The 109,392-nt window shown below is 37.1% G+C and overlaps 5 protein-coding genes and 2 long non-coding RNA genes across 18 annotated transcripts; 4 read left to right on the top strand and 3 right to left on the bottom strand.

The window, feature by feature from the left end:
• The first annotated feature begins 10,616 nt into the window (after nt 1-10,616).
• LOC137083825 (uncharacterized) lies at nt 10,617-11,437 on the top strand. Its single transcript, XR_010906614.1, has 3 exons — nt 10,617-10,680; nt 10,887-10,958; nt 11,330-11,437. It is a non-coding gene; the product is annotated as an uncharacterized lncRNA (long non-coding RNA).
• A 1,649-nt stretch (nt 11,438-13,086) lies between these two features.
• Nucleotides 13,087-39,074, top strand: si:dkey-17m8.1 (C-Jun-amino-terminal kinase-interacting protein 4). Of its 2 annotated transcripts, none has more exons than XM_067449153.1 (28): nt 13,087-13,211; nt 15,446-15,927; nt 16,610-16,804; nt 19,769-19,889; nt 20,025-20,095; nt 20,192-20,262; nt 20,361-20,433; nt 20,572-20,744; nt 22,715-22,977; nt 23,161-23,218; nt 23,382-23,534; nt 27,048-27,090; nt 27,246-27,373; nt 27,753-27,806; nt 27,900-28,040; nt 29,084-29,210; nt 29,440-29,523; nt 30,970-31,017; nt 31,290-31,431; nt 32,735-32,777; nt 33,399-33,479; nt 33,563-33,630; nt 33,711-33,859; nt 33,958-34,129; nt 34,354-34,467; nt 34,565-34,663; nt 35,497-35,589; nt 37,825-39,074. In XM_067449153.1, exons 2-28 carry the CDS (start codon nt 15,829-15,831, stop codon nt 37,932-37,934), a joined length of 2,973 nt encoding a protein of 990 aa, XP_067305254.1. In that variant the 5' UTR covers nt 13,087-13,211; nt 15,446-15,828; the 3' UTR covers nt 37,935-39,074. The 2 variants fall into 2 exon arrangements, with proteins under 2 accessions (XP_067305254.1, XP_067305253.1); XM_067449152.1 differs by having other exon boundaries at nt 20,569-20,744.
• LOC137083298 (uncharacterized) lies at nt 38,971-40,124 on the bottom strand. Its single transcript, XR_010906471.1, has 2 exons — nt 39,982-40,124; nt 38,971-39,593 (listed from the first exon to the last, which is right to left on the bottom strand). It is a non-coding gene; the product is annotated as an uncharacterized lncRNA (long non-coding RNA).
• Nucleotides 40,125-41,279: 1,155 nt separating this feature from the next.
• LOC137083295 (tumor necrosis factor receptor superfamily member 16-like) lies at nt 41,280-48,890 on the bottom strand. Of its 8 annotated transcripts, none has more exons than XM_067449144.1 (8): nt 48,665-48,890; nt 46,628-46,756; nt 46,395-46,493; nt 44,793-44,854; nt 43,598-43,686; nt 43,300-43,402; nt 43,088-43,213; nt 41,280-42,658 (listed from the first exon to the last, which is right to left on the bottom strand). In XM_067449144.1, the coding sequence occupies exons 1-8, from the start codon at nt 48,751-48,753 to the stop codon at nt 42,516-42,518; spliced, it is 840 nt and encodes a 279-aa protein (XP_067305245.1). In that variant the 5' UTR covers nt 48,754-48,890; the 3' UTR covers nt 41,280-42,515. The 8 variants fall into 8 exon arrangements, with proteins under 8 accessions (XP_067305245.1, XP_067305246.1, XP_067305247.1 ...); XM_067449145.1 differs by having other exon boundaries at nt 43,598-43,683; XM_067449146.1 differs by having other exon boundaries at nt 46,628-46,752; nt 48,665-48,842.
• Nucleotides 48,891-49,106: 216 nt separating this feature from the next.
• Nucleotides 49,107-69,808, top strand: ccdc106a (coiled-coil domain containing 106a). Of its 2 annotated transcripts, none has more exons than XM_067449142.1 (9): nt 49,107-49,255; nt 49,698-49,776; nt 49,878-49,979; nt 54,667-54,852; nt 55,504-55,554; nt 55,855-56,085; nt 59,177-59,386; nt 59,480-59,783; nt 61,698-69,808. In XM_067449142.1, exons 2-9 carry the CDS (start codon nt 49,722-49,724, stop codon nt 61,720-61,722), a joined length of 1,164 nt encoding a protein of 387 aa, XP_067305243.1. In that variant the 5' UTR covers nt 49,107-49,255; nt 49,698-49,721; the 3' UTR covers nt 61,723-69,808. The 2 variants fall into 2 exon arrangements, with proteins under 2 accessions (XP_067305243.1, XP_067305244.1); XM_067449143.1 differs by having other exon boundaries at nt 49,121-49,245.
• On the bottom strand, nt 69,809-89,882 carry arhgef5 (Rho guanine nucleotide exchange factor (GEF) 5). 3 transcript variants are annotated; one of them, XM_067449140.1, is made up of 16 exons: nt 88,992-89,882; nt 84,927-88,128; nt 83,346-83,394; nt 82,692-82,735; nt 80,834-81,198; nt 78,186-78,346; nt 77,245-77,397; nt 77,024-77,153; nt 76,816-76,890; nt 76,609-76,698; nt 76,356-76,504; nt 76,132-76,275; nt 72,482-72,552; nt 72,117-72,221; nt 70,706-70,864; nt 69,809-70,594 (listed from the first exon to the last, which is right to left on the bottom strand). In XM_067449140.1, exons 2-15 carry the CDS (start codon nt 87,961-87,963, stop codon nt 70,728-70,730), a joined length of 4,710 nt encoding a protein of 1,569 aa, XP_067305241.1. In that variant the 5' UTR covers nt 87,964-88,128; nt 88,992-89,882; the 3' UTR covers nt 69,809-70,594; nt 70,706-70,727. The 3 variants fall into 3 exon arrangements, with proteins under 3 accessions (XP_067305241.1, XP_067305240.1, XP_067305242.1); XM_067449139.1 differs by having other exon boundaries at nt 69,809-70,864; XM_067449141.1 differs by having other exon boundaries at nt 69,809-70,864; nt 85,335-88,128; nt 88,992-89,881.
• A 6,863-nt stretch (nt 89,883-96,745) lies between these two features.
• On the top strand, nt 96,746-106,862 carry m6pr (mannose-6-phosphate receptor (cation dependent)). Its single transcript, XM_067449138.1, has 7 exons — nt 96,746-97,072; nt 97,825-97,991; nt 98,098-98,255; nt 98,562-98,668; nt 104,766-104,920; nt 105,028-105,154; nt 105,238-106,862. The coding sequence occupies exons 2-7, from the start codon at nt 97,843-97,845 to the stop codon at nt 105,361-105,363; spliced, it is 822 nt and encodes a 273-aa protein (XP_067305239.1). The 5' UTR covers nt 96,746-97,072; nt 97,825-97,842; the 3' UTR covers nt 105,364-106,862.
• The last annotated feature ends 2,530 nt before the right edge of the window (nt 106,863-109,392 follow it).

Raw genomic sequence — 109,392 nt, 5'->3', positions numbered from 1 at the left:
TTTCCTAGAAATTGCCAGAATGTATGAAAAAGTGTACAGAAATATTAAATCTGTGTAAGCATGTGTGTCAATTAAATAAACATGAACACTGGTTTTTAAATCAATAAAAATATATCATCTTAGAAGTCATGTAATGTGTCAAGTCAAGTATATGCAAAAATGAACAGTAAAGTGCAATTCCAACTAGCTCTTTATCACATTAAAAACAGAATCATTTATTCAGGGATTTTTTATTTATTAGACGTCTGATCAGAAAGATACCTTGGACCCACCTTATATCATGTTGCCTTAACTACTATGTACTAACATTGTAATTACTCATTTGATACAATGCACTTATTGTGTACATACATGTTTTTACATTGTACTTACATTTGAAAAAATACCTGCATGTAATTACGTCTGTAATTAATTTGAATAGGTAGAAGTTGGCACTTCTCTTACACCTAACCCTACCCTTAAACTTACCCAAATCACCACACCTGTACCTGTATCCACCTCAATATCAGCAAAGGTGTTTTGCAATACAATTTGAACACAGTAAGTACATTGTACTTATTTATTTTTTTGATGTAAGTACATAGTACTTATGGTCACCAAATATAGTGGGGCCGATAGCTTTGCATCAGCTGATCATGAGAACTGAACAGATGGATTCTTGGGATGTTTGTAGTGAGCAGACTCCATTGGGTCATGATGACCTTCAGATGTTCTGTCAGTGACAATGCAAATGGATATCACATTAGGGTGGAAAGGACAATTAATGCTCAATGTTCAAGGTCAGCTAAACAAAATTGGCTTGACCATGAATTTAGCTTTTAGTTATTTTGGGTATAATAATAGGTACACTGTAAAATCAGTAGAAAATGTTCAATTGGAGACCTGATTTTTTTTTTTTTTACAGCATTTTCTCTGCAATAGTGCACAAGCAAAAGACAACCTTTTAGGGTTTTTTTTGTAAACCCCTATGCCTCTGAGCTGAACTAAATTAAACTCATCCAATGATTTATTGCTGTTTTACTGTCATAAAAAAAGCTCTCAAAAATGTACACCCTTGTTTTTTAGCTTGTGACTTCTTCAACATAATAACTATGATGTCATCTCAACCCTGGCAGGACAAATGATTCACCTCATCAATATTAATGTTTTTTAACTGTTGCTTGGATTATTATTTTATGATCATGATGATGTTAATGAGTAACAAGAATGTCTTGATTTTGCCAAGTTATGTGTTCCTGGGTCAACATATTTTGTTGATCCTGGAACAACATTCCTGCCTGAAAATGTAGTCCTAGCCATATCCCTACCCGTACTCCTACCCCTAAACCTATACCCATAATGTATTCCTAAAATCAAAGGGAAATGATAGGTGAACAACACTGACGTAGAAGCACCTAACCCTGGTTGTAAGCCTAAAATTGACATAAACTGTAAACTTGGCCATCAAATCTGATCGGCCGATTAGAATGTTGATCAGGAACATGTTGGACTTGGTGAAATCAGGTTACAGTATGGCTTTTGTTTAGCAGCACTGTCCTCCATGGTTATCTCATCTCAGAATTGAATTTAGATCTGGTTTGAGTTAAATATTTGCTTTTATTAAACTTTATTTTAAATGTTATTGTAATTAGAGAAGTATAACATCTGTTAGTTTTATAGTACTTTTACACTGATACTTTTGATTATTTATATACATTTCTACAAATTAATTTATGCATTGAATATACATTATGCACTTTTCAATACTTTGGGGACTGTGAGACTTTTTAAAGTATCTTATGCTCACCAATGCTGCATTCATTTGATAGAAAATACAGTTTAGTAATAGTAAAATATTATCACAATTCAAAATAACTGTTTTAATATATTCAAAAATGCAATATGACAAAGCTGAATTTTCAGCATCATTATGCCTTCGGAAATCATTATAATATGATGATTTGCTGCTCAAGAAACATTATGAATGTTGGAAACATCAATGGAAACCATGATACATTTTCAGGATTCTTTTATAAATAAAGAGCTCAAAAGAACTGCATATTTGAAAGAGAAATCTACAATGCAAAAGTCTTTACTGTTACTGTTACATCCTTCCTTTTCCGAATAAAATAATTCTTAAACTTTCGAACAGGTGACCAAACAGGTGATGCATTTTCCACCGATCTCTTTTAAAGACATGTATCACTCATTAAAGCTGAGCGCATGTATCTGAAATGAAACTTTAGATGTAGTTTGTTTGCAGATGTTACACAGGGTTGTCTGACTGACCTCCCGGTTGCCCTCTGTGTGAGTGAACGTGTGAAATCACATGTATTGATCAGCCTAATGCAGGAGGAAGAGCCGGCGGCAAGGTGATCAATGCGCTCTTAATTAACCCCTGGGAGTGAGTGAGTGTGCGTCTGGTTTGGGAAGGGTGCTGAACTTCGGTCAGGGGTGTATAAATACACCCATCCCAGCTCAAACTTGTGACATTCATGCACACCATCTTGCTTACAGACTGCACTACATGACAGGCTAGCACACACAAGCTGACAGTAGATACCAACACACACTCCATATGATAACAGAACACACTTTCAAGCAAAATGTACCTAAAATGACTACAGCATTCCGGCTCTGAATGATTTCCAGGATGGAGTTTCAAAGCAGTGAGTATATTGTGGGAGTCTGTGTGTGTGTGTTAATGCTAAATCTTTGTACGTTTATGCATGTGTAAATGTTGTATATGTGTGTTACATCAACAACCTGAATGACTTTGCAAAGTCATTTGATTTTATTCTTTAAAACTTCTTGATTTACCCTCTGTGTGTATTGGTCAGGTAAATTATATAAAATATATACATAAATTACATATAGAAATTGGTAACACTATATTTCACAGTGTACGTGTTATGCATTATATGTACTTAGTAAAATTATACATAGTTACATCCAACTAACCCTAAACCAAACCCTAATCCTATAAGTAGACTAGTAAAAATTGGTGCTATTTGGAACTAAAAGTGGTTCTGGTTTGTAATCATAGGGGAACCACTTTTGGTGCCAAATAGCATCATATCTTTAAAGGTGCTCTACAGCACCTTTGTCAAATGGTGCTACGTAGAACCCATAAGAGGTGCCATATGGCATTTTATTTCTTCCTCAATAATGGTGCTAAATGGCACCAAAAGTAGTTATTTGGCACGTAAAGAACCTTTAAAAGGGCTTGAAAGGTCCTTTGTACAGCAGTGATGCTATATAGTACCTTTACCACCCCAAAGAACCACTGAAAAACCACTGAAGAACCATACAGGGTTGGTACAGCTGGTTCTGTATACGGTAACGGTGTTGTATAGCACCTCAGTCATCCCAAAGAACTGGTGAAGAACCGCTGAAGAACCACTGAATCACCAAGATTTGGAGCTATACAGCACTTAAAGTGGTTCCCCTACGATTCCAAGCCAAAGAACCACTTTTAGTACTATATAGCACCGTTTTTTATTTTTTTATTTTTTTAGAGTGTACATGTTTAGAAGTATTTTACCCACTATAACAAGGATACTTTAAAATAAAGTATAACCTATAGAAAAATGGGCCTGTTACCCCTCTTTTTTTGGGGTCACAATAGCAAAATCATCTGCATAGCTGATTTGGCATGTTTCCGAATGCCCTTCCTAAAATTATTATAGAAATTAACATATTAAATGTGAATAGTGCTAGGTTCAGGGCTAGGGTTTAGAGAGATCATTAGCTCAGTATAAAAAAGAATAAGCAGTTACTGCTTTATTTCTTTCCTATCTTGTCTCATATTTTAGTTAATTGCAGTTTCAAAGCTTCTCTGTTCTCTTTCAGACGCTGTAGAAGTTGCAGGTGAGGTTCTGACCAGTCAAGGACTGTGTGATATGTTTGATATTCGGTTGCTTTCCTTATATCACGTCAACTAAATATCAGACATATTCCTACAGACTCTGGCACAAATCTTCACATTCGTGGCCTTTCTTCATTCATCATCTTGGTTCATCAAATTTTTTGTTTTTATGACTTGGTTGTTTCTTAAGTGTGATTTCTAGCTTTTGAACTATAAAATATTACTGTATATAGTGTTGAGAAAGATATGCAATAACATACTAACTTAGTGAAAACTACAAAGTTTTTCATGTCTGTATTTACCTTCATTTCTTTGTACACTTATTGTAAAACGTTCTGTTCTGCTCATTATCTGTGTAAAATGTATTTCTTCTTTATGTTGTTAATTTTTTTTAGTCCATCTTATAAAGTTCATGCATGTCATTTGCAACTGTATACCTGAAAAATTAAGCCAAATTGTAAAAAAAAAAAAAAAGTTTCCAAATGAGGGTTTTCAGCGGTGCCATATAAAACCTTTCAGTGAACATTTTTTAACATTATTTTTGTGAAGAACAATTTAATAATCTAAAGACCCCTTTTCCACAAGAAATGAACCTTTTGTAGAATTAACAGTCAGAAAGGTTACAAGACCTAGTGTTTAAAGCCCCCTGAAATCAAAATTGATACACACACACACACACACGCAAACGCACACACCCCAACGGCTCTGGTCTAGAAACACTAGAGCGCAGAGCAGATCATACAAAACATATCGAACCCATTTAAATTCTGCACAGAATGCTGTATTTCAAAGCGATATGGGGGAGATTATGATGATAAACGGTTAGAGATTAGGAGGAAACTGTCTTTACCAAACAGAAGGCTCTAGTCAAACTGTGAGATTAACGAAACGGTATTGGCTTCTTTTTTTTTATAGGGGAAGGAACTGGGGAGGAACTTCTTCATAGAACCCTAAGCAAAGACATTTAACAAAACATTAACAAAACATTTATTTTTAAGAGCACAATGTGCCTCAAGTTGTTCCAAACCTGTATGGGTTTCTTTCTTTCGCTGAACACAACAGAAGAGATTTTGAATAAAGTTGGTAACCAGACCAATGGGCCCCATTGACTTCCAAAGTATGGGAAAACAGATATGCCAATGGGGCCCATCAACTGTCTGGTTACCAACTTTTTTCAAAATCTCTTCTTTTGTTTAGCAAAATAAGAAATTCATATTGGAACAACTTGAATGTGAGTAAATGATGACATCATTTTAATTTTTTTGGGTCAACAATCTCTTAAATACTATTAAACTAATTTCTGATATTGCTCCACTATTTTTTCACTGCAGCATTGGGGGATTTGTAGCCTAGAAATCTAGATGCACCCTAACGGCAGCAAATCTAATCTGCCACGAATGTTGTCTAGCAACACTCTCAATACACTTCTGAGCTGTAAAAAACAAACTCTGGTCAGGCCAATCACATTGTGTATAAAGTCGGTGGGCGGGGCTTAGCATAATGACGACAGAGTTGTGCTTGCCTGCTACTAGTCAACACAGAACAGCAGTCTTTCTAATCAGCTTTGACTCTGGAAGACTTGGAGTTAAGCTTTTCTCTGAGAAAAGAACAAAGAATGGCACTGAAGTCATTCTTAAAAAGGGAAGATGTGTTCAGAGTTTTGCCGACCGGATACAGCGAATGTTTAATTTATCAACTAGCTCCGCTTCACCTTTGTTGATCTGGTTGGTTGTAGCGCTATCTTATTATGTGCAGAGGGAGTTTGAAAGACAACCGTTTATCCCGCCCCTCGGATTGAGCCCTGACATCTTGATGTGAGTCTGGCTTGTCAGGCTACTGATCCTCTGCCCATCTTGACTTCTGAGAGACACTGCCACTCTGAGAGGCTCTTTTTATACCCAATCATGTTCCCAATTGACCTAATAAGTTGCAAATTGGTCCTCCAGATGTTCTTTATACACTCACCTAAAGGATAATTAGGAACACCTGTTCAATTTCTCATTAATGCAATTATCTAGTCAACCAATCACATGGCAGTTGCTTCAATGCATTTAGGGGTGTGGTCCTGGTCAAGACAATCTCCTGAACTCCAAACTGAATGTCAGAATGGGAAAGAAAGATGATTTAGGCAATTTTGAGCGTGGTATGGTTGTTGGTGCCAGACGGGTCAGTCTGAGTATTTCACAATCTGCTCAGCTGGGCAGTAACTGATTTCTAGGGTTTACAAAGAATGGTGTGAAAAGGGAAAAACATCCAGTATGCTGCAGTCCTCTGGGCGAAAATGCCTTGTTGATGCGAGAGGTCAGAGGAGAATGGTCCGACTGATTCAAGCTGATAGAAGAGCAACTTTAACTGAAATAACCACTCGTTACAACCGAGCTATGCAGCAACGCATTTGTGAAGCCACAACACCCCTGTGTACCCATCCTCTGATGGCTACTTCCAGGAGGATAATGCACCATGTCACAAAGCTCAAATCATTTCAGATTGGTTTCTTGAACATGACAATGAGTTCACTGAACTAAAATGGCCCCCACAGTCACCAGATCTCAACCCAATACAGCATTTTTGGGATGTGGTGGAATGGGAGCTTCGTGCCCTGGATGTGCAACCCACAAATCTCCATCAACTGCAAGATGCTATCCTATCAAATATGGGCCAACATTTCTAAAGAATGCTTTCAGCTCCTTGTTGAATCAATGCCACGTAGAATTAAGGCAGCTCTGAAGGTGAAAGGGGGTCAAACACAGTATTAGTATGGTGTTCCTAATAATCCTTTTGGTAAGTGTATGTACATTTAACTTTTTCAGCCTCTTATTGTCACATGCCTGTCCTGTCTTGAGTGCACATGTGGGTTTTGTTAGTGTGGCCATGTGGTTCTGTCTTTGTTTGATCCCTCCCCCCATGTCATCTCATTATTAGTTTCATTTGCCCCACCTGTGTTCCCTCGGTCCCTGCCTCATTTGTTCCCTTTTATAAGCTCCTTGTGTTTGTCAGACCTTGTCGCATCATTGTACTGTCTACGTCTCCTGTTTCCTCGTGTTGGTGTGTTTTCAGTTTTATGGTTTTCTAGTTTATGTATTTCCCCCTCTTGGGTTTTTGGTTTTGAGTTTATTAGTTAGTTTTCTTTTTGTAAATAAATCTTAATTTATCTGCACTTTAGTCCTCGCACCATTTTCCTTTGTGTGGAACGTGACAGAACGATCCGACCATGTGGAGGACTCACCAGACAGGGGGCTCGATCCCGGATTCACTCACCACCTGTCTTCACTTTGAGAGGATTCTGAGGCTTCGAATTATTTACATTACATTTTTTTAAAAAATCAAGTCCTCCAACTACTCCACCAGGAGAGGGAGGAGATAAGGAAGTTTGCCAGGAAGTTCCTAAAGGTGGCCAAGGGGCTTAAGCTCAGGACCATTTTAATTATGCCCTAGAGTGGTGGCTAAGGAGGGCATATGATGGATGCACCTTTGAAGCGATGGTGGAGGATATCACCCGTAAGCAGGAGAGAGCTGCCAGGGAGATGGCCTCCGCCCTGGCAGTCCCAAGATCAGTGGTCCCTGCTCCGAGACCGGTGGTCCCAAGGTGGAGGAGGAGAACGGCTTCCTCCACGCCCGCTCCGGTGGTCCCTCTTCCGGTGGATCTAGTTCCGATGGACAGTGTTCCGGTGGTCCCAAATCCAGTGGATCGTGATCCTGTGGACCCTGTTCCAGTGGTCCCTGTTCCAGTGGATCGTGTTCTGGTGGTCCCAGTTCCAGTGGATTGTGTGCCGGTGGTCCCAATTCCAGTGGATTGTGTGCCGGTGGTCCCTGTGCCAGTGGATCGGGATCCGGTGAATCGTGTTCTGGTTGTCCCAGTTCCGGTGAATTGTATTATACGTTTATGAGATTTGAAAATTATTGCATTGCTTTTTATTCACAATTTGTACAGTGTCCCAACTTTTTTGGAAATCGGTTTTGTATTTTTATATTATATTTATTCCAGTTTAAACTTGTATATTAAACAGTTGTTAGTGTGCTCATATACACAAATCAACCTACATTAAAAATACAACTGTTCAATACAACAATTTTAAAAATCCCTTTGGTTTTAGGGATAAGGCTATAACTAAGTTAAAGGAAAGTTTGGGAAAGGGTTCGGGTTAGGCATTTAGTTGAGATGGGTAAGGTTAGGGTAAGGAGCTAGAGACATCCTCACACAAAGTGTGTGTGTGTGTGTGTGTGTAGGTAGGTAGCAGTGCTTGATTTTAACCTTTAACTTTTTAAAGTTTTATAACGAACCCAGAGTTTAAGTGCTGTATGTTCTTCACAGGAAACTGCGTGCATGTAAACTGACAAGCCAGACCCACATCAAGATGTTTGGTCTGGAAACTCACCATTGACAGGGCTCAATCCGAGGGGCAGGATAAAAGGTTGTCTTTCAAACTCCCTCTGCACGCGATAGGATAGCGCTACACCAACCAGAGCAACGAAGGTGAAGCAGAGCTCGCTGACTGATTAAACATTCGCCGTATCCGGTCGGCTAAACTCCGAACACATCTTCCCTTTTTAAGAATGACTTCAGTGCCGTTCTTTGGTCTTTTCTCAGAGAAAAGCTTAACTCCAAGTCTTCCAGAGTCGTGGTCAGAGCTGATTCGAAAGACCGCCGCCGTTCACCAGTTTCTGTGTTTACTAGAAGCACGCAAACGCAACTCGGCCATCGTCATTATGGCCCCGCCCGCCGACTCTATACACGATGTGATTGGGCCGTCCAGATTTTGAGGAACACAGCTCAGAATGGTATTGAGAGTTCCTAGACGACACTTGCAGACAAATTAAATTTGCTGCTGCTAGGGTGCGTCTAGATTTCTAGGCTAGCGTGCATGCTATTTCAGTCTAAATAGTGAATTACATTCACAGAGAAAGTGCCTCAAGCAACTGAATTTTGCCTTTTTTATTATTAGAAATTATTACAGAATAGGGTGATTGGTAAAAATGAATTAATCTTTTAACATCTTTGTCAGTTTTACTGCGACTACATGTGCAAATGGAACAAACTGCATATTTTACATTAGATATATGTTGCCTATGATTGCAGTATATCAATATTTAAAAAAAAGTTAATTAAATGTGTTAAAAACATTAATAAAACTTAAAAATCACAACATTTAGAATGTCAAATTTCATATAAGGATTTATAGGTTCTTGTACAACTTCTAGTAAATATAATATAATTGCCATTATGCAATGTATTCACTATTTTTTTAAATATGAAACAATATATTAAATCTATTAAGCTTTGAGTACGTGTGTATGAAACTGCAGGTAAACACATAAAAGTTGTTAGAAAAGTATCTTTGCAGTGCTCACTTATGATTATGTATTCTCAGTTACACATTAAATAACACACATACCGGTATTCGTGTAATTACATTACAAAATGATTACATTGATAAAATGCAGAAAAAATATTGATTTTAACTACTTGTCATGCTGTAATGACAAGCTGTTTGTCAAGCACAATTTTACCTGACAGCTTGATAGTTGTTTGACTAATTAAAAAGGCTTTACTCTTATACCCTTTATTGTTGCAAGCTCTAATGTTATCTGTGCATGAAAACACACATTTAATGTGCATTGTCTCTTGAAGCATATAACTGAATTTCTTTCTATTTAAAGAAATGAAGACATCGTGCTTCATGCACATGTATGTGTGTTTCTGTGAAGTAGGAGGGTCACAGATGTATAAATATCAGAGATCATAGAGCATAATCACAATAAAACTCAACAGAGTCTTAAGGAAACCGGAGAAGAAAACTGCAGAAAACATCACACGATTAAAACAAGATTCTCAGGGAAAGGTAAGACCTTTATTTCCTTTTAGCTTTTTCCTTTTATTGTCTTACATTTCTTTTTACATGTCTGAATATGTCTAAAATTGTGGATCCATTTAATAGTGATAAAAATAACTACAGTAGTAATAATAATAATAATAAAGATTAAAAATATACTGTCATTTTGCTGACTGTTCAATGTAACTGTAGATGTAATGTAAATTGTATTATTATATTTCGAGAGAGATTAAAAAGAACCAGTCAGTTATGGATATAATTTTTTTTTTTATAATCATGAATGAGCAGAAGTATTGTGATGCTCAGAACAGTTAGATTCACAGTTTATGGATGTACAAAAAAAAAAAAAACATGTCATAGAAACTTTTAGAGGTTTCCATCAATTACTACATTTTATTTTAATGTAATTTTTCATTTTAAATGCATTTTATGAACTAAGCAGCCTGTAAACATACATTATCACTAGAAAAAATCCAACAAACTGTTAATCATGAAAGTATTATGCAACCATTTAAGACATTTCTTCTTATTTACAACCTTTTTGGCAAGTGTTCTTCAAAATTGAGTCACGAACCCTACGGATCTATAGTACACCACTGAACTTTTTTCTAAGAGTGTACAAATGTATTGTTCACATCAATTATTAGTAATAAACACTTGGTTATAATAATAATAATTAATATTTTTTACAGATGGGTTCAAATGTCCCCACTGGTCATTTACTGCTAATCGCAGCCTTTCTGCTGAGCGCATTCGCTCCAGCTCTCTCTGTGAACCGAGGTGGAGAGTGCACATTCAACACCAAAGGTATATTGTTTATTAGTGAGTTTGTGTTTAATGTAGCACACATGGTGCTGATGTGTAAATACATGAATCATCTTCCTGTTATTTAGGCACCTGTGAATATCAAGGACAGGTCTTCGGCATTGGTGAGAGTTGGATTACTAAAGACTGCTACCAGTGTGTGTGTATGGGGCCCTTTGGAGTGGGCTGCTGTGATTAGTAAGTACTGCTCTATATCTTAATCTATAACTTATACTGTTAAAATACAAATTTACTGTGAAAAATGACAGCTGTGGTTCCCAGAGCTTTACTGTAAAAATATGGTAGCAAATATTTAGGTTTTATGAATGGAACTTCATTACACCGTCAAAAATTGTAATCATTCACTTTAAACCAACATACTTAAGTACTAAAATCTGTTTTAGAATACAGGTGGTAGTGAAAAAAGCCACATGACGAATCAAAGTTCATCACAAGTAGCTTTTCTACAAGCTGAGGTACATATTTATATATTGGAGGTGTAAACAGTGTCATGCACAAATACAAAACACCATCATGGTAACAAACTTAACACTAAAACAATGCAATACCCATTAATTTAATGTTTAACATTAATCCCTACTGTACATATTTATATATATATATTTAAATAAATAAAGGTGAAATGTCAAAAAGGAACAGGAATTGTGGGAATCTTTACATTTTTTAAATTATAAAATGGCTTAAAAACTGTATTTTACTCTAAAATATCATATCCTGCTTGACTACAGTTTTTCACTGTATATCAGGAAACTTACTGTTCACATTTTCTCATCATATTATGTTACCTTTTACTGTTAAAAGCTGGTGTTCTTTCTCACCCTGACAGCAACTCTCAACCAGTTGATTATCCTGACTGGTGTGAGGTCATCAGAAAGCCTGACTCCTGCACCAGTGTGACTGTGATGAGAGCCAATCACAAACTCCCTTGTCTTTATGGGAAGTGGGACAGGATGAGACCTGAAAGTGGAACATGGAAGTCTGACAATGAACTAATGTTCTAGAAATAATTTGAAATATCACTAATTCAAGTTCGCAATAACTGTTCATTTTATTTTTGGGGGAGTTGAAAAGGATGTGCTATTATACATTTTTCTTCCATTCTGTTTTTAGAGAATTAATGGTTCTCTGCATCAACATATAATTCAGGTTTAATGTTCAAACCTGAATTATATGTTGATACAGAGAAACAATAATAGGCCGGGACTTGATCCATCGGTAACTGGTCGGATGGTTGTGGTCTGCTATTGGTCGATCCCATGTGAGTGGCAGGATGCCCCACCCTCCTGCCAGTAAACAAGTCATCAGAGAGGAGATGTCGCTGCAAGAGGGAGGGGACATTATTTTTGATTCAAGCTTGCATGAACCGATATTATGTGAACTGATAAAGAATTTATAATAAACACTGCTGTATAATGCACAGGCTTTAGTTGGCGATATAATTCGCAGACACTTTAAAACTGAAAAACTTAGCTTATCAATTAAACATGCCACTTTAGAAAATTGCATATAATGACAAATGTAATTATGATGAAATGTATATATTCTCTAATTCTAATTATATTGGGAAAACAAGTTTTTTGTTTTTTTTTTCATGTGTGATGTTTGTGTACACAAATTGACCAAGACACTGAGGTGGAGAGAGAATGGATCTATAATTGCACTTATTAGATAATTGTCAATGCTCAAATATTAACTAAACAACTGTAGATTTCATGTCACATTTGCAATTGCAGTGTTTTTCTTTTCATTTTTCATGTGGTTTGCATTTTAAAAAAATCTTGTTAGCCCTACTAAACGTGAGTAGGTCTAAATACAGTTTATGTGACTTTACAAACATTAAACAAACATTTAAATTAAATATACAAAATGCATAACATTTAGCCAGAATTCAGCCGAATCTGTCAATAAATATTAGTTTGTATTTACTGATAAACTTAACAAAAATGGCAACAAAATAGGTTAAGGCTGTAGTTTGACAAATGCAGCCAGCATAAAAACTAAAATGTAATGACTTTTCAATTAAAACTCTTTACTACAATGAATTTAATATAAATTCAATAGATCATTTTAGAATTATGACTTGCTGTGGGATTTTTTTTAATGGTTATACTGATCTAATGCTTTAAAATGTACCATATTCGTCGAATAGCCTACGCGGCGCCTGTTATTTTTGTATTGTATTGAGTTGATGCCAGCAGCGATTTCCTCTCCTGTCAAGCATGTGTGGTGAAATCTGATAGGGTGTCGAAACACGCTCACGCTGCCGGTGGAGAATCGCAATAAACATCAACGTAATCCTAAATATGAAGGTGGTAAACTCGGTCAGAGTAAAATCGTTCGACCTGTGATTACCTAAAACCTCTCGGATACTGAAATGCAAAATATTTAGCCAGGTGTGTTTTCTGCCCAGAAGTCACATGATGAGCCTTAGCCATCACGTGTCAACGTTCAAGTTTCAGTAAAGTTTTCATTTCATGGAGGAGAAACACCTCCCATCGCCCGCCCCTTCTGCATTATTATTGGTTCTTACTCACCGTTGTTCTTTTTGATAGGTCCAAAATCAGGTCAATCAAGTTGCTGACGGTCTAACCACACCTACTTCTTTAACCTGGTTTAGAGTAATTGATATCGTTTCTAAAGCGAAGGACTTGTAATTTCATCCGCATGAACTCGTAGACATGGTGTCCGAGCCACAGTAATATGTAAAGGTGAGTTGATGAATTTGCTAATACCACAAACAAACGATCGAATTATCCCGTTAAAAGACCAAGTGTCAGTGAAGACACGGGCAGGCAGCAGCGTTCAAGGTGTTTGCCGACGTCACGCAAAGTTTATTTGACTATCTTTTAAATATATGCGTTTATGTTTGTACTTTATTTTTTATGAAGTAATGTTTCTTTGAGTTTGAGAGATGTGTTTGTCTTTCTGGGACTTCGAATGTGTGTTATGCGTGTGTGTACAGTATGTGTCTGTGTTCATGACAGTTATTGCTACAAGATTGCTACAATTATTAACAAAATATTATTATATTGGCCGTTTAAATGACTTATTCACTAGCTTATTCACTGTTTACAGTGAACCACACTAAGAATGACAACAGAAAGCTGCATAAAAAACTTATTTACATACCCAGCATTAGATGTGGGTTAGTTACAGACAATTGAATATGATTATTGTAATTATCAAATGTTCGTATTTAAAACATCTAAAACTGCAATCTGACCTTTTGAACTTTATAATTATCTCATGTTTTGGGGTAGTTTACCAAGAAGATGGACAAGATTTATGTTAACATTTATGTAAGTAGGTCTATATTGGAGAAATATATTTGACATTGTGTAATTGGTTTCAGCGTTTTTAGTTAAATCAAACTATTGTGACGAATGAATGAAGAAAAGTAAAAATATAGCTGTAAGGAGTGGTTAGGTTAGCAGGGGACAAGCACCACATAGGCAGGATGAGGAGCTAAAATGCATCAGACCAACTGGGATTTTTTTTTAAAAGACATTTTGTATTAAGCAAATTAGTTTGAAAGACCATAAATACAATTAATAACTTGTAATGTGACGTAATTGCTTATTACTTTTGACCAATTTTTGTTTTTGAGATTTTTTCTTTGGTGAAACTATTCAGCAGTTATAAGCAAAAAAAGGTACCCTCAGGTCAGGTTGTCATAACATGCACCAAGTCTGGTCATAATAAGCTGAGATATAGCCATATGTCCATTTTGGCATGTTGTTTGTAGAATCTTCTCACGTTAAACGGGAATGGATTGATGAATTGTCTTGAATTCCATTTTGTTGTTTTTTTGTCAGCATGGTCTGAGGATGATCTGATTTAATTGTGAGGCCGTTCAGAAGTTCTAAGAAAAAATTGCACTTTTTTCATATCTCCTGACCACTAGGTGGCACTTTGCTGAAACAGTGCAGGTATTCACAGGTCATGGTTGTCATAACACACACCAAGTTTGGTTATAAATAAGAATACACTAAGGCCCTGTCCCAAATGGCACACTTGTGCCAAATGGCGTCCGTTAAGTCCACGCGAGACCATAGGTTGCCCCATTTGTCTGGTGCGGGTTCCGCAATGGACTTCTTCCCGACAGTCAAAGCTGCGTTGCATCATGAACGTGCAGACACGTAAGAAGAACGCAAGGCTTTAGGGTGCCATTTGGGAGATGGCCTAAAGTGTTGCGGAGATATAGAGTGTGTCTCAATCAGTGTTGGGTGTAACTAGTTACTAAGTAATTATTTACTGTAATTGAATTACTTTTCCCTTGAAAAAGTAAAGTAAGGGATTACTTTTATTTCTTCTGAAATTTAATTACAGTTACTTCACAAGTAATAACCACAGGAAAACAGTAGACAGTAAAACAATTAAATGTAATAAATAGTGGAATTAACACCAAAGTTTAAAGTCTAACTTTAAAATGCATGTTTTTATGTATCTATTTCACATTTGTAATATTTTGGTCAGTAAATAAGACTAATTTATGTAGTTTTATATTGTTTATTTGAATGAATTCAAAGTACTCAACTAGTAGATGTTGATATAGGATTTAGAAATTGTAATAAGTAATGAAATACTTTTTGGAGAGTAATTTACAGTAATCTAAATACACTATTGAAGATGTAATTAGTATTTTTTATGATATTTCATGACATAAATGTAAGTGAAAATTTGGACAGTCGATGTCACTAGAGGAATTGAGTTAGAGAATATCAAAATTGCTGACTGTCCTCTATCTGGTTGCCAAATTTCACAACTTTTTATCCTACGATTCTATGGGCTGACTTCTAGAGCAGAAGAAGGTGCATAGCCCCGAAATATTTAATGTAATCGTGCAGTCAATATGGGGTAATAAATTGCATGCATGACAATTTGCTGTTTAAAATGGTTTAGATACTAACACACATTACACTTCAACTTCTCTTTTCCCCAGAATGGACACCAAAACGCCTCCAGACATGAACAGTGCCTACTTACCCCAATGACTTTGGTCAGTTTAGTTTTTGAGAATGAATGTGAAACCGAAAACGAGGAACATGGAAGAGGAGGAATTAACTGAAAATCCCATGCGGCTTAAGAAAATAGTTCTGTTTCTCAGGTAGCTATTTATAAGATAAGAAAAGGAAGAGATGTTTTAGTTTATATACACGCCGCCACTATTTTCATGCTTGTTTTGGTACACTGAAACCATTTTAAGGTAGTGAAAACAGTGTGATTTAAAAAAAGAGGTTTTGAATAGCAAACAGCAAGGCTAGGTGTAGATTCAGATCACAGTAATATTTAAAAAGCCAATCAGAGAACAAGAAGCCGTGAAACATGGATTATGGTGAAAGTGTCCTTTGTGGAAGTGGAGAACTGGAACTGGATCCCGATATCGTGAGCGAGGAGGCGGGAAAACTCTACTCGGAGCTACAGGTAATTCGTAACCATTCAAGAGTTTCCACTTTAATGCAGGCACCAATCAAAATAACTTTACAGTCAGCATGAAAATAAAGTTGCAATAGTCTTTTCTTCCATATTTTGATGTGAGTGAAACGGCCACTCGAATAAGAAAACATGTAGGGTAGAATTTAGAAGTAGAATTTTTTTCCATTAGGAATTGATTGGATTGTTGTTTTTTGCTATTATGGTCGATCGATCTCGTGAGTGACAAGTTCCGCCCTCATGCCGAAAAACACTTCAGAGAAGAAAAGAGATGTAAAGTCATTTTCATTAAAGTTTATGAGGGCACATGAATTTGTTAAAACAATTTGCATGAATAAATAATGTATAATAAATAGTGCATTATTCTATTAAAAAATTTAAATGTGAAAGGTTGATTTCATGGTGATTTAAAGCTTAAGAGGCATATTAAACTCCAGCACACCGTACCACCATTATAAAACAGAAGTTCAGTGAAGATGTTTTGCTGACTTTTCATAAGGGAAGTCAACCATAGTATTTTTTACTTTACAAGCATAACTCATAAGTACTGCTCTTCCTGTGAGTGCAACTGCCCGCTAAGATAAGATAATTACATTTGATGGGGGAAGGAAAAACCACTAAAAACATCACTAGGAAGTAAAAAACAATTCAAACTGTTTTTTGTTTTTTGTAGTCAGTGGTGGAGACTCATGGAGCTGGAGTGGTAGAGTCTCTGCTGCCCATCCTCGTCTGGGTTCTGGAAGGCCTGGCGAGCTGCAGGGCTCAGCTGAGAGAGAGAGAGGAGGAGGCAGAGAAAGAGAAAGGAGAGAGGGAAGAACTGCTGCAGAGGTATCAGAGTGAGAAAACACTGCGGAGAGAGAGCCAGGAGGTGAGATACAACCTGTGTGATGAGTTGTCATAAAAAAGGAAGCAACCTCACTGCCATATTGGTATTTTCTAGTAATCTCACACATTCTATTTAATTAAAAGGAAATTATATGATTTTACTTAGAAAACATTGCCTAACGTATCAGCGTTTTTTAAATCTGAAGTCTCCCTGTACCAGTGTTAATGTTGACAGCAAATTTTTATTTAGTTTTAGTCGGTTTTAGACCTTTTGTCTTTTAATTTGAATATTTATTTTAGTCACCTGAATTGTTTTTAGTTTTAGTCTAGTTTTAGTTGACTAAATATCATAAGTACATTTAGTCAACTAAAATCTGAGTTTAGTCTAATTGTAATGCATTAATTGATTATTTAAGCATTACATAAACCGACTTGAATACGTCAACTGACATTTTGACAAATGTGTTTTTGACTTTAAAAACATACACGAAAGAGTAAAATGTTGAGTCACTTTTTTTGTTTATTTTTATATTGTTGTATTTCTGTTTAGATTTCTGTTTAGTATATTAGGTTAAAGGACCTGTATGCAAGAAATGTATTTCAATTAATCATAAAATGGCCCTGATATGTCACTAGACATCAAGAAATCATGTTCATTTCAAATACTGATATCACTGACAACAGCAGTCAGGCCAGGGTATTGACATTTAAAAGTTGTTGTTGCAGCTCTCAACTTATGTTGATGTTGACATGTTGTGTTTTGGCCTGAAGCTCCGCCCTCCACCTATCGACCAATCATGAAGTCAGTAGTGTTTCGGCATCCGGGTTGCCAGATCTGCTCTAGTTACCACAGCTGCAGCTACAAACGTTCCTGCTGGATCCTGCAGCTTATCTGGCAACCTCGAGTCAGGGATACACCGACTGTACACCGCTCTACAGTCATTTGAAAGTGATTGCAGTACCAGTTTTGGCCACAATCTTACGTACACTTCCTTTAAGCTAAAGCTTTAACTAAGTTTAAGTTTATACTTTTAAAATTTTCAGTTAACAAATTATTTAATTTCAAGTAATTAATATTTTTGAATGGTTTTAGTCAGCTGTTATAACCCTAATACTTTATTGAATAATGTCAAATACTGTTCTTAGTCTTTCCTCCTCACTATGAATTAAATGGGAATGAAATTAAATCGTTTATTTTGTAACCAAAAACTTCTATATAATGTGTGACTTTTGATTATAAACAAGCTCGAAATACACATTGATTTGAAAATGTAATTTTCTTATTTTGAAATGTCTGCGCCTTACTATTTCAGTTGCAGCTGTTCATTCAAGTTCGGATGACTAAGGGGAATCAAATATGCATATTACAACCATCTAAAACATATTACCACATAAACATTGTAAAGTAAACAGTGTCATTATGCCTTAGCATTAGTTCATAAACAATTACCTGGCATAAATATGCGCTATTTAATGATTGAGCGGCTCAGAAGCGCAGTTTCTTGAGCCTGTAGAACGCGCAACAGCGCCGTGTTTTCCTGTGGTTAGATTAGGACGGTACAATTCAAATTTGCGCATCTTTTACACAGGAAATCAGGGGCCTGTACCATGATGGTAGTTTAACAAACACAGGGTTACAGGATTAGTTTTGAGTTGACAAAACCAAACCTTTGTTGGTCCCATGATGCTAATCATCAGCTTACTCTGTCAACTCAGGCTTTGATCCTGAGTTCAAGAGTTTAGCTGTGACATCAGCAGAGAACAGCCAATCACATGCTGTGGAACTGAGATTCACTTCTCGCTAGACAAGCAGTGAGATTAATTTCTCTCTTCTCTCTTTATTCGTTTAAAGTCGGGAATTTCCCCTGCCTATTAAAAAGTTACGTTCATATTCATTACAGTAGTAAATACCAGATCAGCTGATGGACAAGATGCTTCAGTATATGTATTACAAATGTCAAAGTAGTGTGCTTTCTGAAATCAGAATAAAGATTTATGCCTTGCAACCTGAAATCCTGTGTCGGAAGTGTGAAGTAGACACACTAACATTAACGATTTCAATATACAGTATGATTTATCCTCTCCGAGAAGACAAGAAGAAGACAAAAGTACAAATTAAAGGTTTAAGTCACCCCAAAAATAAATTTATGTCATTAATGACTCACCCCATATAGTTAAAAAACCCGTAAGACCTTTGTATCAAATTATTTTTGATGAAATCTGAGAGCTCTCTGACCCCTCCATGGGCATCAATTTAATTACCACTTTCAAGGCTTAGAAAGGTTGTAAATAAATCGTTAAAATAGTCTGTGTGACTCCAGCGGTTCAATATTAATGTTAAGAAGCAACAGGAATACTTTTTGTGTGTAAAAACACAAACAAAAATAACAACTTTATGCATGACTACATGCATGTGTTCTGGTGCTTACATGAATCACGTAGGAGAGTGACACGAAAGAGAAGAGATTGTTGATTATAGTCATTATGTTTTTTTGTTTTTTTTTTGCACACAAAAGGTATTCTCGTCGCTTCAAAACATCAAGGTTATACTTGATGTTATGAAGAACTCAGATTTCATCAACAATATATTAATTTGTGTTCCAAAGACGAATAAAGGTCTTAAGGGTTTAGAAACGGCATGAGGGTGAGTAATTAATGACAGATTTTCATTTTTGGGTGAACTAACCCTTTATATAAAACTAATCCTGTGAGACTGATACAGTACATGGGTGATTTTAGGTCAAGTCAACATTTTTGCTTTAAGTCAATGATGTCCTCTGTCAGTAGGGAATAGTAAAATGGCCACTCAAACACTTTCGTTGGGTTCACCGCCTAAAATGGAGTGAGCAATCCAGTTGTTTTTATAGATCAGTGGGCCCCTTCAATGCTACTGTCCTGGAGAATTATCAGTTATGGGAAAGTAAATACTCAAAAAACACAATAAAACTGTGCAATACTTTCAAGTTTAAATACCTTTAAAATATGAAACCTTTCTGTGTACCGTCAGCGCTATTTGGAGTTGGATGACCAGTTCGAGCAAGAGAGGAGAGCAATGCGTGCGAGAGAAAAGGAGAAAGAAAAGAGAGAAAGAGAACTGGAGAAGAAAGCTAGAGAACAAGCTGACCAATGTGAGTCTCTTCTAATTAAAACTTGCACCTTTCTGCCCTCCCTCTCTGTGTGTCCCAAACTGTTAATACACATGCACATGATGTATTTAAATGTGTAATTGTTTTAAATATATGACCGTAGTCTTTTCTGTGTAGTGATGGCTTTGGAGGAGCAGAAAGCAAATCTGACACGAGAACTAAACTCAATCAAACACACACATAACAAGGTCCGTCACTTAAGTCTGTGTCTCTTAAGTTTTAGTTTATGTAGTAAATTTCTATTTCTTAAAATCATGTTTTTAATCCTGTCTTTTAATATCCAGTTAGTACTACTGACACATCGAGATCTGCTGGAAAAGAAAAAGGAGTGGGAGAGCGAAGCCTCAACTTTTAGGTAACACACACTTTCCCTTTTTAGAGAGGTAATGGAATCCCACAAATTGGGGTGATCGCCGTGTTGTCATGTCAGCAGAAAATTCTCTTTGTTTGCAGGAATCATGTGCACAGCAAACATTCAGAAGCTATTTCTATCCCAGGCAAAACAGAAACCACCTGCACCGAAGAGGTGATTTTCATTACAATTCAGTGGATAGACAGTCTTAGCAGATAGCACTCTTCCAGAATATTTATTTTATATTTACAGTGTATAAAACAATAAATATCTTGGTTTTCACTAAGCATCTTTTTTATCCCCTTTTAGCAGCATGGTCCTAAATCTGGCTTTGGTACTGATTCCACTGTGCCAGAGATTACCATTACCAATGACAGCAACACGACTGATGCTGAGGTCAACCATAACAATGACCAATCCTTTGTCAGTGACATCATAAGCTCCACCCCTGAGTTGGCCCATTTGAAGGGCTTTGTTGAAACAAGGTACAATCATTTATAAACAGAGACTGTATTATACTGTATCTGTACCAGTTTTGATGACATTGAATAAGTACACTGATTAGGCTTAACATTCTGAGAAGTGAAGTGAAGAACACTGATTATCTCCTCCTCACGGCACCTATTAGTGGATGGGATGTATTAGGCAGCAAGTGAACATTTTGCCAAAGTTGATGTGTTAGAAGCAGGAAAAATAGGCAAGCGTAAGGATTTGAGTGAGTTTGACAGGGGCCAAATTGTGATAGCTAGACGAACGGATCAGAGCATCTCCAAAACTGCAGCTCTTGTGGGGTATTCCCGTTCTGCAGTGGTCAGTATTTATCAAAAGTGGTCCAAGGAAGGAACAGTGGTGAACCGGTCACATGGTCATGGGCGACCAAGGCTCACTGATGAACGTGAGGAGCAAAGGCTGGCCCGTGTGGTCCGATCAAACAAACAAGCTACTGTAGATCAAATTGCTCAAGAAGTTAACGCTAGAAAGGTGCCAGAATACACAGTGCATCGCATCTGCATAGCTGCAGACCAGTCAGGGTGCCCATGCTGACTGACCCCTGTCCACTGCCATTGCGCATCAGAACTGGACCACGGAGCAATAGAAGAAGATGGCCTGGTCTGCTGAATCACGTTTTCTTTTATGTCACGTGGATGGGGAACACATGGCTCCAGGATGCACTATGGGAAGAAGGCAAGCCGGTTAAGGCAGTGTGATGCTTTGGACAATGTTCTGCTGGGAAACCTTGGGTCCTGCCATCCATGTGGATGTTACTTTGACATGTACCACCTACCTAAGCATTGTTGCAGACCATGTATACCCTCTCATGGAAATGGTATTTTCTGGTGGCTGTTGCCTTTTTCAGCAGGATAATGTGCCCTGCCACAAAGCAAAAATGGTTCATGGATGGTTTGAGGAGCACAACTAGTTTGAGGTGTTGACTCGGCCTCCAAATTCCACAGATCTCAATCGAACCGAGCATCTGTGGATGTGCTGAACAAACAAGTCTGATCCATGGAGGCTCCACCTTGAAACTTAGGACTTAAAGGATCTGCTGATAACATCTTTGCCAGATACCACATCACACCTTCAGGGGTCTAGTGGAGTCCATGACCCAACAGTTCAGGGCAGTTTTGGCAGGAAAAGGGGGACCAACACTCAAATACAACTTTTTTTTCTTAAAGAATATGCATGTTTTTACTTAACATGTAACACTTTCTTTTTCTTTAAAAAATACTATTTAAAAATGCTGTTGTTTGAACTTTAAATGAATCAAAGAATCCTGAAAAAAATATTAAAAGTTTCGTTAAAAATATTAAGCAGCACAATTGATAATACTAAGAAATTTTTCCTGATCACCAAAGCAGCATATTTGAATGATTTTTGAAGGATCATGTACCACGACAGAAAAGGAATACATTACATTTTAAAGGTTATATTTTTTTAAATTTTTAGTTGTAATAATATTTCACAATATTTTATCAAATAAATGTAGCCTTGATGAGACTTCTTTCAAAAACATAAAAAAATCTTACTTCACCAGTGTGAAATTAAATGCCACAAATGTGTGCATTCCATAGAAGTTTTTTTTTACTGTAAAGGTCATTTAAGGCTTGTCTAAAGGTGTCTCAGTCGAGTCAAACGTTTTTCTGTTCTTTCTATTCTGTCAAGTACTTGTTTTTTGTCTTGCTGATTTCAGGAAGTGTGTAGCAGTTTCTTTTAATGTGTGTCACATCCTGTGGATGTTCTGTTATTTGATTTATTTTTAAGTCAAGTTAGATTTTTTTGTTTGTTGCATTTGTCTCCTGCATGGCAGAGAAAATAAATAAATACAGTCTTATCAGTTTGGTAAATATTGCTAATATTTTATTGCATTTCTCATATACCCGTAATTCATTTATTTCTCATAAACACCTATTCTCTTTCTGTCATATTTTCTGTTTTCTCTCCTTGCTTTTTCCAGTTCCCCTGTTTGTTCAAAGACAGCTACATCTGGACAAAACACTAGTTTTTTTGATGAGATTACACAAGCCCAGGAGGATAAGAAAGAGGTAGAGGAAGACCAGAATGTGAAAGATGGAGAAAAATCACAGGAGGAGGAAGAGATGGACAGCGACTCTGATTGTTTGGAGTGGGAGTTGAGGAATACTGACTCTGTGTTTTCCGAGTTATCTGAACTCAGCAGGGAATATGTGGAAACCGTCGACCAGGGGGCCAGTGTCAGAGGTACATCTATGATCCATGTGTGTGTGTTAGAAATAATTTACATTTGGAAGAACAACAGGCAGAAGCTTCTAAAATCAACTGCAATTTAAAATGTTTTTAATGCAAAAACATATTAGACTGGTGTGTACAGTAATTGAGAATCTGTGTGGTTAAATCTTTTTGCAATTGTTGTTTTGTTTGCAGATACCACAGAGCAGTTTGACCAGATTCTTTCTCAGTATGAGGAACTAAAACACACTCAGTAAGATTTTTTTGTTATATACCTCCAACAGTTTTTATTGCCAAAGTTCAAGTTTGAATAAGGCTCTGAAACTCTAATTGTGATACATATGCATTAATTACAACCACAAAAATTTTATCCATCCACCCATCCATCCATCCATCCATTTTTGTCTCTGTCTCAGTGAAATGGTGGATACTGCTCGTAAGGCCCTTATATCCCGTGTTGAGGAGCTGACCAATGAAAGATCTGCCCTGAATATGGAACTCGATTCTTGCCGTAAAACCATCAATCGCCTGGAAACGAAAAATAAAGAGATGGAGGAGGAAAGCAAGCGGTAAAACGAATGATTGATTCTCATGTAAAACCTGAAATTGATCATATCTCAATTTAGAATTAGCCTAGCTGTTTACCAAATACTTAACCAAGTAAAACAGTGGAAAGTTTAAAGTCATATACATAAAACGATACTGCTCAGTATTTTCAGGAACAAAGCATGATGAACATTTAATATAGTTTCGTGATTAGGAAAAAATATATGCACTATTATTTAAAAGTTTAAAGGTTCAGTGTGTACATTTCAGCAGCATCTAGTGGTGAGGTTGTGAATTGTCAACTGTCCACCACTCAACCGCATGTTTTCAAGTTTTCCAAAAAAGAAAAGAAAAAAAGAGCACAACTGATCCAATCTTCTCAATCTTTATTATTAACATTTCTTCAACATGAATGTTTCTTCTGAACATGAACTGTTCTTCTAAAATTGAACATTCCTTTCTGAACATGAATGAATATAGGCTTCTCTTGCCTACTCGTTTTATTTATTTATTTATTTATTTTTATATTGCTAATATATTTTTGAGATTTTTGGATCTGGTTATCCTTCGTCCTTCGCACCTTTCTATTACCAACAGGTGTGTGATGGTAATTGTGTACTAATAAATATAGCCAATAGAAATTAAATCATTATATAATACTGAAATAATAAATGTTTTTATTTTTTTTTAAAATAATAGAGTAATTTAAAGCAAGGCCATAACCAGGTCAAACAGAACAGTGAGCCAAATTCTAGGTCTAATTCCAGTTGGGAAATAATCAATTTGGGACTATTTGCAAAAAATATTTGCATTAATTGTCGTCAAATATAATATTATTAGTCACAAGATTTTTCAGATGAATGAATAAATACGTACATCCGCTGCTTATATTTGAGTTCCTCAGTGGTCTAATAGTAGATTTTTAGTAAATCGTCTCAAATGTTCAGAGTTCTAATCCGCTCATATAGTTTTCTTCATTAAAATTTTCATCAATGGTTGTATATTACAGTTTTTCTCGATTGCTTAAACACTATAACCAGGCTTTTGAACTAAAATTTCAAAACCATAACGCCATTTATCAAAAAGCACACCCATTTCACTAAACTATAAACACTATTCCCTGTTTTGACACATGAGTCAGATTTGTTAAACTGTCACTCCAAAACTCTACACACAAATCCCTTAATTTCTCATTGCCTAGACCATGTGGTCATTTAGAAAGCACTAGCATTCAATATTGTTCACTCAAGTCAGCATAGTTTCAGCTCAATTAGCACACAATTACCCAGGTGAAAACACTAAGAGTCAAAATTTAACACACATCAATCAGAACTTTCAAGATACATAAAAGTGCCAGAGTCAGTTCATTTGAGCTTTGGAACAATGGATCCACAAAGAAATGAAGGAAGAGGTCGAGGAGGGAGAGGAAGAGGACTTGGGTGGTGAAGGAGGAGGAAGAGGACATGGTGAAGGAGGAGGGAGAGGAAGAGGATGTGGTGGAGGAGGAGGAGGAGGAGGAGGAGGAGGAGGAGGAGGAGGAGGAGGAGGAGGAAGACAAGCAGTCTCGGATGAAATTATAGCCAGTTTAGTTGATCATACGAGAGAAGTGCCAATCATATGCATATTCCACATTTTATCATAAGTGTGGGGACATGCACTGGTCTTGGTCTTGACTCGGTCTCGGCCTGTCTTGGTCTTGGTCTTGACTCGGTCTCGGTCTCTGCCCTTCAAAGTCTTGGTCTTGTCTTGGTCTCGGCCCTTCAAAGTCTTGGTCTTGTCTTGGTCTCGGCCCTTCAAAGTCTTGGTCTTGTCTTGGTCTCGGCCCTTCAAAGTCTTGGTCTTGTCTTGGTCTCGGTTTAGGTGGTCTTGACTACAACACTAGTGGAAAGTGTATGATCGAGAACCTTATATGCTTGTTCACCTCGTCCAAGCCATGTGTCAGTAGATGCGTGCCAGGGGTGGATAAGGCATGCAAGAGGATTTTACCCCGGCTGCCAGGCTAGGGCTAATATAGCCTGTGATGTGGATGAGATTCTCTGGCCTGACCCAGACCAAAGACGGGAGGCTGAGGCGGAATAAAAAAATTTTTTTGTACTGTGTAGTATGAATGAATGAATAAAAATGTGCCAGTGTATCCATTGGTTGTGTCTTTTGTTCATCATGTGAAAAGGTTTGTGAGGAGGGGAACCACAAGTAACATAACTTACCAGTTTTGGAAATGTTGTTTTGAATTTATTGCACCAGTGTGTTAGACTAGGTTGTAGTGTGTGTGATTTTGAGGGCTTGTGTGTCTTGTCTGAGGGCAAAGTTTGGTTTTTCAGCAAGAGTGAATGGTTTTGAGTGTAGAGCTTCATTTTGACCTGAAAATAGGTTGTTTGGGAAACTGGGTGAGAAGTTATGGATTTGTGTTTATAGTTTTGAGAATATGAGGCATAGTTTCAAGAAATGTGTTTAAGCAATCGAGAAAAACTGTAAGAGCATGGACACGTTGCATTTTGTGTGCATTTGTGTGTGTGCAATTTAGTTTTGTGATTTCACCGGAAAGACGTGCTTGACGTATTTGATAGATTGACGTGCTCGTCTGTGTGTGTGTGTGTGTGTGTGTGAAGACTGTTTGAGCATGTGCGTGAGCCAAAAGAGAATGTAAACCCCGGCTACTTTGATCTGATTGGCCATTTGAGCGCCGTTAAACCACATTCATTTCGACTGTCTGATCAGCCTCTGTTCATGTCAATCACGCAGTGTCAACCAATTATACTGCATGAGAAAGGGCAGAGCTAACTCTCTCATACACACACACACACACACACACACATACACACACACGAAGTGAGGCATAAAGCGTGGCACACGCAACGACTCTGCCAAAAATGCTTTTCCGAGCAACGCACGGGCCGCACTAAGACTAAACTTTGATGTCAAGTAGGGGGCCACAATCATCCTGCGGGCCCCTGCCCTCTATAGAGCAGTTTGTCCATTTAGGGCTACCGTAGAAACATGGCGGTGCAAAATGGTGACTTCATTTGCTCATTCTAAGTTAATAAAAACATAATGATTCATTATGTAAGGCCTTTATACACCACTAAAATATATTTATGTATATTATATTGCATTTCTGTCAATAGATCCTCATAAATACTACACACTGCACCTTTAAGGTCTAAAAGATTTAATGTTTCAGAAGTATCTTATGCTGACCAAGGCTGCATTTATTTGATAAAAAATACAGTCAAAGCTGTAAAATATTTAAATTGCGAATAACTGTTTTCTATATACATTTTTTAATGTAAATGATTTATGTAATATCAGCAGCCATTCACATGTGTCACATGATCCGTCAGAACAGAATGTATTTAAAACAGAAATCTTCTGAAACATTATAAATGTCATGACTGTCACTTTTGATCAGTTTAATGCATCCTTGTTGAATAAGAGTATTAGTGTCTTTAAACATACTGAAACCAATCTTTTGTAGAATAGATTATTAGGCAACAGTTTGTGTTGCCTATTAAACATTTTTTTATATTTCACGACAGGTTAAGAAAAGAGCTAGAGACAGCCCAGTCAGAGGACCCTGATGTAAGTCTTTATGGAAGATTTCAGGTGCAAGGCATGTTTACAGAAATGTTTATGGATATAATCACTTTTGTGAAAACTTTACTAACTAACTAACTGTATTTCTACTTACCGGTAATCCTAAAACAATGCCTAATAATTCCTTTTTTTCTCCCCAGGCCTCGCTACCTATCTCCCTCCGTCGCTTCTCTCGTTCTGAAATGGCCCGGGTCGTCATGGAGAAAAATCAATACAAAGAGCGACTGTTTGAACTGCAGGAAACTGTGCGGCGCTCTCAGACTCTAAGGTGTGTTAAACTACCTCTCCCAGGATTCATATCCTCATCTTTAACAGAAACATTCACCTGTCATTCAGAACTGTAAAGTGAGGAACAGGTCTGTTAACCTTAATTACAAGTGTTGCGCTGTGAGCATTAATAATGCAACAAATCATGTGGCTTGTCTATATATTTGCACTGTCTAATTAATCCATCAAATAACAACCCCAAACTTCAGAGAAATGACATGGCGATGCTCTAAAATTCAGTCAGAGCACCTTGGCAATCACGTACGGCCTAGCATTGGGGCTGCGACTTCTGCACAGGCAAACACCACGTTTTACACAGAACATGTAGAAGTGTAGTTCATGTAAATATATTTAAGTCATTTCTGTATATTTTCCTCTAGAGTTACCAGAGAAGATCACTCCCCTGTGGAAGGGAAGGGTAGTGTCTGGAGCCGGTGAGGATACTGTATATAAACCTGTATAACCAGTACCTAACAGTCAGTTTGTGCAAGGTGGTTCCTTCTCTGAGCCATATTATTTTCTTGCAGGTTTAATCGTTTTCTAGGTTTGACAAAGGGTCAGTTAGCACCAGCCACAGCTTTAGCATTAACCATCACTCCCATGCCAGCTCCTGCACACACACCAGTGGGGTCTCCAAAGCAACTCTCCACGAGGCCGTCCCCAACAGAGTGAGTCCTCTGGCATTGGCAGTTTCAAATACCTGCTCCTTTTCCTTGTTTATTATATGCGTTACATTGGATTGAAGCTCTCAAAGACTATTCATTCATCACATTTTAATAGTGTCCAGGAAAAGGAAAATAAAAAATCTAGATTTGCAAGAAAAGTTACAAAGAAATATGATTATGTTTTGGGGGGAGTCAGACAGCCAGAGCTAACCTTGCCTTGTTATTAAAACAGCAATTCGCTGATATTTTAAGGAACTTGTTGACCTGTCCTGGATACAGTTGTGTCAGTGTCTTGTTTTATGCATTTTCTTTCTGCATGTTGGTTACGCCACATGACTTTGATGGTTGCTCTACATGACTTGACATTTTTCAAATAATAACAATAAGTGACGCAGTTTTAAAATACAGCTTTTTTGCTGTAAATTCCCCCCCCCCCCAATTAAAAAAAAAAATTCAGAAATTAAAAACATTACAATCACAAAAGAGATATTCACATTGTATGTGTTGTATTAATTGTATGAATATAAATATAATTGACTCAAACACACCGTACCGTTGTTAATGTTTTTGTAAGTCTCTTATACTCACCAAGGCTGTATTTATTTAATCATAATACAGCAAAACAGTAATATTATTAAATATTATTAAAAAAAAGATTTAACAACTCTTTTCTATTTTGATATATTTTAAAATGTTATTTATTCTTGTAATGTCAATTACTCCAGTCTTCAGTTTTACTGTTTCTAATGTTGCTTAATATTTTTGTGAAAAACTTTTATTTAAAAAAAGTCTGGATTCTTTGATGAATAGAAAGTTAAAAAGAACAGCATTTATTTTAAATATTATACATTTTCTTAGTAACAGTATAAAAATCTCTATAAAAGTCACTTTTAACCAAGCATCCTTGCCAAATAAAGTTATACATTTCTTTAATAAAATAAAATATAACTGACCCCAAATTTTGAAGAGCAGTGTGTATTAGATGTACTTAATATAACTTCAAAGTTTGTTTTTTTATTATTATTTATTACATTTGTTTCGCGCAGGAGCTCTCCTTCTCCCAGGTTAAGGAAAAGAGAGTTGTACAGGGACATCCGTTCTCATGTGTGGGGTACTCTGGGTAAAAAACAGCTCCATGGATGGAGCATGCCTCTCGCTGTTACAAACATAAAGGTAAACAACACACACACATACACACATTATTGTTTAATTCAGTTGGTATCCATAGCAAAAGGTGGACTATACCCACCTCAAAGTGTGACTAGTAATTACACTAATCTACTAAATAAGTATATGTCTACAAATTGCGGTGATGCATGCCCACTCCCAATCATACTCATTAACTAAACTCCTCTCAGTGGGTTAATGAATCTGTTTGTAAGTCTGTGTTTATGTGGAGCAGGACTCTGAAGCCCCTCCTGAGCCCAAAGACGTCCCCGTCCTCATCCAGCTGAGACTGCTGGACCAGAGAGATGCTACAGCAAAGGTGAGAGTCACTGTTCATTAATTTAGTCCGTCTTATTTTAGCAATATGAATATAATATTATTGATTTTTTTTTTTGTTTTTTTTTTGCATGTTGCATAGTTGTGTTGGGGGTCATTTGTTTTATTTGTGAAACATGCCAACTTGTCCAGATATCATTTTGACCACAGGCTGTTATACAAATAAATAAACGCATGTAAAAAGACAAGAGAACCAATGAAATATTAATAATTGTTTATGTTGTAGTAAATGTATGGGTTTTTTTTCTAGAGCTTTTTGTTTGTCTATGCAAACAGTTTTTTGCATAGTACAATCAAATCTGTAGCTGTAGATGCCAAACCATTTAGTCAAATAATCACCTTAACCAAATTTAGAGTGTTGTTCTTCCCTCATATTTAAAATTTATAAAATATTTTCCTCATATTTTGATGGTTTAAACTTTAATCAGACTTATAATTAAAAACAAACATCCCCTCTGGAAATCACTACTGTATATTTAAATATGTTTTAACTTTACTTTCGCAGATTATAACTACGTTTTATGGCTGTCAATTGATTAAAACAGTGAATCATTTTCTCTGCGTTAACATGAATTATCTTGAACCTGCTGAAATGTTCCTATAAATATATTTTCGTCCCAACTGTGCATTCTAAATGATAAATTCATATATTTCCCCACTAACCTGCGGCAGTCCAGTGCTCATCTTTTCGTTTTTTCTCTTACTGATCTCATACCTGTGAAGTTTACATTTTTAAATGAATTTGACTGATGAAAAGGATTGCTTGTGTGCACTGGTGCTCTTATTCCATTCTTTTCAAATAGTTGAATGAATGAATGCGCGGTACACACAGTGAAATGACTGATCATGAAAAATGGCAGAACGGTTATTAAAATATTCAATATAAATAAATAATGGTTCGTATTCATCAGGTCTCACACCTCAACATCGTGATCACTAGTACAGATGAGCCGCTTCACCCTGTGGTGAAATAATGCCGTATGTTTAACAGCCGCTGCTTTCTAACATTGGCTTGAGTTGGATTAAAATTTCACATTCCGTTGAGTGTGGAAAAATCTTCACACAGTAATCATCCGAAAATCTCTGCTCCTGTCTCTGAAAATGTCCACATTTTTAAATCTTCTTGTGGACACTCATTTTAAGTAGTCTTTAGTCAACTATGTGACTACAGCACATTGAAAATATACATAACTGGAAATAAATTAGTTGTACTCTTTCAAGTTTAGTTGTAAGTCTGTCACGAAGCTCAATGCAAGTAGTCCATTCAGGATATAGTCAGATATGCTAAGTGTGTCTCAGATTATGGTGATGTATGACATTAATCACCATAACCTAAGTTTTCCAGATTCCTCTGCTGTGTCTAGTCCTACAATGATTTTAGCCCGTTGAGAGCAAGGGTCATGGATTTACAGGATGTTTAATTTTACAGCTCACATGTGCTGTTGCAGTTCCTCCAGAGATATCAGGAGAGCAGACGGTATGTTAAAAAGAAAATCACAATCTTTTACAGCTGATTAACATGTACACTCCTTCATTTTCATTTTATTTGTAATTACTTCATAAGGGTTTAAAAAGGGGGGGTCTCAGCTTCCATATTCCCTCATGTTTTCAGGTCTTTATAAACATGGGAAACTTGTATTACAGAGCAGGTGTACTAAAATGGATTTGACCACCACTTTCATTTAATTATCATGTTGCATCATGTCAGTCATTGTTGTGAAAATTTCACACTCCGCCTCCCATCCTCAGTGTTCCGTGTGGGCCGTCACTGGACCTGCGGCCAGCAGTGATGTCACAGTGATTGACCCGGCCCGCTCCAATACCATTCTGGATCAGTTCAGCCTTCCGCCCACATCCCCTGCATTATGCATCTGTGCTGTGCCCCCTGCTGGTCAGTCTGAACACCGCAGCTTTGTAGAATTTACAATACTGAAGTCAGGGGTCTAAGTTATTGAGTATTAGTACCTACTGTAAGTATTATCTTGAAGTGCTTTACTTGAGTATTACTGAAACTGAATACTTAATTAGTTCAGTAAGATTTAAAAAAAATGTTTTCAAAAGAAGTACACTAACCAAGGCTGACATTTTTTTTGGGAAAAAATACAATAAATACGGTAATGTTGTGAAATATTAATACAATTAAAAATAACTGCTTCCTATTTTAAAATGTCAACATTTATTCCTGTGATGGCAACGCTGAATTTTTAGCATCATTACTCCAGTCTTCAGTGTCACATGATCCTAATTTGCTGATTTGATGCTCAAGAAATATTTATTATCCAATGTAAAATAAAACCTGGAAAATGTAGTTCTTTTTCAGTGTTATTTAATGAATAGAAAGTTCAAAAGAGAGCATTTATTTGAAATATAAATTTATATAACAATGTAATTCTTTACTGCCGCAGTGCCGCCTGATCAATTTAATGTGTCCTTTCCGAATAAAAGTAGTCATTTCTCTAAAAGAACAACTTATTAAAGCCAAACTTTTGAACAACTGTACATATTTTAATGTTTTTAATGTTAAATATGATCGTATTGTACATATTTAAGTCATTGTGACTTAAATCAAAACCTTTTTTTTTTTCGCATTACCAATCAATTTTTTTTACTTGTATGTAAAACAGCAAGTGAAATCCATTTTACTGTAAAATATAATTGACCACAGCATGGGTCAATAGTCCTTGTGAAGAGACCACAGCATAGTATTTAACCTGAAGTAATACAGTAACTTTATATAGTGCATAAAAAAATCAACGGTTTATCTGTAGTATTAATAAATTCTGATTTAACAAAAAAAAGATGTCTGAAAGAGAGAGAATTTTTGCTCAAACAGGTTGCTTTACAAAGTTTAAGTGTTACTTGAATGAGAATCTCTTCAGCCTCCTGGTTTAATCTATTTTTACAGTTGATGAAAATTGCAGTTATTTATTAAAACAGTTATTAATTTATTTTATTTTAATTTATTTATTTTCAATTAATTTTTTTCTAGTACGGTATCTGTATATCAAGATGATTCGCCCGTCTATAGTTTAATATTTTCTTGTGTAATTCTGGCATTCATCTGCATTATTAACATGTCTTGGCATATAACTTTAAATTCTACTCATGTCAACTGCTCTTGGAGTTGGATATTCTCAGATTTACTGAGTGTTGGTGAGTTGTACTGATGAGGTTGTATTGATGTCTTGTGTTAGGAGACACTGCAGGAACTGTGTGGATTGGAACACAGGATGGAGGGTGAGGGCATCCCATTCTCATTTATTTGATCTTATTTTAATATATAGGTTTTGGTTAAATTGCTAACATTAAGAATCTTTTTACACGGCTCATTTAAAGTAATAATGCCTCAAATGGTCTGGCTAGTTGTGAAGAGCTATTACTTTTCAAAACAACCGTAAAGGATTTTCACATGGTCGATAACTTTTTGCCTTTTATAACTTGCTATTGTGAGATTATATCTTAAAAAGATCTCTCACAATTATGAGTTGACAATTGCAAGTTTATATTGCGTGGTATAAAGTGCAATTGCGAGTTATAATGTTAGAATTGTGACTTTCCAACTTTATAATCTCTCAATTCTGATATTATAACTCACAATTGAGACTATATGTCTCTCAAGTCTGTTTTTTACAGTTCTGAAAAAAGCGAGAAATCGTAAGAAATAAAGTCAGAATTATGAGAAAAAGTGGTAATTAGCTTTTTATTTTTTATTCCCTGGCAGAAACAAGCTTCCATAAGTACATATAGTAGATTTTTCTTAAAAGAGAAACACATTTTTGTGGTCATGAAATGTTGCTTCAGGCATTGTATCATTAAGATATGTTTCCTCATCACCTCCCTCATGCTGTTCTCTTGCAGTGTGCTGATTCATTCATCCTCCAGCTCCAGGCGCCGCTGTCTGCAGTCTGTCAGTCTTTCCGAGGGGGTGCACTCTTTGACGTCAGTGTCTTTAGAATTTACTTTTCTCTTTGATGTAAATTGTATGCCAGAGGTTCATGATTGAATTCCTTCTGTGGATTAAGGTATTCTCAGGGCGAGGTAATCGCTGGTTTGGCCAATGGGACGCTTGCATTCTTCACCCACGATTCAGGTGTGTTTGACATTTCATCGGTTTAGGTGTTTTATTTAGATATGGATGGTACTTATGACTTGTAATGATAATATTTATAGGCATCTGGGATCTCCAGTCCCAGGAGGTGCTTTCGCTCGGCACAACACCTTTGCAGCCCATTCGCTGTTGCCTAGCAAAGGAGGGGTGTCTTTGGGTGGGATACTGGAATAAAGTTTACATGATCAGTACGAAAAATCGTAAAGTAGAGGTTAGTCACGGATGGAAAACGGATTTGTTCATCTTGTGCTTCTCAACCTTCATCCTGACTCTTTCACTGACTCAATACTTGTTTTTCTCTCCACTTAGAAATCGTTCACAGTGTCTGAGCGAAGTGAGCAGCAGGTGCGTTTTCTGTGCGCAGCAGGAAGTGGAGTTTGGGCTTCCTGCCGTTTGGATCCCATACTTAGGCTTTTTGATTGGACAACTGGCCGTCCTCTACAAGAAGTAGATTTATCATCTATAGTGAATAAAGCTTTAGGTATTTAAATTGTGTTTCTTTATTGATATGGATACTTTATGGAATTTTAAATGCATGGGTGTCACTTTTTTAGATATACTGTATACTACCATTAAAAGGTTTAATTAAAAATATGTAAGAAATTAATACTTTTTATTAGGCTAGGGTATTTTAAATGGATCTAAAGTGACAGTGAAGAAAAATAAATGTGGTTCTTTCTTTTTAACCCTTTTTCCATTTGACAGGTTCTGCATTCTTGTCTCTCTCTCCTCTTCAGATCACAGCCTTGTCTGTGGTCAGTGGCCGGCTATGGGTGGGCACAGGAAGTGGTGCAATCTTCTCAGCGCCCCTGTCACTCAGTAAATATTTTCCCACTTAAAATAAAGTGGTTTTTGAGTGGTTTTGAATTAAAAAAAAATGATTTTTAATTGTTTTTTTTGTTTGTTTTTTGTGTAGGTTCAGAGTCCTGCTCTATACCATATTGCTCTCTTGCATCAGCTCAGCTTTGTTATCATGGCCACCGACAAGCAGTTAAATTCATTATTTCTGCTCCAGGTTTGAAACTTGTTTACTTTCAGTAAGGACATGAGTCCACCAAAAAGTTTTTTTTCCCCAAGGGTAGCATATTTTTCCAATTGTTTTCAATGGGAGCACAGGGTAATTTAAAATAACAGTAGCGTGACGAGGCGCTGTGTGTCTTATTTCGTGCATTTAAATGCAGTTAAATGCATAACTACATTTAATCCAGTTACAAGAATGTACTCAAGTGCAGTGCTCAAAACTAGCTATGTATCCATCACCCTGGTTTTATGCACATTTTGAAGTATTGCATCAAAAACGAGTGGACGTGTCTAACTGAACATAACATGCTGTCACAGGCTGGAGAATCCTTTATTTTAGGTGCTGTTGGTTCATTGTGCTGCGATTTAGGTTTAAACTAGAACATTTATGGGCCATGGCTGGCAAAGCCCAACTTCCGGGTCTGTGTTTTCCAGACGGGCTACCAAAACAAAGTTTAAGTCCATCGTCATTTGCTCGTTGTTGTCGTTTGATTTTTTTTTTTGAACAAGCAGAATGTGACGGTTTGTTGGTGTAGCATTTGTCCCGCCCCTCATTAACTGTGATTGGATGGCTGGATAAAAAGTGTCAAGCACTGTGATTTACCCAAAGTTGAACATTCTTCAACTCTCAGCGACTGGACAAAAACGGTGAGTGCTCAGCGCCTCGTCACGCTGCTGGTGTTTTAAAAACGCGGGGCTCCCATTCAAAACAATTGGAAAAATACGGTAGCCGTTGGAAAAAAAATGCTTTGGTAATCTTATCAGTAATCTTATCAATCGTACATTTATCACCAATTTGTTTCTGGCTTTTTTTTTAATTCAATGCAGGCTGCCGTAGTTCCTCCAGTTCACCAGATGGCGCTGCTACTACCTCTCAGCTCATTCTCAGTGGAGGGGAAGGATATATCAACTTCCGAATTGGTGAGGTCTTCCTTTTGGCACAATTATTATATCGCAACTTTATGTATTTATTTTATTCTTCCATCGAGAATGTTTTATGAAGATGACATAAGGGTATATATATATAATATTAGGGCTGGGCACGTATTAATTAATTAAGTAATTTTATCGCATATTAATGTTGTTATTTATTATTATATTGAAAGCCAATTGCTCACTGCCTCTAAATATACATACGTTTCAGACAAACCATTGGCCACAGGAGAATAGTCTGCAGGGCTGTTTGTAAGCCAAGGGCTTGACATTCTTTGTCTGGGACAAAAAAAATATTAAAATAACCAGAAACGCGAGATTGTTATTATTATACACAATGTAAACAGCGATTGATAGTGGAGTTTATCTCTCCCTCTGGCGCATTGAGGCTCGTGCTGCTTGTCTCTTTGTGTGAGACATTTGTGGAGAAATCAAAACAAGTAAGCAGCAATATAAACTCACAGCAGAAATATACTGGGGTAAAACTGAGTTTTTTTGTAGTTGTTGATATTTATGATTTATGATAGGCTATTGTTAATAACACAAGTCGACTTTGCAATCGTGAATTGAGTAGCATGAATGGTGTAGTTCAATAAACAAGTAGCCTAATTAATAATAAGTTACTTAAATTTTTAGACCTAAACAACTTTTTTTGTTCTATTTCACACATGATTTCACCGACGAAAATAGTCCCAAAACTCAGCGCAGTGTTTTGTTACCGAATGATTCAGTGTTTTGAATGAATCATTTGAATGAACGACTCAGTGACTCACTTATGAAGACGATCACTTGCTGCCCCCTATTGGCGGTTATGTTTAAAAGTATGATTGCATGTTTTTATAGATGTTTATATATTTAGAACATCAATCTTAATAACATTATTTATTGCAGCTGTATTTTTTGCAGTTTAAATTATTTAATTTGATTGGTAACAGCCCTATAGTGTGTTTACTATTATAACTGAATTTATTAATCAAATGTAAGAATTTAACATGAAAGATGATGCATACATTTAATAAGATTTTTAAAAATGGCCTTTATAAAATTAAATGAAACCCTGGGGTGAATATCACAAATATGCAGATTTAAGTAGGCCTATGTAAAAGTTGATAGAACACACAATTTCCTATGTACACTACCTGATAGGCCCGAAGTTAATCAATATCAAATAAAATGTAGAAATTTGTGACAATGGCCAGCGTGCACCAAAATGTTATAGTGGTATGATTTCACACAATTTACTTATCTGTACACCGCTGTTTCCTCTGTCCTAAAAACGGCCTGATGATTTCCTTGTTCTATGAAGTTCCTCCTTCAGAAACACGTAACGAGCTCTGATTGGGCCAGCGCTTCCCGTGTTGTGATTGGACAGCAGCTTAGCGCACTTTGCCCGGAAAGGTCCCGCCTCTTACAGCGCTCTTCTCCACGTGGGAGAGCAACAAGACCACGCCCCCTTTTTTGCGTGTTCTTGTGGGGGAGGGTTAGTCAACAAACGGTTCTAGTGACGTCAATACACCCCTGCACTTCCTGCTGTAGTCCAAACCGGCCGTTCGCGTTTGGCATTGAACTTTGAGCTTTATAATTTTACAAATAAAATAAAATTATGCAATACACTACTTTTATATTCCTTATTGAATTTTGCGCATGCTGCGATTAATCGCGATTAATCACAGAAAAACATGCGATTGATCACGATTAAATATTTATTCGTTGCCCAGCACTAATATATATATATTAGGGCCGGGACTCGATTAAAAAAAAATATCTAATTAATTAGAGGCTTTGTAATTAATTAATCGAAATGAATCGCATTTTAATTGCATATAAATATTTGACCTGAGAACAATGAGAAGTAATTTTTCACATGTATTTTTAGTATACCATTGAATAATGACTGAATACATAAGCTTAATCAACAAAATATTGTTTATTTATTTCAGTCCAGCAGACCAGCGCAATTTTTGCCATTAAGAGTAGCAAAAGCATATTTGCATACTTCTCCGTTCATGTTCACTATGGTTTGTTGTTGTCGTGACTCATGAACGCTAGTTGGTGTTCCAGTATAATCGGTCTGTCGAAACTTATTCATTGAAAAACGTTTCGTGGTGCAAAAATAAGTGTGGTTAAATTTTTTTTTTTTTTTTTTGCGTAATTAATTAACGCGTTAAAGTCCCGGCCCTAATATTATATATATATATATAAATTTTTTTTTTTACTCTTTAGGAGATGATGGAAGTGATGGGGCCAGTGAGAGTGTCCTACAGAGATCAGAACGAAGTCACATGATAATTTGGCAGAGCCCCACCCCCTCTGTCCCAAGCCCCGCCCTCTGAAATCTGTTCAATCAAACTGCATTTCACCTCTTTCGGGATATGATCGAGCACACCACTGTACAGTGCATTACAGTTCTTCTGTCACTTCTATAGACACTCCCAAAGGGAATGAAAGGGCCTAAAGTCAAAGTAAAGCAGTAACATAAAGCGGTTTCTAAGAAATGTTGTTTTGGACCTACAACACTCATTCTGCACTTTTATTGTACTTGTTTTGGGGTGAACTGACCTTAAAAGATGTTTTTTTTTTTTTAAGTCCCATAAAAACTGGCATGCCTTTACTTTGTGTTTTCAATTTCTGCCCTGTATTTGTCGCGTGTGTGTGTGTGTGTGTGTGTGTGTGTGTGTGTGTGTTTGTTTTTTGTTCTACATATTCTAAATACTGGAACAAAGGCAGGTTGTGACTGATGCTTGGTCAGGAATTAATTTTATTTCTTTTTTTATTTCAAATCATGGGGAGTGATGTATTTAAACCTGTGATGTGCTGCTGGTCATGACATGCAGTACTTTGAAAAAGACTCAGTGTTGGTTGCTTGTAATGTGCATTAGATCAATTATAAAATTTGCACAAAGAAAAAAAACGACCAGAAACTGACCCAGATTGACACACTACCTATTTTGCCTGTCCTTGTCTTTTTCCCCTTTTTAAAAACAATTTAGGTTTGGTGTTGAGGGTAAGGTTTTATTTTGTTTTGTATTATTATTGGTTGTTGGTTTCTAAGTTATTTGTTGTGAAATGAATGGAGGCTTCTGGATGGCATTGCAGTATTTTTTGAATGAGGATGTTTTTCAGTGTGGCTCTACCCATTTTATGAGTGAGAGCGATAGAAATGTTTTGTTAACTGGAAAACGTGTTTCATTGTTATATGGAACTTTGTAAATACATTTTCTCTATAGTTAAAATTGAGTTGACTTTTAGTCTGAAAAGTGTTTCTTCTGTATTGATAAAAATAAAGCACAAAAGCTGCATGTATAATTTTTAAATTATGAAAAATGTATCAGTGTTTCAATTTAATCACCCATGTTTTGCACACCAAAATATATGTTCAAGTTTTACTGCATTAACAAAAAGTTGAAATAGAAAAACATTAGAAAATGTCCTTAATTGTGTACAAAAAATATAAAGTTGTTCAGTATTTTTTCCCAAGTTGTACTTATTGCACTACAGTACAGGTTGTACAAAATAACTAATTTCATTCAGTAGTAGTTGCATTGTAACAAATCTGTCAACATTCATCCTTGTAACTCTTTTACTCCTCCTCCAACTGAGATTTTAGCTTAATTTGTGGTATCCCAGCTCTTTGCACATGCTCTTTGCCATACCCAGAGGTCAGGAAGTGCTGTGGCTGCGGTGGGGTCTCCGTATCCGACTGAGGGTGCGAGCGAACCGGTCCACAGCATTGCGTTTGTCTGTCAGTTCCTTCTCTGAATTTAAACCATCAATATTCCCACTGTACCACATGACCCAGGCCCCCATAGACATCAACACCAGCAGAGCTCCAGAGTACACCAACAGATCACCAAAGTCATGACCATCGATTTCAAGCGGCACGAAGACGCCGATCAAGAGGCTAGACACACCGAGAAGATCCATAAGGACTGCAAACACCAAAAGAAACTTACAGTGGGCCAGTCCAACATGGTCCGTATTAGACATGGTCTCTGACATGGGGGATATGAGAAATGGAAAGAAAGAAAAAAACGAGTTAAAAAAGGTTATCTATAAAATTATCACTGTTCTAGTAGGAAAACATTTGATTTTGCTCATTGGTTTTAACATGTAAAAACAAACATATTCTAAAGTAGCCTAGCCTATGTAGGCTGATCTTTACCTGAATTAATTAATTTTATTTTACACTAGGCTATATCTTAATGCAAGTAAAGTTAAGCACTAGCTAATTAAACAAGATATATTTTAGGTAAGATGAAATGCTTGGGAGAAGGAAAAAAAACCTGTTAAACCACTCGAGCAATCAGGTAGGCTACTGCTTTCCATAAAATATAGGCTAAAACTGAGTAGTAGGGTACGAACGATTATCATTCTACTTACCTTTTAGCGCGGAAATTATGTTCGTTTGCAAAACTGACAAGAACGACTCTTTAGATGACAAACATTTTGGTCGTTTGTGTTTTTCCGGGTTTTTCACTTGCGCTCCAAAATAGTTTCGACGTCATACAGGTGGTATGTCACATGACGACACGATCGCTCTCGAGCTTTTTTTCAGCTAGGATTTTAAATGCGTTTCGGTGTTCAGTTTCGAAACTATTTTAATTGCGTTTTAAATGAATGAATAGGCTCTAAATCCATTCATCCATCCATCTATCTATCTATCTATCTATCTATCTATCTATCTATCTATCTATCTATCTATCTATCTATCTATCTATCTATCTATCTATCTATCTATCCATCCATCCATCCATCCATCCATCCATCCATCCATCCATCCACTCACATTTAAAACGTCCCGCATGCCAGCAGCATGACGAAACTTGTGTATTAAATAGATATAGATGCCATATCATATAAGAAAAAATAGTTCCAAATTTAAAAAATCCTTGGTCCTTGGTAGATATCACTGACCATTTATTTAACCATATAGCAAAAGTAAAAGTCTTATGTTCATTTTTCAACTGTGTGTGTGTAGGCCTTTGTGTTGGCTAGCTATATTTAAAATCAGACGATTTTGATATTATTTTAATCTTATCCTATCTGTTAATTTAACAGTTGAGGTCGTTCTTTAATGCTGATCTAACAGCAAGCAGACACGAGCCGGTTTTAAATCCCAGTTTTGCCAGTGGCGCATGTTGTCACACAATGAGCCCCTATTAGAACTATATATACTTTTATTAATTCGATTGAGAAACCATGAGAAAAAGGTGAATAAAGAAACCAATAGTCAATGTTCAGACATGATTATTTATTGGCATTTTTTTTTAGTTTGCTTTGCTTTATTATTATTATTATTATTATTATTATTATTATTATTATTATTATTATTATTATATCAGGTAACATTTTAAGCTGTCGTTTGGTCATGTTACATCGTCCTCCTCAAATATACCCTACACCAACACCACATATGGGGAATGTTGTCACATTTCACTTCCATTCTTTGTAAACGAGCATGTGTTCTGGCACTCAGTATCACGTCATGTTTGTTTAGTCTGCTTCCCAGTCCGTCATAAAAGGAGAATAGCGCGGATGTGACGCTGTTTGGGGTGTTTTACGTGGTTTCATTCCATTGTAAACACCATTCATAGACATTTCCCGAAAACTAGAAAAAACAACTTAACCAAAACAACCTAGCTTAATTCTAGGAAACAAAAGACAGCTTTACTCATTCAAAAGGGTGAATCTTAGTTTTACTTTCATAGGCTAGTTTGATTTAGGTTGTGTGAACACAAATAGGCTATACATTACAATATTAAAAATGAGCCTTGTCAAGAATGAAATGTGAAATAAAGCATAAAAATATTTTTTAAATGGAACTGTTGTTATTTATGGACAAAAATGTTGAAATTCTAACAACTTGTAATGTAGGCTATAGGCTATCAGTTGTAACTATATCTCCCAATAATATGTCAAGATGATATTCAAATGCTTAGTTTTATGATCAAAGTTTTGTGAGGGCAAAACACACAATACAATGCAATACAAGATTATGGAGAGATGCACAAATAAACATTCCTCGAATATCTGTATCAAATATAGTATCATTTCATACACAGGGCCTACATTTTTTCACCAGTTTTCTAAAATAAATAATATACTAATACTGATAAAATACAAATCTAAACTTTAAAAATATACTTTCTAAAAATAATGTAAAAACAACAGTAACAAATTAAATCTTCTGTAAAATGACTGTAAAACTAACTACATTAGTTTTAAGCATATACTAAAAGAAAAAAAGGTTACATCATTATACTATTTTTTATGTTAATTTTACTGCTTCACATCAACAGCTTTATTCAGGTTTCATCTTTTGCATTTCATAGCTGAACTTCAATAAAATATAGGCCAATTGCCAGCATATTATAGCCTATTTAATCAATAAACTATATACAGCAGCTTTACTGGGAAATTGAACAAATAACATTAGAATAATACACACATGGCAATTTATAAAAGTGTATTTTAACATAACTACCAATTAATAGGACCTTCATCTAAATGGAGAGCTGGACTCGGAACAGCTTGGAAATTGAGTGCTTGCTCAGATATTGTTTTCCCAGAATGCATTGGAAATATACAGTAATATAGCAGGAAACTGTTGAGAACATTACAGTAACATACTGTAACCTACGTATATTCTACAGTAGTAATTATTGAGAATACAGTATATTACTGTAGAAACAACACAAATAATTTACAGTGTATGGGAAAATAAATTACACCTAATTCAGTCTAAATGTTCAACTTTTGAAATATTCTGAAACAATATAAAATATATAAAAACCATTACAGGTTTCCTAGCGCTTTTTTCAGAGGGAATTTTATTGTTCATGTTGGACAGTGGTTGGAGGTAGACCTGTGAAGTTCAGAAATACTTCTGGGTTCTCATAATGTCTGAATTTGAGTCACAATGAATAAGGCACACAATCCCATGACAATCCCCTGAATTGCTGAAGATGCCCATCTAAAAACCTTATACGGTATCCAGTCTGACATCCACAAACTGTGTTATTTTGGTATGTACATGGTGAAGTCACCACTGCATGACCTGTCAGAGAAGCAATCAAAGAGAAAAAGAGTGAATATCTAAACAAAACCACAGCAAGAAGTGGAGATATGTGAATATTTTTAAAGGAATAGTTCACCCAGAAATAAAAATTCTGTCATCATTTACTCATCATCAAGTTGTTCCAAACCTGTGTGAGTTTCTTTGTTCTGCTAAACAAAAAAGAAGATATTTTGAAGAATGTGGGGAAATCAACAGTGGATGGACCTCATTGAGTTCCAAAAATACTATGGAAGGCAATTTAGTTACAAACATTCTTCAAAATATCTTCTTTTGTGTTCGGCAGAACAAAGAAACTCATACAGGTTTGGAATAAATTGAGGATGAGTAAATGATTACAACATTTTCATTTTGAACTTTCACTTTAAGTGAGTTACAGAAGCCAGGAAAAGAAAACTGTTAAACACTTACGCTTGCTGCATTTCTGGCATCTGAAGCAGTTTGGGAAATAGTTCATGCTGTCTTGGTACGTCCCGTCTGAACATTTCTCACATTGAGATTGCATGCCAATAGAGCATTTCTTTATTAACTTATACCCTAAAGAAAAACACATGACAGATGAAGAGAGAACAGTCGATGTCTCTGAAAACTTTATGTTTGACTGTGTTGATTTAACACTGTACCTGGAGCACATTTGTCACAGCAGAGCCCACCACTCCAGTATTCATTTACAAGACAATCCCTTTTGCTGTTGACACTCCGCTGTCCCGTCACAACGCCTGCCATCTGTTGGAAAAGGGTTGACAATGAAGCTGAACTTTGATGTTGCTTAACTGGGTGATATCATCACATTGACCTTTGGAATACTACACATCTTAAGAATATCACTGTGATTAATAATGGAATCTTTACTAGAACAGGTAGACTATACATATTTGTGAAATTTGTCAGTGCAGAATTCTGTTTCATCCAGTGACTCACCAATACTATCAAAATAAATGGCGGGAGTTTCCTCGTATGTTGTCCTTGGATGTGCCATATGGTTGTTATAATGTTTGTGATCATAACTTCTGGGAAAAGAAGATAAGATTTAATAAAAGCTATATTTCAGAAGATAACTGGACGACTGACATTCTGAAATAATAAAGACCTGTGAAATTATATATTTTAATTGAATTGTATGCTAATACCTATATAATAGCCTATACACGATTTAGATGGTATGCAATCTGAATCGTGTATATTTTGTATATAAATCTTTATAGTAGCAATTAAAGGGTTAGTTTACCCAAAAATGAAAATTCTTTAATTAATTATTCACCCTCATGTTGTTCCAAACCCGTAAGGCCTTTATCATCTTCGGATTTTTGATTAAATCCGAGAGCTCTCTTGGGGGGTCGGGTGCTGACATTGCTTGGGACCCCCAACATGGTAAACAATGCCCCTGTGGACCTTGAAAGTTTTAATTAAATTGCTGTCAGAGAGCTCTCAGATTTCATTAAAATATCTTAATTTGTGTTCTGAAGATGAACCAAGTTCAAATACGGGTTTTACTTTTTTTGTTTTGTTTTGTTTTTTGGGTGAACTATCCCTTTAAAGGTCTGTTCAAGGGCGATAATATAAAGTTCATCCACCGATAGCCTAGCTACGATAATGATAAAGATATAGGCTATAAGAAAATCGTTCTAACTACAAAAGTCCACGTCACAACTATACCATAACAGCACAGAGAAACAATATCATTGGAATAAATTCACACACACACACACACACACACACACACACACGTTCTAGCTGATAGATGAAAATCACTGACAGCCAATCAGAATCTATTCTGCTTTAAGGCTCGAGCATTTAAAGGGGCAAACGACAAACCTGTAGCGCCTAGAATAAACACCGTTATCGTTTGCTAATGTGGATGCTAATATAGTTATCATTGTCTTAGTTATCGTTCTTATTGTGAATGATAAAGATAGTTCTAAAAAATTATATAGCAGAAGACAAGTACGTGCTGGTGTGGACGCTTAGTTAGGCTATCTATTGTTTATGGTGTGAACGAGCCTTTAATTGTTTATCAAGGTATATTTTGTTTGAGATATAACGTTAGTTGTATATAATTATATCTCAATATAATATTAATATAATTGTAGTAGAATATTGTAGGTCCATGGCTTACCTCTGTCCACAGGATCCTTGCTTCGGATTCCACAAAAGAATGAATGAATGGATTCCTTAAAGCTTTTATTATAAAGAGAGTGATTAGTCATCATTTTACTCTTCTCACTACGTAAAACCGCCCCCCCACACACACACCACTATGAATGTAGCAATAACAAAACAGGTCCAGACAGATTTAGGAACTGAAAAAAGAAAACCCCTTTAAAGAGCTGCAGTGTCATAAGCTAGTAATTCTGATATTTGTCAGTAATTCTGACAAAACTAGCTACACCTAGTTTTTATTTGACTTATTGTGTATACAGAAAAACCCAGTCATGATGAGGCATATTGTAAACCATGAAACAGACTTCTGTTTCATTGTTAACTTGATTTTTTAAAGACTTCATGATGCCTATGGCTGATGAAATAATAACAATTAAATATCAATCATTATATTAATAACGAATGTAAAAGCAAGTCATTAAAGTTTCTCTGTTTTTACCATAGACTGCTTTTTACACATTCCCAAAAATGGCATAATTTTTTATATTTCTGAGACATTTCAAGCCAATTGGAATGTACACACAATATGAAGTATTCCAGTAAGTGATTGATCTTAAAGGGAAGTAGGCTACTCTCTCCAGTGATACCACACAAATAAAAAGTCCCTGCTCAAAAATTCGGACTAAAGCCAGATAATGGTGGATTACTGGTCTCATAATTTTCTTGAAAATTCTGAATTAATTGAATGAGATGCTGAGAACTGCTCCCCTGGTGTAGTAAGTTTTTTTTTAAAATTCAACATCAAATGGAGTATTTACTGGATTTTTTTGCCATAGTTGCCTTTATGGGGACTAAATATAAGAGTACTATAGAGTTAGGGGTTAACAGTTATGACCCAAGACCAGTGAAAAATGAAGACCAGTGCTGCGTTCCAGTAAGTTTTTATTATGCCCTACCCTCCGTCTCGTTCACTCGGCTGTGCGTCATTGCTTATACTGCATGAGTGCCCACTATACTGGTGGAACCTTTGCAATGGACTGAACTGGAACGTTCTAGCCTTTGATTACTTGGAATCCATTAAGTTGATTTTTTTTTTCCTTTACGAAATTGTTTAATGCAGCATATGTTTGATCCATTTCAGCTTAAGTTGCAGATCCACTTGTCCATACAACACTTCAGAATGATTTCTGAAGAATCATGTGACACTGAAGACTGGAGGAATGATACTGAAAATTCCGCTTTGCATCACAGAAATAAATGATCATTTAAAGTATAATAAATTGAAAACCAATTATTTTAAATTGTAATAATATATCACAATATTAATTTTTGATCAAATAAATGCAGGCTTGATGAGCAGAAGAAACATTTCAAAAACATTAAAAATAGTAATGTGTCCAAACTATACAGTTTTGGAATGGCATGAGGGTGAATAAAATATGAAATATCTCTTATAGATAATTATGTCCTTACTCTAATTCTAAAATGATCAATAACTTCCTTGTTTCTGAACTATGCTGTTAAATGAAACTGAATGATGTTACTGGTTTATGATATCTGGGTGAAACCAAAACGGAAAGTGACATAACATGACGTGACAGCTAATTGTATGTAATACTTTTGTCCACTGAATGAACCCCTCTGAATGATCCACATTTTTCCTGAGAAAACGATGACTGTTGCCATGAGGAATTCCAAGTTCCGTTTAGATGATGTCCTGTTCTGGTGTCCATGGGGTTTCCATTGTCAAAACGAGGTAAAAAGAGCATCTGAATTACCTAAACAGACACTTTTTGAACATAACAAAAATAATGGAAAGTTCACTTGAAAATGACTCAATTATTTACTCACCTTTCTTCTTTCTGATGAACACACTCAATATCCTGAAGCTTCCAAGCTTTATAATCGCAGTGACTGGGTCTATTGAGTTTGAAGCTCAAAAAGTGCATCATAAAAGTACTCCACATGGCTCCGGGCTTTCTGAAGCGAATCGATGAATATATTCATATTTAAAACATTATTAAGTAAAACATCTAGCTTCCATGGGGTTAATAAAGGAAGAAAAATATCTATATTTAACACTTTATAAAGTTAAAAAGTACATAGCTTTCGCCAGACCGTCTTTCATATTCAACTTATGAAGAAAGGATATTTATTCATATAAATTAATAAAACAGACTCTACATTGGTTTGGTTAATTAAAAAAGTAAAAATATGCATGGTATTATAAATGTTATACTAAAAATAAAACAATGGAGGGAAAATAACATAAGCACACAGAATAATATATGATATACAGTGAGGGAAAAAAGTATTTGAACACCCTGCTATTTTGCAAGTTCTCCGACTTAGAAATCATGGAGGGGTCTGAAATTGTCACCGTAGGTGCATGTCCACTGTAAGAGACATAATCTATAAAAAAAAATCCAGAAATCACAATGTATGATTTTTTAAACTATTTATTTGTATAAACCTCTCCATGACCTCTCCATGATTTCCAAGTCGGAGAACTTGCAAAATAGCAGGGTGTTCAAATACTTATTTTCCTCACTGCATGTTTTTTAAAAAAAAAATTGCAATTACATTTTATTGAACGATTACATAATTAAGGCATCCGTAATTGTAATCACGATTACAAATTCGATTAATTTGATTAAAAATTCGATTAGAAATTGTATTTTTCTCTTTACCCTCCCTATTCTAATTTTTGCTACTCTGAGTAATATCCAAATCTTTGTATTTGGGCACTTTTTGTGTTTCTTCGCCTCTTTATGAAAGACCGCTTCCTGTACTCCTCAGTTGTAAGCTGCTTTGGATAAAAGCGTCTGCAAGCATAAATGTAAATGTATACTCTGTTCATCAGAAAAAAGAAAGTCATATACAGCTAGGATGGCCTGAGGGTGAGTAAATCATGGGGTAATTTCCATTTTAAAATGAACTTATCCTTTAAGAGACTAAATATGATTTTAATAATGCGCTGAACACAATTTCTTTCAGTCAAAATCTGTCTAATTAATTGACTCTAGCCTAAATGGTTTTATCATGTTTATTTGTTTACCCAGTATATGTAGCAAATAAATAACTATATATACAATATTACAATATACAGAATTGTAATAAATGGAAACTTTTGAACTTTTTTTTTTAATGTGTTTTCATAACCTTCTGGACGTGGACAGCAAGTGGGCATACACTTACAAGATACCTTGCTCAATTCTGTAAAGCCAACAAAGAAAATAAACTAGACAAACTATAACATGACAAATGGCAGAAATGTAACAAAGCTGGATTTATCGCATCATCTGTCTACATTTGGGCTTGACTCAGCTGCACGATTATGGCAAAAATCATAATTGTCGATTATAAATGTTTGAATAGTTTTATGCCATTGTTTGAAGCGACTGCATGCCATATTGTTATGTCTGAATAAACAAGCTGAAAACACTCTTCTTGAAAAACTTTAGATTTTTCTATTTCATATAGGCCTGTGCATTAAAAGTCAAATACACTGGACATTGGTTTGGTTTCTTTAATTGAAAATTTTAAATATGCATGGTATTATAAATGTTAAACTAAAAATAAAATAAAACAATGGAGGAAAAAACGCTGTAGAAAGAAAAAAAACCTGTAGGAAAACAAAACAAAAAACATAAGCACACAGAATAATATGTGGAGTTTTTGTTTTGTTTTTTGTTTGTTTTGTAATTGCGATTACGTTTTATTGAACATTACATAATTGAGGCGTAATTGTAATCAAGATTACAAATTTGATTAATTGTGCAGCCCTACTTGACTCTGTAACTTTCCTGCTGTTAGTAAGTTCAGAAAGGCTATAGCAACATTCTATAGCAAATTATTACTAAACCAATAAATTACAGTGACACATACCTGAACCATTGTGTGTGGTGTACAAACAATAATCCTTTAAAAAATCCTTTAAAAAAATAGTTGATTGAATCCGGTGCATAGTAAAACATAATCTTTGTGAAAAAAATCTCTTGAACTGCGTTAATATCTGACAAATAATTGCGTATTAGATATGTAGTAGCTACGTGTGCATTCGACGGACGCACCCTGCAGAAAATCCAGTTTCCCAGTCGTAATTACGAATTTGTGGTGATGTTCACGTGCGCGACGTGATATTTCCGACAAAGCTATATGGGATCAAGTTCAACTAATTACTTTTGCGGTTTCGGCCAGATTTTTAATCATTTATATAGACTTATTATTACTTTAATACATATATTTACATTCTGTGACCTTAAAAAAACAACAACCTTAAAGGCTTTTATTTTGAACGTGCAGATTTTAAGGTGCCGTATAGCGTCTTCCTTCCCGTTGTTTTTAGTGCTGCTGCTGAGGGTAATTTACTTGTTATTGTTAGCAAGCTGGTTCTTTCACAAGCACACAGACAGATGACAGTGCACTGAGACACACTTCAAATACGTGACAGGGAAGCACGTCCACGAGTGAGCAACGGTTTGTACATGTTTGTGCTGTCACGTGACAGAAATACGGCGCTTAATTGTAGATTCTGTCTTAACGTTGTAGAGATTAGCCAGTTTGCTAATGCAGTTGAACAAATGATGCATTATGCATCCATCATTACACTAGCCATGATTATGTTTGATTTAAAATAGAATGCAGCCCATGTCATAACCATGTCCTGTTGTTATAAATGTTTTGATTGTGTATAGTGTTAAGTGAATGGTAGAGACTCACAGTCAGTTTACTATGTTGCATGCGACAGATGCTGGTCATCTGAAAGCTCGATAGATATTTAATTTACCTCATGTGCATGTATGTGATTTAACGTTAGTCGCATGCGCATCTGCATTCGACGCTATGCAGAGAAAAGCAGAAAGAGGAGATAAAGTAGAATAGTATTTGGGGCTGACAGACGCTCTCTGTCTCAACTCAGATCATAAACTAAACTGACGGAAATATGAATGATGCGGATCCAGCCACGAGGAAGCACGCGAGTTCCCGAGAGTTACAGAGTGAGTGCACACACTTAAATCGCAGTTGGTATTTATTTAACGTTGCTTGTGACCTGTGAATTATTTCCCAGAAGAATAATGCCCTACGTGTTTTTATTAAGCACCCAAGAATGAGGATGCCTATGAAATCTCCATTCCCTTTGAAGACAACAACTTTGAGCAGCAGGGAGGCTTTTACAACCAAAATGACCAGAACTTTGATGGTATGTTCGGTTGATTACCACTTCTTTCTGCTGTAATTCTGCAAATTCTGTTGCTCAGGTCCTAACTGTTCACACCAAGTATGAATTAGCAATAAAGATTTTTTTTTTAAGAATAGCAAAGCCCACACCATAACTAATGATACTGGCACAGAGTGAGACTCCTTGTCGCAAAGCAAATGGGTGGAGCTTATGTCTAGCTCCTCCTTGCTAGATGTCAAGTTAAGAGGATCAAATGTAATATGGGCCTAATGCCAATTATATAAAATGTATACTTCTGCGTCGAGTGTACGCCGTAGCTACGTCGTAGGATGTAGGGGTGTTCGATTCCAGGTTTTTTGGAGTCGACTCAGATTCCTGACTCCCACAGTGGGGGTCTATGGAATCGACTCCTCGACTCCATTTGCTTTAAAACAGGTTAGAAATCAAAATTGCTGTTGTTACACACTTAAATTATTTCCTCCGACACAAAGTCCTAAAATCCTCTTATTAAAACCACACACTTTTAGCGTGGCCATCCAAATTAGTGATGACTTTTGTGGCTATCAACGTTTATCTGTATCTATTGCCAGCACATCATTTTACATAGGAAAAAGTCAGGGAAAATCGCACTCTATTGTCGCACGTGATTGTCTTAAAATGTGTGTTAAAGATACTATACATAAAATAATGCACACTATTGATGGTTTTCTTCGTGATGTTAGTATTTTTATGATTTATGGTTAGTTTGATCACGGTTAACCACGGGAAACCAAATCTATATTTATTGCAATAATATATACCGTCAATTAAATTAAAGCCAGCATTGAAACATATAATTAGAAACCAAAGTCGCTGTGATTGTTTTCACACTCAAATAAATGTGTGTGACAGTTTCTTCAAGAGCTCTCTGATGAGGTGTATTATGTCACGTATTACCTTGTGGCTTGCTTCATTCAATTCACTCCTAAGTTATAGTGCACTCAACTGCCATGCACTTCAGATGAGAGATTCAGTAAACAATCAGTAAACGAGTGATTTTGGACACAGCAATAGAGTCGACACCGAGAGTCGATTCCTGTACTGGAGTCGACCCCGACTCAGGGGCTATATTGGAGTCGACTCCCCATCACTAGTAGTATGTGTGTGGCGCGCGTACCCTACAACATACCCTGACGCAATAGCTTGACGTGGTCATACTCAATTCTAGTCTGAAACTGCTCCATTGGGCTGTAATTATGGGGTGTGTTTCAACCAAACCAGGAAAGACATCAATTGGATAGACCTACAACCAATCAGGGCAACGAAGCGACGCATTACGCTAGTCAAATGTCAACAGAGCTCAACTGCACTGTGTTGCCAAGTCCGCTTTTTTTCCACGGGTTGTTTTCTATGTCCGTGGGTTGAAGCGACTATTATGTGATATGTAGATCCATGAGTGAATTTTAGCAGGCAACCTTACCAAAATAACACACATTTAACCCCTACAACACAGCATTTTTGCCCGGAGAACCCCCCGAGAAGCTATTGTTTTGGGCTTGTAGTTGGCGAGTTTAGTTGTACAAACTTGGCAACCCTACTGCACACACGCTGGAATAAACGATCTTTGCCAGTGTTGTAAAAAAATAAAAGAATTGAATGATACACAGAGTATTTACCCAACATGATCATCATTTTTGAGAGAAATAGTGAAGGTGAATGCCTATACAAACAAGCTCTCCGTTTAGGATTCGAACAAATATAATCCAAGCCCCTTTGATGACGTGCATGATTACGTTACTGTTGATCATCTGTCCGTCATCGTCTAAAGCCCGCCCTGATGATTTCATTGGTCCGAACAGTTTCTGTTCGGGGATAATCAAGGCCAGACCGAACCGCCTGACTTAAAAATGTTGTGGGTGGGGCTGAGTTCGGCTGGCATCCAGGCTACTGACGCGCACCTCTCCGTAAAGCCTTGTTTATACTTTCGCCTGTCTCCTCTGCGCGCGCTCCTCCCCAAACGGACGAGGCGTTTATACTTGACGCACTCGCCGTTGTGCTATTCTTTGAAACGACAAAGGGCGACTCGGAGTAATAGTTCTATAAACCAACAGGAAAAGGCGTCGAGAAGTGGGCTAATGTACACAGGTGATGATATTTATTTTAGTACATTTCACCAAAAAACACACCACAAAAGAATCGTGTAAAACTCAGTAAGCCTTGGCTTGATATTATTACTTGTGACAGGAGAACAAAATATGCATTAAATTAACGATCTCTTAAATATTTCCTAATTTCAGTAAACTTTAGTGTCGTAATTTATTTATTTATTTAATTAAACATGGATCTTTATTTAAATGGGCTTATTTCTGCTTTTCTAGGCTCATTTAGTAAATATAAGCACCTAATTTGTATGTGCAAACTGGGGACCGGTGTGATATGTCATGCTCGGCTAGATTCGCCGAGAACTCGTTCATCTTCGGATGCGGAGCTACACGTGGAGTTACAAAAAATGTAATATGGTCACGGGTGAAATATGGTCTTGTGGACCCAACGCGCACGACCGCCCCCTCCGCGCTGACGTCATTTTTGACGATCTGGACACGCAAATGCTGCAAGACAGAACCAATCGATCACAGAGAGAGTGTTCGCTCACTGATGACTGTATTCAAACAGAGCTGCGTTTCCAAAGCTATTATCGTAAAAAAGAAACCATTGATGCTTTTAGAAAAGCAGCCCAGAACAATGCTCATCAGAATACACAAAAACATATGTTTGAGTTAATTCACAATAAACAAATGTGCCTGCATAGTGCAATCTTTACATTTAATGTTAAACATTGATATTGATCATGTTCTATTGTGTAATGTTAATATAAATCATACAGAATCAGAATAAAAAGGATGTATTTTATGGGTGGAACGTCCCATCACCTTATGAAAATGATCCATGGTTTATTTTTTACTACAATGACCGTAGTGTTTGTAGATTTCCATAGTTACCACTACAAGTAAACATTTTAACCATGTGTAAACAAAAATATGATCAAATAAGTTGCAATTAAGGCATATGAATACCTTTCAAATATGTTAACTGGGTATCTTTACCAATTTGACTCTTATTAGTAATTTAATGAATTTAATAATTAAAATTTTCAGTTTAGAAGTATCGGTATAGATATTGATGATACTGGCCTTGAAAGTATCGGTATCGTATCGAAAACAAAATAAGTGGTATCGGCCATCCCTAACAAGTCACTTCTTTGGCTTTTGCCTTGAGACTGGGGGTTACCATCACTATGCCTGTGGACACTGCCCACTAGCAGTCTTCATGTGTAATTGCATATTGACGCGGACAACAACGCGGAAGTATAAATGAAAACCAACGCGTAACTTGCAGCATGGAGGATACGGCGTAAGTCCAACGCAGAAGTATAAATCAGCCTCAAGTCTACCCACAACTCTATCCCTCCACCATGTTAGACCGCCATTTGACTTTCATAGAAACTAAATCATTGGAACCCTCCTCCATCAGAATCTGACTGGAGCGCGAGCATTTTAAACAACAGGCGTCATAAAGCGTGTGCTTATTATTGTCTTTTGGTGTGGACTCTGTGTTGGTGTGGGATCAAACGTGAAGTGAATATTCGCATCGCGTTACTCACTTACTTGATTACTTGTTTTTCCGCGTCACTCGTGCAAATTAAAACATGGCGTGATAAGGAGTGTGTTTGTTCACTCACAACAACAAAGCATTTCTTTCTGTGTTAATTTTGGCTAATTCCAGTGCTAGCCAGTTCATAGTAATGTAAAACTTATAGCTAGAATCAAGTAACAAAATTACTTTTTGAAAATATTTTCAAAATTAACCAGGTATTCCACCTTCCTTGCTTACTATTCTTTAAGGTATCTCCTTTTTTTTCTCCAGTCTCTGTATGAATAAAAAGAAGTTGTCATAAATTTTGGGGTTCCTGCAGATGGATACAATAACACTCTCCTCCATTTTCTGATACAACCGGACGTGTCAATACGCTCTTCGCTGATTGGCTTGTGCGACAAAGCGCCATGGGAATTTTCCACTCGAGTTTCAATTTTTCAATGTGTGAACAATTTCTATTGTTCTATTTGTTTTTGGTGTGTAAGGGCCTTTGCTAAACCTAATGTCGTTCAAGGCCCACTCGCACCTATAACAAACCAATGGACAATAACTTTCTGTCTATCATAAGCATATGCTGCAATTATGACGTCTGTTGCCAGATTCTGATTTGCTGTCAATGTTTTTATCATTCATCCGCTGAAAAAAACAAATCTGAAAGTGATTTCAACAATATTGTTTCTCTTTGCCTTTATCCTTATAGTTGTGGTTTGGGCATCCCTATTCTCACAGAATTAGAACAATTATTAACTTTATTGTTGTAGTTATCAAAACACAAATGAAGATATTTGTAATATTCTTTTATATTGATTTTTAATAATGAAAATCATTGATTCTGGCTCATCAAGTGCAGTTGAGCTTCTGTTTTTTCCCATATTTTTTGTGCTCTATGTATGTTCTGTCTTCTGAAGACGTTAATTAAATTCCTATGGATTACTTTGATGTCTTTTTGTATGAAAGTTTTGAGAATATTAGTCATGAGGGTGAGTAAATGGTGACAATTTTCATTTTCGGGTAAACTAACCCCCTAAGTGCTGTATGCCAACATGTGATAATATCTGCTTATGTTGTGATACAGGTAGTGATCCGCCAGCACCGAGCAACTCTTACCTGTTAATCACTAACTTACGGACACAACTGCAGATCTCACTGGAGAAAAATTCATGGCTGCAGAAGCGCATTGAGGACCTGGAGGAGGAGCGGGACTTCCTGCGCTGCCAGCTCGATCGGTTCATCTTCTCAACCAAGAGTCAGGAAAGCAACGGTAAGGCGAGGAGAGAAAGAAGCTGTGTCCCAATTCAGAGGCTGCATCCTTCTAAGGATGCAGACTTCAAAAGCCACACCTTCAAAGCCTGCAAAGGTCGAACCAAGCATTTTTAAACAGAACTGTCTAGCCTACGGAGGATAGTTCTTTTTACCTAGCATCTTTGACAGCTGCTGTTGAAGACCGGCTGTAATGTTTGTACTGGCCTTTTTTGAAAGTTACATTCAACAGTCTGGAAAAAAAAACAGGGTTCACAACCTGTCTAAATATGTTCACCATGGTCTATTTATTTACATAAATTATGGACAAATATATAAAATTGCATCTTAGTAATATGTCAACATTTGAAACACTTTAAAGTTTTTTGTATTTGTACATTTGTATCATTAGATATTTGACTAAGTAGAAACCCAATTTCAATGTGTAATTCAGCAATTTATCTTTAAAAATCATGTTGTCACTGGTGCGCAATTAATTCTGGTGTGAAAAGGAAGTTTATTTTGGACTGTGCTGTTACCCTTCATGGAAAGAAGGTGATAAACGGTTGTATTTAATAAGGATGTTCCTGATCATGTTCTAGTGATCAAGGCTGCAGTAAAACATCATCTAGGGGACTAAAAGTTTAAAACTGAATTTCTTTTTTCCCTGCAGGCAATGATTCCAGGAGTTTCTCTTGGAGGAGGAGAAGAGAAAATGAGCGGGGTAAAGTTTTATTTTATTACAGTTTTATCTATATATATTTACAATTAGTGTGTGTAGATGCAATTTTATGTTTAGCTTAACAGCTTATTTTAGTTAACAGAAATGTTTGAAAAGTTTTGGTTTTAGTTCATAGTAATAACCTTGTGCAGAACATGACTAAACCCTTACAAAAACATAATACTTTAATAATTACTAGTTGTTCCTTTTCCCTTCTGGCCAAAGTCTGATCTGTGTACGATAAGGGGGAGTGCGTTTACTGTAATATAAGATCAGAATCAACTATAATCATTAACGTTTCAGATCAACAAGCAGAGAGCCAGCGGTCAGCAAATCGTCAGTCGTTCCATCAGAGGTCAACCCAACAGACTTCAGCCAATTCCAAGCCCCTGGGCTCTGTTCCCGGTCCAGTCAGTGCTCAGATAAATTCCATGTTTGGACCCCCCCACCCCCAGCCTCTCTTACAGGGCCACGGTGGCGGCAGCACCAGCAGCAGCTGCAGTAGCAACAACAGGTCCCTCAATGAGCTACAAGGTGTGTTTGAAATGTGTTTTAGGCAAGCGGCAACCTCCCACGATCTCTCTTGAAGCCAATACGGAAGTAATGTAAAATGCAATTCCTCAACTGCCCACTAGGGACAGGCTCCAGAAGGGAGCAGAATATCATTGAGCCCCATGTTCAAATGCCCAACTTTACAGCAGAAAAAAACATGTTTACAGCCTGGTACAAATTGTTTTTTTTTCCTGTATCGCTAATTTTGCCCTTCATGACAACTGTGAGGGGGGTGATTTTTTTTTTATAACTCATTCGTTTACATTATATAAAGTGTTAAAGTTCTGCATAATTAAGGGCGTGGTTACTTTGAGTGACAGGTGGATTGGCATTTATACATTACATCTTCTAAGCTCCGCCCACATCCCAGCTTTTTGCCCATTTTCTGTTATCCGGGAGTGACGTGCGATGACGCTCTAGCAAGATGGCGATGCCCAGCTCGTCTCTACTTTACGCTTCAGAACGGGCTATCCTATGGGTGACATCACAGTTATCGTCACACTAATTATACTAGCCTACATTTGAGTATTCCATTATAATAGTCTATAAAATTTAAAATGGAACATTTATTGTCCAACAACAAGTATTTTATGTTTATGTATATTTTAGTCTGAATTATTGCACTTTTATTCTTTTGCACTCTGTCAGTTTGGCACTTGTTTATGGAAGTCTAAATTTAAGCAAGATTCACTTCCACCGTCCTCTTCTGACAGCAAAATGGGAAATATTGCATGACTGTCTAACATTTACTGATGGAGAGTATGCCAGTGAAATGTAAGTTATGAACTGAGGAAAATACCTCATCTCAAACATATTAAACAGTATCTTTCAGAACATGTATCTGTCAAAGCATCTGACGGGGTGAGCCGCTTTAAACTATACGTGTTATATAGCGTTAGTTCACATAAAAAGTAAAATTCTGTCATTAATTACTCCTTCTTTTGTCGTTCCAAACCTGTAAGACCATCATCTTCAGAACACAAATGAAGATGTTTTGATGAAATCCGAGAGCTCTCTGACTCCTCCATAGACAGCAATTTAATTACCACTTTCAAGGCCCAGAAAGGTAGTAAAGACATTGTTAAAATCAATGTTTACATGTGACTCCAGTGGTTTAAATTAATTTTATGGAGCGACAAGAATACATTTTGTGCACAAAAATAACAAATTTATTCAACAATTTAATTCTAGCCGGTGTCAGTCTCCTACACAGTTTATGCTGTAAGCAGTGCAGCATTTTCGAGTTCTACAGCAGCCGATGCTGTACACATGAGCACCATGACACATACATGTGAGGATGATGTGAGAGCTGCGCTAATTTTATTTGAATTATTTGAGAAATAGAGAGCTCAAAACAACATCCTTTATTTTAAAATAAAAAACTTTTGTTACACTGTAAATATCTTAAAGCTGCACTATGCAACTTTTCCGTCTGCAAGAGGGCGCCTATCCTATTTAAAACAAAGGCGTAGTTTGATGACACCAGGTTTAAGCAAAGAATCTTGAGACGTGATCTTCACCTCACAGCCGATGGAAAAGAATTGGGATAGGACTCGGCAGAAATCATGTTCATGGATGCGGTTATTAACATTACTGTAGTATGAAGCAGGACAGTGTTTTGGAGATGAGCAAGGCCACTGGAGCAGAGTCCTGCACGGGTCCATTTTTGAAGACCCGCCCCCGCCCGTACCCGCAAGGTTTAGCACCAGATCCAACCCGTGACCCGTAAAAATATCCAAATTAAATCCGCACCCGCCCAGACCCGTTAATATTTGGCCCGTTACCCGACCTGTGCCCGCGATAAATCACACACGCTAAAACCATTCAAATTAAAATGCTTAATTTTTTATCTTGCACCTCTCTCAACATCAACAGCGTCATGAATGGGGCTAAAGAAAGAGGCGAAAGTGGCTTTAAAAACTCGTTGTCAACAATTTCATATAGGCTAGTCCACACACCAACTTTACTTTTACTTCATCCATTGCTACTCCTGCAACGCTCGCTCCATCTGGGCTACGAGAGGCATCAACAAAAGTTTCAATGTCGCAGTGGTGGTGACGTGATGGTAAAATGGCATATCGTTGTTGCGTGTTTGTGTAATGGTAATTTGGACATAGATATTGTAATAGCCTACAATATGTCCGAGGGGGAAGAAGGAGGCGGGAACTGGCGAACATTTAAAAGACTTTAACCAAACAAAACTAAAGTAACGTGGGCAGCCCCTCACGGACATCTGCAACGCGCACACACATAATAAAACGTAAACACAACTCAACGTCAAATCCAGATCTGGTGATCTCTCCAGATCTATGCCTCCGAGCTCCCTCAGAGGACTCGAGACCGGACGCTCGCTTGCTCTCTCTCTCTCTCGCTCGTCCACCTCGCCACAGAAATATTGCACATATTTTTAATCCGCGCTACTACCCACCCGCACAGAGTTAATCATCCGCCCGCATCCCCGCCCGTGAATTTTATAAATGTCACAATCCACCCGTTTTAGCCACTTTTATGCAGGTCCCCTGCGGATACCCGCGGGTACCCGACCCGTTGCAGGACTCTGCACTGGAGCTATTGTTACACAAACACACGCCTTGTGAGCAGAGGGACTTTTATTATGACGGGACACAGTTGCGGCTGCCATATCCGCTTTTCCGGTCATGAGTATGAGGTAACGCAGCTCGTTTTATCATATTAGATACATTTTAAACTGTGTGTTTAAAATTATGTAATGACGTTACTGCTGTGTTACACTTGTTCACACTGCTAAGAGTAAAGCGCTTCTGCAGAATAAAACCCGAAACCGAGGATAACGCAGATATGACGCAATTGACAGGCAACTCTCTCAGACGCTATGCTCAGACGTCCCAGTTCCTTGGCTATAATAGCAATTTTATCTCAATTTACAAACAGTTGGAAACATTTGGGGTATTGTAAGAAGAACTCAACTGAACAAAATATTTAACACTGGCCTAGTGGTTTTTGAATATTTTACTGCATACTACATACATAGTGCACCTTTAATATATATATATTACAATGCTTGGCTCAATGACATTTACTTTTGCTGCCACAGAATCCCTCTCTCTTCTGGGAGATGAAGAAGAGGATGACTATCTTGAGGATAGCTACCTGGAGGAAGAGGAAATGATGTCGGGAGAGGAAGTGATCACAGACAACATGTCAATTCGGAATATCGGCGCAGCTGGAAGACCCTCCGGCAGTCATCCAGCTCTGAAGAGGAGGAGGGTTTTCAGAATCGCCAGAGGGAGAGAGAGACAGAGAGGTGAGCGTTCAAAGTGAGGAAACATGAAAGGCAAGTGATTTTTCTATTTCTGAAGCCTTGGTCCTCTTTCTCTCCTTTTTGCTGTCGTTCCAGTGAAAGACGCAGCAGGTGTGTTGTTCCGCTATAAAAAGATCCTGGTGACATACCAGAGGCTAAAGAATATGTCCAAGGCCTTCCAGATCCATGGTGTAGATCGTAACACGGTGGCCTCGACCACACCCATCGCTGAGCTTCTGCTGGTGGCTCCAGAGAAAGTGGCTGAGGTGGGCGAGTTTGACCCGTCTAAAGAAAAGCTTCTGGACTACGCCCGGCGCTGTCACATCGCCCTCGACCCACAGACTCTCAGCAAAGTGCAAGCTCTGAAGAAGAACAACCTCCTCCTACCCATCTCATACAGGTATTAATACATGCATACGTACAGTAATCACCATCCTGGTAAATTACAGCAAAATTATCTAAACGGCTTTTCCAGTAAATACACACAAGTGACAACATTCTTTTAGACAAGATACCATTCACACGTTACTAAAATACCAGTAAACTCTGTCAGTCATTGGAAATGATCATTCTATCTAACATTTGTTTGGTAACACTTTATTTTACAGTGTCCTAGTTACATGTACTTACTATAGTAATAACAGTAAATTATGCATAATTACATGCCACTAACCCCAATTATATACTAAGTACATGTTGTTAATTATTATTACTCAGTACTTGAATATGTAATTACTAGTGCTGTCAAAATGAGTGCATTAACGCATGATTCATTTTTTCAGTTTAGTGTTTTCAAAATATTGAATGCAATTAACGCAGCATCTGTTTGTTCTGTCATCCTTTGGCCAGTGTTACATGATCAAACTCTTATTCATGCAAATGCTTTTAAATTAAAAGAGAATGCGCTGTCTGTAGGAAGACATGTGCCAGTGTCACGCACACAGACAGCGCACCAGAACTGAGTTGCCTTTTGTGCTTGAACAAACAATAACCCACAGAATTATGCCAACATTTCCATTTTGTCGAGTATCCTCATAAGAGCAGTCTTAAATGAGTTAAATATCGTCCTAAATGTATGTAAAGAGCTGTGAGAAAATCAGATGTGCGTGACTGCACGCGTAATTTTCGGCAGCGGCAGATCTCTCTGTCATTAATGTTAATCATGTTGCAGAGGATTAATCTATATTTAAGACTGTAAAAGTGTTTGATAACTATTCAATTTCTGTGTATTAATTATATATGAAGGCCAAGGGTAAATATGACATTTATCATAATGGTTTTATGGGAAGAATGTTTTAATTTTGCATAAAATTAAGTTGCTATTTGTATTTGAATTCTAAAATGATTAGAATATAAAAATATAAAAAACTAATACTTACAGAAAAAAAGTGTTACCTTTTCTCTTTTTTTTTTTTTACAGTTCTGAGTGACATGCAATAAAGGGATGATCACACAGAACTCAATTTTTTCTCTTAAAAACACAAGACTCATAATAGTTACTAGTACTGTGCAGTTACTACAATACACAATAGTAACTGCAGTGCTGTTGAATTGAAATTAAGGCAGAGTTTTGCATATTGTAATATTGTAGAAATACAATTTCAACAGAGCTTTATGATTGGCCCAAAGCAGACTTCTTACGTCAGTGCCTTCTGACCTCATGTGTGCTCATACCAGTAATCTTATTCTTTGTTTATGAATGGCATGATCATTTTCTGGTAATTTACTGTTAATATAACATTACAACTTCTCATACCAGGAAATTGCCAGAACTGATTTACCAGAATTTTTTAATAGTTCCTGTTCACACATGATCTCTTTAAAGGTAATTTACCTGTAAAGATTGTATTGTGTTAAAGAGGCTATTGTAAAACTTAAAATGTCCTTTTTACTCATTTCCTCTCTTCTAGAAGACAATCATTGTACATAATTAATAAGCTAAGTAGTTAAAATTGAATGGCTTCTGGCCGAGGCCTGTGGCAATAAACCAAGAACTGTTCTCATGTTCTTTTTCTCTAGATAAATAAAAAATTGCATACTAAAATTTTAAACGATAATTTTAAATGTTACAAATAAATGTATAATTTTTTCAAACTTGATTTATTGTTATTTTTCTCGCTCCGAAAACATGAGTAGAATACATTTTTGTAAATCATTCATGTAACCATTCTTACATAAACTGTTACATTTAAATTTCATGTGACAATTTAGATAACAAATGTATAAATAATTGAGAAATACACACAATCCTGTTTAGACACAAACACTTTCATAAACACTGACCATTTGATTGTCTTTTTTTATGCTCCTTTAGGTTGAAAGGAACGGATAATCGATAATTGGAAGAATTAGTGGAGTGATTCTTATCCTGCTGTACAGTGAAACCCCTTCACTGTATTTTAATGTACTACACATCTACCATCTCAACCTCCACATTGTGTTGTTCAGATCCACTGTGCTCTGAACCAAGTCTACTATTGCCTCTGTTTACTCACTCACAGAGCTAGATGCTCACAGCTGTGGGTGGCCTGCACACTTGTGCTTTCAGCTTTGCTATTTTGGAAGACAACTTGGTTCTCAAACCCATTTTACCCCATTGTTTCACAATGGACTTCATAGTATCTGTTCTGATTGATTGTCGCTACGGTTGAAGCTAGGGATGCAAACGATTAATCAATGATTGGTTCTTTGTTAGAGTAAGTAGTTTTGAGGTGCATGCGGATCGTGCGCAAAACACGTGCAGCAGGCACACAAGGAAAAATTAAGCGAGCACACTGTAGTTAAACGTATTAGTCTTCAAGCCATGCAATGGATTAGGAAGGCTAGCCTTTTATTTCTAAACATAATTAAGAAAGGGTCCAAAATAAATTTTCCAAACAAGTGGTTTTGCTGAACATAAGAACTACTTGTGTAAATGCCACAATAAAAGTACTCAGAATAAACAATACCCTGGTGGATGACTGATGATCTTCCAGCTCTGTTTCAGCTGTGCGCTCCTGTTCTGTTGCCCACAGTAAATCAAGACCTGTCAATCTGAGCGATTGAACCAATCCAAGCACGCTTTAGCTGCTTGCGATTGTCCCTATCAACTAAACCACCGGCCTCAGCTGTGATCCAGTTTCAATTGGTTGAACTTTCAAATGATGTTGGAAAAGTCCCGAAAGTCCTGTAGCTTTAAAGTTCACCCAAAAATGAAAATTGTCATTATTACTCACTCTTATGTCGTTCCAAACCTGTAAAATCTTCGAAACACACTTTTCAGATGAAATCCAAGAGCTCTCTCTCTCTGACCCCTCCATTGACTAACACTTTCAAGGTCCAGAAAGGTAGTAAAGACATTGTTAAAATAGTCCAGTGGTTCAACCTTTAATTTTATGGAGCAACGAGAAAAAATGTTGTCTGCAAAAGCAAACAAAATAACGACTTTATTCAACTGCGGCGAACTAACCCTTTAACCAAGCAGCATATCATGTCTCGCCGTGATCTACGCAGTGTCTTATGTGGAGCAAATGCATCATGTGTACACTGTTTACACGTGCATCAGCGCTTATTCACATAAAAACTTGGTAGAGTTTGGCCTCTAACTGAAACAAATATACTTGCATTCTGCTAGGTGAGCCTTTTTCAACGATAAGTTCTGTTATGTACAATGATTTTACCAATTACGTTTTCATTTAAAGCAGTTATTTTTTTCATGCTATGAAAATAGAGTACTTTTAATATGTCAGAAGTGACATTTAAAATATGTTCATTTAAAAACACTTAAGTGATGGTCATATTCCCTATGATCTTTGTAAAGCCAAGCTTCTAAGCTTTGAAGGCGGACATACACTGTGCGATTTCAGCAAGGTTACCTACTCACACTGTACAAGCAGATTCCATGCAATGTTAAGCCTGAGCTCAGGATTTATGTGCTCACACTGTGCATGTAAAATATGCATGATAAACACCCGTGTCAGGTTGCGCTGATAGAGCATATGATATGGTGTACTACTATAGAGCGATGGTCAAATGATCATATTAAGAGGATTTAGCATATCCTATTTATGTAATAAAATAATTAATAATAATATTAGGGTATGCCTACTTTTATTATTAAACTGATATTATTTTGCTTGCCCGCAACAATTTCATAATGCATCAATGCATAACCTGTATAAAAGATTAGATTATTTTACTCCTCATTAAAATGTAATTATATAAAAACATTAAGGCTGATTATATAATGAATTATAGGCCTATTATTAAAATAATAATAGCCTATCAGTCTCAATGAAAAGAGCAGCTTTATTTCAAAAACAACTTGCTTAACACGAAATAGGTCTACTTCTCTTCTTATTTACTTTTTTTATATAGTAGAGGTCGACCGATAGCTAGGTTGGACCTTGCTTGCCGATAACCGATTAATCGACCGGTAGTTTTTAAAAAGATACTACATTATAATAATAATACATAAAATAACAGGTAAAAAAGCAGTGCTGAACTTTATTACAAGAAATTTAAAAAAGTACTGAACCATGAAAATGTGTTAAATTTCATATGTAAATATCAAAATATTAAAATGAGTTCTAACAGAAAAAAATTATACAGAAAATAACTAAAACATTAAAATATTACAAATAAATGTTTCTTTAGCTATGACCTAGAAACATGTATGTAAATGTCAGGTTACTACATAAACATAAAAAGACTGCAAATCACATTTGTTAACTGATGTATTTATTTAGCTAGCTTGCATGAACTAAATGCATTATGTAATGTACATTTTACAGCATGTATTAATATTCGATCAATACAATTCTACCTTAATCATTCATGGTAGTTCACAGTGCATAAAAAAAGGTTAACAGATAAAACTAACAATGAATAATACTTCTATAGCATTTATTAACCTTAACTTAATGTTACAAATTGAATATTATTGTATTATAAATCCAAACAGTTTGCTTTTTTTTAACACAACGGTTTTCTTATCAAAATAACAACATATATATTGACGTCTAATGCATTTATATTTCTGTTGGATGCATGATAGTTTCTCACATCAAAAAAAAGTTTCTCAGTTACATCGTTTTAAATGCTTGAGGTAACCGTTGCTGCTAATATTAGCGTCCTGTCAGCCTCGACAAAGTACATATACTGCTGTTCTTCCCCTGCTAAAGCATCTAGTCAACAAATCAATTACTTTATAATGATTTGGCAACATGTACTGAAGTGTTCTGTATTCATACCGTTTCTCTGTTGGTGTTTTAAACGTGCATCAGGTGTGTCAGCGCGCTCTGTGAATCGCGGAGTGTGTTAATGTAAACAATCAGTGATAGTTTTTCATTTGGCCTCTAGAGGCCGCTCTCGCGCTATATATGCCAGCAGACCCTTTTCAGAGCTCTCGTAGGCTACTGTGTAATGACAGCAGCCTTCTCAGCAACAGACGCAAACCGGAAAAACTATCGGTATTGATTTTTGCCGATAACCGATTGTTCCACCAATCAGCTATCGGTGCCGATTTAATCGGCAAATCCGATGAATCGGTCGACCTCTACTGTATAGCCTAGGTTTTATGGGTCACGAGAAATATTAAGAAAATAAAATAAGACAGTTGTACGTTTTCTGAATGTATGTTGAAGTATAGTTTATCTTTCATTGACTCGTTTTTTTTTCACTTTCTGTAGTGAATAATTTACTGATTTGAGATTTCACCGACATAATTCTCGCACAAACTCGGCACACTGTGATATCCACTGACTCGCCTTCCTGATTTAAAACAGAAAAAGAATTTCCAATATTGCGATTTGACATTTTTATTTATCACCAATTGTCAAATGATGGACAACAGTTCATATTTCCTGTGATATTAAATTTAAGTAAATTATTAAATGAAGTGAAAAGTGAAACACTTAAATTTATGATCAAGTTGCTGAATTAAAAGAGCTGCTAGATAGGCTACACAGTGGTTTGGAAGACTTGGATTATCCACGTTACTACATGAACTGGAGGCATTTAACAGTTTGCTAAATGGCTGCTGTTTGAAAGCTGACAAAACTTAAAGATCTCCCACTTTTCCTATTCTTTCTTGCTGCATTAAAGATGAAATGGTTTAACTTCTGCTTTGGTGCAGTGAGGGTAAAATAGGGCAGTCAGTTCGTAGCTCTGCTTCAGCTGTGTGATTAACTCACGAGGGGCAACCAATATTTCTGACATGCCAGAAATTCATCTGACCATCGGTTTATCGCCTCTCGTTTCCCTCTGTACACTGCACGAACACCTCACGACAAAGCTGAAAATCAGCACGACCTAAAAGAATTTGTCAGAATTCGAACTTGGACGAAAATCGCACAGTGTATGCCCAGCTTAAAACAGCACTTATTTTGTGTTGGTTATGCAAGTGGTTGTAAAGTGATTATTAGTGGCGCACTGCTTTGGATTTAAGAGGTTATAGGGAAAGTTAACTCAAAAATGTTGTCATTACTTACTTACCCTCAAGTTGTTCCAAACCTGTATGAGTTTCTTTCTTCTGTTAAACACAAAAGATGATAATTTAAAGAATGTTGGTAACCCGACAGTTGATGAAAACTTCTATAGAAGGAAAAAATACTATGGAGGTCAATGTGGCTCATCAACTGATTTATTACTAACATTCTTTAAGCTATCATCTTTTGTGTTCAGCAGAAGAAAGAAACTCATAGAGGTTTGGAATAGCATAAGGGTGAGTAAATGATTCTAACATTTAATGATTAGTTGATCGTTAATTTAAACAAGGGTTTAATATGGGAATTTATGTAAATCGACATCCCTAGTTGAAGCTCAAGAAACTCCCATCAAACTGAAATGTGCTGTGAAGACATAAGACATCAGCCCTCTGCTGTGCAGCTCTATAGCAGTAGGCCTGTGTGTTGTGCTGAAGTTCTCTTTTGGGTCATGAGATCCACTCAGTGGTCCCAAATCTGTATCTCATAGCACTTACCTGACAGTCAACCTTATAGTCAATGGAATGTCTAAAGGGAACGATCGAAAAGAAAGTGTTACCGACATTTTTACTAAGATGCAGTGCACACACAGACCCACGCACTCCTCCCGTTTCAACACTGTGCTCCTGTACACAAGCGGCACCTGTATGTTCTCATTAGAACCCCATTGGATTTGATTTGTGGAGTGTTTGTGCATGTCTCCCCTAATCAAGCCCTGCCTCCTATTAGACAACACTGACTGTTCAGCATGTGAAAAGTTTATATAGTGTAAATCAGTGATAATTCTTGTTAAAACAGTTGGTAATAGTTCTGGTCTAGTCTAGTACCGCATAGTGCAGAAGATAATGATGTTTGAGGAGTTGAGTGAGTGCATGAGTGAGTTTTCTGTCTTACCTGGTGCTAAAGTTCTCATGAGTATGTGTGTGTGTTTGTCGAATTCACTGTGAATGTCAGGATGTTGGGTTTGTTAGTATGCAGCAAACTTGAGATTTAGACTATCCATGGCTCCTTTGAGCACGTATTTTAAAATCCAAGTGGCAAAAAAAAAGAAAAAAAAGGCAAGTTTCTTTTTACATCACAATCTTCCTCTTCCTTTCCATCAGATAATGTCTTCAGGAACACTAAAATAAGTTTCAGTTCGTTAACATTAGTTAATACACAAGTTGTCTAACTAATAAATGCTATATATAAAAAGTATTCATGTTTAATGTTAACTTTTAAGTACACTATTTTTCATTGTTGATTTTTGTTCATAATACACTCATTAATGTGTATTTATACAACATGAAATTCTAAGAATTATTTTACGTGAAAATTAACATGAACCTGTTTTGTCCTTTTACAAAGTCTTAATTTTGTTTTTGTGGATTATTAGAATAAGTTTTCATGCTTGAATATTCAAAAACACCTTGTTTTCCCACATATTTTACATCGTTGCAGCACCTCTCTTCTAGTCTGTCAGTAATGTTTTGTTTCAGTTCTGGGGGAGGATGAAACTGCATCTCAATCAGCTCCTTAGTTCAGTAGTCAGGGCACTGATCGGGGAGTCGTCCATTTTAAGGTCTGTCACAATCACAAAATCCTGCCAGTGCACTGAAACGTTTGCTCCCTAAAAAGTCCCACAATGCACTGTGAAGACCAGGGAGCATCGATGCTCACTATGGCTGTTTGAAATTTCCCCCCATATTCTCATTCACTATTCCCTACATTCCTCCACTAGTATAGTCCACCTTAAAGGAACTATATGTAAGAAATGTATTTAAATTAATCATAAAATTGCCCTGATATGTCACTAGACACCAAGAAATCATGTTAATTTCAAATACTTATATCACTGACAATAGCAGTCCGGCCAGGATATCGTCATTTAAAAGTTGTTGCAGCCCTCAACTGATGTTGATGTTGACATGTGTTTTGGCGGGAAGCTCCGCCCTCCACCTATCGACCAATCACGAAATCAGTAGTGTCTGGGCGTCTGGGTAGCCAGATCTGTAGATCTACAAATGTTCCTGTGGATCTTGCAGCCTATCTGGCAACATTGAGTTAGGGGGGAGGGCATAGTGATTGCAGTACCAGTTTTGTCCACAATCTTACATACACTTCCTTTAGGGAGTGGATAAAAACGAGTGAGTGAATTTGGACACTGAGTGCACCGGAAGGGCTCCCGCTTTTGCGGTTTGTGCTTGCTGTTTAATAATCATTGAAACTTAGCAAACTTGCAGCTCCAGTAGAAATGAAAAGATATACCTTTAACTCTGTCATGGAAACTACAACTAGCATGTGTAAACCTTAATTAAACAATTTAATAATTAAGTAAAAAGGACATTATACCTGTATGATGATGATATGCTATAACCACATTAGACCAGCGGTTTAGAAAATGGGTGGATGGATGATTCAGCTACGGTGCCATCTCCTAGGGAGACGTGGGAATTCATTCAGTGCATTATGGGTATTCTCTGACCTTTGAGCGTACATCAGTTGTACACTCGTTATTGCGGTGCATTGTGGGATTGAATGAGTGCACTCGATAACGTCCACTATGGTTTCCGACACCACTACAAATGGCTGTCCCCTCAAATAGTGAGGCTCCTATTTAAGGGTACAGGCAGCGATTTCGGACAGCCTTGGAATTGAACTTCCAACGGTTGATAATGACAGTATGAGGGACACAAGGCTGCAATATCGCTGAATACCGCATATTTTCACGATCATTCGAATATACTCCCGGGAATATACTTTCTACTGATACAAAGCCATATGCTAAATCGCTGAAGTAACGCTTTAAGGCTAAAGGGGGCGATTTCGGACACAGCCTATATTCCCCTTAAAGGGATACTTCACTGCTCTTTCATATTAAACTATCCCTTTAAGGTTCTGAAACACAAAAAAAAAATCACGTGAGCCAACCAATTACTCACCACATTATGACTCGCGATAGATGCTAAAATACAAAATATGTGATTATATTTCAGTATGAACATACATCACTAGGTAATGAACTTAAACTAGCTAACATTTATCATTTGTTTACAGCTGAAATGTAAATGTAGCAAAATATTTATCATAATGTGATTTTTAAATACAATAAGACAGTGTCAGAAAGATAACAGTTTTGCTGTTGTTCATAAATACCAGTAGTAGATGTTTTACAATGTAGATTTCATGTTGGCGGAAATCAGTGTCTCAATGTGTAGTGAGCCAGGGTCCTTACCAGTACCTGAATTTGTGTACTAGGATATACAGATTCAAGACCTAGGGAAGCTAGGGAGCTGATTGACTTGAGACGCATCATTTCGACTGGTGACAGCGCACTACTAACGCAACCAGATAATTACTAACCTATTATTTTGCATATACCTTGGGTGGGAATGATTTACATGAGGACTACTGTGAAGTGTACATTCCCAGAAGAAACCTCAAGACTACAATCGAGGTGTTTCATGGCTTTTAGAGTGAGAATTTTACCCCCCTTTGAAATGTGACTTTGTGCTTTCTTCTCAGACATTTTTCCTGCTTAAACGGCAACATAATACACTAAAGAAAGTTGAAAATGTAAAAAGGCATAATACTTTTTTCCCCATTGTTAGTTCATGAAACCTCATATATGAACTAATGTTAACAAATTGAACTTGGTCGTGGTTGAAGTGTTTTGTTCACATTATCTTGTACTTTTAATGTCATTTTACTCTGTAACCTTTGATTACGGGTCAGGGCTCAAGTAGATTTCAGTTTTGCCTCAGGAACCAATCTTTTGTGGATATTTCAAAATATAGTTCAGTTGATTGTAAACCCATTTTTCACTGTCATGTTTTTTTGTTGTTGTTTTTCTCTCCATGTAGCCAAGAAGCTGTTTATGGTCGGGTCTTTTCTTGTCATACTGAGAGAAACATTAATGAGATGAATTCGTATTGATTCTTCATATTGTAAATGACACTAAAGCATTTGATTTCCTACTGAATCCTGTGCCTCTTTACTCTTTTATTCTGATTATTGCTTCCTAATGGCCTTCCCATAATTACAAATAAAAATCAAAGTGCACTTGATGAGACTACTCATCTGCTAAACCATGAAATGTTCTTTCGTGATACAAATTATCAGTTTATTTTAAAGCATATTAGAATCATGTGCCACTCTGTTTGAACAGGGATGGAATTATTCCCACCCTGAAAAAATAATACTTTTTTATCTTTAAAATTAAAAACCTATATTATGTACATTGTAGGTATTATGTACATTGTTATATCCTTGGGTGTTCAACCCTATTTTTGTTCTTAAAAAGTATTCATCCTGAATAAAATGAGCACAATTTGTTAAATTTAGTCCATTTTGTACCTTGCACAACAAACTCCTCTTTAACTCATATTTCCATGAAGCTACAGTCAGACAGAATTGATATTCCACGTTGAAAGTGACGATATTTATAAATAGCAGGTGTTCAGTGTTTTCCACTCTCGTGTCCAGCTGTCGTCGCTCCTCAGTGAGACAACCCGCTCATAAAGAGGAAAACCGACTGTGGTCCAATTTTCTGTCCAGGAGCTTCCAAATTATAAGATGTTTTTTTACATGACGCTAAGATAAACACTATGGAAGCTGCATAGATGATCATTAGGAGCAGGTACTCAGAAATCATGAGATATCCAAGGAGCTCTTTTGGCGCAATTCAGCATCTTCCCCCGAGCCTTTCTCGGTTGTGGAGTGCCCTGACATGGGCGCGGCCAGATCGCCCACATCACCCGTATAAGCTCTAATACATACACAAAATAAATAGAAACTTCCCACATAAATCCAAAATTCTTGAAGGTCTTTTTAAACAAAACGTTGAAGTAAAATTGTGGTTGAAAAAGTCTATGAGAACCTTGAAGGATAAACGTATTCCTTCACATTGCAGCAGTAGCAATTTTCATGGTGTCCAGCAGGTTGCGCTTTCTTGTTTTGTCGCTGACTATTGTCTCCAGGTGAGACTCTGGGGCCCAGCCACGGTGCCTGTCTGACAGACGGGTTCCTTCCACCCAGCCTGAAGGAAAGAGAGAGGGTTCCATAAAATTATTTTTTGTCAAAACATCCATTTGCAATTCAGTAAGTCTGCTTGTAACATAACATCAGCATCATGCTTGGCATGTCTAATAGGAGGTTGTATCTCCATAGTCATCATCCAGCTCAATTTAGTTCAAATTTTATTCTCAAGTGATAGTTCAGTCAAATCGATAATATTGCTGATTATGTTGCGTAAACCCCAACTAAGCAAGTCAAAGGCAACAGTGGCAAGGTACTACACTTATATACAGTTTGTGGGAATATGACCTTCTAGGGCAAGTGACAAAGCATCTTGATTTACTGACAAATCCAGTTTCTGACTTCTACAAGACATTCTGAAACGGGTGTATTCAGTCTTGCTCCTGGAAGCCAACCTTCTAGCAGAGTTTCGCTCCAGGTCTGATTAAACACACCTGAACTAGCTAAACTAGCTAACTTGCACGCAGGTATGTTGGAGCTACAGTAAGCTCTGCAGTAAAGGTGGTCCTCCGGCCGGGAGCAGGATCGAACGCCTTATTTCTACAATAACCTAGATCAGAGGTTCCCAACCCTGGTCATGGCTACTCCATGTTGCAGACACTTAGTTCAGTTCATGGAGCTTACCTAATGAGCTGATGATTTAATAAAGAGGTGTGTTAAATAAGGAGCGATGGGTTCCCAGGATCAAAGCTGTGTTCAAATCACCTCCTAAACCCTCATTCATTATTCCCTATAGTCCACTTATATAGTCCATTTGAAGGAATGACTGTAAACGAGTGAGCAAATTCAAAGTAGAGTTTAGATCCTCTGCCGGAGCCCTCGGGTAGGGTCGGGCTTGATTTTTTTGAGCCCAATCTAAGCTCGAATTCAAAGCTGAGTAATTATGACTAGTGTCATCTCTGTGACACTAGTTTTCTTAGTGCTATAACCTTGCGGTTAAAGATGAGCTTGTAACAATTAGTTGCAGGTCAAACCACTTTGACCACAGTGATCCATCAACTATCACCATTATACCCTTGAGCAAGAAACATAACTTTAAGTTGCTCCAGAAGCACTGGCGCTGTAACTATGGTAATCTAAATGTGCTAATATCCAATAGTAGAGTTTGCATATGGTAGTGTACTGTGGTAGAAACCAAACTGAGCTGGCCTCAAGTGTAGCGATATAAAAATAGATTATATTCATGATGCTTTAGAAAGACTTATTGGGGATTTTTGCTTTTATATGTTCATGTGTTAAGCGTTATAACTCACCATCACTACTTTGCTGGTGAATTAATAGAACATCAGCTTTTTCTAAACTGAGTTCATCTGGCTGCTGGGCAACAAAGGCTTTGATGCACTGCATTTGTGAAAAGTCTGCAAATGGAAAAAGAGACACATTCAAATGGTTAGCATTAGATTATTTATTTTGACTACTTCCGTGTACTTACAAGTACTGGGTTAAATAAGGTGAGTACATGGGTTAAGGTTAGGTTTAGGGGTAGGCTCAGGGTTAGTACCTTGTTATTACCCAGGTATTGTAATTACTATAATAAGTACATAGGCTTTACATAGGGAACATGACTCTAAAATAAAGTGCTAATGCAATTTCTTTTAGAGCAGGAAATGGCACATACCCTGAACTGCACTGAAGTCAATCTCAGGATAAGGACGTGAGAGTGCTGATATCCAGCGCAATTTGTCAGCTCTGAGAGAGGATGTAAAACAGGAGATTAGTTAAATGCATCATTCTGCTCAACCAGATTGCAAAACTCTTGACTGACTGAGCTAAATTTATGCTGTGTAATAAAGGTTTCCAATTGACACATTTTACAAATGAGGAAACTGTCTCCAATTCTGCTCCTGGATGGCCACTTTCCTGAAGAGTTTAGCTCCAACATACCTGCCTAAAGAGCTAGTTCAGCTCTGTTTAATTGAGGGTATGGTTACACGACAAAAATGTAAAAGTCAAAATGATTCCCATTCACATGGATTCGCAAAAAAACTAAAAATGCTGTATTCTGCTGCCAGAACAGTAATTGTCGGTGTCAATTTGTAAAGAAAAACTATGCGCCTAGACTTTATGCACCAGAGAAACTAGCACGCCGCCATCTTTAGATTTTTATCTTTTAACTTATTTTTTACGGTAGCTCTGTATATTTCTATGGCAGAGTAATTAGCTGGTGAAATGGATTTACTTATTGTAGAGTTAACAAAAGTTATCATGAGCATTGTAATGGTTGGAGCGGATATCATAACAGATGTCAGTAGACCGAGAAGATTTTAAAGGTGCACTATGTAGTATTTTTGCAGTAAAATATCCAAAAAACACCAAGCCAGTGTTATATATTTTGTTCAGTTGAGTTCTTACAATATATCCCAAATGTTTCCAGCTATTTATAAATTGAGAGAAAATTGCTTTGTTAACTTTTTTAAGCCGGGATGTCTGAGGGAGTCTGTCAATTGTGTCATATCTGCGTTATTCTCGGTTTCCGGTTTTTATTCTGCAGAAGTGCTTTATTCTCACTGCAGTGCAACAAGTGTCACAGCAGCCGCTAACGTCATAACATAATTTTAAACAAACTTTAATGTATCTAACATGATAAACAGAGCTGTGTTACCTCATACTCATAAACAGAAAAGCGGAAATGACATTGGCGACTGTCTCCCTTCATAATAAAAGTCCCGCTGCTCGCGAGGCGTGTTTGCGTAACAATCGCTTCAGTGGCCTTGCTCAGCTCCTCAAAACACTCGGTCCTGCTCTGCTTTATACTACAGTAACGTTAATAACCGCATCCATGAACGTGATTTCTGCCGAGTCCTATCCCGATTCTTTTTCATCTGCTGTGAGGTAAAGCCACATGTCCCAGGACTCTGCGCTCAAACTTGGCGTCATCAACTTACACCTTTGTTTTGAATAGGCGCCCTCTAGCGGATGGAAAAGTTACATAGTGTAGCTTTAAAACAAGCAGTTCATTCATAAATCCGTAAGATCTCACCTTTATGCTGTGGAAAGACAAAGTGAAATACAGAAAAGGGGCGGGGCTACAGACTGAACACGTAATACACATGCACATGACATCACCGTTTTCACACGGACTCTAGCCTGGTTTCCATTACAGATTTGCACATGACTTTTTGCAATATTTTCTAAATGTTGATTAAAAACTATTGCGAAATTGTTAAAACTATCGTTATGTGACTAAAACCAAATTTTTCATCTCGTGATAACTCATAATTCCAGAAATCATGGCAATATATCAGTCACTACACTAGACATTATTTTTAATTGAAGGAGATGTAGGGCGTGTTACCCAAGCATTAATGGCAAGGAAAGCCCCTTATACTTGGGAGTGGCCATGTATTAGGTGTTTCTGGGGGTTTCTCCTCATATCATAAACAAATTATTCCTTTTTTTAATTGCCTGAAAAAAACACCTCATGCTAGCGTAAAACATTTTTGGGATATACAGTGCCTTGCAAAAGTATTTTGCCACATTTCAGGCTTCAAACATAAAGATATGAAACTGTAATGTTTTGTGAAGAATCAACAACAAGTGGGACACAATCATGAAGTGGAACAAAATTTATTGGATATTTCAAACTTTTTTAACAAATCAAAAACTGAAAAATTGGGCGTGCAAAATTGTTCGGCCCCCTTAAGTTAATACTTTGTAGCGCCACCTTTTGCTGCGATTACAGCTGTAAGTCGCTTGGGGTATGTCTCTATCAGTTTTGCACATCGAGAGACTGAAATTTTTGCCCATTCCTCCTTGCAGAACAGCTCGAGCTCAGTGAGGTTGGATGGAGAGCGTTTGTGAACAGCAGTTTTCAGTTCTTTCCACAGATTATCGATTGGATTCAGGTCTGGACTTTGACTTGGCCATTCTAACACCTAGAAATGTTTATTTCTGAACCATTCCATTGTAGATTTTGCTTTATGTTTTGGATCATTGTCTTGCTGGAAGACAAAGCCGTCCCAGTCTCAGGTCTTTTACAGACTCCATCAGGTTTTCTTCCAGAACGGTCCTGTATTTGGCTCCATCCATCTTCCCATCAATTTTAACCATCTTCCCTGTCCCTGCTGAAGAAAAGCAGGCCCAAACCATGATGCTGCCACCACCATGTTTGACAGTGGGGATGGTGTGTTCAGGGTGATGAGCTGTGTTGCTTTTACGCCAAACATAATGTTTTGCATTGTTGCCAAAAAGTTCAATTTTGGTTTCATCTGACCAGAGCACCTTCTTCCACATATTTGGTTTGTCTACTAGGTGGCTTGTGGCAAACTTTAAATGACACTTTTTATGGCTATCTTTAAGAAATGGCTTTCTTCTTTCCACTCTTCCAGAAAGGCCAGATTTGTGCAGTATACGACTGATTGTTGTCCTATGGACAGAGTCTCCCACCTCAGCTGTAGATCTCTGCGGTTCATCCAGAGTGATCATTGGTCTCTTGTTTGCATCTCTGATCAGTCTTCTCCTTGTATGAGCTGAAAGTTTAGAGGGACGGCCAGGTCTTGGTAGATTTGCAGTGGTCTGATACTCCTTCCATTTCAATATTATCGCTTGCACAGTGTTCCTTGGGATGTTTAAAGCGTGGGAAATCTTTTTGTATCCAAATCCGGTATCTCGACAACAGTATCTTGGACCTGCCTGGTGTATTCCTTGTTCTTCATGATGCTCTCTGCGCTTTAAACGGACCTCTGAGACTATCACAGTGCAAGTAAATTTATACGGAGACTTGATTACACACAGGTGGATTCTATTTATCATCATTAGTCATTTAGGTCAACATTAGAACTTCTGGAGAGAGTTTGCTGCACTGAAAGTAAAGGGGCCGAATAATTTTGTTAAAAAAGTTTGAAATATCCAATAAATTTTATTCCACTTCATGATTGTGTCCCACTTGTTGTTGATTCTTCACAAAAAAATTACAGTTTTATATCTTTATGTTTGAAGCCTGAAATGTGGCAAAAGGTCGCAAAGTTCAAGGGGGCCGAATACTTTCGCAAGGCACTGTATTTATGAAATTAACGTGTTTCCATTGAGCGTTTAGATTTTTTTGCAATATTTGAAGGGCAATTGAAACGCAGCTAATAATGGTATCCGATTCAAAAACTGCACTTTGAATCGCATTTTTAGGCCCCCAAAACACTGCTTTCATGTAAAAACTGCTAGAAGGATAGAGCTAAACTCTGCAAGGTGCCCCCCAGGAGCAGGACACAGCAGCTAATGCACATTTAAAAAAGTGAAAGTGCAACTGATTTCTTCTCAAATTGAAATACTTACTGGGTATCTGTCTTCAAAAGCAGGGCTTTTTGTGACATGTGCAGACGGAACAGGTTTTTCTGTAAGGAATGCAGTTTGAACCTGCAGTTCTCAACCCGCAGCTCTGACACAGGAGCATGGTCGATAACTGTAAACCTACCCCCTCTGCAAACAGGAAGATAAGCAAAGTTATGCACCGTAAACATTTCATTATTCAAAGAATATGAATGACAGCTTAAACATACTCTTTCCGCAAAGATAGCAGGAGATAGTCATTGAAAAGGTGGATGTAAGCATTTCTCTCATCTTCCCTATCTCTCAGGGAAAAGTCTCTCAGTTCAGTCACAGGTCCCTCTCGTACCAGTCTGCGGGACTGACTGATCAATGGAAGAGTCTAACAGACACAAATAAAATAGTCATTATAAATATCAGTATTATTTAGATGGCATACAGTACAAGTAAGGCTGCCAGACATCACGTTTAATGTGTCATGCTCACCCTACACTCAAAGTCAACTTTGGCATTGAGAGTCACAAGTGACTCAATGTTCTTCATTTGAGAGATGCTTTCATTACTCTCCTGGATCATCTGTAAAGACGCATGGGACAGTGGTGAGCAAGAGAAACTGAGATAACTGATAAGAAATTCCAAAGCAGAGGTGTGGGTGACATAACTACATTGTTTCAAGTACATAAAATGTCTCACCTTTTCAAGTAGTTTCATGGCTTTAATGGCCTGTGCTTCATCCTTGGTCTTTGAAGCGGTTCTCTTTACAATATTCTACCAACAAAGATAAGCGATAGAAGAGAGCATCAAATACCATGTTGATATACTATTGGCTTATGTGGACAACATTCCATCATAGATGAAGAATGTGAGGGGCAGATTTAAACAGGACCGATGAAGGCATTACCTGCACTAGCAGCTTGAGGCGAGTGATTCTTTGGAACGGCAGAATGAGGAAAGACCGCAAAGGCAGTCTTTGACAAACCGGGTTACGCTCTAACTTTTCCACAACTCTACGGAATTCAGGACTCTCATCCCTGTGAGAGATGGCGGACAGAATCAATAAAATCATACGGACAAGATAAAAGAAGAAAAACGCACTTCAGATAAGTGCAAACAAATACTCACATTAATCTTTGATACGTCTGATCCTGATATGATTGGTTGGTAAGGTATGGCACGTATACATTTCGGAATCGTGGACAGTGTTTGATAATGATGTCACAGACGGTAAAGTGCATTATGTCCTTCTCCACTGTTTCTTCCAGGTGAGACAGAAAACTAAATTAAAAGAAGCATATATTTATTAGTGGCATAATTCAGATTCCAGAGCAGACATTTTAGAAAAGAGTCCCGGATGTTGTCAGAGTTCAAATGGAAAACGATTGGCTGGAGAAGAAGATATCTTGCACATTTAGGGAGTCTTAAAGTTGTCAAATGAACAACTGATTTTTTTAAAATCGAAAATAAAACGTTTTGGTCACACTTCAGTTTAGGGTCCAATTCTCACTATTAACTATGACTTTTGCCTCAATAAACTCCTAATTACAAACAGAAAAAAGGGTGTCAAAATTGTACCTTTAGGGGAACAACAGCTTGTCGCTGGGGCAGTACCCTTAAAAGGACAACTTTGTACCATTTTTACCACAAAAAGGTTCATAGTAGTACCTTAAGGTACGCATTTGTACTCACAGGTACTAATATGCACCTTTTAAGAGTAAAAAAAGGTACAAAGGTGTCCTTTTAAGGGTTCTGCCCCAGCGACAAGCTGTTGTACCCCTAAAGGTACAATTTTGACACCCTTTTTTTCTGTGTGTACTTGTTATTAATGGTTAAGTGGTTAGTAAGATAGTTGTTAAGTTTAGGTATTGTGGATTAAGGGATGAAGAATATGGTCATGCAGAATAAGACATTATTGTGTGCTTTATAAGTACTAATAGACAGTCAATATTCTAGTAATATGCATGCTAATGAGCAACTAGTTCCTAGTGAGAATTGGACCCTAAACTAAAGTGTCACCATTGTTTTTCTTCAGTGATTCTGTTATAGTGTAATAACATAATTTAAACCTGTGACTGATGGCTCTAACATCATTTAGCCTGGAGAACAGCCAGTTTTTGTCTTGTGAAGATAAGATAAAGTTGAGCTTCTCGGACATGACAAAGTTCTCCACTACGATGTCCAAACTGCGGCAGTATGACGCCTCAGAGGTCACGACCTCAAACCTCACCTGAAAAATACAGATTCTTTATGGTTATGTCCTTACTAATAAAAATTAATATCTCACAATGTGGTTTGATATTTTATTGACAAACCCTTTTCTCTCAGTAACCTTTTAATTTTTTCTATAAGGGCAGAAACAGATTCCATAACTGTCCAAATTGTGTATTGTATACAGTGGGCACTTAAGCGAAGTAAGCGAAGATAACAAATGATCACAGTTGATTATCTTCTCTTAAACAAGTGTTACAACTAACTTATAAGAAATAACTTCGGTAACACTTTAAAATAAGGTTCATTAGTTAATATTAGTTCATGTGAGCAGTTCATTTGTTAGTGTATTTGTTCATCTTTGTTAATGTTAGTTGATAAAAATCCAGCTGTACACTGTTTGTTCATGTTAGTTCACAGTGCATTAACTAACATTAACAAGTTTTACATTTTAAATGTATTAGTGAATGTTAAAATTAACATTAACACAGATAAATTGATGAATTAGAAGTGCAGCTTATTATTAGTTTGTGCTAACTAATGAACCTTATTTTAAAATGTTACCACAACTTCACCCCCTCCACCACCACCACCTGGTGATTGCTTTAGCTTATTAAATGTTTTGTTGAAAAGCATGCTTGTGCTGTTTTTCTTTAAAATAGGCTAAATGGCACTTTGTTTGAAATGTTATTATCAAGCACAATGAAATGTATATATTTTTATGTATATGACTTAGGGCACGTTTACACAACTTTGTACTAAAAGCGGGAAAGTTTATTCTTTGCGTTTGTTTGCGTACAGATGACAGCGATCAGTTACAACAGTGTATTCTGTTGTAAAGCCAGTAGATGGCACTATGCCTATAGAGAGCATGCGCGTGATGTCACCGCCGGCCGGTGTGACCAGTTACATCCACTGAGTGGCAAAAAGACTGAGCATTAGTTTACACAAGGGGGTAATCTAGCACTCGGAAAGTGTTCCACCCATAGGGGCGGCCATTGCTAACCAAGCCATCACCTGCTGTTAGCATCCCATTGACTCCCATTCATTTTTGCGTCACTTTGACAGTGAATAACTTTACATCAGAAGCGTTTAAAGACTCCATTTGTCCATTGTTTATTTATAAAGAAACACGATAATCTATAAAAGGCTCCATTACCTTGTATCTTACACTATCGCCCCGTAGAAGCTGTTTTTGTAAAAATAGGCTAACGATTGCGTCATAACCAACGCGACTGTCGCACAGTTGAGAAATTAACATATAGACAGGAGGAGACGCTCAGAGGCAATCTTTTACTGTCTATGAGGCAGTCGGGGGGACGTGGAAACATAAAGTCCGATAAAGTCAAGGGAGAAGAATGGGGAGAAGCCGATAGTAAGCCAAAAGCAACGGGAGAAAATATTTAAACAACGTGATTCAGATTTCACTTTCCACAACTACTAGAAGACCTACAGCCGTCATGAGGCTCACGTCACATCTACGTCCTCAAGCTCAGTCTGAGCCTGCGCAGTTCGCTCAGCCATCAGGAAGTGAGTGCCTCTGATTGGCCTCATTTTTCTGCCGTTGAAGTCAATGGGATAGCTCTGTCCATTTCTTTTACTGTCTATGGGTTTACAGCTTGAATTCAGCAAAAAACACACAATGATTGAGTGTAGATTTGACAAGAAAACTGAGGTATATTTTTACTGGCTGTGGAAAGCTACAGAGAAGAAAACCAAATGGATCGCTGCAATTCAAAACAACTGCAGCGAAACGCGGATCTGCAGTTATCATTTTGTGCAAATATGTTGAATTTTGGGGTAAAATCATAACGTATATATTGTATTGTTATATATTGTATTGACAACTCATCAATTAAATATTTAGCAGCGTATATTCTGCATAAATTGGATATATTTAAACAAACACTGACAAAAAGTTTTAGGTCTGGAGTCAAACTGATCAACCGGATTTAGACCTACCTATTTTGTATTTATATAAAGCGTTCACAGGTAAATTTGCTTTCCCTGGCATTGAAATCGTACACATATAAATGTCAGGAAACACCATTCCTGGCACCATGTCAATATCTATGGATTACTGGATATTTAGTAAGTTGTAATGAACTCTATATTGAGTCCACCCTTAATCGTAAACTGATACTCATTTATTTTACTTAACGCAGCTTCCCCTATTAGATCCAGTCATGAAGCAGCTCTTTTGCCACTCAAGCCGGCTGAGGGCGGGGAAGTGCTGTCAATGCATACCCTCTATAGATTGAACACATAATACGCATGCGGACGACGCCACCATTTTCACAAATTCGCATTGGAGATGCATTGGATAACAGTATTTTATACAAAAACTTTGAATCCCGTTTTAAAACGCTGAAACGCTGTTGTTGTACATAAAAGGCCAAAACGCATAAAACGGTGTCGTGTAAACCGACCCTAACGGTATGTGTGTCGATGTGTTGGCAACTGTGTTTTATGCAATGTAAGGTGATACTTAATTGAATAATTCTACCTCCTGCAGACGTCTCCTATCTTCAGGGAGCTCCCCAAAATCTGGGCTGCTCCTCACTCCCGGGAGCTCCTGCCACAGTGTGGGTGAGGAAGCAGAGATGGACAGGCGAGGGGAAGGGGGTCTGCTTATGGATTGCTGAGGCACATTTAGACTTTTAAAGGAGTTGGTTATGGACAGAGTGTGGGGGTGCAGAAGGACTGGAGGGAGAGGTGGGAGAGGTCTGCGTGATGGCTTAGGGGAATGATTTGGAGAAGAAGATGGACGGATAGTCAGATTATCCCCGCTTACTGATATAGAATCAGTATGAGACAGCAGGATCTCTCTGTTCTGGACCACCTCACTGTATTCCTGATACAACTGAGAGTCTGCAAGACAAAGAGACAGAGTGATCATCATCGATATGGTTCTGGAGTAGAGGTTATTAGACCCTGATTTTATATGAGCTATAAGATACTAAAATGTTTTATCACACAAACTAAACAAATGTTCTTAAAATCACAAAATGCCATTTATTAATATTACCACTACATACGCAACCAATAATTTGCACAAAATACATTGTGATTGACACAAACCAGCCATGTTTATTTACATTGCAAGTGATCTCATGTTTAATGTAGAATTTATTTTCCCATGGATTGCTTTGTTCATGGTTTTTGAGGACGAGGGAATGTCATGCAACTTTTACCATGTACATTTTTTTTTACCAAAGAACAGCTGAATTTGCACCAAAATTAAAAATGTTACTAAGTCTAAGTTTATGTATAGTTGCCTTTTGAATTATTTGGATTTAGCATAGTTTTTTTGCTGCTTACCACTACCCCCATCAGAACAGATAGGGGTTACAGAAAAAAAGGCAAATAATATAATTATAATTATAAAATGATGATATACAGCAAAGAGCAGGGGACTAAACCAGTTTATCCACCAGTTGAGAAGCATTAGTTTCGAAAAAAGCACAAGAAGGTAGTAGAGTTTGTGTTTACGAACAAGTATACACAGTGTTGGGGCTAACGCATTTCAAGTAACTTGAGTTATGTAATAAAATTACTTTTTCAAGTAACTAGAAAAGTAACGCATTACTTTTCTAATTTACAACAAAATATCTGAATATATATATTTATATATATATATATATATATATATATATATATATATATATATATGTATGTATTTTTTTTTTTTTGTAATAAAAAAACTAAAACAAAAAACAAGCCCAGCCCAAGAAAAAGTAACGCAAAAGTAACAACGCATTACTTTTCTTAAAAAGTAACTAAGTAACTCAACTAATTACTTTTTAAGAAAGTAATGCAATATTGTAATGCATTACTTTTCAAAGTAACTTTCCCCAACACTGAGTATACAGCAGGTCAGTAAATCAATATAGCTATAAAACGATATACAAGCTCAAACATCCACAAGAACATTTTTGTTTTGAAATGTTAAGTGAGCATTTGCAGCTGTTTATCTGCAGTTCTAAGTGATGTGCAAGCACAAACCTGTTCTTTGCCTGAAGGCCTAGCAAAGTAGCATAGTTAAGAATGACAAACCTTTCCCTGCTCTGAACATCTGAACTGTAACCCATGTATTAAACACCATGTATTTAATAGATTTTATACATTACAGCCAGTTACAATCATGGTATGTACACTATCGTACAATGCATACTGAAGGGCATGTGAAATGGCTCGTCATGTCAAAAAAAGAAAAAGAAAAAAAGATTTGTATGACTGGGCATCATATTCGTCTTTGTAATGTTTTAATGACCTACAAAATAGAACTGATCGTCTGTTATAGCCATGTGCATGTAAAGATCAGCACTGTGTTGCATAACAAGAAAAAAAAAATGGACACTTACTAAAGCAAAACTTAGAATTCCTATTTTTTGTCCTCCCAAGCCTCCTGAAAGAGAGAGAAAGAGAGAGAGAGAGAGAGAGAGAGAGAGAGAGAGAGAGAGAGAGAGAGAGAGAGAGAGAGAGAGAGAGAGATTTTAATATCATGGTCATTTGTAAGACAGAATACAGTCAGTGTAACAGAATTTCAGTGGTATACTACAAGTTTATAAATATTTACACGCCAAGCTGATTATAAAGAGCGATATTTTCCATTTTTTGTTTTTTTAAAAATATTATACCATATTATCAGAATTATAACCACGAACACTAAATTTTCAACTGAATGATATTTAGCTGCCTTAAAAGTTCATAATTGCACCTACAGACACCTAGTGTTGTGGATGCAGCATCAAACTAAAATAATAGTTTTCAGATATTTTCAAATGTACAAAACATTTTAAGGGACAAAATATTGAGTGCCCCTTTTAAAGCAAAGCAACAGGGGTTCCTGACCACATTCCTGGAGAACCCCTACACTGTTTCTTAACATGTCTGATTCAGATCATTAGCTCATTAGTAGAGACTTCAAGGCCTGAAATGGCTCTAAGAATGTGGTTGGGAACCAAACAATTTTGGAATGTAAGACATATACATGCTGTAAAGTCTGGTTCTCCTACCTTATATCCGCTTCACCCCAGGTGCTACTTAAATCATTCTCCTCTTCATCTATACAACCAAAACACAGAGATCATTATTTGGCATTATACTTCTTAATCTTCCCTTAGCCAAGATAGAATTCGAATTTAAACAGCCTAAAAACAAGTAATACATCAGCTCAAGAAAAACAGATAGGGAATGTTATACATGGCCCTACACGTACAAAAGGAACCGCTTTCAAGTGAATAACTGAACATATAGACGTATAACCTCTGGGTATGGCGCAATTCAACAGCTCTTATGAAAATGTGGCAATAAACTAAAAATACGACAAAACAGGAAAAGGTAGTGGGGGAGGACTTGTTAGAGAATAAATGAGAATGCTTTAGTTTGTGAAACAAAGGAAATCTGGCAGTTCAAAATTCTGCCTCTTCCAAGAAATGCTGCTGTTTAAAGGAGTCTTCAGCGGTCATGACTCCAACCCCCACAAGAATCCCCAGGAGCCCTCTGTAGCTTCCAGGCTATTATAATGAGACGCAAAAAAAAAAAACAAGTTTCTTTAAAATTAGTCTTGAGAAAGGTTCTCATAAAAAAAAAACATTTTGATTGACTTTCATATATTACTAAAGGGTAAATCAACCAAATCTTTAAATCAATGAAAAAATATTTTTAGTACTGTTTACGAAATCAGTTGTTTCTGTTGTCCTCAAATCTGTCAGTGGCTAAATATGTCAGACACAGTCAACATTATTTACAAAAAAAACATTAAATTACCACAGCCTGCTCTCTTTATTTCAAGTGTCTATAGTCACAAACAATACACTTGAACATAAAACAAAATTTGGTACCCAATCCTGTCAGACTTCATAGAAAAACTGGATGTCCAAGAAAAAATGTAGGGACCATATTTTTATCCAAACATTGGTCAAACTTTAGATTAGGGTCCGATTCTCACTATTAACTAACTATTAACTACACCTTTTGCCTCAATAAACCTTATAACCGCTTATTAATAGTAAGTAAGGTAGTTGTTAAGTGTGGATATTGTAGATTAAGGGATGTAGAATATGGCATTAATATGTTCTTTATAAGTAATAGTAAACAGTCAATATCCTAGCAATACACATATTAATGAGCAACTAGTTCCTAGTGAGAATTAGACCTTAAAGTGTTACCAAAACATATGGATATGATGCACATTTTCATATGCCCAATTTACCATATGGTTTAAGGCTATTCACCTACAAGTTCCTGGTGGAGTAAATTATCACTTATTCATAAAGACTATAAGGACTAAAAAAAAACAATTTCTATTCCATGGGTAAGAATTACAAATAAAGATCTCACAGTCTCAACTAAAAGTGAAATGTTCTTAAATGTACTCAATTACATGGCAAAAAAATAAACATGACATTTTACCACCCATATTGACACATATTTATGGGAAGATGACTCATGGAATTCTGTGTTACACTCTTGCATAAGCACCATTAGTTTTTTTTGAAACTACAGCACTGGTATATTAACTTTAATAGAATAGGTTCAGCAAGGAGGCCATTGAATGTGCGATTTAGCCTTCTTTATGTTAATCCTCCTCTCACCTGATATGTTGAATATTCTCGTCCTGCGGTCCCTTCCAACTCCATCTCCCTCTTCCTCTTCCTCATCCTCTTCTTTGGTTTTCTCCGCTGTCTTTCGGAACCCTTGCCTCCTTATGAGAGATTCATTCCCCAAATCTTGAAAACTACTAGAGCTTAGAACGACTTCCTTCGTACAATCTTTCATCTTAGAAACTTGTTCTTCTACCTCCCTGTCTGCCTCTCCTTCTAAGGAAGCTGTGTGCTGGATAGAGCTAGGATCCACCCATTCATGTTCCTCACTCAACTCTCTCTCTATCCATTCCTGTCTTTCTCCTCCCTCTGTTAGTTCGTCCTCTACCCTCGGTTTTTCCATTTCTCTCTCACCCTCTGTTTGTGTGTTGGATTGCATGTCTATGTGTGCAACACTACCTCTTGTATTTTCTGTGTCCGCCGTGTTCAGACCCAGGATCTCTTTCACCACGTTCTTGGCCCATCTAAGATGAGGAGAAGTGGAGCATCGCCTTCGTTCCTGGGATGTGCACCATGTGTCATCTGAATCAAAATGCATCCCTGTATCTTCTGTGGCTTCTTTTTCTTTTCCTGGTAATGGGACTTCAATATGAATCTCTGTTGCCCCATGACCATTATAATTGTATGGCTCTAAAGTTTCAGAAGGTTGTGTTGGGAAGAGGTGTGTGTCTTGTTCTGATCCCTCATTGGAAATAATCACTTGGCCTTCCAGTGATGTTGCATCCTCTTTTGCCTGGTCATTAATTCCTGTTCCCTCCCTTTTGTCCTCATTTGGTGAAAGAGTGAGGTCATCCATCGCTCTTTCAATGTCTTGCTCACTGTGTTCATCCTTATCAAATGCATTTGCAGTGCTCATTTCATCTTGGTCGACCATGTTATGACTTGAATGCTGATTGGCTGCTTCCTCAACAGTAGTGTCTACATGTGTTTTTAAATTGGAAAGGGTCTGACCAATCACACAAAAAACTTTTCGGGGCCCTTTTGGAGCCCTACGATCTGCTCTCTTGTTCGTCGTTTGGTTTTCCAGTTCTTCATCTGTCCCGATCTCTGTGCCCTGAGTAGTTTCTATGTTTCCAGAGACCTCATCAGCAACTCCACCTTCCCAGAATTCTTTGCAGTCTTCAAAATTCTCTTCCTCGGCATCATCTCCTCCACTGGAGACTGTCACAAATCCATCATCTACTGACATAATTTTGTCTTTCTCTGCTTCCGATTCTCCCTCACTTCCTTCCTCGTTCCCCAAGTAGTCGTATCTATTGTTCTTTCTGTGTTCCTCTCCGCCTTCCTCTTCCATGTTATCAGCCACATTCTCCCTTTCAATCTGCCACTTTGTTTCCAGGGCTTCTCTGTCACAAACCACGTTCCCTTCCATGTTTTTGTCCTCCCTTTCTACATTCACATCCCTCATGAACTCCCCAGCCCTTTCAAGTTCTCTATACTGGTCCTCAAGGCTCTTTTTCTTGTTTTCTTTCTTTTCCTCAGGTTCTTCCTTATTTCTAATTGTCTTGCTTTCTTTGTATCTTTGGTTGTACTTCTCTATTGCTTTCTGTCTCTGTCTGTACTCTTCATCTAAAAGGGAATCTTTTCTCTCACTTCGAGGTTCCAGCCACATTTTTTGTATCCTCATCTTAGATTTCTTTGTAACTGCTTCCTCAGCAGCAGCAGCAGCAGCAGCAGCAGCAGCAGCAGAGCGTTCAACCTCCTTTTCTTCCCTCAGTGAGCTCTTTACATCCTGCTTTTCCTCTGTTCCTTCCGTCAGTCTTTCTTTATCACTCTCAGAAGTGTTTTCTCGTTCTCTGTCCTCAGGGTTCTCTCTCATTGCCCTCCCTTGTTCATTCTCAATAACACTTCCTGAAATCAGCTCTCCACTACTTTGTCCGCTCTTCTCCATTTTACTTCTCTCTGTCTCTCTGTTCTCTCTCCTCCGCCTCCCCCTCTCTTCAATCTCTCTTTCTGAATACATATTCCTCTCTTTTGTCCTTTCTCCATCTCTATACCTTCCTCTCTCATTTGTGTATGAGTATTCATCTCTGTTCATTCTTTTCTCTTTGGAGTCCCTCGTTTTATCTCTAGGTTTATCCTTCTCTCTGAGTGGCTCCAACATTCCCCATTTTGGAACACGATAGCCTGTTTCCCGGTAATCTCTTTCTCTTGACATCCCCATGTCTTGCCATCTATCTGCTTCTCTGTCTCTACGTCTGTCTCTCTCTCTAACTCTGTGTCCCCTTTGTTCTACATCGCTGTCTCCTTCACTCTTGTAGAGTTTGTGTCCACGTTTAGCATCCTCTTCTCTCTTCCTTTCCTTACCCCTGTCTCCATCACTGTCTCCCTCACTTTTTGTATCTCTTGTCTTAGATCTCTCTCCCTCTCGCTGTCTCCCAGTCATCCTTTCCCTATCTGAAAAGCTCTCTTCCATGAGTGGAGGATAATACCTGTCTTTTCTGTCTCTTTGTCTAAGTTTGTCTCTCTCTCTGTCTGTCTCTCTTTCCATTATGCCTGAAAGGTCAAAGACCCCTGGATAACTTTCTCTCCTTCTGTCTTTAATTCTAGAGTCAAACTCTTTATCCCGTTCCTTTCGTCTTTCTGGCTCCACAGGCCTTTTCGTTTCATTTTTCCTGATTTCCTCCCTGTATCTAGTGTTTTCTCGTTCACTCTGTGTGTCAATTTCTCTACATGTCTTTCTTTCCTTCTCTCTTTCATTTTCATACAGAATGTCTTTCGGTCTTCCTGTGTAATGCTCCCTTTTATGTTCTGAAAAAGGTGTCCTTCGATCTCTCTCTCTACTTGGTTTTATCATCCTTGGAAAAGTGTCCCCTTTTCTCCTTTCATTGTCTCTGTCTCCATATTCAAACTGTTCTGTCACTGTTGACTTTCCATTTGCACGTCGATCTCCATCTCGCCTCCTGTCTCTTTCTCTCCTGCCCATCTCTTTATCTCTTCTTCTGGTTGCAGGAAATTTCTCTCTCTCCCTAGTCCAGTCATATGAGGCAGGCTCCATTTCTCTGTCTTTGTCTCTTGGCCTGTCCATCTTAGTGTTTCCAAGTCTCTTCACATAGATCACCTTTGCTGATTAGCTGGTCACGGTTTGCGTTGATTGACACAACCTGTCTAGTACACCTTAAGAAGATTCGTTTTGCACAATGTCTTGAGTGGCCCAATTAGTTTGACTAGTTTCCATGTCAACACAGAGAACCTATAAGGAATGAAACATGTTTCAGTTACAAGCCACCAAAATTCATATTCAGGATCACAGTCAAACAAATTCTGGGAAATCTTTAAAACTTCTTGTTTCAACATGTCATACATCTTGGCAGAGTGCACAGTTGCGATGAACGTGGTCTGGTTTAAATATGTATTGAGCTGAATATCTAAAATGAATTTGACTGATGCTAATCCAAAGTGACATGCGGTGGATTCAAAGTATACATTTTTATCAGATTTTGTATTCCCTAGGAATCGAACCAATGACCTTATTGGCATTTCATGCACAATATTAGATAGGTTACAACGCAACAGAAATATCCAGTTCTTCAAATCAGTCTGATATACTGTAATGATGCATATTAGATGTCGCCAGTTATGCTAAACTTATGCAATCCTAACTAATAAGAACTGTCACACTATGAAATATTAATGCAGTTGATATGACTGTTTGTCAGTTCAGCCAAATTGAAAATAATCGTTGCTTACAAAGAATGCAGCTGAACCAACCACTGCCCTATGCTATTCTTGTAACTTGTTCAAAGGCATTTCATGTAATTAATGCATATGAAAAACCAAAGCACCATTAAGAGGCGCTGAAGGAACCGAGTTTCAACATAGCTGACTCATGTCAAGATGTAGTAAGTTATATAACGCACTAAAACTTTAACAAATTATTTTGAAAAATGACTGTGGTGAATAGCATAAACACAGATAAATATTCCCAAGAACGACAAGGAAATATTTCCCAGTGATGTCGACATGTTTGTTTACAAGAACTGTTTGTTTTACTAAAGTTACAACAAAAAGGAAAAAGAAAAAGAAAAAGTTTTGGGAATAATGCATAGGACTCACCTGAGAAGTGTCTTGGAGGACGCTTCTCTGTCTCTCTCCCTCTTTTTCTTCGCTTTCCAGACAAAGTGAAGCTAGCAGGAATTGCACAACTCATAGACATTCCACATATCAGTGTTTGCCCATTGAGAGAACCAAAGTCGAGTGAGATAAATGATCTACTGAAAACACTGATTTAATTATCCGGCCTGTCTCTGTCCTACTTAATGTGTTCATGTAATCAAAAATAGTTTTCAACACAGTAAACCGTTTCTCACAGTGTTCCTCTCTTTCTTTTTCTTTTTCTCTCTCTCGTCCCCTCCTCCCGCCCTTCTCAAATTCCCAAACAAGTTTGAACAGATTGACACTTATCTTCCTCCCCTCCTGTTTCTGTTTTCCTTATACTTTTCCCCTCCAGCACTGTGTTAAAGAGTAGTCCAAAAGTAAACGTCTGTTTAAGCTTATACGCAGCTTTCCTTCCCTTCTCATAAACTCAGTAGACGCACAGTGATTGCGTTAGAGCCTGTTCCAGTAATTCAGCCCTTCACTCACTCACCTCACCCTCAATGGCACGGCATGCTTTTGCCTCACAGAAACAGGAAGTGCACAGTCTGCTTCTCTCTTCTATGCTGTGATTGGTTGAGTTTATTTACTGGGTGTGTCTGTTTTCTCAGGTAAAAGCATGAGAAAGAGTGAGAGTGAAGGGGGAGGGGCGGATAAGTGTGTCCATACACCGCCTGAAGCTTACGTAACAAATAGCAGTTTTCAGGAAAAAAGCTATAAAGCAAAGCACAGATGACACGTTTGTGCATTAGGATAAACTGTAAAACATATAGAACATTGATGTACTATAAAACTTTAGGAATCTATACCATTTAGGTATGTTTAATTATGTGTTTTTCTGGTATAAACCTTTTAGTTTAAGATGAAATATTTTTGAGTGGTCATATTGGATGCAAATATTAAAATGTTAATTATTATCTTTGTAATCAAAAATGCTCAAGTTAAATTGATTATTTTGTTATAAATAGTAATCTTTCCTGTCATAATATTGAACCAAATTCAGCTCCAGAGTGTGCTGTTATCTGAAAGCAAACATGTAAAACTTAACCTGAACCAAACTGATACAAATCAATGAAATGTTCGGGACAAAGGTCAAGAGAAATGATCAATCATCCACAAGGATCTTCTGTTGTAAAGTAAAGAATACTAATTTGGGAAGACTGCAATAAACGAATCAGAGACCGCAAATCCTGACATTCAAAAAAGTTTCATAAAGTATCGTATAGGCTTGGTTAGTTTACATCACAAAAACCTCTGGCAGGAGAATATACATATAAAATATAGGCTAAAATACCACAAAAACTAATGCACTTTAATGACTATTAATAATATTAATACAAAACTCATTTATGAACTGACTGAATTAAAAAGATTGTTGCTTTTCTCTTTAAAGAGAAGTCGTGATGACAAGAATTAAAATTGTGTCAAACTCAGCAGTAGACTGAAACACAGCTGCCATTAAACATGCAAAATATGGCCTAAAACGCTGCCTTTATTTACATTTTTTCAACAAATTAGGTATCTAAATTGTTTAAAACCCCGATTTGTGATATTTTGTTGTTATCTAGCAATAAAATGAAATTTAAACCTAAATTAAATTTTTATATTTAAAGCTGCAGTCCGTAACTTTTTGCACTCTAGTGGTTAATAAACAGAATTGCATGCATCTTGCGGAAGAACATTGCAGCCGGAGCTACTTCTCTCTGTTTATGTCTATGGCGGATCATGCCGGGAATGTGCTCCTCCGCAGCGGTACCTACCAGTCTGGCCTGAAATAGTCCCAATATAAATACTTATTATAAGTGTACCATAATGATTCAGGGTAAGACAAAAACACGGTTTGGAAAATGGATTCATGTTGTACATTCTCATTATATAATTTTTGTTGATATAATTTGGCAATCTCATGGTTCCTGTGTATATTTTATACGCATAAAGATATACACTCCTGAACAAAATCTTAAGACCAGGGGATGCATTGTAAGTTTTACACATTTCGCACTGGCGGATCATAACCGGGTTGTAAGTGCTGCTTTTAAAATGCCAAAAGAAGAAACAGGAGCAAGAGACAAAAAATAGAGAGTAGGCAATTTATTGAAAAGTGCATTTAAACTCAAACAGGCCGTTCATCAGCTGATCAAAAGTTTAAGACCATAGCCCAAAAATAAACGCACAACAGTACTAAAAGTGTCAAAAAAGGACTCAGTAGTGAGTAGCCTACCATTCTTGTTGATCACTTCATAAACTCGTTTCGGCATGCTTGATGCGACTGTTTCCAGGAGGCTTGTGGGAACGTCGCTCCATGTGGTGAAGATGGCTTCACAAAGGGCATCCAGGGTCTGGAACTGACGTCCATTTTTGTAAACTTCCCTTGCCATCCATCCCCAAATGTTCTCAATGGGACTTAGATCAGGGGAACACGCAGGATGGTTCAAAAGAGCAACGTGTTTCTCCTGGAAGAAGTCCTTCGTCAGGCGGGCTTTGTGAATTGCAGCATTGTCCTGTTGAAAGACCCAGGCATTACCTCAAGAGGGATGATTATCGGTCAAGAGGGATGCCCGCTGCAACAGATCCACATAGTTAGTCGCCGTTTGACGCCCCTGCACAACCTGAAGCTCCATTTTCCCATTGAAGGAAAAAGCACCCCAGATCCTGATGGAGCCTCCTCCACTGTGCTGCATAGAAAACATCTCAGGTGGGATCTCCTTGTCATGCCAGTAACGTTGGAAGCCATCAGGACCGTCCAGGTTAAATTTTTTCTCGTCAGAGAATAAAACTTTCTTCCACTTTTCAATGTCCCATGCTTGGTGCTCCCTTGCAAATTCTAAACGGGCAAGTTTGTGTAGTGGGAGAAGACGTGGCCTTTAAAGAGGTTTGTTGCTCTTGAAGCCCTTCTCTAGCAGATGACGTCTTATGGTTATTGGGCTGCAGTCAGCATCAGTAAGGGCCTTAATTTGGGTTGAGGATCGACCTGTGTCTTCACAGACAACCCATCGGATCCTGCGGTTCAGTGCAGGTGAAATCTTTTTGGGTCTACCACTTTACTTTTTTGTCCCATAACTCTCAGGATTTTTTTAGAAATGTAAAAGGACTGTCTTACTGCGTCCAACCTCAGCAGCAATGGCGCGTTGCAAAAGGCCTTGCTTGTGCAGCTCAACAATCCTGCCACGTTTAAAGAGAGAAAGCCTTTTTGCCTTTGCCATCAGGAGATCTTGACAATATGACCGCTTGAAGAACAATACCATGAAAGCCATATTTTTGTGCAGATTTGACCTTTTTATGGCTATGGTCTTAAACTTTTGATCAGCTGATGAACGGCCTGTTTGAGTTTAAATGCACTTTTCAATAAATTGCCTACTCTCTATTTTTTGTCTCTTGCTCCTGTTTCTTCTTTTGGCATTTTAAAGCAGCACTTACAACCCAGTTATGATCCACTAGTGCGAAATGTGTAAAACTTGCAATGCATCCCCTGGTCTTAAGACTTTGTTCAGGAGTGTATTATTGCCTTGGTGGTTTTCAAATGGTCTGTGGACAGCAAGTATAGTCGCAAACGCGGATTGAAAACAAATCCGGAAGAGAAGACACTGCCGAATAAAGTCGTAGTTTTAATTATTTTTGGACCAAAATGTATTTTCGATGCTTCAGAAAATTCTAAGTAACCCACTGATGTCACATGGATTACTTTGATGATGTTTTTACCTTTCTGGAAAGGGACAGTATACCGTACATACATGTTCAATGGAGGAACAGAAAGCCCTAGGACTAAATATAAAATATCTTAAACTGTGGTCAGAAGATGAACGGAGGTCTTACAGGTGTGGAATGGCATGAGGGTGAGTCATTAATGAAATAATTTTCATTTTTGGGTGAACTAACCCTTTAAGTAGTTCATCGTTACCCTTTATTATTTTTGATTTATTTCCACTTGTATTCATTTCTAGTATTTTCCAAGAACATGTATATTGTTTGTATTGACTATTCACATGTTCGTTAAGAGATTTATCTTAGTTACTTGTGCTTTTGTTAGATATTGGATGCATTTCAATGACTGGTGTTTGTTTTAGAGTTTGACAGTACTAGATGACATGCATGCTTCTTTTAGTCCTAGCAAGACGTATGATGGTATAAAGATATGCTTGTCTTGCTTGTTATTTTCCCTTCTTTCTTCTAAAGGTGTCAAAACCACAATGCATGTCTATTTTCACCTATCTATTCTTGCAGTTCTTGACCAGAGCTGCCTCTGAAAGCTTAAAAATGCAGTAATCGGAGGATGCATGCATAAAGGCATGTAAAAATCTAATGTTAGTTTCACTTCATGTCTCCTGAGATATCTTTATTTTATTTTTGAAAGTAGCATATATGTATCATCGCTGCCTTTGATATCCTGAGATATTGTGCTTTCCATTCTGTGACAGTTTAGCTAAAAATTAAAGAGGGTGTCTGAAAGTCACAGTTGGTGGTCAGTTTGTGTGTTAAAGTTAAGTTTTTTCTTTGATTTCTCTCTGCAACTCTGGAAACCCATGCATTAATTTCTATGGTTGCTGTTACACTTTTGCAGGAACCAATCACAGACTGGATTATCCACCTAGCACGCTATTGGCGGGTTTAACACGATGACGGAGAGAAAAGGATGGTCGTTGCTCATTGATCACGCCTCTTGTGGGGTTAAGGACAATCCAATTGCATACAGAGTTATTCGAATAATGCCTGTTAATCACTCCTCTTGTGCAAATACAGAGCAGACTCCCCAGACCAATGTTCAATCTTAAATTGAGCTTGGTTTGGTGATAGCCAGACAACAATGTTAGCCCTATTTAGCTGTAGATCATTAAACCGAAGCAAACAGTGTTGGGAAAAGTTACTTTAAAAAAGTAACTTTTTTTTTATTACAATTTTTTTTATATTTTTGGGCAAATGTAAAGGCCTTTTCACACCAAAATTAAATAAAAAAGCTGAAGGAAAAACAAACTTTTCAGCTGTGCTGCCATTCTGGATCACCGAAGAACATGATGAAGGAGAAGAAAGTTTAACACTTACTTCACCAATAAAAACAAAAGAAAGTTATTTTTGTTTAACTGAATCATCGAATGTCAACAGCAAGTATATTGGTCAATAAAGTGAGATTAAATGCATAAAAATATTTGTTTTATTTAACATATTTAATTGTCGAAGGTTTGCGTAGTATTCTGATTTTGCACTTCACTAATTGTATTCATTTTGAAGAATACTAAATCTTTTTGTGCAAGTGAGATTAGTAAATGCATGCTTAAATTATAAATGGGAAAGCATAGTAATTTGTGTTACTTATTTGAAAAAGAATCTCAGATAATTTATTGTAAATTTAAAAGTAATGTTTTACTTAAAAAAGTAATCTGATTACATAACTACCTACTTGTAATGAGATTTTCCCCAATACTGCTCAGAAGTCTGTCCGAAATTTTGTGTGCAAACGCTGTCTTCAAAGTCAATGCCTGATAAGGCAGCAAGGCAACAAGTCAGTTTTTTAAGGTGATGATACTAGGGGGCTCCTTTTTGAGCAATGTTGCCATCAATGGACAACCAAGAGAGACCAAGTGTGCTGCACACATCCTGAAAGTGAAACCAAAGCGTCTTATTCATCCGCAGGTGGTTGGTCCCGTATAGCTTATAAACCCTGCCTCCACCTTGTATTCTAATGTGACATGATACAAATTAAAGAGTCAAATTACACTTCAAATGATTTTTTCCAAAAGTTGGTGTCTGTCATTTTTATCATGCTGATGTTCAAGTGCTCTTTTTTTAAAATAAGTTTGGTTTTAGTTATTTATATGATACTATAAAACCCGGGGTGTGACGTCATGATTGACAAAAAATGCTTTTAGTTTGCATTATACTGATGATACTCAGCTCTATTTTTTTTTTTTTTTTTGCGCCCGGACAAAACTTCACAAGATTAACGGAATGCATAGCTGATATAAAAAATTGGATAACTAGTAATTTCCTACTATTTAATTCTTAAAAAAAAGAGATTCTAATTATTGGAACAAAAACCTCCACGAGTAGTAACCTAGAATACTGTCTAACACTTGATGGCTGCTCTGTCAAGTCCTCGTCGTCAGTGAGGAACCTGGGTGTGCTCTTTGATACCTATCTTTCATTTGAAAGCTGCGTTTCTAGCATCTGTAAAACCGCATTCTTCCATCTTAAAAATATTATCTAAATTATGACATATGTTCTCAATGCAAAATGCTGAACAGTTAGTACATGTGTTCATGAGCTCAAGGCTAGATTATTGTAATGCTCTACTGGGTGGTTGCCCTGCTCGCTTAATAAACAAACTCCAACGGGTCCAAAACACAGAAGCTCGAGTTCTTACTAGAACAAGGAAGTATGATCATATTAACACAGTTCTGTCAACACTGCACTGGCTCACTATTAAACATTGCATACATTTTAAAATCTTGCTTATTACTTACAAAGCACTAAAAGCTTCCCATTACTTAAGCGAGCTCTTAACACATTATACTCCCTCACGTCTATTGCGGTCTCAAAATTCTGGCCAGTTGATAATACCTAGAATATCAAAATCAACTGTAGTAAAGGTAGATATACTATCTGGAAAAACAGTCTGGAAAAGTCTTCCTAGCATTGTTTGGAAAGCAGACACACTCTGTCAGTTTAAATCTAGACTAAAAACACATCTCTTTACTATGGTATATACATAGAATATTCTATTATTCAAATCAGTTATATTATTGTTTTATAGGTTAACTAGCCGGAACTGGGAACACTTCCCATAACACCTGATGTACTCGCTACAGAAGAATGGCATCTACGCTAATGTTAGTCTCTCTGTTTATCCCGAGTTTTACTGTATCCGGGCCATATCCAGATCAGATAGTGTATCTACTATGCAGACACATCCCCAAAGTGTATGCATTCTCACCAGTGAAGGCCTCATCATCAAGTCATCCAGTGGCACTGATCCTCAACAAACACGTTTCCTGCAGGATGACAGCGATCTTCAACCAGATGGAATTAGACAACTATTCTGAATGTTCCGCTCTAATCTGACTTCTGACTTGTAATGTTTGCCCAAATCATAATCATACACCTTCGTTCATTGGCCAGAGCAGAACTGGCACCCCTACTGAGGCAACCTTGGGATTCTCCCAAGGTTTTTTTCTCCATGGAGTTTTGGTTCCTTATCGCTTTATCTCTTTTGCCTTTTGGCTTGCTGACACTATTCAACTATACGCCCTCACTGATACTATATGAGAACTGAACTGAGCTGGATGACATCACTGTTTTCAAACAACCTGCATTATAAAACACGCTATAAAAATAAACTAGGTTGACTTGACCAAGGGCCCTTCGACTTCTCTTTGCAAGAGCTTGCTCTCAGATCCTAGATCTTAGATTTTAAATTTACTTTCATTTATTTCATTTCAATATTGTACTCAGTTTATTGTACTCAGTGATTATTGTTGTCTCAAATTTGTCTTCTCTTTTTATTCCTTTATTCTTTATACAAATAAAAATAATTTGTCATCCTCACTTATTCGTCTGACTGGAACTTGTGCGGTTCTGTCGTGCAGTTTGCTTCTACAATAATATCTAAGTCAAACAGGACAACTGACTGAGCTTATCACGGAAAACACGTCTTGTTTGATGATCGACTAGGGCACTAAAGGCAGGACTTACACTTGTTTGAGCAGCACTCCATATCCCATGTTCACGTGCAGCGCATCAGCTTCCGCGTTATGCACAGTCACATGCGGCGCCTGTTTAGTTTCACTTCCGCGTTTGATCAGAAACAATTAAATCCTTTAAATCGTGCAAACGTTTTAGCGCTAATATAATCCGAAGTTTGTTTATTCAGTGTGTTATTATCTATACTAGCGGATATTTTGAAGGCATGTCGTTGAGTGTTGTTTAAAGGAAAAGTGCGACAGTTTTGGAAAGAGAAGAATCCCAGGTTGGGTTTCCACATCTAGACAAGTAGTTGAGACCTTCCACTTTTCATTTTTCTACAGTTTACACTGTCATAAGAGTTCTAAAAGGTACGTGTGTGTTTATTTTTGTGCATTTATTTAATTTCATATATATTAAATGTGTCATCTTATGCTAGCAGCAGCTTGTTTATCTGGTTACCCAAATAAAGTTCTAGATTACCGTTTGCCTAACGTTACTTTATTTTGGATTCACAAGTTTAACTTTGTTGTCTTTTTGGAACCGTTTTCATCGATATTACATAAAGATTACATCGTTTCTGGCTTAAGAACCAGGATAATAAACATGCACTGTAAAATCAATGTACCCCGCGTTTTATAAAAGTGTATTTTCGAAATAAAGTAATTGGTTCTATCTGTGGTCTTTACAAATATGATGATATAAAGTATTACATAACATGACCTTTAAATTGTGGCCTTTCAGAGTGTTAAGCAGCTGAAATATGATTCAGATATGAATCATAAGAATTTTCTTACTCGTTTATTTGGGAAGTACAAATAAGATGTACCCAATAAAAATAACTTATAGCTGAATACAATGTTATAAAATATGCAAGATGTTATGAGATACCATACGTAATTGGAGTTAAACAAGAAAATGGACACTGCTTGTCTCATTTGTGTCCCTGAGTTCTTTAATAATAATAGAATAGAATGATTCTGTATAATAAGATATACATCACATATTGTGTAATGCTACTGTTACACTGTCCACATTTCCGTCATGGGATTGTACTGTATGCATCGGTCAGTCAGTGGATAAATTTTCTTGACATGTTTAATTAATGCCTTTTTCCCATCAGGCGTCTCATCTGAAAGCCATGTTGCTGTCTGTGAGAATAATCACTCCTCTTTTCGTACTACTTGCTGGAGTGCAAGCTAAGATGATAACGGATAACTGCAAGTTGATTGCACCCAGCGCTTCTGAGAAAAAAGCGCTCAGTTTGCTGGAGCCTCTCACCAATCAAGAGTAAGCCAGCTTTTTAGCAAGTTAATCTCGCATTCATGTTTGCAGGTTTTGCTGGTCTTGTTAAAGTTGGCAACTTCCTAACTGTCCTCATATTCACTCTGAACAGATTCACCGTGAAAGGACAGGAGAAGGAACAATATTTATACATATTTCAGGTGTGTGGAGATGCTGGCGGATTGAAGGACGCGGGTCTTGTGCAGCAAGACAAAAATAAGAACCTGGTCCGAATTGGGAACTACACTAAAACACGAGCGATTAAAGGAAGTATGTTACATTGCTTGACTTTTAGAAATTACATATATCACAGGTGGATTTTCCTGAGCCCATATCGTTTTTCAAGATGATTACATATTAAATTGATATTTATATATTCTGTGAATTGTGGCTTTTGTTTAGTTTATTTAATTAGCAGTTGGGAAAAATGTATTTACAATGTTTTTTGTTTTGTTTTGTTTTTTGCAATGCAACACATGCAAGCATCAAATGTTACGAAATTACATAATTTATTCTAGGTGTCACAGGAAGTCTTGTTAATTAATTTTCTAATTAGTTCTTTTATTCTTGGTGCAGGTGACTGGCTTTTGCTCATCTATGAGGGGGGTGAGAATTATGACACCCACTGTTCAAAAGAGCCAAGAAAAGCCATGATTATGATTTCATGCAGCACAAGTGCTAAGGTAGGAATTTTTTATGCTTTTTAAGCATAAAGCTTTTTAGATTGCATGTTTATATATATATATATATATATATATATATATATATATATATATATATATATATATATATATATATATATATATACAGTAGAAGTGCTTGCTACGATTTGTTGGATTATCTGCACATACAATCATGTGAAAATGTTAGGACACCCTATTGAATTCCACGGTTTTCTATATCAGGACATAATTAAAAAAAAAGTAATTTGGTCCTCTGGTCTTAATTTGGAAAATAAATAAATAATAATAATTTTAAAAAAATGATAAACAACAACACATGACCTATCACAGTGTGCCAGTATTTAATTAGCTAAATTAAAGCCAAAATTAAAGACCCATGGGTGACAAAGTTAGGACACCCTTATAGTAGGTGTGTTTGTTTCTTCAGTAGAAGACAAATAAAGATTTTTGACTCCAACCATTGCCGTATAATGCATGTCAATGGGGTGTATTTCAATGAGAGTAAAAAACACACAGACATACGTATCCATATTAAACCCTGTGGCTCGTGGCGACACATTGATGACCTCATTTTGTTCTCGCAGCCCTGGTTTGGGAGTTTTCGCAGCTTGTTCTCGACACATCGCCTGAGCAGAACTTTTTTCTTGCGGGTGTCCGAGAACTATTGTGTGATTGGTCATACATTTAAAGTGGGCGTGGTTAATGCGGAGAAACACAGATGATCGGCACCTGCTTTTCTCGTGAAGCATGGAATGTTCTGGCCAGAACGAACTTTGTTCTTTCTACCTCGAGAAAACATACCAATTTCTTTGTTCTTGCAGAGTATGTTCCAAGCTTTATTCATTGATGGCCAGACCGTGCCAGTGCATTACCTTTCAATGACATACCCGCATTACCCTCGATTTTTATTTTTATTATTTTGTAGGAACCATAATAACATCAAAGACGCTTTAATATTTGATGTGTTTTTTGACAGGTGAGCAACTGTTTGGAGACAATTATTGACAGACAACTAATTGTTATATAGCTCAACACAGTTAGTCTTATTGTTTAAATCTTGTTTTCTTGATCTACTGCGAGTTTTACCATGTCTAATATCGATCTAGCTCACCACATTGTGCAACAAGTCGCTGAGCGAACAAACAGAGTAGCATTATAACATTCTTGCACATTATAACTTTCTGCACACTCAAATGTATGCAATATGATAAAACAGCGCAAGGTTACCTCACATACGCTTGACCAGAAGAAACAGAAGCCGCCATCTGCAGCATAATAAAAATACACACTGTGGCTTTAATAGTGATGAAAGCCAAAATATGAAATGCCATGGATTAATATTTAGAGAGTAATCCACTACTTTGTAGAGTGGGGTCAGCTGAGAATTTGGAATTGGAATTTCAAAAAAAAAAAAAAAAATGACTTTAGAAAAATTGCAGCATCATTATGATGTCTATTTGTAATCATATTTTAATTACATTTTCTTGAACACACAACAATGTACATCACATGTCTGTAACAACATACATAATGTACAAAAACAAACAAAAAGGGGCTCATATTACAAGAAAAGTGCAGTAGCACAAAACAACATTGGGTAATACAATGTATAATACAATACATGTACTTTGGGAGCCAGAGTTGGCAACACATTACAGAAAATAAGAGTTACCCAGATATATAAGCAAAAAAGTAGGGTTAGTATGGTGCACAATAAAATACAATTTCATATTAATAAAATACCTCATCAATTTTGTTTTATTATATGGTTAATATCCTCATGTTCAATAAATAATAAAAAGGGGCTCCAGATCCTCTTAAATTTGTCTTCTTTATATGGTATCTTTTCTATTGCAATGCATGAAGATATTTCTCTTAACCAACGAGTTATAGTAGGCCTTTCTGTCTTTTTCCAAAAAATGGCGATGAGCTGTTTGGCTTGTAGAATACACATGTCAATCAATACTTAAATATATTTTTAAAAATCCAGTTTCAATAATCGATCTGGATGAATACCAAGAATAAAAAAGTCCAGGATTCATTGGTAAACTAACGGAGACTATATGCCAGATCCCATTATTAATTTCTTTTCAATTTTTTTTTTTATTACATCACATTTCCACATGCAATTAATTAATGTGCCTTTTTCACTGTTACATTTAAAACCAGTATCTGGTATGTTGCCATAAATTTTATTTAATTTGACTGGAGTCATATAAGTACGCATAAGCCAATTGTACTGTATCGGTTTTAGTCTGCTACTAACTGTCTGTGTTTGGGCCTTTAGACATTTTTGCTCCCACTTTTCATTATCTATCATCAAACTGAGGTCTTATTCCCACATGGCTAATCTGGATGCAGATGACTCCTGAGAGGCTTGTAGCAGCAAATTGTATAAACAAGATATGTGCCCTCCACCTTGGCTTGGTTTTGATATACATTACTCCAGATTAGTTTGTTCCGGCTCAGCAAGTCCTTGTCCCCAGGCAGTACGTATACAATTCCTAATTTGAAAATATTTATAATAGTGTTTTTTAAAGATTTTGAACTTGTCAGCAAATGACATTAGAACACCGTATTTGTATAGGTCTTTAACTTTTCACATACCGTTCTCAGCCTAGAGTCGAAAGCCTAAATCCTTTCGACCAGGTATAAAATTATGATTCCCCATGTTGGGCTAAATACAGATAAAGACTCTTTTTCCTTTTAAATAAATAAATTGTACTTTCCCCCAGACATTTATCATGTTCAGGACTATTGGATTAAATTATATTACACTCAACTTTTTCTGTAATGTTTTTTTTTTGATATTTTGTAGTTTCAATCCTCCCCTATCATATGGTAGGTAAAGCAAAGACATCTGGACTCTTGGGTGTTTATTATTCCAAATAAACTGGATAAACAATCTTCATAGGTTGGTGAAAAATGAAATATTTGGGGGCAAAGGGATATTTTGGAAATTATAAAGTAATTTGGGTAGAATATTCATCTTTAATATATTAATTCGACCAATGAATTAGATTAGATAGATGGTCAGGTTTACCATAGACTTAATGCGAAATCTGTTTGGGTGTTGTTGTTCAATGTGGTTATTTTTCTACATCTGACAAAACCTGAAGTCCTTAGTATGTAAATTAATCTGTTACGTTAAGACTGGAAGTTAAGTTTGATAATTTTGAAATAGAATAGAGGATTTAGATGGATTAATCTTATAGCCATAATATTTCCCAAACCTTTTTATAAGATTGAGTAAAGCTGGAATAGATTGGCTGAGCTCTGTAAGAAATCATAAAACATACATAGAGATATGCAGTGTGTTATTGAGCCAATCCTCTTATGTTCCTTTTAGCTCGTACAGCAATAGCGCGTGGTTCGATTGAAGAGAAATAAAAGTGGTGACAGAGGACATCCCTGACGGGTGCCTCTGTTTACTTTAAAAAGCCTAGAAATTATTCCATTGGTCAGAATCTCTGCTGTAGAGTGTGTAAAAAACCTAATCCATGAGATACTTCCCCAAAACCAAACCTTTGTAGAACCTCCCAGAGGTAAGGCTACAGATCTAAAGATAAAGTTGCTGGATCTGGAGAGCCTTTTTTAGTGTAAAATATGAAACAACAGCCGGACATTGTGAAATCCCTGACAGCCTTTCACGAATCCATTCTGATCACGGTCCACTATATCTGGCAAGATATTTTCTAGTCTTTTTGCCAATGTCTTACTAAGTATTTTTGTAAGACATTGAAAAGAAATGCCTACTTGCATCGTGAACTGTGAAAATCGCACCAGTTGCGGAGTCAAGTTTTTCAGGATTTCCACAGGATCTCATGCGTTAAAGAACATCGACCGACGACATATGTGGCTGCAAGCTATAACGGGCTGGGGTGTGTTAATGTCACGCAGGTGGTGGAGTAACGTTAACGTTAATTACTGCTTTTAATGAATTAGCTTGAGATCGAATTCAAGCTAGATTTTTTTTGCTATAAATTATAGACATGGCATCTGAGGACTATTTCTCTTTGTTTTTCTCCGTTATTTTGCTTAATTTCCAGATTCGTTCATAAGCTCTTAAATCTTAAGTGCTCTGCAAAAAAGGTAGCCTGACAAGCCAGACCCACATCAAGATGTTTGGTCTGGAAACTCACCATAGACGGGGCTCAATCCGAGGGGCGGGGTAAACGGTTGTCTTTCAAACTCCCTCTGCACGCGATAGGATAGCGCTACACCAACCAGAGCAACGAAGGTGAAGCAGAGCTCGCTGACTGATTAAACATTCGCCGTATCCGGTCGGCTAAACTACGAACACATCTTCCCGTTCTTTGTTCTTTTCTCAGAGAAAAGCTTAACTCCAAGTCTTCCAGAGTCGCGGTCAGAGCTGATTCGAAAGACCGCCGCCCGCCAGTTTCTGTGTTAACTAGAAGCACGCAAACGTAACTCGGCCGTCGTCATTATGGCCCCGCCCGCCGACTCTATACACGATGTGATTGGGCCGTCCAGATTTTGAGGAACACAGCTCAGAATGGTATTGAGAGTGCCTAGACGACACTTGCGGGCAAATTAAATTTGCTGCCGCTAGGGTGCGTCTAGATTTCTAGGCTACAAAAAAGGTGCATTGACAAACTAAAAGAAATAAATTTGTATGTATTCAAAATAAAATATATGATCGTACTGAATGTCAGCTTGCTTTATTTGCTCAAGATAAGGATTTATTAAGTCCACATGTCATTTAAACAATACAATCTGCTGCGTCGAGAGCTATCGCTGCAACCACACAAGTTTGCGATGATGTTCGTTCAAACGATGATTTCGGGAAACAGACTCGAACTATGTTGATAACAATGAAACTGATAATGCTTCTGGCTAACGATGCTTTTGTATATTCATTTAATCTAGCACAAAGAATATAAATTGGTATGTTTATAGTCATTGCCTGTGTTTTATATGTTTATATATATATAATACTTGCCCTTTGTAGTGAACCTATAAGCTGGTCCATTACCTGACTTAAGCCAAGGTAAAAAAATAAAAAAGTGGTAATTTATTGTTAGTTAGCCGCAGGCTAGCGCCAACATTGTGACAACGACAGTATAGTTAAGCCATAAGTAAACAAAATGTTTTCTGTAAACTGTAGACTAATTCAATAGTAAGGTGAAGTTTGATATCTGGCAATTTGACCTGTGGCATGCTGCAGACTGTCTTTACATTAGTGCTTTCACTATAACTACAGGAGATCGCGTTGCTTTTCTGCCCCCATGCTGCGCGCGCACCTGCGATGTTTACAAACACTGAAGGGGTCTATAAAGAACTAAACAATTATTTGTTAGGTCTATTTGTAAAGTCTGTTGACTTTGGCAATCTTTGTAGCATTAAATGGCAATAGTGACCGTTCAGAAAAACATTTTGTGTTTAAAGGGGGCTTAACACATACACTTTCTGCCAATAATGTTAATCTTGAGTACCTGGTGAGTAGTATTGCATCCTTCATATCGCTCAAGAGTCTTTAGTTTTATCATATTTATAAAAAACAGATACGCTGTAACTATTCTTTCTGCAAAACAGCCAAACTCGCGAAGGTGTTAGCAGAGCTAAAGAATCTCAAGCACACACACTTGCAGAACTCTGTTGCTGCTCTGGAAAAACAAACTGCATCCACTGTTTCCTTAACGCTGGGTTATTTGGGAAGTTGAACATGGTTATCTTTCCCTCACTTCTTTAGTGACAATGTTGATTTCTTGGTCTAAAAATAAAATGACAGTCTATACAGTTGATAAAGAAAACGCAAGGTTAACATTATAATGGATCTGTGCGTCAGGTCTTAAAGTGACAATGGCCTGATATACCTGCTGCCAAATTATGAGAATGTTAAAAATACCTACATGGCAGTTTTTCCAAATGGTATCGATATGAAAATGCAGTGGCTAGTAGCTTTGGAAAACTCCAAGCCACAGGGACTGTTGAGCAAAAAAAGTTAATGTCAAGCTCTGGCTACTAATGCATTTTAATTTTTTCGATTTATTAGCATAGCTTTTACCATGCCAATAACCTAATCAACTCAGTCATTTTCTTATTATTTATTAATTGCTTTTTTTGTTGTTGTTAGAATGACTTTTCAGTGGTTTTGGAGGACAATGAGAAGCCAGTGGACTGTTATTACATGTTTGAGCTGGACACCAATGTACTCTGTCCTGGAAACTCAACAGCTCCCATCCAACAAATCTCATCCAAACTCAGTGGCGGCTCCATATTCCTTATTGTGTGAGTGCTTCAACATTCTCAGAGGGATCATCACACCATTAGTGGCAATCAAGGAGAAACATTAATGCACATACTTTACATGTAATGTTCTTGTTTGCTGTTCATAGTGTATTCTGCTGCCTGGCTGTGTATCTAACCGGTGGATTCCTCTATCAGCGACTGGTAGTTGGAGCCAAAGGAGTTGAACAGTTCCCCAACTATGCCTTTTGGTCACAGATCGGCAACTTGTCTGCTGTATGTGTAATTGCGTACATACATCAGTCTTCTGTTTTAGTCATTCTTTGTTGTAATAAAATACCCTTTTATTACCCTAACAGGACGGATGTGATTTTGTCTGCCGATCCCGTGATAACAGACAACAACCCCCCACATACAGAGGTGTGGTTACTGAACCTCTTGGGGAGGAGCCAGAGGAAAGAGATGACCATTTACTTCCCATGTGACCAAATCATAACAACCAATGAGAAGAGGCTGGACAGTTATTACGGTTTTGAAACCAAAAGAGAGATGTTCAGTTCAGCAGGTGTGTTCCTAGTTCAGAAGAGCTGCTGTTTTTTCATTTTTTTACCTTCCCAATAGCACTTATTCTCCATTTACCCCTTAAAATGTTGATTTGGCATTTGCTATAGTATTCAGAAATCCAAAGGCCCACAAATCTGTTTGATTATTTAATATTTATGACAAGATATTATCATCAATATGCAACACTGCCCCTATTTTCAGTCTCTATAGAAAGTAAAAGACATCAATGCTGCTTGACCGAGTGATATGGTCATGACACAGATGTAGTTTGGTATAAAGTATAAGTACTTATATTGATTAAATTGTTAAGCATGTTTTACTTGCTGTATGAACCCATGTTTGATAAAACTGAAATTGTGTTTTTTTTATCTCATGCTCCGCTAACTCGATTCAATGTTTAAAATTAGTTTTTCCATTTCTTAATTTTCAAAAAAACTTGAAATTATTTTATTTTCTCACAAATATGCTTCGCTTTACATTCCAAATTGGCTATTTATTGTGGAAAATATTGTGTTAGCGTGGAGAAGTTATAAGGATCGGGCCTGTTACAACCTATATGCAATGTTTCTTAATGATGTGATTAATGATAAATTGCAATCATAAATGTTAATAAGATACATTTAAGGGAAAATGCAGCTTTCAGAAGATAAAAAGGAGTTCTTTGAGTGAACCATCTGTGGCACATTATCACTGATAACAATTAACAGTTAGGAAATGTGAAAGGAAATGTTTTTCCATTTCCATTTTTTCATTTAGTTTTTCTGAATTTTGGCTACTTGATATTGCAAATATTAATGTGATTCTTTGGCTGTGGGATCTGTTCATACAGTAGAAATTACTGTAAATCCTCTCTGGAAACCACAGGACAAAATTTCAAATAATGACAGAGCAGCAGTCTATTTTTCTTTCAGCGCTTTTGTTAAAGTATTGTGTGTTTGAATGCACTGAAGCTTTAAGCTTGACTTTGTTTTAGTGGAGTCATTCATTTTCTTTATGCCCTTGAGGAGCTGAGATCATAAATGAGCATAAACACTCCTGTTTTTGAGATCATAGCATTACAACTATTTACAAAATCAGGAGGAACCCAAGCCATAGAAGGTGCTCTATCTTATGTATCATTGACTTTGTGGTCTGTGTATAAAGGCGAGTTAGAGGATCTTTGAAAAAACACTTAGTATCGGATTAGAAATGCTGGTTTAGCTTATGCTATAATAATGAGTCCTTATTAATAGATGAAGGGCATGGCACCATTGGCTTGATGTTATTCCAACGTACTTCATGAGATGCAGGCCTGTGCAAAGAGGTGACTTCACTGTTCTTGCAACTGCTTTATTATTCTTTACAATTTTAGTGTGAAAATGCATATATTACTGTTTTTTTTTGCTTTGGAAAATATGAATAAAGTGTTTTGATTACTGAATTGTGTATGCACTTGCATAGTTCTTCACAAAGTTTAATTTTGCTGGATATTCTAGAAATAGAGAAATAGAAAATTATTTCTGGCTTGCACGACTATAAGTGTTGCAACATAACTATTCTTTGACCATAACAGCTATTTGAAACTGGATGATTACACATTTTCAAATAATTTCTTCACTTCCTCTATTATCAGCATAAAGCTGAATTAAATGTAATATTGAGTTTTTAGTGGCGTGTGTGCCATATTGGGTCAAAATTTGTATTAAATTAAACATACTTTTCCTGCAAGATTATTTTAGAATATCATCGAAAATTGATTTCACTAATTCCATTCAAAAAGTGAAACTTGTATATTATATTCATTACACAGACTAATATATTTCAAATGTTTATTAATTTTGATGATTATGACTGACAACAAAGGGAAATCCCAAATTCAGTGGCCCTCATTTATCAAAAGTGCGTACACCAAATTTCCAGCGTACACCCAAACCAACTGCTGGAGTGCGCTTCTCAACCCCCACACTGTTACTCGTAATTTAGATCCATATTTTGTTTTTGTATGTGCCTTTAATCCCACTCTTTAAACTTCCAAATAAAACAATTTAGCTTTTTTCCACTTCCCTGGTGATGGTCTTGATGGGCACGTCTCAATCATCTCACTAGTTCAGTAGTCAGGGCACTGATCAGGGAGTCAGCCCATTGACTTATGTTCTAATCCGTGCCCTTACTAGTGGACTAGTGAGATGATTGAGACGCCCGATCTCCACGTCGGAGAAGTTTCGCTTCTTTGCCATCTTCCGTGTATCCATGGCGTAAAATGAGGGCGTGGAGGAGGCGGAGACTTGAATATATAGGGGCGTGTTATTCTAATGAGGATCGGTTTCAGCCGCGGCATTTATCATTGCGTTATTATTGGTGTATTGCGTACACCTGGATTGCAGAGGTGCGCACAGCTTCATAAATCAGGCGGTGAGAGGAGTGTAAGCATAATCTTACGCCAACATATACGCCCATTTTTACGCAAGATTGATAAATGAGGGCCAGTATCTCTGAAAACTAGAATATTGCTTAAGACCAATACAAAGAAAGCATTTTTTGAAATCTTGGCCAGATTGGGGATCCTTTTGCCTGAATTACTGCAGTAATGCGGCATGGGATGGAGTCGATCAGTATCCGACATTACTCAGGTGTAATGAGATCCCAGGTTGCTCTGAAAGTGGCCTTCAGCTCTTCTGCATTGTTGGGTTTGCCATACAGTATCTTCCTCTTTCTACGGGCTTAAGGTCAGGCAAGTTTGCTGGCCAATTAAGAACAGGGATATATGGTCCTTAAACCAAGTACTGGTTGCTTTGGCACTGTGTGCAGGTTCGAAGTCCTATTGGAAAATGAAATCTGCATCTCTATAAAGTTTGTCAGCAGTAGGAAGCACAAAGTGCTCTAAAACTTCCTGGTATACGTCTGCATTGACCTTGGACTTCAGAAAACACAGTGGACCAACACCAGCAGATCACATCATCTACCCCAAACCATCACTGACTGGAAACTTTACACTTGACCTCAAGCAATGTGGATTGTGTTCCTTTCCTCTCTTCCTCCAGACGCTGGGACCCTGATTCCCAAAGGAAATGCAAAATTTACGTTCATCAGAGAACGTAACTGTGGACCACTCAGCAGTCCTTTTTGTCTTCAGCCTAGACAAGACGCTTCTGACGCTGTTTGCTGTTCAAGAGTGGCTTGACACAAGGAATGCGACAGCTGAAACTCATGTCTTGCATACGTCTGTGCGTAGTGGTTCTTGAGGCATTAACTCCAGCTGCAGTCCACTCTTTGAATCTCCCACACATTTTTGAATGAGTTTTGTTTCACAATCCTCTCCAGTGTGCGGTTATCCCTATTGCTTGTACAATTTTTCTACCACATCTTTTCCTTCCCTTTGCCTCTCTATTAATGTGCTTGGACACAGAGCTCTGTGAACAGCCAGCCTCTTTTGCAATGAACTTATTTGTCTTGCCCTCCTTGTGCAAGGTGTCAATGGTCATCTTTTGGACACCGGTCAAGTCAGCAGTCTTCCCCATGATTGTGTAGCCTACAGAACTAGACTGAGAGACCATTTTAAATGCCTTTGCAGGTGTTATGACTTAATTAGCTGATTAGAGTGTGGCACCAGGGGTCTTCAATATTCAACCTTTTCACAATATAAACATTTTCTGAGATACTGAATTTGGGATTTTCCTTAGTTGTCAATTATAGTCATCAAAATTAAAAGAAATAAATATTTGAAATATATCCGTCTGTGTGTAATAAATGAATATAATATACAAGTTTTTGATGATATTCTAATTATATGACCAGAACCTGTATATAACCTACAAGAGTAAATCGCATTTGGGTTTTCTTTACTGAATTTGAGATTTTCCTTAGTTGTCAATTATAGTCATCAAAATTAAAACAGGCTTTATAATGGCTGTTTCTGTTTTGAGAATGTCATATACATCTAGGATGACTTGAAGGTGAGTAATTCATGGGCT

This window comes from Pseudorasbora parva, chromosome 7 (genome assembly GCF_024679245.1).
Source record: "Pseudorasbora parva isolate DD20220531a chromosome 7, ASM2467924v1, whole genome shotgun sequence".
In the NCBI taxonomy this organism is placed as follows: Eukaryota; Metazoa; Chordata; class Actinopteri; order Cypriniformes; family Gobionidae; genus Pseudorasbora; species Pseudorasbora parva.
Note: the sequence above shows the minus strand (reverse complement) of the source record. Positions and strands in the feature narration are given on the sequence as shown.

Excerpts from the sequence above, each read along its gene's own strand:
- si:dkey-17m8.1 (XM_067449152.1), top strand. The coding sequence starts at position 15,829 with ATGGATTATGGTGAAAGTGTCCTTTGTGGAAGTGGAGAACTGGAACTG. Across the intron at positions 33,631-33,710 it reads ATTCTTCACCCACGATTCAG|GCATCTGGGATCTCCAGTCC; the intron begins GTGTGTTTGACA and ends TAATATTTATAG. Across the intron at positions 35,590-37,824 it reads ATATATCAACTTCCGAATTG|GAGATGATGGAAGTGATGGG; the intron begins GTGAGGTCTTCC and ends TTTACTCTTTAG.
- LOC137083295 (XM_067449144.1), bottom strand. The coding sequence starts at position 48,753 with ATGTTTTACTATGCACCGGATTCAATCAACTATTTTTTTAAAGGATTT. Across the intron at positions 46,757-48,664 it reads CACCACACACAATGGTTCAG|AAAGCCCGGAGCCATGTGGA; the intron begins GTATGTGTCACT and ends GATTCGCTTCAG. Across the intron at positions 43,687-44,792 it reads CAAGGATCCTGTGGACAGAG|AAGTTATGATCACAAACATT; the intron begins GTAAGCCATGGA and ends TTCTTTTCCCAG.
- ccdc106a (XM_067449142.1), top strand. The coding sequence starts at position 49,722 with ATGAATGATGCGGATCCAGCCACGAGGAAGCACGCGAGTTCCCGAGAG. Across the intron at positions 56,086-59,176 it reads GTCCCTCAATGAGCTACAAG|AATCCCTCTCTCTTCTGGGA; the intron begins GTGTGTTTGAAA and ends TTGCTGCCACAG. Across the intron at positions 59,784-61,697 it reads CTCCTACCCATCTCATACAG|GTTGAAAGGAACGGATAATC; the intron begins GTATTAATACAT and ends ATGCTCCTTTAG.
- arhgef5 (XM_067449139.1), bottom strand. The coding sequence starts at position 87,963 with ATGGACAGGCCAAGAGACAAAGACAGAGAAATGGAGCCTGCCTCATAT. Across the intron at positions 77,398-78,185 it reads GTTAGAGCCATCAGTCACAG|TTTTCTGTCTCACCTGGAAG; the intron begins GTTTAAATTATG and ends CTTTTAATTTAG. Across the intron at positions 70,865-72,116 it reads TCACCAGCAAAGTAGTGATG|GCTGGGTGGAAGGAACCCGT; the intron begins GTGAGTTATAAC and ends TCTTTCCTTCAG.
- m6pr (XM_067449138.1), top strand. The coding sequence starts at position 97,843 with ATGTTGCTGTCTGTGAGAATAATCACTCCTCTTTTCGTACTACTTGCT. Across the intron at positions 104,921-105,027 it reads GGCTCCATATTCCTTATTGT|TGTATTCTGCTGCCTGGCTG; the intron begins GTGAGTGCTTCA and ends TGCTGTTCATAG. Across the intron at positions 105,155-105,237 it reads AGATCGGCAACTTGTCTGCT|GACGGATGTGATTTTGTCTG; the intron begins GTATGTGTAATT and ends TTACCCTAACAG.